Source organism: Spinacia oleracea, chromosome 2 (assembly GCF_020520425.1).
Source record: "Spinacia oleracea cultivar Varoflay chromosome 2, BTI_SOV_V1, whole genome shotgun sequence".
Classification (NCBI taxonomy): Eukaryota; Viridiplantae; Streptophyta; class Magnoliopsida; order Caryophyllales; family Amaranthaceae; genus Spinacia; species Spinacia oleracea.
The window spans coordinates 2,790,381-2,934,559 of record NC_079488.1 but is presented as its reverse complement, the minus strand read 5'-3'; the positions used below and the strand labels follow the sequence as shown (position 1 = coordinate 2,934,559).

General features: G+C 35.1%; 8 protein-coding genes and 1 long non-coding RNA gene across 14 annotated transcripts; 1 reads left to right on the top strand and 8 right to left on the bottom strand.

Moving 5' to 3' along the window:
- Positions 1-1,154: 1,154 nt before the first annotated feature.
- LOC110805111 (auxin efflux carrier component 2) lies at positions 1,155-7,526 on the bottom strand. 2 transcript variants are annotated; one of them, XM_022010731.2, is made up of 7 exons: positions 6,628-7,526; positions 5,198-5,951; positions 3,868-4,135; positions 3,130-3,215; positions 2,290-2,447; positions 1,947-2,023; positions 1,155-1,739 (listed from the first exon to the last, which is right to left on the bottom strand). In XM_022010731.2, exons 1-7 carry the CDS (start codon positions 7,198-7,200, stop codon positions 1,673-1,675), a joined length of 1,983 nt encoding a protein of 660 aa, XP_021866423.2. In that variant the 5' UTR covers positions 7,201-7,526; the 3' UTR covers positions 1,155-1,672. The 2 variants fall into 2 exon arrangements, with proteins under 2 accessions (XP_021866423.2, XP_021866422.2); XM_022010730.2 differs by having other exon boundaries at positions 3,868-4,156; positions 6,628-7,524.
- A 9,838-nt stretch (positions 7,527-17,364) lies between these two features.
- Positions 17,365-18,457, bottom strand: LOC110805104 (uncharacterized). The gene is made up of 2 exons (XM_022010718.2): positions 18,034-18,457; positions 17,365-17,822 (listed from the first exon to the last, which is right to left on the bottom strand). The coding sequence occupies exons 1-2, from the start codon at positions 18,221-18,223 to the stop codon at positions 17,701-17,703; spliced, it is 312 nt and encodes a 103-aa protein (XP_021866410.1). The 5' UTR covers positions 18,224-18,457; the 3' UTR covers positions 17,365-17,700.
- Positions 18,458-19,360: 903 nt separating this feature from the next.
- Positions 19,361-49,052, bottom strand: LOC110805105 (choline monooxygenase, chloroplastic-like). 2 transcript variants are annotated; one of them, XM_022010721.2, is made up of 11 exons: positions 48,696-49,052; positions 25,808-25,853; positions 25,544-25,679; positions 23,826-23,900; positions 23,247-23,450; positions 22,961-23,056; positions 22,608-22,729; positions 22,420-22,513; positions 20,859-20,909; positions 20,292-20,444; positions 19,361-19,898 (listed from the first exon to the last, which is right to left on the bottom strand). In XM_022010721.2, the coding sequence occupies exons 1-10, from the start codon at positions 48,997-48,999 to the stop codon at positions 20,292-20,294; spliced, it is 1,281 nt and encodes a 426-aa protein (XP_021866413.2). In that variant the 5' UTR covers positions 49,000-49,052; the 3' UTR covers positions 19,361-19,898. The 2 variants fall into 2 exon arrangements, with proteins under 2 accessions (XP_021866413.2, XP_021866414.2); XM_022010722.2 differs by having other exon boundaries at positions 19,361-19,790.
- Positions 29,166-31,830, bottom strand: LOC130467726 (uncharacterized). Its single transcript, XR_008927430.1, has 3 exons — positions 31,091-31,830; positions 30,397-30,461; positions 29,166-29,401 (listed from the first exon to the last, which is right to left on the bottom strand). It is a non-coding gene; the product is annotated as an uncharacterized lncRNA (long non-coding RNA).
- Positions 34,148-39,247, bottom strand: LOC130467725 (uncharacterized). Of its 2 annotated transcripts, none has more exons than XM_056836388.1 (3): positions 38,457-39,247; positions 37,763-37,827; positions 34,148-35,649 (listed from the first exon to the last, which is right to left on the bottom strand). In XM_056836388.1, the coding sequence occupies exon 3, from the start codon at positions 35,640-35,642 to the stop codon at positions 34,998-35,000; it is 645 nt and encodes a 214-aa protein (XP_056692366.1). In that variant the 5' UTR covers positions 35,643-35,649; positions 37,763-37,827; positions 38,457-39,247; the 3' UTR covers positions 34,148-34,997. The 2 variants fall into 2 exon arrangements, 1 of the variants encoding a protein (XP_056692366.1); XR_008927429.1 differs by lacking the exon at positions 34,148-35,649 and adding an exon at positions 36,532-36,767 and having other exon boundaries at positions 38,457-39,194.
- A 1,178-nt stretch (positions 49,053-50,230) lies between the features above and the next one.
- LOC110805112 (plant intracellular Ras-group-related LRR protein 6) lies at positions 50,231-60,865 on the bottom strand. The gene is made up of 3 exons (XM_022010732.2): positions 60,364-60,865; positions 56,692-56,861; positions 50,231-51,345 (listed from the first exon to the last, which is right to left on the bottom strand). Exons 1-3 carry the CDS (start codon positions 60,670-60,672, stop codon positions 50,646-50,648), a joined length of 1,179 nt encoding a protein of 392 aa, XP_021866424.1. The 5' UTR covers positions 60,673-60,865; the 3' UTR covers positions 50,231-50,645.
- An 11,698-nt stretch (positions 60,866-72,563) lies between these two features.
- LOC110805108 (calcium-transporting ATPase 8, plasma membrane-type) lies at positions 72,564-119,413 on the bottom strand. 2 transcript variants are annotated; one of them, XM_056836386.1, is made up of 33 exons: positions 119,070-119,413; positions 117,845-117,961; positions 117,722-117,761; positions 117,441-117,547; positions 116,293-116,424; positions 116,066-116,155; positions 106,362-106,431; positions 100,731-100,801; positions 100,515-100,598; positions 100,361-100,438; positions 100,202-100,273; positions 98,726-98,809; positions 98,242-98,324; positions 98,040-98,148; positions 97,901-97,956; positions 97,666-97,708; positions 97,504-97,587; positions 97,215-97,352; positions 95,620-95,685; positions 95,449-95,547; positions 94,990-95,100; positions 93,924-94,094; positions 93,338-93,397; positions 91,798-91,962; positions 91,527-91,643; positions 91,326-91,424; positions 90,894-91,031; positions 90,681-90,781; positions 90,320-90,365; positions 90,090-90,224; positions 89,752-89,859; positions 89,557-89,648; positions 72,564-73,208 (listed from the first exon to the last, which is right to left on the bottom strand). In XM_056836386.1, exons 1-33 carry the CDS (start codon positions 119,133-119,135, stop codon positions 73,007-73,009), a joined length of 3,234 nt encoding a protein of 1,077 aa, XP_056692364.1. In that variant the 5' UTR covers positions 119,136-119,413; the 3' UTR covers positions 72,564-73,006. The 2 variants fall into 2 exon arrangements, with proteins under 2 accessions (XP_056692364.1, XP_056692363.1); XM_056836385.1 differs by having other exon boundaries at positions 117,441-117,550; positions 119,070-119,412.
- A 5,964-nt stretch (positions 119,414-125,377) lies between these two features.
- LOC110805110 (ankyrin repeat-containing protein NPR4-like) lies at positions 125,378-132,765 on the top strand. Its single transcript, XM_022010729.2, has 2 exons — positions 125,378-126,082; positions 131,749-132,765. Exons 1-2 carry the CDS (start codon positions 125,534-125,536, stop codon positions 132,268-132,270), a joined length of 1,071 nt encoding a protein of 356 aa, XP_021866421.2. The 5' UTR covers positions 125,378-125,533; the 3' UTR covers positions 132,271-132,765.
- Positions 132,766-133,139: 374 nt separating this feature from the next.
- LOC110805109 (nucleotide-sugar uncharacterized transporter 2) lies at positions 133,140-140,674 on the bottom strand. Of its 2 annotated transcripts, XM_022010726.2 has the most exons (7): positions 139,885-140,662; positions 138,213-138,364; positions 137,898-138,103; positions 137,730-137,823; positions 135,070-135,236; positions 134,534-134,704; positions 133,140-133,848 (listed from the first exon to the last, which is right to left on the bottom strand). In XM_022010726.2, the coding sequence occupies exons 1-7, from the start codon at positions 139,955-139,957 to the stop codon at positions 133,548-133,550; spliced, it is 1,164 nt and encodes a 387-aa protein (XP_021866418.1). In that variant the 5' UTR covers positions 139,958-140,662; the 3' UTR covers positions 133,140-133,547. The 2 variants fall into 2 exon arrangements, with proteins under 2 accessions (XP_021866418.1, XP_056692362.1); XM_056836384.1 differs by lacking the exon at positions 138,213-138,364 and having other exon boundaries at positions 139,885-140,674.
- Between the last annotated feature and the right edge of the window lie 3,505 nt (positions 140,675-144,179).

Below are 144,179 nucleotides of genomic sequence, written 5' to 3'. Positions count from 1 at the left end.
CTTATCATGTATTATTATTTTAATTAACATTCTTACTTACCAGTTACCATGTATTATATTATTAATAGTAAACTAACATTAGAAGTTCATTTATATATCAATAGTTTTTATATTTCTTATCAGATTAAAAAGTTATAATAATACATAAATAAAATTATATCATAAAGGAAAAAATAATATTGATTTAGTTTTCCTCCAATAATATATTATGTAGTACACATCTATGGTAATTAAAATATATTTTTATCTTAGTTTCCTAATAAAACGTAATGCAATTTATTTATTTTAAAGTAAAAAAAAATGAAAAAATATTTTGGCGGGAAAAAATCGCACCAGGAAATGACACATGTCATTCCCGGTGTCTATTTTAGTATATAGTAATAAATATGCATATATAGATGGGTGTATACCTATCTATATATTAATAATTACACATATGTATGTTTCAAAATATATACGGATACAGAAAAGGGCCCTTCAAAAATAATTTGGTTGGGCTTATGTTATACGAAATATTTTCTCTTGTATTTACTTTTCCAATATTTTGCTTGCAGATTTATCTTCAAGTCACCAATTAATCTTTTTCTGTTATGATAATCAACTAATCAAGGATAATGCACTGAAAGTTTCTGGTCAAGATGAAGATGTTGCTAAGTACTTCGTATCATGTAACTAATCTAGAGTTTTGACAATTGATATTTCTCAACAGTGTTCTATCTTAAAACCAATTAATAGTAGAGAAGTGGTTTGCCGATCATACTTTTAGTCATTATCTTCTTTTTCCCAACTCGATTAAATGTCGATTGGTGTGTTGTATTTAATTATCTTAACAAAGAGAGCACGCGTAAATACAACATGGATATGGAGCAATGAAGTATGCTGGAACACAATTAAAGATGGTTGTGGGTCGGACCGGCCTAGGCCTGGCACGAAAAAGGGTGGCCCATTACGGGTACGAAGTTGGAAAAAACGTGACAAGATACGACACGACGGCCCGTGGCATGGACCCCATTTTGAAATGTTCAATCCGGCCCGATAAAATGCAAAGTGGGCTTGATATGGGTCGGACACGTTCTGGTCCACGGCCCGAAGTCCGACCCAAAGCCATCTTTAAAGACAATTATAAAAAATCATTAAGAGGAAAATATTGTGAAATTACAGATATATTTCAAGTATCCCGGCCAAGATTACATTACTCCGTACAATACAAGAAGACATGATTAACTAGGGACAACTTCAATCTGTTGATGGTTCTAAATATCTTCCAAAAACACCTACTTCTAATTAAACCTCTAGATTTAATTTACACTTGTATGTGGTGTTCTTGACAGAAAGTAGTCACCAATCTATAAGACCAAGATAACAAAAAAAAATGTTTCTCTATATCGGACATGGTTGGGAAGATCTGTTGTTAAAATTTGTTTCTTTTAACTTTTAAACTATTGGTTATTTATACCAACATTAAATCATTTTGTTCCAAAATGTCGTGATTTTTTTTCCAAAAAATAAGATGAAAGGCCCTACTAAATTGGTACATCACACATGTATTTTCAGCCAGTTTTGCAGGTCAGACTCATTAAAAGTGAGAATGGTGTATCATTTCTGTTGCGCGCTCTTGATGCCTTGACCCAAAAGCATACTAAACCTAGCTATATCCACGCCTCCATCATGTCTATAGTCCAAGAAGCACGTAGTACAATATTGTAATTGGTAAGGCTATCAACATTCCGAAAATAACCCTGCATATACATATTCAAGGACAATATATATTAGATATATTTTGGTAGGTTATGTTTTCTTCGCCTAAAACACTAGAGTAGTGTGTTTAGAATTTTAGATTCAATTTAAATTCACAATGATAATAAGTTCAAATAAGTTTTAATCACGAAATCTCGATTGTAATTCACAACTGCAATCATACCAAATCAACAAAGTCGCAAACTTACCCTGTGCTTAAAATATCAGGATGGACATTATACTCCTTTGCGAAAACAAAAGGCACGATTCCTTGAGGTAAAGCAGCCTGCCAACATGAATGCAAAAGGGTAAATTAAACCTGTGACCTATCGTACTCAGTTAATTCAAGACCTAGCTATTAGCATATTTGAAAAGGCATGCATCTTGCTAACTAGTCAAGTTTAGGCATATTGCTCGTAGTAACTGAAAAAATTATATAAGGTCATTTCTCACAAAATTTGGGCTATAAAAAGTTCTTTTCAACAAATTTGCTTAATATATAAATAGTAACTGAAAAAATCATTCTGAAATAGAAGTAGTATTATAATGTACCTGGACAATGGCAACGTGTAAAAGAACACCACGAAGACCTATGGCAATAGAAGTAGCAGCAATGACAGCAGGACCTGTCAAAAACCTCACTGCCATTGCAAATGTTGCCACTCTTTTCCCACATGCTATCAGCTTCGGTTGCAAGGCCATGAACAACCCTGTTCACAAATCCACTATTTTAATTAACACATAATAAAATTGGGTAGTTTAAGTACTCCATCTGTTCTCGAATATTAATTTCTTTTGGAATCTTGACACTATTCACAATGTAAGAGAATCTTCTAATTTTTTTCCAATACGTAAACATATTCATGTGAGATTTTATTTTGTTCAACATACATATTTGTAGATATTTACGTTTAAATATTGAGTTGAAACGAGTTGAAAAGTCAAAGCAAAACTAATATTTAAGAACGGAGGGAGTAGTTTGTTTGTTCCACCGTGTACAATACTTAACAACCCCTTTAGTAGCCAATTATAGATGGTAGGAATTAGAACAAACATCATAATTTTCATGGTAATGGATGGTAATGGAAATTTATTAAGAAAAATTGATAACTTTGAGTGAACCACAATGAATATTGATTTTTCTTCAAATTTTACATACAAATTCATTTCCATTGACACCAATTATGGCCGGCTACCAAACAAGCAGTTAAGACATGAAATTGAATCCCGTTTTCATCATTTACCCTTTATTTCTATCAATTCATGACAAATATTCTTGGTACAAGAATATGAAGTCCATATTTTATCAAAGTTGTTCAAGCGTAACATGTTTTAGTGAAGCGTCACAAAATTGACATTTATGAAAGGAAGGTAAGGGCAAATAATGGTTACCTAGACTGAACATGGCCATTCCTAAGCCTGCATCTGACAAAATTGCTATCGATCCCTTCACTATTGTGGGCATTTCAATGTTCCACCTGCTCATTTTGGCTAGTGTTAGACAACAATAATTCACTAGAAAATTTTGAATTTAATGTAGTACAAGGGTAAAACAACAGTTGACAAATTATTATCAATACCAGCAAATTGTTTTAACCAATCCTGGTGCAATATGTATACGAATATAATAAGATCATGTTCTTTTGAGCTCTATTTGGTTGAACTGACAAACTGAATTAAACTCAATGAAGCTGTAACAAACTAAACTGAATGAAGTTAAACTGAGCTGAACAGAACAGAATAGAACTGAATGAAGTTGAAGCTGAACTGAATTGAACCGAATTGACCTAGATGGAGTAGAATTGAATTGAACTAAACTGAACTGAACTGAATTGAATGAAGTTGAACTAAACTAAACTAGATAACATGCACTGAATTGAATGAAGTTGAACTAAACTAAGCAGAACTTAATAAAGTTAAAGTTGAAGTTGAACTTAATTGAATCGAACTGGATGAAGATGAATTGAATTGAATTGAATTGAGTTGTACTGGACTGGACTGAATTGAATGGAGCTAAATCGTACTGGACAAAACGGAATGAAGCTAAATGAAGTTGAACTGAACTGAAATAAAGTCCAAAAACAGAGTCTGGTTTCCAAGAAAAAATTACAAGATTAGAGATGTACAAACCTGTATGAAATAAGAGACCAAGCTAAGCCTAAAAGGCTGGAATAAGTGTTGGGGTTACGAATAAGTTTCCTCCAAACCATGATAAGAATGAGTCTGGTCATAACACTAGCAGGAGGCATTTGATGCTTCCTCATCTCCTCTACATTCCCTTCTTCCATGTCATCCACCACTTTCTTCGTCTGGTACGGCGATCCCGTGGTAGGAAATTTAAATTCTTCGTCCCCTTCCAACTTATCTCCGTTCTCTTTTCCGACCGGACTTAAGTTCTCTGGGAAATTGTTCATTCCAACTGATAATTTAAGTAGATTATATGAATAACGTCAAAAGTGAAATTATGTAAACTTAAAAAACGGATGAAATATAATATAATATAAGAAGCATACATCTTAAATATATTGCTCTTATTAGTCCATTAATCAAACAACTACTACGTACAAACTACGTACTACGTATATATACAACTTAAATATAACATGCTCATATTCAATTGTCACACGTTACTATTTCTAGGTAGGGAGCACGAGTAAATGTGTCACGTTCATATTCAATTGCCCTTTTCATATGATTTTTTTTTCTGAACCGAAGGAAAAAGACTTTACTAGTGCATGTATCGAAACAAATGAATAAAGTAAGAAAAATTAAGTGGAAAATGATAGATACTATAAGGTAATTAGAAGATAAAGATCATTATTAAACAGGCTAAAACGAAAAGTATACACAAATATAATACAATAATACCAATGAGATCTTGACATCTCGGCCTAGTGGCAAAGAGGCCAAAGACTGATGGATTGTTCACAACTTCGAATTCCCCGTTATAATTTGCATAATGCCTTATGACTTAGGTTCCGTCATATTCGACTTTCTTAATTCTAAATTCTTATTCTAAGTTAAGCATATATATGTAAAAGTTATCTATTTATCAGTGATAAATTTTTTCATTTTAGTAAAACTTATTTCTTCAAAATAACTAATAATGTATAAAACTAATCATTTAACCCTTTAAAATATTTATCTATTAATTTTTTTTACTAATATAAATGTTAATCAAACTAGGTTAAAGTTACAAAAAAAATGGTTAAACTTGTGCGCACAAGACCTTTTGAATTTATATTATCTGAATTTATCTGAACTTACCTATTTGAACTTACTTTGTCCGAAAGAAAACTATTTGTGTTTGAAAATATATGAAAAAAACTTAACTTTTTATAAACTTATTTTTACGAACTTAGCTGAACCTAACTGAACTTAATTTATCTAAACTTATTTTGTGTGAATAAAACAAACTTATTAAGATACAAAAATTAAAGTACAAGTGTTAATTAATTACCTCTAGCAGCAGCAATTTCTTGTTGAAGCACAGCTTTAGACGAATCCAAAATCCCAAGATCATTATTATTATTACTCCCTCCTTTAATAACATTAGTATTATTTTTCATATGCTCGGAAACCGGCGACTGATTTGAACTCCAAACAAACATATGCAAGTCCTTATTAGGCGGCGTTGGCGGGTTTCCACCACCTTCCTTCCTCCTCCCACCACCACCACCACTCGTCGTCCCGGCGATCATCGGATTAGGAGGTGGGTAAGGCGGAAGTGACCCTCCACCACCATGATACAATTCCCCACTCATACTCCTCCCCATCCTCCTCTTCCCACCACCACCACCACCACCACCACCTTGTTGTTGTTGTAAGTACAATTGTTGTTGTTGTTTAAACATAATTTCCTCATCAAAGTTGGAAGTCCTTGGTGTTGGTCCCTTAGAGGATTGTAGAGAGAACACATCACCGCCACCAACGCCACCGCAACCGGCGGCGTTAGGGTGTCTAGGGCTGGCGGCTTTACTAGCGAACATAGCGTAGAAGTCGGTTTGGTTGAAGCTGGAGGCGCGTGGGGTTGGCTCTCTAGAGGATTGAATGCTGTATATTTCAACCCCGGTTAAGTTGGAAGCGCGTGGGGTCATTGATGTGAGCGAGTGAAGGTGGGACTTGTTGTAATGGGAGCCTGATACCATGCTTGACGCTGTTGATCGTCGTACTACTACGTGTAGTTTACCGTCGTCGCCTATTTCTGCATCTGCCTGTAAATAATTTAACCATGTTATTTAGTGTATGTATATCCGTTTTAACATAATAATTGCACATAGAGATGACCATGGCAATTTCTGGCCCGATTTGATAACCCAACTTGAATCCGACCTGAAGTTACCTAGAGAAATTCGAGCTGAACCGAACCCGAATGACCTGAAATCGACCTGATTTGACACATTTATCATATTTTGTTGTAATATTAAGTTTTTACAATATTTCTGATATTTTTTTGACACAACCTAAAATCAATTCGAAACCAAAACCTAACCCAACCCACTATGAATACATCACGTTGATTGGACTAACTTATGATGACTCATAACTCAACTTGGAAGTTTTCTCTAATGTGTCGTGGGTTGAGTTTCCCAAACATTGCTCATTTCGACCCATCTCACTAGACTCGACACAACCCATCACGACACACCAGACTCACTCAACCCGACCCATGAAATGCAAATCTACCCAACACATGAATCCAACCCATTCCACACACGAACCCATCCTATCTAACCTTGTGACCCACCTAAACCCCCCCATGACCCACCCAACCCACCTGGTTAGTCGTTAGTCGTTAGCCATCTTTAGTTAATTGCACCGTATATTCTTAACATGGAAAAATAAAGCAGAAAATAGTGCAATTAATTAGTGTATGGTATGATACGTTACCTGTATGGGCTCCCTGCCATTAAGGGAAACAACATCGGATTCAACACGGAAAGAAGTGATAGAAGCCGCCGTCTCCGGGAACTGCTCGGCGATGAGCAACTTAGCACCTCTATACTCAAACAAAAACAACATAAGGGTGTACCAAATAATACTTTGTAACACCACAATTTGTACCATAAGATTACCACTAAAATCCCCATACATAGCCTTTAAAAGAGGGATACCCATAACAAGTGTATTAGGCAAAGTAGAAAGTGAGAAAAGTGTGATCATCCACTCTAAATTGCCCTTTTTGGTGATTAAGAGCCATAAACTAAGTGCACTTAGGATGACCACTTTTTGTAGGCAATCCGCTGCTATGAAATGGTAATTCATCTTGTAGATATCATTGGTGGAGATGAAGTGGAAGGAAAGTAATGGCACCGCGAAAACCGCCACGAAACGGTTGATCCCTGAGCATTGGTCCGGGGTGAAGATCTTCCACCACCGGACCGAACCGTATGCTAGAATCATCGCCACGTAGAGTGGGATGATCGCGGCAAACACATCGTATATGTCTTTGCCTGTGATCATTTTTCACTCTCAAAAACTTATAAGAGCAAATCCGCTCAGGTTTTATATAACAAACTGGTATCAGAGCCAGAGTGGCGAAGATGTAATGAGAAAAGTGCTAGTGTGGTTAAGCTATAGAAGAGGAAGATTATGGAGGTTTTGTGTCATGTTGGTGGAACTAGCTAGGATGGTGGTGGCTAAAAGGAAGAGTGTGAAATGCAAATAGGTGAATTATTTTTGTATAGAGTAGTACTTAAATTTTGAAATAGTTTATTATAATTAGGCAATGTTTGGTTGTAGTAGCTGTAAACTTGTACTAATAGCAGAAAGGCTCAGAAAAGAAGTGGAAAGAATCGGCTGTGGCGGGATGGTGTTTTCAACGCAAAACCTTCATAACAATTAAGAAGGATGGTAAGAAACAAGAGAAGTTAATTAATTAATTACTCCGTACCACATATTTACCAAAAGAATATAATTCCTTCATTTTATAAATATCGCATAATCTTGTTTTTTATAATATTTACATTATACCTTTGTTCATTTTTTGTGATTCCTATCTAAGAAATCATGTAAGATCTTGTTAGGTTCGTATCGATATATATTTTCTAAATATATTTTTTTAATAATTTTTACTTATACATAATTCGATATATTAAGAGTCAAAGTATGCGTTGGGAAGCGTAAAGTCAACCATGGTGCAATATTTAAGGAACGGAGAAAGTATCACAATGTTAGAGTTATCTTTTAAACTTGTTAAAAATCAACTTACTTAAAAATACTGGGTCCTGAATAAAATTTTGGGATCCATAACCTGATTTTTCCGAACCTGAATAACCTGAAAAAATGGGTTAAAACCAAATCGAGCTCGTCATTGACCCGACCGACTAAAACTCGTTGTATTTTATATTGTAGTACTAAAATGAGATTGTGAGGAACTTTAAACACAATAAACACGTTGTTAGTGTTGTTGAGTGTAATATGATTTTGATTTGAATTATACGTCATTTTATGGTTGAATTCGACTACATATAAGCTTGTGTATGTTAGTTTGTGCGCATATTTTGTATATTTTTATTGATATATGTTTATATTTATTACGTGAATAACTGAAAATATAATATAATTTTAAAATCTTCTAACCCCTTGAATCAATCCGAACTGAATAAATCAAACCAGATCAAGGGAAGAGGAAAAAACCGCATCAAAAATCTTTACATGCAAGTATACTCGGATACAAGATGTAGGTAGCTAGGTTTCTCGAAATACAGTGTATATATTTCTTGGTTGTGTAACTTTGACTTGCTGAATAACTCGAAGAATCAAAGTTTATAATCCCAACAATTAACAGTATAATGCAGATTTGTTATAGTACGTACTATAATAAAGTCTAATTAACCATCTGCTAATTAATGTATTTTTATTATGGTTATGGCAGGATAAGATTCTACAGATCAGTCTAGACTTATATCTTAAATGATTGTTTGCCAATTGCCAATATTGTTGTCATGTTCCGTTTACCTTATTTTCAAATTTATAAATAAAATAAGTTTTGATAAGTTCAGAGAAGTTCAGTTACGTTCAGCTTAGATAAGTTCAGAAAAAATACGTGAATAGAACGCACCCTTAATAATTAACTACTTCTATATTTGTAAAGTAGTGATTAAACCTTACAAGATTAATTAGTTCAGGTTCTTATTGAGATAGTATCTAAATGCAAACACCTAGTAGCTAGTACCAGTATCTTACAAAGTTAAAATGAAAGTAATTTGGTGGATAAAACAATTGCAAATCCTGTGCAATCCATCTATAGACATTATTCATAAACTTGAAGTACATAAAAGGTGCATGCAGTGTAGGCCGGGTCAGGGTTCGGGGCGAGCCCACATGCAGGGCCGGACCTTGAATGGTTTTATAAGGCGAGCCGGTAGAAAAAAATTAAACAATATACTATGTAATTATACAATTATACACAAATTTTAGTAAGGACATAACTAAAAATACACTACAAAAATTTTCGGCCGGGGGCCCAATAACAAAGATCCGCCCCTGCCCACATGTCTGGCCCACGTCAAGCCTGTCGATGTTTCAAAAGTGGCCCAAGGCCCTTGTTCCCGGCCGCCGTGCCTAAGCCTAATTGCTTTTTTCGTGCTCGTGATGAGTCGGGCTTTTATTGTTCCGGGTCGGGCTTTTATTGTTCTGGGTCGGATCGGGTCTTGGTCCGCCCCACAGCCATCTTACATGTACATCAATGCATGCCATTAGTAGCTTAAGTGAAATTCATTTCAAGTTAGTTACATGCGTTCGAGTATATAATTCGGAGTATAATTATCTGTTTAGACTATTGAAACATGGTTTGACTAGCTAGAAAAGATTAGATTATAGCCAAATTTGGAAATCATATTAATTGAGGACATGAGGTACATTTCGATTAATGAAAAATCTCATTAAAAAATCTCAAATATACACCATGCAATAAAGACGGTTGCAGGCTGAGCCGAACCGTGTCTCGAACCGAGCCCCCGAGCCGTGGGCTTGAACGGGCCCGACCTGTGCCAAGCCCACTTGTAACGTTCCGGTCAAGCTGCGCTGATATTTTCAGAAATATGGCCAAGGCCTACATTATCTCATGCAGGCTCGATCGGGCTGTTGGGCCTAAACATAATTTTACTCAATTTAACGTCTTTTGTCGTGTTGTTTCTCGCCATGCTTTTTCCAGAAAATATGTTCATGCTCGGTCCACACCCGCAACTTCATGCTCGTATCGAGTGGTACTTTAGCCGGCCCAACCCAGTGCCATCTTTACCATGCAATCCTAACACTTATAAAAGCATAAATATAAGGAAAACATAAGAACAAGATATTACAAGTTACAGTATTTTAACTTGTGCCTCAGTCTGCGGCACTGCAAACGTAGCTGCACATGAACTCCCCAAAAAATCCATTAGTTTGCGGTGGGATCCATTTCTTACTTATTACAAATAAATATTTCTAAAATGCTTGGAAATTAGCAAAATTTAAAGTCAGATCTAAGTAAATTAATTTTATTATTCTAATTGTGCTGGTCAAAATTTTATTTAAAATTTTTGAAATAATAAAACAAAATAAATAAATTAATAAAATTGAAAAACAGAGGAATCTGTCTTAACTTGTTGGGACAATGATATCTGTGGTTGCAGGAGCATGCATCTTAATACAGAACTATTAGACAAAGCAAGTTTTTTTATATATATACTCCGTATAAATTTTTGATGTTTAAGCAAATGACAAAATAAATTGTAACTAATCCAAAATTATTAGATTGTTAAAATCCCGATTGATAGACAATATTTATTTCTTTATTTATTTCACATGTAATAAATTCTAGATTTTAGGAATATATATTTTCTTATGTTATCAAACTTTTGTACATACATACGGAGTACAAATGTACAATACTTATCTTACATTGAACAACATGCTCTCGGTTATTTGTTCTTTATTTAATTTACAAATGTATGTTCTCGGATCCGTTCTTGAGTATATTTGCAGTTACGGTCTCATTTCTATAATTATATTCCAATTTCTACATTTTACGTTTGTTAATCTATCTATATATTAAAACTCCAAGGCATTTCATGACATCTCTCCATGTGTCACGATAACTTGACAAATGACATGGAATAGCAGTGACATGTCATACACACACATCGTTCATTGTGTCCTCATAAAAAAAATGTTGTTATCCATCTTTGAACTCATGACCTTTTATATGTTAATGCAAAGTTTTAACCATTACTCCAATGAAACAACTTATGACTCTAAAACAATTAAAAAGGAGAAAAATCACACTTATGATTTATGAATGCATAAATCTTTAATACCCAAAATTTATGTATTTGAATAATAATTTATGGTGACAAAAAGTTTCTTAAATTTTATTCATTTACTAATCAAATCATTTATCTTTTCTAGAAATGTATTTAGATCAAACATTAAAACATGAAATTAACAGAGAAAAGAATAGGATAAAATAATGTTGCGCTTTCTTTTAACTAATCAAATGTGTTTTTTTCCTCCAAAATGTATTTCGTCTTTGTAACACAATAAACAATTGTAACTCAAAACATTTCTTACAAGTCATAAGCAAAGTGGGTACAAAAAATAAAAATTTACACAAATCATGCAAAATTACTCAAAAAAGTAGCTTAACAGTGGTTGGTTAACCAATTTTATTCTTAAACTGGATATGTAATGAAATTCATATTATGGTCAAACTGCGTACATAAAAGAATTTATATGGAGTAAGTGATCGAATTTGAAATGATTAAAAAAACTCGAATTATATGCACACTCCGAGACATCGCCCGGGCCACTAACTAGTTCATCATCTATATCTCTAATTATATATTTTATACGGAGTATCATTTTTATATCATTTAATTTTCATTCGTTTGCAACGTTAATTAATTAATAATTATATGAAGTAATATATAGGGATATTATTGACAAATCAAGCAAAGCTTTCTCTGAATTGATGCTGCATGTTTTGTACACAGACAACAGCAGCATCAGAGAAGTGAATACAAGATTTTATTTTATTTTAATTAGTCGCAAATTTAATGGAGTATTCCGTTACCGTTAATGAAGTGAATGAATCACATGCTTGTCTGCATATATTTGTAGTTTTATTCAAGACCAAGATTCTTAATTATTGTAATTACACTTCAAAAATTCAAACCAATGTACGTTGGACGGAGAACTCACATTGTCACCCGAAGGATCGAGTCCCATTAGCTGCATAATGCTTAAGAATGGTTTAAGTATATGTAACTGGATCGACTAACTTGAATACGTGTTATATGTGTAGAGCATATAAGAAGAAAGAAGTTTTATATGAGTGTAAGTTTAGACTCGCATATAAAATGGAAGTTATGTAGGTTGTCGCGTCCAAGAACAGAACATTGATTTGAAACTACGTTCTCTAAGAACTTGTCCAGCTTCAACTGCTATCTGCCACCTCTTAAGAGCAAGATTAGCGCTAGTATGAGCTAAGACTTCCACATCATCTTTTATTTATTTTCAATGCTAATATGTTTAACGTATGAGAAAACTACTCAAACACTACATCGATATATTGTTAACAGCTATCTAAACTACTACCAACCAAGTGTGTTTTGACTTAGTGGAAAACATTCCACCTTCCAACCAAAAGGTTGGGAGTTCGATCCCCCATTAGGGGCACTTTGAGGGAGGGTTCCCCTTATCATTCCCCCCACTCTCAAAGTGTCTAGCCTGCTAACCCGGACGGGTTGACCCGTGCGGGGTTCCGACCCGGTAGGCCTCCTTCATCTTACCTTGCAAAACAAAAAAAAAAAAAAAAAAAAAAAAATCTAAACTACTACCTCGTTATACGCTTAAAAATTTCACAAGCAGCATTTTAAATAGGTCAAAAAAGCTATTCTCTACCTTTACGTCCTAGCTTTAACCGCCTAACTTTAACCCGGATATAAAATGGAAGTTATGTGGACTACTGGACTGTTGTGTCCAAGACCGGAACATTAATTAAAACTACGTTCTCTAATAACTTGTTCAGACTTCAACCACTAACCGTCACCTTTGAACGCTAAAATGTTTACGGAGTAATATCTAAGAAAAGCTATTCAAATGCTACATCTATCATTTAACCGCTATCTAAACTACTACATTATCAAACGCTATGCAAATAGCGCTTTGAATAGGTCAAACGCTACCCTCTACCTTAAAACTATCCAACCCGCCATAACTTTTAACCCTAATATAAAATGGAAGATATGTGGACAGTGGGTGTCCAAAAACAGAACATTGATTTGAAGCAACGTTTTTTAGTTCTGAACTTGCCCATTCCCAACTAGATAGATATCTTGTTCAGACTTCAGAACGTTTAATTAATTCTGAGATGTTGATAAAAAATAATAATTGAATTTTGGTCAGTCAATCTTGGCAATTTTTGAAATTATAAATTCAATCTACGACTTTGTTGAGCCCTAGGATCACTTACCTGATCAACAAAGGCCTTTGACAATATTTTCTTCTTTTATTAAAAAAATGAAATAAATTAATACAAGAGTTTTAAAGGTTTAATAATAAAAAGTGTCCCTGTTTACAAATTATACGGAGTAGGTGAATTAAGAAAATGTATTAATATTCAATACGGTTTTCATATATCTAACTCGATTGGATGTTGTCGCGTGCCTAGTTTTTACTAAAGATGGTTGTGTACCGGGTCAGGCTGGGCTTCAGGTCAAACAGGCCCAGACCATACCAAGTCCGCTTGTGCCGTACCATGCCGGGCTAAAAGTTTCAAAACAGGGTTCAAGCCCACGTGCCCTCGTGTCGGGCCGTCGTGCAAATTCCTTTTACTAAATTTATCGTGCTTGTGCCAATGTCGGGCTGGGACAAAAGTTTCAAAATAGGGTCCCAGGCCCACGTGTTGAGCTGTCGTGTATACGCCTAATTTTACTAAATGTATCGTGCTTTGTCGTGCAACGCCTAATTTTACTAAAAAAAATACGGCCCAGACCCGGCCCACGACTTCGTGCATGTGCCGGGTCACAAGTGGTTTCGGAATCTGGAAGACGACAGAAGGTTCATAATCTAAACATCGGTGGAAAGAACTTGGGTCGAGAACATGCAAATCACAGACTATCCCTACTAAAAGATTCGATGTCAATCCGTTCACGGCAAAGTGGCAAACCGGTTAAACGGAGGAGAATGAGTTGAAGACTCTGGATCGAAAGGAAACCCTAAACCAAGCATAAGGATTAAGGAGAAAAAGGGGGTAGGCAAAAGGGAAGAGTACAGCAGAACAAAATGGATTACCGTGGGCTAGGTCCGACCCAGTAAAAGGGCACGCGGCCATGCCTCCCGTCCCAAGCGGGCTCAGCATAGGTCAGGCCCATTGGGCCATGGGATAGGCCTGAAGCCCGACCAGGCCCACAACCATCTTTGCTGTAGCATGATGCATTGAGACAAAAAGAAGGAGAATGCATAATTCTCAGAAGGGGGTGGGCAAAAGGGAAGACACAGCAGAACAAAAAGGATTACCGTGGGGCTAGGCCCGACCCAGCACGAGGGCACGCGGCCGTGCCTCCCGTTCCAAGTGGGCTTGGGTGGGCCAGGCCCACTGGGCAGCGGGAGCCCGACCCGGCCCACAATCATCTTTGCCGTAGCATGATGCGTTGAGACAAAAAGGAGAATGTGACAGTCAAGTGTAATTGTTCTAACAGAAAAGGACTACCATGGTCTAGGCCCGACCCAGCAAGAGGGCACGCGGCCGTGCCTCCCGTTCCAAACGGGCTTGGGTGGGTCAGGCCCATTGGGCCGTGGGAGCCCAACCCGGCCCTCAACAGAACAAAAAGGAGGAGAATGCATAATTCATCACACATCAAGTGTAATTGTTCTCAGAAGGGGGTAAGGCGAAGGGGAAGAACACAGCAGAACAAAAAGGATTACCTTATGAATCAGGCGTGTTCTGCTAGTTTGCTCTCCAAGACCTGTGAGTGCATTATATTACCAGCAGTGAAAAGACCAACCAGACGGAAGAAGTTGCAAAACACGGGTAAAGGAAGTTCACAGCAACAAAAACAAAAGCAATATCGAAATCATGTTTGATGTTAGTCTTTCCAACAAATAATATGAATGGAACACTAACCTAGCACATGCAAACGAGGAACATAATAAATTAATAATCAAGCAGTTCAAAGGAGTTCATATAGTGGATCCACCTAATACTCACCAAAAGCTAGTCTTTTCCGGATTTAATCACAGTAATGCTGATAACAATTCTGTAAACCACCTAATTACCATGCACAGTACATTAAAAGCATCATACTTGCCCACCTATCCTCGGCGAAACTTACCAAAATATCCTAAAACTGATGTTTCCAGAGAAGATATTCTTAATAATGCAGATGGACAGACAACATACTGATAACAATGTGCAGCTTTTTCCATGGAAACAGAGACAAGAGCTTGGGTCAAACTCTTTCAGACCATCAACTATATATGGAAAAAGAGCGTAAAAGAACTTAATTACTCTTGCAACCTTAAAAAAGGAGTAGGTTACGAGCTTAATACGGGTAATTACAGTGCAAGATGATCAAAAACTTACAAATGGTTCATTCTCTTTATCTTGTTTCTGTTTCTTTTCCTAACCAGGTTTGTCTCGTCACAACAAATTTTCTCTTCGCCTCTGGAAAAGATCTCGTCTTCAGGCTTCAGAAACACTAGGGTAGGTCATTGTGGACTCAACATAGTTACATCTTTGATTTTAACCCTTCTACTAAGATCAAAACATAATGCAAAATTGCCAATTCTTCAAGGCATGGGTCTTAAATTGATATCTTTCTTCAATTACCTCGACAACAGTAAGTAATGCAAGAAGAAATGACATGTACAGCTCTCACTATTATTGCATGCTTACAATTTAAAAAAGGCAGGTTTTCCACTACAAAGGCATGTATGAAACGAAAAACATCGATTTGAATGAAACCTTCCTTCCGATGATAATAGAAAACCAAAACAGATAATCGGTGCTTCTGATTAGCTGAAGGAATTAACTTATCACCTACGGACATCCCAGTTCAACCGTAGTAGTATTGTTTTAAGAGAGGTATACACCAAAAAAAGGGAAGCGGGCAAAACAAGAGGACACGTATATAACGAAAGTAGATGGAAAGACATAGCCATCTAACTGCCAATCACACATTACATAATCATGAATCATATCCAAAACAAACCTGAAAGAGTAGCACCACCTCAAAACCACCAAATTATCAGTCTTCTACATCTAGCATTCCTAGGCTTAGGAGTTTCACAAGCAACTCAAAGTTGACAGTAGACCATAATGACCTATAAGCCTAATATTGTGAGAAATGAAATTTCCAAGAAAGGAACTTTCATCCAAAGCTTCAGCTGTAAACCCCAAACATGCTGTCTATAAGTAATAGTGTGGAGTCTTCATGTTAAATAAGACCATAAAGTCAATACTGCATAAACAGAGTCCTCAATTGTGACCAGAATCCTACATCGCCTCTTTATCAGGTGGGTGATAAGTACAAGCTTCAAAACAAATGATATATTAAAGGTTAAAAGTGGGTAGTATAGGAATTAGGAACAGAAATGAAAGATCAAACTCTTAGCCCAACTAGGAACCAGCTTTAAATCGATTTCTAGTTACTTCGTATCATCTAAAATTTTAAAGGCTAAAGCAGCTATCATAGTGCTGACTGCTGAGGCTAGCATGAGCATAGAGGCTCGCTCATACAAGCTTTGTTCTACTAGTGGAAAAAGGGACGATCCCGAAAATGCAACTCCGGGCAATAGTTTAATACCAGTCCCTATTTTCAACTTCTGGTGGATGCTCATAGTAGTGAATCTAGCTATGTTCTGCTCGCAGGATCACATCATTCACAAAAGTATGAGATGAAGAAAAAATATGTGTTATGCCTAAACAAGGTAGCACTCATATCCAAAAAAAATACATTATATGACTAGCCTGATGGAGAAGACAGAAACTGCAAAGGCATATTTCCAAGGATGGAGGATTTGGTTTAAATCATAAAATACATAACAAAATCGTACTCTGGCAATTAAAGAGCATTGCTTTGGAGTAGACTGATGACTCACATGCCAACCCTAAGATGACCTATGTTACTTCAAATTAGGGACCTTAAATCGGCCACGGGTACCTGTCCGAATGTTAATTGATCCATGGTTTTGGTCCCAAAAGAAGTGGCAAGGTGTCAATACCCATGTTAGAGTCTCAAGGGTCCAACACACCTACATGAGATAAATGAAGATCCCCATAACACAGATTGGGAAATTAAAATGATATAATCAACGAGAATGTTTCAAGCTTCAAAGATTAACTACAAGCTTAAGGCTAGCACTTCAAAATTCTATGTTCTCATCGTTTTCTAGCTCAGATAAAACATATCCAAAATAAACATACAACTTGAATACAAAAGTAAATAAGATAGCTTGAAAAGAAAACACTAGTGAAGAGTACTACTCGAAACAGAGAACATTTTCGATTATGGCAATCTGAGAACCTCCCATACCTCTTCAAGAGGAAAAAAAACCATTGAGGAATAAAAAAAGGCGAGATAAAATCAAGGCTAAAAGAAGCATATATTGAAGTGAGTAAGCATCACACTGCATAAAACGGAACACTAAGTACACAGAAATTTCATTAAAACCACAAAAGAGGCTGATTTAAATCCGTGGATAGTCGGATACACAAGAAACAATTACATCCTTCACATTGTGAAATCTCAAGCAAGTCCACAACATCACTACATAACAGGACGCGGATTATTCGAGATCACAGCACGGAATAAAAACACCTTAACACCAACACCACATCACCTCTCCACAAAAGAAATACCAACAATAACAGTTGTCAACTAGAAACAAAGGTGATATTTCATTTCTTTTGATCACTAATCCATTTCTATGTACAGAAAACACATCAAGTAGAGTATTAAATCTAACATTCGACCTTTAAACGGGAGGAATGTTGGAGAAAGAAAAACCCTTGTAACCCTTGTACGCGTAGTAAGCAATCCTTGTATAATAGAAACCCGGTAGGAACAAGATCGCCCCTAATATTGCAAAGAACATCCCTGTTTCAATTTCAACAAAAAAAAAATCAAATTGAAAGAGGCATTCGATGAAATAAACGAATTAGGGTTAAGATTAATAGACACAAAATAAATAAAAAATTAAACAAATTTCAGTCTCAATTAAACAAATTTCATGAATACCAAGAAAAATTCAAAACAATCCGAATTAAAAACAGTAAATAAATTATAAATTTAGGGTTAGGGTTAATACCATGAGCTCGATCACCACCAACATGATTGACGGCCATGAAAATCCCGAGGACGATACCGACAACACCGAAGACGAGGAGAGAGACAGCTAAGGCGATCTCTTTAATAGGAGGTTTATTGTTGATTGCATAAGTGTTGTCCATCATGATATCTTCATCTGTAATGGAGAAGGCATGATCAACATACGCCATTGTTAACAAACACTTCTTGCGAGCTTCGAAATTGTTGATGTTGCAGATGATGAAACGTTTCCTGTGTCAGTGGTGGTGGTGGTGACGACGACGAGAGTGGGAGACGATGATGAAGATAACAAAAGGGGGATTTTTTTAGAGAGAAGAAGAAGATAAAGTTTCTGGTTATTGTTGCGTAGTTAGTTAGACTAGTTATTCAGAGTTTATTGCCTTTGATCAGAAGTCTGGTATACAGTACCACTAGTTCAACGAGAAAGTCTATCTTTTCGAGATTCAGAACAAGTTTTACGAGTTTTACTTGGACATAATTACGCATTTACGCTTATTAAAGAAACTTAAACGAGTTGTCGAATAATAATGAGTCGAATATGTAGTTGTCCGAGCTTGATTCGTTCACTTAACAAGCTTAATTTTTTTGTTCAAACTTGTTTAGTAACTTTTCAAACAAGTTATGACTGAGGTCTGAGGCTTTGACCGAGCTTGTTCGTGAGTATTTATCACCAATCGGCTCATTTGTACCCCTAACTCCCGCTTCCTAAACTTTGAGGAGTAAATATCAATAACACCATGACGATTCGATAAATACATTAAACTTTTATGCTATACTTTTTGTTATATAACTTTTATAATTATTTTTTACAACGATTATGGACACAGTTGATAACAAACTCATACTCCACCATTGTACAAATTGATGGCATTGCAATGAAACAATGATATCATTTTTTATAGAAAGCGAGTAACCGGTATCAAGAATGAAACAATGAAACAATGCTACCAAAAAAATGAAACAATGCTATCATTTTTTCCAATGGTGTTTAATTTTGGTACATTATTATTTTCTCTCTTCCTCGAGTCATTTTCTCCTTCTCTCTTTCTTACTCTCTTTCTTTCCCCTCTCTAAAAGAATCACAATCAAGTTGTTGACAAACCAATTCATTATTTTAAATGCCTAAAAGAATATAATATAATTTAAATTGATTATAATATATTTGTAAAGACCATAAAATATTGGGGACTTCAATCTATCCTCTCTAAAAAAAGTTTTGTTCCGAAACTTGAACTAGAATATTATTTGCAAGATTTTGTTGTTTCACTAGTATTACAATAACGAATGCCAAAAAGGTTAATGGACAATTAATAAGAAAACACAAACTTTATGTGGTTCACAAACAATGTGTTAGGTCCAGGAGACGATGCATGTCTTACAGATCTTGAGGAAAAATTATTACAAAACTATGCTAGGTTAATGAACACACAAACTTTACGGGTGCACCATAATTAGTTGGCAAATGCTGAAATAAAGATGAAGAAAATAACTTGAATCTTGTGCCTCACATTTTGTCCTCTAAAGAGCAAAATGTTAATGTGCTTCTGTCACTTACACAGTTACACACAGACATTGCTCTTTAGAACTGAACTGAACTGAACTGAACGCAAACTAGACTGAATTTCAAGACCTTGAAATTCAACAAAAAAGAACAAGAGTGAACCTAATTCCTCTTTTGCAGCTTCCGTCAATACCATGTACTCTGCTTCTATATACAGTAGACGGACTCATTGTAGGCTGCAAAGTTGTCTCTTCTAATTAGCCGCAAAACCACCAAGAGTGAACACATAAGAAGTCATAGATCATCTATTATCAACTTAAATAGCATAATCACACCTAAAAAACCTGTTACAAAACACAGGGTATCACTTCCATAAACGAGTCCAACATCGGACGTATTAATGCAACATAACTCAAAATATGTAATGATGTGCACTAAATAGGAAATCATTAATACTAGTGTTAAACAAACAAGCCTTACATTCTAAATACACACTTCTACAATAAATTCAACATCAAATCAAAGCTATAAGGATCTTTTACTCCTTTGAGCCTAAAGAGAGACCGGTAAAAACAGCTTTCCTTTTTACCATCCAATATTACCGAGGTCGGTAAAAAAAGCAGGAAATAACCCGTTTTCTTGTAGTGGCCATTGATAAACTTTACATAACAGCTTTGCTTTGCTTCTTAGCAGAACCATTGCACTCAATAGAAAGAAACTCCCCAATAATAATTTACCTAAAATTGAAGAGTCTGTTCTGTTAGGTTCCTGTACAGCAAGCAATGAAAATGGTGCATTGGTTTCTCGAGAGTGGGTGCATATCTTCCAGTATTATATGCAGGTGATTCTAGTCCCCTTTGTACTCCTTCACATAACATGATATCTTCTATCTGCATTGTTATACAACACTTATGTCAATCTATCTTTTCTAAACACTCCTTTTTTCTTTTTTTTCCGCAAAGAAAGTGGGATGGGAAAGGGAGGATATTTGAGAACATTTTTGTACTTATAAACTCATTGGGCCATATACAAGCCCATACAAGAGAAGAGATTGACCATAAATAAGCCTGACGGGGTTATATCCTAAAACCAACTTGTAATAGGTGGAGGTTGACCACATATCAGTCTGACAGAGTTCTACCTTAAAACCAATTGGTAATAGTTGGAGATTGACCACATATAAGCCTGACGGGGTTCTATCCTAAAACCAGTTGGTAATAGGAGGAGATTGACCATATATAAGTCTGACGTGGTTCTATTCTAAAACATATACTCATAATGAAAGCTGGACAACTTTCACATACCTGTACTTCTTCGCTGTCTTTTAGGCTTCTCTCAATGAAAGCCTTGTCATCCTACAATAAATAACAAAAATGAACTTAATTATGCAGCACTAACTATATATAACTACACAAAGTAATCTCTGATACGCTGAAATGACGATTTGCTTCTTGAAAAGCATCAAAGTACCATTAAGCCCAACATATACTACACTGCAGATGTCAACGAAAAATCTACTTGCTTTCGTAATTTAGAATACTGTAAGTCGGAAGGTTAAAAATTTATAAACACAGAAAATTTCCAATCCACAATTTTATGCAGCAAAAAAAACACTAGTATGATCAATAATTCACTACGCGTCTAGAGCGTAATTAAGGTCTGGGTTTGGTCTGTAGAGCGTAATTAAGATCAATCGAGCTTTCAGATTTCTAAGTCAGAGTCATGCCTTTTTCCTCGATATAAACACTGCAAAGTTGAGCTCGAGGGCTGCAACGTTACTTCAGTTAATGTTCAATTGTTAAAGTAACTTGAAGCTGTCATCTTTATCTCTTTATGTGTTACTGGAAAAACACAGATACAAGTCCTGGTGTAATCAACCATTTCGACAACTTTTGTGTAAGACTGTCTTACCGAAAAGACCACTTTGATTGCTTAACTAACTGGTTTCATTGCTTAACTAATAGGTTTTATTGTTTAACTAAGTAGTTCTAGTGCTTAACTAATTAGTTCTATTGCTTAACTAATTAGTTTCGTGCTTAACTAATTAGTTTCGATGCGTAACTAATTGCTTCCATTGCTTAACTTATACGACAATAAGGTGGTCTTTTGTGTAAGACTGCCTTATATAAAAGTTTGTACCATTTCACGATAAGTTTACCTGATTTTGGATTAAAAATGAGCGTTAACTGTCCATACACATGCCCATGTCTTCAAAAATCAAATATCGGTACTCAAAGAGAAACGAAGAGTGCAGGTAACCTAAAAACCGAGTAACCAACAGTCCATGATATCAATCTCTTTCAAATAGGTCTAGAACCAGACTCCTTTCTCCTTCATGCCTTCCAAATTTATCACTACAGTGCACTCTTAAATCCCATGCTTTCATCTTGCAAAATCCAAAATACCACTGTAACCGTTGTATGGTCAAGATACAAAAAAAAAATCCAGTGAAGAACCCCCAACCCAGTGCCAATCATTATTCATTAGTACGTGAAAACTGCAATCTCATATGGACAGCAATCCAGCACAATAGCCAAAAATAGATCAACGAAATTGTTGATGCAACAACATAGCAAGTTAGCAACAGCTATGTTACTAGTACAGTAGTACTCCATATTTATCAACTCAAAACTCGAAGAATATTGTGGGTGGTAACTGGTAACCTACCAGCAAATTTTTTAATTTAGTTACATATAAATTAGAAGACAATAAAAACATAGACCTTTCATACGTAGTATAATGTAAAAGACACTAAAAATATACATCTTTCATTTCAGTGATGGGTGAATTAAGTGTTTACTTTACAGGAGATTGACGTCGTATTTCCGTAATAAATAGAATTTTGAATTTTAGAAAGAATCTAACCTTCAATGACGCGTCAAGAAAGTAGTCAAACACTACTTGACATTTCCGCGGTCCCAACGGAATAACAAGGTTGGTGTCCATCCAAGGGCCATACCTGTTAAATTAAGCAGTCACGAAAAAAAAGGGATACAGGTCTCAAGGATGTCAAAGCATGCACGAAATTAAAGTAGTAAGGGAACATTTTTCACCTGTTAATCATGAAGTTGGGATAAACAAAAGCATAGAGTGCTTTAGATCCAAGTCTGTCAAAATCCTCTCCAGTTTCTGTGGATGAGCTCGCACATCTTTGGATGCTAACTTTTTCAAACATCTAATGCAGTAAACTACAAGTCAGATCAGATTTTAATGTTTCTTTGGAGAAGTGATCAACTCCCCTAATCTTGTTTTTCAAACAAAATATATTAGTCGAATAAGATTATTAATATGTATATATATATATATATATATATATCCATTGTCATCAATAAACTTTTTTGATTGGCCTAGTGAACCACCTCTGAGTTGCAAGTAAAATCATACATTAGAGAAACAATGACCATACTTCAGTGCTGTATGAGTCCAGGTTCAGCCCAGAAGCAAGATTTTTGTGTGCGTATGGAACATGATATCCACCGTCCAAATAATTGTCACAAAATACCTGATATAGACAAATAGAAGCCAGCATTAGTCGACCAACAAGTCAATTAATGCAAAATGTAGTTGATCTGTAAAAGGTCTTTTCTTTGCATTCAGCAGAAAGCGAAACAAGTTATGTGTTTCAAACCAAGACAAAATTTGATTAAAATAAAATGTGGAGAGTTTTATGGTATATAACTGCAAGCTCAGACCTTCCAATTACACTCTAAGGTGTACTCGCGTCTACAAATGTAACTCAGAGAGGTGTCAACTCCATTGATACTAAGCAGGTCAGCTGAACCACCTAGCCAGTCATTCTCCATATTTCCATAATCAACTTCTTCTTCGGAAGAACTTAAGTTGACAACAACAAATGGCCCCCATGTTGCAACATTAATTGGTACGAGACCATACTCCTACAAACAACATTGAAATTATCAGAGAAATCATTCATCATTATCATTATCATTACCCCATTGCCTCAAAGAGGCTCCCGCGAGAAGTGGGGTAAGGGGGGGTCGGACGTACGCAACCTTACCCCTGCAATTGCAGAGGGGTTGTTTCCAATTGACCAAAAGCAATAACGGGACGACAACGGGACGACCATCTTCTACTTCATGGAAAGGAAGCGAAGAGGTTTTAAGAGCCATTTTGATTTAGTCCGTTACATCCCACAACCAAAAGAACAAATGAACCTTTGGCTCCATTGGAAACGGACATTATCAGAGAATTCATTCTAAGTAAGAAATGAATACAGAATGTTGTACATCAAATACAGAAATACTGCATACCTTGGGATTAAAATTCCTCAGTCCTGTAATTCTTGGAGCCTTAAGAAGATTTCCCTCTAAGCCATATGTCCATCCCTATAAAAAACGATGCAGATAATCTTCATTTTAAACAAATAACGGATTCAGATAAGCAAATTTTGGTTAGCTCAACAAACCTTTATACTGACAAGAAAAGCATAGAAGTGCTGATATAAAAAATAAAAAAAATAAAAAAAAGAAGTATATCACATGTAAAGTAAGCAAAGGGGAAAAAAAAAGCTTTAAAACACTGACACATATGTTAAAAGTAACTAAATTTGTTAAAGAAGTAACATTTGATTGAATAACAATGGCACTATGGCAAGTTCAATGTATTTAATGCATAGCAGTTATGGGAATTTACTTCCTCGGTTTCTCTAGAGTGGATTACTGAGAAAAACATTCAGGTCTGCCAACCTGAATTAAGGTCTACAAAGACATTCGAACGTTCATTTAAATTGCACACTCTGGATGGTTACTGATTAGACGGGGTATATCCATTAGTAAATTTCTGATATGATTTACAGTTAGACCAAGTGGAAGAAATAATGACAGAAAATATGTTATTTACTGAAATAAAGTAAAATGGATTCCATGTGCCGTAGCAATAGTAAAACTTCTCCATGTTGCGCTTAAAACTATACGATGTATTTCACATCAATGCAATGGAAACAAGTGTTCCTACTACTTAATCTGTCAGATGAAAATAATAACTAGCGTCAAATTATCTCTCTTCCATGGGGTTTTCAGGGAATATGTTAGCAAACCCTAAATGTAGATCAGCATACAGGAAATAGAATTTTGATTAGAGGTGATGCTGAGGTTGAGTCGTAGAGAACTCAAAGGCTCTGTTACCCAGACTCTTCATTTTACCTCAAATACCCGTGTCGGATCCTCGACACTCGGACATAAATATGGACACTTCAACACTTCATTTTGGGCCAAAATCATGCAATTTTTCCACAAAATAGCCATGTCGGACACTTGGACATATACCCGTGTCCGACAATGTTATCCGAGTCAGGGTAACATAGCTCAAAGGTTCTCAGAGATTTGAAGCTTGCAAGTTCGATGACTGAACGCGCTGTAAATTCTTTACTCTAGACTCAAATTCGAGAGAATTCTTTCTAGAGAAAGCTCCTTGGTTGACAATGCAAGGGCCGAAGTTTCAACAATATGGCGGTGAACAAAATTTAGGCTCTGTACCTCCATGCAAAAGGATATAATTAGGTCTGAACTTCGGACTTTAGCAATCGGCAAAGGTAATGTGAAACTATTGGGAATGCTCTGGCTCCGTGGACAACTTACAAGAGATGGATGTGGAAGGTAGAGAGGATCCTTAGCATGAGATCCTGACAGGGAATGTGAATCAGCTACCAGCTCAACCACCCTACCGGATACTCCAAGGCTATACAAATTTAGAAAGTGTATCTCCCCAATGATTGTATGTATTTCAATTTTATTAGTGCGATGTGAAGAGGTGGATGACAAAATTGACTGGAGAGGACATGGATAATGCAAGAAAATTCGGTTGTGGGATCGTTTCTAGAGCCCCAAATCCATTTTGTTGCAATGGAGTATTATGTAAAATATGGATGAGGGTAGACATACCAAAAAAAATATCTATAACCCCATTTCCGAGAAGAAAAAAAGAATGCGAAGGGAAAACCATAGGAAAATGTGGGGGGAGTGAAACTCACATGGTAAGGGCATACAAAGCAGGTTTTTCTACCACTTCCATAAGCAAGAATAGAAGCATGATGCCGACAAACATTGTGAAATGCATGAATTTTACCAACGCCATCTCGGCATATCACATATTCCACATTTCCCAATCTGCCATGGTTAAACCACGTTTAATTAGTCAGAAATCAGTTAATTGTAAAGCCACTCTCCACCTCCACACACACCCCTCCCCAACACCACACTCACGTTTACACAAATGAAGGAAGAGAAAATCGCACCTGCCAGTGAAATAGTCATGAGCATTCTTTATCTGATCAACGCATCCTAAAAGATAAAGACAAAGATTTCGGCATCATTACCATGTAGTCAAAAATAAATAATTTCACATACATTTGAAAAATGATTAGAGGAGCAAATTCTTGTGTTACTTAAAAGCTAGTTTGCCTATGTTCTCACGAAACAAGTCCATACTTTTCATCCACACTATATCGTAAGACACCGAAATTATACAATGACATAGAACGAGACACAACCCCCCCCCCCCCCCCCCTCTATATTGTTAGCTCTACTTTCAAGCATACTCAACTAGGTGAAAAGAAGATTCCTAACATTACATTGCAGATCTGAGAAACCTGCTCCATTATACGATCATTACATGATAGAAATAACTAAGTATAAAAAGTCAAAGCTTATGCTTATTTTTTAGATATTTCCTCCTTGTATTTAGTTTCTGTTAAGTAGCTTACTGTTAGGAATCTTTTACCTAGTCTTCCGTCTTTACTTTGTCTTCCTATTATCCTCTTAGTTTGTTAGCTAAACCTAATTAGGTTAATATAATCTTCCTGTATAAATATTGCTTTAGTTAATGAGAATATACATAACTTACCTCATTTTTGTATTCTCTTATATGGTATCAGCCTTGATCTTTTTTTCCTCCTAATTTCTATCTCTCTCGGCTATCTCCTCTATAGTACCTCGTCACAGCATTCCCAACCTTTGTGACCCAATCAACCCTCTCATCGTGATGAATGTCCACTCGGTTCAAAAACTCACCCCCTCAACCTATCTTACATGGAAATCCCAGGTTGAAGCTCTCCTCATTGGTTATGACCTTTTACTCCTTTGTTGATGGCTCAAAACTCATACCCTCGAAAACCATCACCAAGGATGACCGACTAAGTACCATAAACTCCTGATTGATGCGCTTGTAGGCACCCTCAGTCACAACCTTGGCCCTCTTATGACTCGAGCCACCACCGCCAAGGAAGCGTGGGAAATACTTGCTAGTACATATGCCAATCCTTCTTGCGATCATGTCAAGCGATTAAAGGCACAACTCCGCAACATCTCCAAAGGCTCTCTATCTATCGAGGAGTTCATGCACAAGATCAAGCGAGCCGTGAATGTACTAGCTTTGGGTGTTCATATTTCTCAAAAAGTTGTCATTGTTGGAAGTCCTAGTGAAAGTGCAAAACAAAAAGAGTGGGAAAAGTAAGAATGTGAAAAGTCCCACATTGGAAAAACACCAACTTCATTTATTGTTTATATTTGGGACTTGAGTGAAACACTTGTTTAAGAAAGCATGAGAGTGGCATGGGTGGACACCATGGTGTAAAAACTCGTCCGAGTTAACTCGTATCGCCCGAGTTAACTAGGTTTTGGAGGCCGACGATGCGAGATATCCCGAGTTGTAAAAGTGTTTTTAAAAACGGCGAGATCTCGGCCGGTTCAACCGATCCGAACGAGTTTTGTCCGCATTGAACGTTATTAACCTCACATCTACTCGGTTTTCGGCCGAATTCCCCATGTTTTCGACAAGAAGAAAGGGAAAAGGGAATGAAATGGAGAAACTCCACTAAAATAGGGTAGAGAACTCCATTTTCAGATCTAAAACAAGAAAGGAGAGAGAAGTAGACAAAGGAATTCATTTGATTATGTCACGCGTACGGTTTGGGGGAGGGGGACTAGGGTAGGTAGTGAGTGGGGCTGACATGGGGCTTCTTTTTCAAATTTTAAATTCCTACGTGACAACCGCGACATGGTCTGTGACTAACGCATCATTTCCGTTACCGAGACCGATCCCGCGACCGTGACCGATACCACATTTTTTTATCTATGGTGGACATACAACACACACGCGCGCGCGCGCCGGCCAGACGGGTCGGGCTCGAGCCGTGGGCCTTGGTACTTGGCGAATGCGGTTCGCGGGCGTGGAGTGGGTTTTGTTGGCCGGGTTATTCTTTTTGGTCATAGGTGGTTTTGATTAATTCTAACGGTCAGAAGAATTAATCAACCCACTAAATGTTGTAATTGCCCAATTAATCAACCCACTAAAGTACTAAACGTTGTAACTGCCCACTACTTCCACTACTAGCCGTTTATGACTGTTACAGTTTTCTTAATAAATACTTCCTCTTCCGTTTTTCATGAACACACATCACGGAAGCTGTTCTCTCAATTCTCTCTCAAACTCTCAAACACTCTTATGTTTTGGGCAAGTATTATGGTCTCCAATCGAGGCATGTGAGTGCACACAAAATTCGGTGTCGTATTAACCCTGGAGGAGTGGAGGGCAACTACAAGTGTTCTACTACATCAGAGGTAGCACAGAATTGTCTTTTAGAGCAGTGATTCGGCCACGGCGCGACAAATTGTTCAGCTCGTATTTACGTAATATCCAGATAAGTTGTTCTAATTTTATAGCTAACAATCTAAAAGACAATTATTATGGCTATGAATTCGAAATTCCTGATTCCTAATATGTTTAAGTTAGAACCTCTTGATGGAAAGAATTATAAACGTTGGGCGGTTAGCATGCGATTTTATTTAGAACAAATTGATGTTGTGTATGTTATTGCTGATGTTGTGAAACCTGATGATCGGAATTGCATGATTTTGAGTTGAAGTTTGCTAAAGATGATAGAACTTGTAAGGGAATGTTGTTGCATCATATGTCGAATGCATTGCTTGATATTTATATGAGATATAATCCTGCTAGGGATATTTGGGATGTTTTAGTAAAGAAGTATAGAACTGATGATGCCGGTACTAAACGTTACTGTGTTAGTAAGTGGTTAGGCTTTCAAGTTGAGGATGATAAACCCATTATAGATCAGATTCATGCTTATGAGAATGTGTGCATTGCTATGGCCGCTGAGGGTCTGTGTATTTGTGGTATCACTCTTGCTATTGTTTTAATTCAGAAACTGCCACCCTCATGGAAGGATTTTACAAATCAGTTAATGCATAAGAAGAAAGACCTTACCTTAGAGGAACTCGTAGGTCACCAGGAGAACCGTATTAAAGATAAAGGTCAATCTGTGTTTTCTGGTTCTGCTAAAGCTAATCTTGTTGAACCTAAGGGCAATTTCAGTTCTAATAAGTTTAAGGGGAAGGTCAGTCCGTTCAAGCTTCAAGGGAAAATAAAGAAGTATAAGTTTAAGGGAAACTGTTTTGAATGTGGGAAGGTTGGTCACAAGTCCAGGGATTGCAGGGTCAAGAAGAAGCCGGATCAGAATCAAGCCCACTGTAACACCCCGACAATTCCCTTTTTCTAAAACAACCCTTTTATAAATATAACTATAGAGAATTATCAAGGCATTATCGCCCGTGTGAAAACGTACGGCTTATTCAGAATTTTGCAGCGGAAAACATAAAACTAACTTTTAGGTTCATAAATAATCGATTACATACTAAGTCCAAAACCAATTAACGGAAATAAGGAAATACGAATAGTACGACAACTTCCAAATATAAGTTAACAACCCAAATCACTTAATAAAACAAATATAACTACGAGCTCTCTAATCCCGATCCCAATGATGCATCATCTTCAAACCTGTAGATGGGCAACGCTTATTGATCCTTAGAGACTGCTCACCAAAGTTGGGTCATCACAGGATCAATAAGGCATAGCCATGATCAACATGCACAAGCAAAAGCACGTAATCAGCAAAGCTGAGTACTACATACTGAATCAATAATAATCCTAACATGATTCTATTAAACGAACAACCCTAACATGATACTAATGAACACAAACAAGGGCAGACAAAACATGATAGTTTGACGACCATACTTGACCAGACTAGACTAGGCTAGACTTTTAGCAATAATATTATTTTAGTTGAAATAGACAATGGACCGAGTTGACCATCCAGAAGTCTTCACTAAGGAAGACGAGGTACGGGCGCGACTCCGTAACCTCAGTGACCTGCGATATCGAGGAACGTTTAAATAAAAATAGGACACGGTGATCAATCCGGTCCCAGAAAAGGCCATGGGCTACCACCATGAACCCCAACTCCTGTTTGTCCGTCACTTCAGACGTGCACAGTCTAAAGCTATTGCTATTCAGTTTCACTTTACATGATTTACAAATTGAGATTTCGTTATGACTCAACCATTACATAAGACAGACAATTCACATTTGTTCACAACTGTTTTTATCTTGGAATTAAGTAAGTGATCATAAAAGCATCAATCAAGACTCATTCCAACTTAACCAACCTTTCCTTTAACCATGAGCGACCCTGTATATGGGCATAAAGTTTCAACTTACTAAACAAGGTCCTCCGCCCTTATAAAGTAGTGAAAAGATAGAAAGGGAACAACAACCAATTGATCCAACCCAATCATATAGAATAATCTAGTGTTCCCAACCAACATGTTTGTATCAAACATCCATACTAACATGTTACAGTTCTTATAGTGCAAAATAAGTTCAATAAGTTTGTCCAACAGTATTAAACATGCACATTCCATATAACCAAGTTTGTCTATAATATCAACATCACCAAGTTCAACAATAATATCAACATGATTTCAACAATTAGCACACATTCCAAGCACGCAGGTATGTACGTACCTTGTGTAAACAAACTGATAGACCACTTTAACACTTTCAAAAGTCGCCTAAAGAGAATTCTTCGCCTAACACAACCAACACATATTCCCAATCAATTTTCGCAACCATAATAAAGCATTCTAAATACATCCTAAACATATTCAGAACCTTCCCTAACGTTAAACTTGAACATCTGATTTCCTAGCATCATAATTATTGAATTAGTGATTGAAATTCGTTGAAAACTCTTTACAAACATCATACTTTAATTTCCGGCAATATAAACTAATTCCAAACTACTCTAAAGCATAATCAATGTTCTTAAAATCATAAAAATAATAGCTTTAATAATATATAACCATTCTATTATGATTTAAATCATTAAAAACCTTAAAAATTCACACTTTAATAATTAAAATCATTATTTCATTTCAATTACCTAATCTGAAAATTAATAATTTAATTATGCAAACCTAAAATTCTGAAATCCACAATTAAATCATAAAGCCTATAATTTAAATTCAAGAAACGCAATTTAAATTATTAAAACGTTATTAAATTCATTATTTAAACATAATATGTAAATCTGAAAATTCTAGTTAAATCATAAAAACATATAATTTAGATTCAAGAACATAATTTAAATTCAAGAACATAAATTCAAATTAATAAACTTAATTAAAATATTTAAATAACTTAGGGTTTAAGAAATAACCAAAAGGAGAGGAAGGAGAGTGCTGGCCGGCGGTGGTGCAGGCACGGCAGTGGTGGCGAGCTAGGAGACGCGGCTGGGCGCGGTGGAGGTTGCGGTTGGGCTGGTTGCCGAAGGTGGTGATGGCCCGCGTGGAGTAGTGACGAAACAGAGTGGAGAGAGAACGTGCTGGTCGGCGATAGGGTTGCGCGGCGGCGAGCAGGGGTGGCGGAAAGAGGTTAGCGACGAGCCGACGGTGACTGCGGTGGTGCTGGGCTGGTGGTTGCGAACGGAAGAGGAAGCTGGCGGTGGTCCGGCGGTTGTAGGTGGCCGGCAGCTGGCGGCGTGAGTTGTAGCAGTAAGGGGAAGCAATGTGAGAAAGGAGGAGGGTTTGCAATTTACGTGAATGGTGGTTGAGAGGGAAGGGTTTGTTTTTCTTTTGTTTTCACGTGGAATAGGAGTATAGGAAGGTTATGGGTTCATTGTATTGGGCTTTGCCAATTTGGGCTAGGATTAGATTTAAGTTTGCATTTAAACTTCCAAAACCGGTTATGATTATTTTCCAAATTCCAATGTATTTCGTAATTCAAATTCTTTTCAACATAAAATTCTAAAATTATTCTTGATTGCGCAAACCGTTAAAATATTTAGGATATATTTAAATAAAATTAAATATACATTAAATATATAATAAAGTTCTCAAATCGTTAAATATTTAGAACGTAATTAAATAAAATAAATATACGTTAATTATATATTTATTACTTAAAATTCATAAATTCTATTTAAATATAAATAATGTACGTTAATATATATTAATAAAATTTATAAATTTACGGGGGATTACAATCTACCCCTCTTAAAAGAAGTTTCGTCCCGAAACTTGACAGGGAAATTCACACCTTTTTCAAAAGTTTTCAACTTATTCATACTAAAGAAGTATTTGTGCCACCTAAGTGCACTATTTTGCCAACTCAAAGCTGTTTGTGTTACTCATGAACACCTTTTCTTATGCGGAGAATCTATTTGCTTTGCATCAACTTGTAAAGGTTGCTAAAAATAAGCATAAAATGCATAAAAATACCATAAAAATAGGTAAAAAGCGCGAATTTCTATCGCATTCTACCCCCTTAAAGAAAACGAGTTACGCCCTCGTAACTCACCCCAGGGAATGACTTTGGATATTTCTACTTCAACGAATCATGTCCCCAAAGCTATATTTCCACTAAAATCATAGCAAGTGGGATTTCTACACTTCTTTCCACACAATGCCTCAACAGGTGACATCGTAATGCTTGCATGGTAACTATTGATGCACGAAAATTCAATCGAACCTGGGTGGCTTTCCCAATTACCCTTAGAGTCAATAACACAGGTTTTCAACATAAATTCCGTTAGTAATCTCAATCTGTCTATTGGTTGCAGGGCGGAAAGAAATATTCATTTTCAATGTTGTCCCCAAGATTCACCTGGACCTTATTGCCAAAATTTCAGACTTTTGTTCTCGGTAAGGATCTTATATGTTGCCCTATAAGGGTAATGTCTCCAAATATTCGTAGATAACACCATAACAGCTAACTCTAGGTCATGGGTTTGGTAATTAGCCTTATAAGGTTTCAATTGACGCGACAACAGCTAAATCTAGAAAGTTTCCTCACATTTCTCACTTCACTTGAATTTCGATTCCTTTTTCAACAAGTTGGTCATTGGTTTTGCTTTCTTCCAAAAGTCTTTCACAACCTCCTATAATGGTCATCTAGGCCTATAAAACTTCAAGTATCGGACACGTTCTTTGGAGTAGGTCACTCACTCACAGCTTGAATCTTAGCATGATCTACAGAAACTCCTTCTGTTCAACTTTTCCTTGATACCGAACCTCATTACACTTTTCATGGGTGTATAACTTTTGGGCTTAACTCTTAGCTCTTGCACCAATTCATGTATTTCTTTTCATCTTTTCCAGCCAACAATGATTTCCAACGATCCTGGACCACTCAAATCTTCTCTTAAATTTATTCCCTTACGTAACATAGTTCTCAATTAATTTAGTCCTTCACTTTTCTGTCGGTGTCACTTATACACATATGACTTCAAGATTTGTATACTTCATTTAATAAAACTAGATTCTTTCTAAGCGTCTCCAAATAATCCTCAGGTGTTTGTCATGATTTTTCTCATTCCTTGAATAAATCAGGATATCATCAATAACATAATAATGAACTTAATTCGGAATTCATGGAAAATCTTATCCATCAAATACATACTTATGGCAGGTGCATGGGTTAACCCAAAATATATTACTCTAAACCCATAATGACAATGACGAATGCTAATGAGGTCTTAGGCCCTTATCAGCTATTCTCAATGGGTGGTACTTCAAACACAAATCAGTTTTCGAGAACACACTCGCCCAATTCAATTGATCCAATATGTCATCTATCTTAGGTACATGATATTTATTCTTGACGGTGTTTAGTTCCCTAAAATCGATGCATAATTCCATACTCTTATGTTTCTACTTAATAAATATATTCCTTGACCAAACAACTCTTGCAATAGTGTCTTAATTCCCTCATTTCGGGAGGTGTCATTCTACATGGTGCTTTAGGTATAGGCGTCGTTTCAGGAACTAAGTCTATAGTGAACTCAAGGCTCTAACAGGTAACATACTTGCAATTTCACTCGGAAACACATCAATGAATCCGCTCATAATGGCAACATCCTCGGTTTTCACTCCAACTTCTTTACTCACCTCTAACACACTACGGAAAAATAGTTCACACTCCCTATTCATCAATTTTCTCACTTGCATTTCCGAAATAACTAAAGGTTCTTGGTCTTCTCAAAACATCTATATGAGGTCAATCTTCCAATATGGTTCCTTAATTTTACTTTCTGAATTTCACAGTACGTCTATCTTAGCGTTGTACAAACTTAGCCAATCCCATCCTAAGGTTTATGAATTCTTGTGCCTTTTGTTTTCTCATAAAAAGAGGATAAAACTTTTTCCTTAAGACGGTAACAAATGAATCCCAATTGAATCTCTCAACAACGCTAAGTCTAACCCCATTTTCTCTCCACTGTAAATCGGCTTCATCTTTCAAATACATGACAACTTGACCCACTCTCATATTCTCAAGACAATTCAAATCCCCAAACAATTTCTCAAACTCTCCAATCTGGTTTTCTAAAAAGGTGGGGTCATCTTTTCCGCCAAGAGGCGAATAGCAACAACTAAGTCATTATTGTTGGCCATTCTAGAACGCGGCCTGCAATTAGTATACTCTACTTTAGGTTTGAAACATCACCTATACGTTATCCCATACAATTTAATACTTGAATTGACCATAAAGTTCGCCTCAACCAACAATGTTCACATTAATACACATCATTTATGAAGGCACGACAATCGTTTATGAAGGTGCAACGATCGTCTACAAGATGCAATAATCATTGAAAAATAATCATCCTCGATAATTCACGAAAGACATTCACACACTGCACATATGGCATAACCTTTTGAATCATATTGGTCATGAGGGTCTAGATTGGCCCTCACTTTCTTTATGTACTCAAATCATTTAATATTATTGTGGCAATTAAATTGATCCACAATTCACACTGAGTATGCAACCAATGGAAAATTAATCCATGACGTGTTACCTAAAGGTTGGGGTATTATGGAATCCTCAAAATAGAATAAAGAACAATTCCTTGAAAACTTTAACTTTTATTGCTAACTCCATAAATATTTATTACATCCTTCAAAATAATAAAGAACATTTCAAACTTCAATAAACTTTAACTTTAAACTATTGTAGCTTCGCTACTTATTCTCTAAAACATAAAAGAGTTAAATTAACTATTTATGACTTCAAAATATTTGTGGCCTCTTGCCTATCCATTGCTCCTGAAACTTGCGAAGTGAAATTTAGATCTCAAGATTATCGAACTCTTCTTCAGGGTCTTCATCGGGGTCTTCCTCAGGGTTTGCATCTTCACCCATGTCTTCATCTTGATTAGGCTCACTTGCCATCTCCTGTTCACTTTCGAGCTCTGCATCCAAATCACTAGAGATCTCAATGGTTGGCTCATGAGCCGCTGGGTTAGGATACTCTGCCTCAACACCTACATTCTCATTCTCCACAGCTACATCATTTTCCTCTAGGTCATTATTTACACTAATTCCCATAGGTTCTTCTGTAACTGAATCCCCAACATGACTCCCTACGATTTTACCGTCTCTAAACCCACTTTCTGCCGCTTCAATAATGGTGGTCAGAATTTCTGAATCATATTTCCATCTACCATCCCAAGTTCCATACTTAGTCAAGTTTGGAGTCCCATTATCAGAATGCATGTCTTTAAACTTTTCCTTGAGTTCTAGGTATGGAAATTTGTTAGGTAAGCAATTAATGATTGTGGCTGCTATGATATCCTTTCTCATTAAGATAGGTTGCCCTTGAACTTTAGCATAATATTCACATCCAAACACAATTTTCTTCACGTAAATATCAGGGGTTTCTATATCAAGTTTCTCGAAGGATCCTATGTTAGTATACTTGGAAAGAAACATTTTATTCCTGGAATAAACAATTCAAAGTCTCACTAACGATTTTCCAGCCAAATCATAAACAAAGTTCAATAATGCAATAAGTTTGGTGGAAGCAAACAATTCTTTATGCACATTTAAATGTAACATTAAACAATTAGCATACGCACGTACATAACAATCAATTTCTTATGCTAGCATTGACTAGCTGCTAATGCACATATAATTCTATCTTATATGCCTTTCTTATACTACCCATCTCTCATAAACTAAAGCATTGAAATAGTTTAAATAACAAATTAAAAGGACGATAATATAATTAAATTATAACATAGAATAAAAATATAAAATAAATAAAGTAAAATAAATTAAGGAAATGCGTAGCGAATAAATTCGAAAATAAAGTTATTAATTCGAAGAAGATTTATATATATATATATATTTTTTTTTTTTTTTTTTTTTTTTTTAAATAACGAATTCTAACTCTTGAAACAATTTTAAAAAAAAAATTGAACTTCTAAAAAAAAATTGTACTCCTTTTTTTTGAATAATAATTAATAAGAAAAAGAATAAAAATTTCGAAAGTCAATTTAATTCGAATAAATAATTTGATTTCGAACTTAAATAAGAAATATTATATACTTTCAAACAAGATAAAAGGAGATCTTCCCCCCCAAAAAAAAGTACCAATTTTTGAACACTATAATACGTAGAATCTCGATTTTTAAGAAATTTATTTTAAATAACTAGATAGTTAGGCGCCTAAAAATTTATTAAAGTAAAACCTTAGCTCTGATACCACTTTGTAACACCCCGACAATTCCCTTTTTCTAAAACAACCCTTTTATAAATATAACTATAGAGAATTATCAAGGCATTATCGCCCGTGTGAAAACGTACGGCTTATTCAGAATTTTGCAGCGGAAAACATAAAACTAACTTTTAGGTTCATAAATAATCGATTACATACTAAGTCCAAAACCAATTAACGGAAATAAGGAAATACGAATAGTACGACAACTTCCAAATATAAGTTAACAACCCAAATCACTTAATAAAACAAATATAACTACGAGCTCTCTAATCCCGATCCCAATGATGCATCATCTTCAAACCTGTAGATGGGCAACGCTTATTGATCCTTAGAGACTGCTCACCAAAGTTGGGTCATCACAGGATCAATAAGGCATAGCCATGATCAACATGCACAAGCAAAAGCACGTAATCAGCAAAGCTGAGTACTACATACTGAATCAATAATAATCCTAACATGATTCTATTAAACGAACAACCCTAACATGATACTAATGAACACAAACAAGGGCAGACAAAACATGATAGTTTGACGACCATACTTGACCAGACTAGACTAGGCTAGACTTTTAGCAATAATATTATTTTAGTTGAAATAGACAATGGACCGAGTTGACCATCCAGAAGTCTTCACTAAGGAAGACGAGGTACGGGCGCGACTCCGTAACCTCAGTGACCTGCGATATCGAGGAACGTTTAAATAAAAATAGGACACGGTGATCAATCCGGTCCCAGAAAAGGCCATGGGCTACCACCATGAACCCCAACTCCTGTTTGTCCGTCACTTCAGACGTGCACAGTCTAAAGCTATTGCTATTCAGTTTCACTTTACATGATTTACAAATTGAGATTTCGTTATGACTCAACCATTACATAAGACAGACAATTCACATTTGTTCACAACTGTTTTTATCTTGGAATTAAGTAAGTGATCATAAAAGCATCAATCAAGACTCATTCCAACTTAACCAACCTTTCCTTTAACCATGAGCGACCCTGTATATGGGCATAAAGTTTCAACTTACTAAACAAGGTCCTCCGCCCTTATAAAGTAGTGAAAAGATAGAAAGGGAACAACAACCAATTGATCCAACCCAATCATATAGAATAATCTAGTGTTCCCAACCAACATGTTTGTATCAAACATCCATACTAACATGTTACAGTTCTTATAGTGCAAAATAAGTTCAATAAGTTTGTCCAACAGTATTAAACATGCACATTCCATATAACCAAGTTTGTCTATAATATCAACATCACCAAGTTCAACAATAATATCAACATGATTTCAACAATTAGCACACATTCCAAGCACGCAGGTATGTACGTACCTTGTGTAAACAAACTGATAGACCACTTTAACACTTTCAAAAGTCGCCTAAAGAGAATTCTTCGCCTAACACAACCAACACATATTCCCAATCAATTTTCGCAACCATAATAAAGCATTCTAAATACATCCTAAACATATTCAGAACCTTCCCTAACGTTAAACTTGAACATCTGATTTCCTAGCATCATAATTATTGAATTAGTGATTGAAATTCGTTGAAAACTCTTTACAAACATCATACTTTAATTTCCGGCAATATAAACTAATTCCAAACTACTCTAAAGCATAATCAATGTTCTTAAAATCATAAAAATAATAGCTTTAATAATATATAACCATTCTATTATGATTTAAATCATTAAAAACCTTAAAAATTCACACTTTAATAATTAAAATCATTATTTCATTTCAATTACCTAATCTGAAAATTAATAATTTAATTATGCAAACCTAAAATTCTGAAATCCACAATTAAATCATAAAGCCTATAATTTAAATTCAAGAAACGCAATTTAAATTATTAAAACGTTATTAAATTCATTATTTAAACATAATATGTAAATCTGAAAATTCTAGTTAAATCATAAAAACATATAATTTAGATTCAAGAACATAATTTAAATTCAAGAACATAAATTCAAATTAATAAACTTAATTAAAATATTTAAATAACTTAGGGTTTAAGAAATAACCAAAAGGAGAGGAAGGAGAGTGCTGGCCGGCGGTGGTGCAGGCACGGCAGTGGTGGCGAGCTAGGAGACGCGGCTGGGCGCGGTGGAGGTTGCGGTTGGGCTGGTTGCCGAAGGTGGTGATGGCCCGCGTGGAGTAGTGACGAAACAGAGTGGAGAGAGAACGTGCTGGTCGGCGATAGGGTTGCGCGGCGGCGAGCAGGGGTGGCGGAAAGAGGTTAGCGACGAGCCGACGGTGACTGCGGTGGTGCTGGGCTGGTGGTTGCGAACGGAAGAGGAAGCTGGCGGTGGTCCGGCGGTTGTAGGTGGCCGGCAGCTGGCGGCGTGAGTTGTAGCAGTAAGGGGAAGCAATGTGAGAAAGGAGGAGGGTTTGCAATTTACGTGAATGGTGGTTGAGAGGGAAGGGTTTGTTTTTCTTTTGTTTTCACGTGGAATAGGAGTATAGGAAGGTTATGGGTTCATTGTATTGGGCTTTGCCAATTTGGGCTAGGATTAGATTTAAGTTTGCATTTAAACTTCCAAAACCGGTTATGATTATTTTCCAAATTCCAATGTATTTCGTAATTCAAATTCTTTTCAACATAAAATTCTAAAATTATTCTTGATTGCGCAAACCGTTAAAATATTTAGGATATATTTAAATAAAATTAAATATACATTAAATATATAATAAAGTTCTCAAATCGTTAAATATTTAGAACGTAATTAAATAAAATAAATATACGTTAATTATATATTTATTACTTAAAATTCATAAATTCTATTTAAATATAAATAATGTACGTTAATATATATTAATAAAATTTATAAATTTACGGGGGATTACACCCACCTTGCTGAAGCTGTTGCTGATCCTAACAATTTTGTTGTTGTTGTTGTTGTTGTTTCAGAAGCTAACCTAACAGGTGATGTTGCCAAATGGATCGTTGATACAGGAGCAATCAGGCACATTTGCACCAGCAAAGACATGTTCACTGCCTATGAGAAGATTGATGGTGAAAACGTCTTTATGGGTAACTCTGCTTCTGCAACTGTCCAAGGCAAAGGGAAGATCATTCTCATTCTCACTTCTGGAAAAAATCTTACTTTAACCAATGTTTTACATATTCCAGAAATGCGTAGGAACCTGATTTCTGGTAGCTTACTCATAAAAGCTGGTTTGAAGCTTTCTTTTGATTCTAATAGGCTAGTTATTACTCACAATGGGGAATTTGTGGGAAAGGGCTTTTGTATGTAATGGGGCGCTGTTTACTCTTGATGTTTCAATTGAAGTTATGAATAAGAAAACTAGTACTTCTTCTGCTTACATTGCTGAGTCTATTGGATTTATGGCATGCTAGATTGGGTCATGTTAATATTGCTTCAATTAAAAGACTACACTTAAATATGATTCCAAGTTTTTCTAAAACTGACTTTGCAAAATGTGAAGTATGTTTTGAACCAAAATTTGCAAAGAAGCCTTTTAAATCAATAGACACACACAGAGAAGCACTAGAACTTGTTCATAGTGACTTGGGGATTTTAAAAATTATGAGAGCAGGGGTGGTAAAAGATATTACATTACTTTTGTTGATGACTGCTCCCGATTTACCATGGTTTTTCTTCCCAGGTCAAAGGATGAGGCTGGGGAGATGTTCCTCAAGTACAAGGCTGAAGTTGAAAATCAGCTAGGCACGAAAATCAAGAGACTTGGGAGTTATAGGGGTGGTGAGTATGACCCTAACACTCTTAAGGAGTTTTGTGAACAGAATGGTATAGTTCACGAAACAACGACTCCTTACACACCCGAACAAAACGGGATTGCTGAAAGGAAAAACAGAACTTTAAAAAATATGATGAATTCAATGCTTATTAGTTCTGGGCTTCCTGATAATATGTGGGGGGAAGCTATTCTTTTTGCTTGTCATGTTTTGAACAGGGTGCCTCACAAGAAGCTGGACAAGACCCCGTATGAGCTATGGAAAGGTCGAGCACCAAGCCTGAAATACTTGAAAGTGTGGGGGTGCCTAGCAAAGGTTTCCATACCCAATTTCAAGAGAGACAAGATTGGTCCCAAAACGGTTGATTCTATCTTTATTGGTTATACTTATCAAAGTGCTGCTTATCATTTTCTTGTTAAAGGTGCTAACAACTCTCATGCAGTGGTAACATTATTGAAGCAAGAGATGCTGAATTTTTTGAAAACATTTTTCTTTTAAAAGTCTCTTGCATTAATAATGATGTACCATCTTCTAGCATTTCTATTGCCTTGCCCATTGCTTCTTCCTCCACTAATAATGATTATGATTTGGAGCCATGGAGAAGCAAAAAGGCAATAAAGGAAACAAGTTATGGTGATGATTTCATTACTGCTCTTCTAACTGAACCTTTATTGATTACTGATGATTTTGTGTATGTCTTCATTTTATAAGACGACCCTAGAACTTGAAGAGGCAATGAGGTCAGTTGGTGCAGTTTTCTAGAAAGAGGCTATAGATAGTGAACTTCAGTCAATCCTAAGTAATAATACTTGAGAATTGGTTGATCTTCCTAGAGGTTGCAAGACCATTACTTGTAAATGGATCTTTAGAAAAAAAATTGAAATCATGTGGATCCATTGACAAGCATAAGGCCAGGATTGTGGTAAGGGGTGTTACCCAAAAACATGGCATTGATTATTTTGATACATATTCTCCTGTAACTAAAATTGCAACCATTAGAACCTCTTGCATGCATGTTAGGGAAATTAGGTGCTTAATGACTATATTTGAACTTGGAAATAATGAAGAATATATCTATAATAGCTAAGAAAATATAATACTCTAAATAAATATGAAATGACTATGAACGTAATAATCAATTTAACTTCAAGATGCTTACAATTTATATAATCCTATATGCTAAAAATAATGAGTGGTAATTTATTTTACCTCTAAAGTAACAATGATTCACGTTGTTTCTACCGTAAGAATTTTTCCTAAATCTTTAACAAACAACAAAACATTAAAATAAGTTTTCCTTAAAATACTCTTCTTTAAATATGGCTTTACTATTTTTATCTTAACAATGCATTCATGATCTTGTTGTGCATCAAATGGATGTGAAAACTGCATTTTTGAATGGTGATTCAGATGAAGAAATTTATATGGTTCAACCTGAAGGTTTTGTTGTCCCAGACTCCCAGGTCAAGAGAACAAAGTTTGTAAACTGGTCAAGTCATTGTATGGGCTTAAGCAAGCCCCTAAGCAGTGGCATGACAAGTTTGACAAGACAATGACTAGTAATGGCTATCATGTAAATGAAGGTGACTCTTGCGTTTATTCTAAACATGATTCTTTTGGTTGTGTGATTATTTTTCTTTATGTGGATGATATTCTAATTTTTGGTACTGATTTGGATCGAGTGAATGAAACAAAAGAACTTTTGAGTACAAATTTTGAAATGAAAGACATGGGTGAGGCAGATGTTATTTTGGGAGTAAAAATTATTAGAACTCCAAATGGCATATGTCTTAGTCAAGCTCACTATGTTGAAAAACTTCTTAAAAAGTTTGATTCATTCAATGTCGATCCAATCAAGACCCCCTATGATATAAGCATCCATTTAAAGAAAAATAAAGGTGATCCTGTTTGTCAATGCGAGTATGCTAAAATTATTGATAGTGTCATGTTTCTTATGAACTATACTAGACCTGCAATTGCCTATTGCCTATTCTGTAAGTAGGTTGAGCAGGTACACTCATAACCCAAGCAATGAGCATTGGGGTGCTTTGAGGCGGTTGCTTAGGTATCCAAGGGGTACCATGGATTAGGGATTGCACTACTCCAAGTTTCCAGGAGCGTTGGAGGGATTTTGTGATGCCAACTGGGTATCCGGAAATGATGAAGTCAACTCCATACCTCCTATTAAGTTCAAAACGAAAGTCACTTGGTAGGAAAGAGATCCTAGCTTGAATGTCACTAAGTGTTAATTCAAGTCGCAAGACATTGACACTTATTCAATTGTTTATTTTGCCCAAAAATTCAATTCCTTCATTTCTTTCTTTTTTCTTCTCATCTTCGGACCTGTGGGGGATTGTTGGAAGTCCTAGTGAAAGTGCAAAAGAAAAAAGTAGAAAAAGTGAGAATGTGAAAAGTCCCACATTGGAAAAACACCAACTTCATTTATTTTTTATATTTGGGGACTTGAGTGAAACACTTGTTTAAGAAAGCATGAGAGTGGCATGGGTGGACACAAAACAAACACACGTGGAGCGCGCTGGCCGGCCGGGGCGGGCTCGGGCCGTGGGCCTTGGTACTTGGCGAATGCAGTTCGCGGGCGTAGGGTGGGTTTTTTGGGCCGGGTTATTCTTTTTGGTCAGAAGTGGTTTTGATTAATTCTAACAGTCACAAGAATTAATCAACCCACTAAATGTTGTAACTACCCAATTAATCAACCCACTAAACGTTGTAACTGCCCACTACTTCCACTACTAGCTGTTTATGATTGTTACACTTTTCTTAATAAATACTTCCTCTTTCGTATTTCATACACACACATCACAAAAATTGTTCTCTCAATTCTCTCTCAAACTCTCAAACACTCTTCTGTTCTAGGCAAGTATTCTGGTCTCCAATCGAGGTTTGTGAGTGCACACAAACCTTGGTGTCGTGTTAACCCTGGAGGGCAACCGCAAGTGTTCTACTGCATCGGAGGTAGCGCGGAATTGTCTTTTAAAGCAGTGGTTCGACCAAGGCGTGACAAATTATTCAGTTTATATTTACGTAATATCCAGATAATTTGTTCTAATTTTATAGCTAACAGTCACTGATCGTGTTCTTGAGGGGCTCGATGAAAACTATCAATCTGTCATTGATTCTGTCATCGGGACCCTCCAATATCCTTTGAAGAGCTTAATGAGAAGCTTATCAACAAGGAACTTATGATTGTTGCTCGTAAGAAATCTGTGACTTTTCCGGCAACGGAAAACTACACCCAGCAACGGAAAACTACACCTTTCTGGAAACGGAAAACTACACTAACGCTCGCTGGAACAACAAACACAACACCCCATCTCCAACAACTGCAACTCCTAACTCGACACACCCTCCCAAGAACTTTAAACCCTTTGAAGGTAAATGTCAGTGGTGCAATGTGAGGGGTCATGTACTTGCCTATTGTCCCACCTTTAAAGAGCTTCATCCTACTGCAATCTCCCACCACGTGGAACTGGCAACAATGGCCAACCTCATGCTCATGTTGTCGCTGCCTAGGCAGCCTCCTCCTCTCAAGCAAATCCGGCATGGTAGATAGATAGTGGTGCGAGTCATCATGTCACTACCGACTTGACAAACCTCTCTCACCATTTTCCGTATGATGGTACAGATGAAATAATGATTGGCGACGGCTTCGATCTTCCGATTTCACACACTTGTTCTACTCTTCTCCCTACATCCTCTCATGCTTTTAAATTATCTAATGTCCTTTGTGTCCCCTCAATGCATAGAAATATCATTTCAATTCGTCAATTTTGTCATCATAATAATGTCAATATTGAATTCTCATCTTCTTTCTTCTATGTCAAGAAACCTAACACAAGGAGACTCTCTTCCAAGGACCAACTAAAGATGGAGTATATGAGTGGCCACAATCTTTTTTCTTTTTAACCTAGGATCTACAACATCACCATGAACGTTGATTGGCACCATCATTTTGGTCATCCTTCCACTTCAAATTTAAAACAGTTATTATCTAGCTTTGCAGTTACCCATTTTCCCGATTCGCATTGTAATTCATGTTTGATTAATAAAAGGCACAAACTCCCATTTTGTTTATCTACTCTTGCCACTTCCTCCCCTCTTGAAGATATTTACAATGATGTTTGGTGCTCCCCAATTTATTCATTTGATAACTTTAAATATTATGTGGTACTTGTAGATCATTTCACCAACTATGTGTGGCTATATCCTATTAAAAATAGATCGGACACTGCTATAATCTTTCCTAAGCTTAAAGCCTTGGAAAACTTGCTATAATCTTTCCTAAGTTTAAAGACAATGGTGGTGAATATGAAAAACTTGTTGCATATCTTGCTTCTAATGGCATTACTCATCTGACGTCGCCGCCCCACACACCCGAACACAACGGGTTTGCCGAGCGTCGTCATAGACTCATTGTCAAAACAAGTTTGGCACTCCTCGCTCATGCATCAATACCCCTTAAGTATTGCTTTCATGCCATTCTTACTTCTTTTTATCTAATTAATAGGATGCCTACTCCAACTATACATAATCAATCTCCGTATCATAAGTTATTTGGGACACCTTCTAAGTACACTCACCTTCACAATTTTGGTTGTCTATGCTACCCTCAGCTAAGGCCATACACTCCTCATAAGCTTGCACCTAAGTCCATTGCTTGCATTTTTCTTGGCTATTCACCTACACAGCATGCTTATTTATGTCTTGATCCATCTTCTCACTGCATTTACTCTTCTAGGCATGTAAGGTTTGTGGAAGACACATATCCATTTTCTAAAACTCATGCTTCCGCCCCCGTTACTGATGACACTTTAGATGAATGGTGTTCATTTGAACTTGCTACTACTGTAACACAAACTCCTCAACCAATGCAGCAACCTCCCATCACTCCCCCATCACCAATTGTCTTCCACCAGCCACTTACACAAACTGCAGCAGCCCCATCCCCACAAACATCCCCTACACCTACGCCACATCCAGAAACACCTATACCAACCCCACCACCTCCTCCACCTCGCACCATAACTACAGGAGCGACGAATAATATCTTTAAGCCAATTAACAAACTGAACCTTAATCCCAAGTTCAACCAACTGAAACCAAAAACTGTCAAACAAGCTTTATTTGACACATCTTGGAAAGCTGCTATGGAAATGCAATACCAGTCTCTCATTGACAATGGTACGTGGGAGCTTGTTCCACCTTCTTCAGCTCAAACTTCGGTTGGTTGCAAATGGGTCTTTCGCTATGTTACTCAAACACGAGTGTCGGTGTCGTGTCCGACAAGGTGTCGGAGTATCCGACACCCCGATCCAAATATTTGCAGACACTCCGACACGGTCAAAGGAGTGTCTTGACTTGTGTTTTAGACACGGCTCTTAGACAAAGTGTCGATAAAAAATAGCGACACTTTTTGTAAAAGTTTTAAAATAATTATTAAATTAATAATAAAATAAAGATTAAAATATTAATAAATAATAAAATTAAAATAAAAATAACAAAATAAGATAAAAGGTCGTGAAAGAGTTGAAAAGTCATTATATAATCCCTCAAAAAGTAAACATATAATAAATAAATAAATATAAAAAAGCTGAAATGAATAAATGATATCACGTGGGTTTGTTATTCTGTTCCCTCTTCCCACATACTCCTGACAGACCCACACCTTAGGTCTTTATTTTTATTAAAGGTAAAAAAGAAAAGAAAAAGGAGCAAAGCCCAATAAGTCAGTAAACCACGCCCACCACTCCACCAACACTAAACAGAAAACTCCTTCAACGCAAAACAGAGGATGAAGACCGCCGGAAACCATGGATGATTCTGAAACATGAGTGAAATCAAAGATAGAAGAGTATAGTACGCACGATTTTTCATCTACAATAAAAGCCCCAATGTGTTTTTTCTTCTCTCGTCTTCCTCGGCCTTCAATTTCTAGATCTAGAGTTTCGAATTTGAATTTTTTTACTCAATTTTTTTTCTGCTTCCGATTTCGACACTGCATTTCGGACTCTTTTCCGACACCGGTGTCGACACCTCCCCGGACACGTGTCGTGTGTCGTGTCGCGGGTCGGGTCGTGTCGACACCGACACCAGCCGTCCGATGAAGTGTCGGAGTAACGTAGGTCTTTCGTGTTAAATACACAAAAGATGAAAAAGTTGAACGGCAAAAGCCCGTCTGTTGCAAAAGGATTTCATCAACGTCCCGGACTTGATTATTTCGAGACATTCAGCCCAGTAATTAAACCATCAACTGTTCATCTAATACTATTTCTTGCAACCACAAATGGATGGTGATTGCGATAACTCGACATTAATGACGTTTTCCTCCAAGGCACACTCACCGAAGATGTTTTTATGGTTCAACCCCACGGATTTGTCGATGCACAAAATCCTCATCATGTATGTCACCTTCGAAAGGCCATCTATGGTCTAAAACAAGCACCTTGTGCTTGGTATACCGAATTCCGCACTTACCTTCTCGAAGTTGGCTTCACAAATTCAGTTATGGATACATCTTTATTCTTTACACATGGCATTAATTCTCCTATTTATGTACTTGTTTATGTTGATGACATAATAATTACAGGGCCATGTTCTTTAAGCGTATCTGTACTTGTTTATGTTGATGACATAATAATTACAGGGCCATATTCTTTAAGTGTATCCGACTTTATCATTGGGCTTGCAAATAGGTTCTCACTCAAAGACCTTGGTGACCTTGATTGTTTCTTGAGTGTTGAAGTCCAACAGTGCTCCCATGGTTTATTCCTACTATCTCAAAGGAAATACATAATGGACCTCCTTGATAGAGCACAAATGTCTACTGCAAGCCTGTTAGCTCTCCTCTTGATCTCAACGTCAAATTGACTTTGGGTGCAGGAACTACTCTTGATAATCCAATTGAATATTGAATGTTGGTTGGTGGCCTCCAATATTTATCTCTTACTCGCAATGATGTTGCTTTTGCAGTCAACAAGCTATCTCAATTCATGCACAAACCGACCACCGTGCATTACCAAGCCTTGAAGCATCTCCTCCGATATCTCCATGGCTCAATTGATCTCGGCCAGTCGGCCTTAACATATACTCTGCCTCCCCTCTTCATCTTCATGCCTTCTCCGATGTCGATTGGGCGGGTGATCGAGATGATTGTGTTTCTACTGGTGGCTATATTGTTTACTTAGGTAAAAATCCTATCTCATGGAGTTCCAAGAAACAAAAATAAGTAGCAAGATCATCCACCGAGGCCGAATATAGGTGTGTTGCACAAACTGCAGCCGTACTAGATTGGGGCAGTCATCTTATGCATGAATTAAAATTACCAAGTCCAAATATGCCTGTCATATATTGCGATAATATTGGTGCTACAAAACTAAGTGCAAATCCAGTATTTCAATCTCGTATGAAGCATCTTGGTGTGGACTGTCATTTTATTAGAGAACGAGTCCAAGCCGGAATTTTACGAGTCACAGTCGTCGCTAATGATGATCAGTTGGTTGACGCCTTAACTAAGCCACTACCTAGATGCCGTCTAAAGATGCTACTAGCCAAAATCGGACTTTCTCTTCCACCGTCCGTCTTGACGGGTCATGATAGAAAAAGTATAACAAGTCAAAGCTTATGCTTATTGTTTAGATATTTTCTACTTGTATTTAGTTTCTTTAAGTAGCTTACTGTTAGGAATCTTTTACCTAGTCTTCCGTCTTTACTTTATCTTCCTATTTATCCTCTTAGTTTGTTAGCTAAACCTAATTAGGTTAATGTAATTTTCTTGTATAAATGTTGCTTAAGTTAATGAGAATATACATAACTTTCCTCATCTTTGTATTCTCTTACATTATATTCATCAATATCCAAATGCATTAATCTCCTTGTTCTAAAAATCGATCATCTTTGCCTCTTTGGCCTAGACATCATCCAAAACACCCTCATGAAAGTCATGATATGTTCAACAATTCACAACATGCTTTAGGAAAATACAAATGAGTAACTGTAACCTATAAACTAGAGTTGGGTGTAGATGTCAACTAGCTTAGTTGGTACGGTCATGTGTAGTTGGTACGGTCATGTGTGAATGTGTGATTGTGGAGGTGGTACCTATAACCTAGGATGGAATCCCATCTAAATCATCACCCTTGTGGCTCCTTATATAACCACATACAAACTAGAGTTGGGTAATTCATAAGAACACCCATCACCCATGTAAAACCCATAAAACACCATCACATTACATGTAATCTCTCCCCTTTAATTTAAATTTTTCTTACCAACAGTAATATTATTATTTTGAGACAAACATCAATCCTTAATTATTATTTTTCACTATGAATGATCAATAACACAAACATCAATCCTAAATTATTATTTTAAGACAAAAATCAATCCTAAATATTATTCTTCACATGAATGATCAATAAGACAAACATCAATCCTAAATCACTATTGTATTTTTTTTAACGGCAACAATTATTGAAGAAATTGAAAGGGTATTAAAAAAGAAGATAGAAATTGTGGGAGAAATTACCTACAACTCGCCATCCACTGTAGAAAACACGATCAATCTCATGGGAATAAAATTCGGGATCAAAATACCATGAACAGGGTGGAGTTTGAGCCTCTTCAATTGGAATATTGGGATCAAATTCATGGGCAATTTTGTGGGTTGATTGGATTGATGATGAATTCGAGAGACATTTTGTGAGTTTAATGGGTGCTTGATGAATTCGATTGGGAAATCTTTCTATTTTGGGAATGAAATTGTTTCCAAAGGATTGCAAGGTGACATGATTAGTAAGTGGGTTTTGGGTAATACTATGAGTAATTGACATCAAGATTAAGAGAGCGAGAATTTGAGTTCTTGCTTGCTCATTATTTTCAGCCTATTTTCTTAAGTTGTCATTAAACGCAATTTAGAAGGTGGACCATGGTGCACATAGAGCATGGTGCACCTTAAGAACATTAGTATATAATTAAAAGAACATCTGGTTACGTAAAAAGAACATGGACATATTTTTTTTTTATATTTTTAATAAATTGTGATTTTTTATAACAAAAAAGTAAAACATTATATTGCATGTTCTTTTGTCGTAGTGTCATGTTCTTTTGTTTATGCACATGTGTTCTTTTAGTGCACATGGTGCACCATGCTCTATGTGCACCATGGTCCATAGTCCATGGATTGGTCATTAAATTAGGCTCAACATAATTGTTTTTTTTTGTTTTTTTTTTTTTTTGTTGGGAATGGGATTCGAACCTGAGACATAATATACACAGCCAACACAGGTATTCGGTCTGAACCACTAGTCTAAGAGCTTATTGATTGGCTCAACTTAAATAATATGACGTGTCACATAATCAACTAATGATGTGACCTGTCGTGTCCACATTAAAATTAGAATCTGTGGTCTAAACTGCGCACAACTCGATCACTATGTTTTTTTGTTTTTTTTACGGCTATAGCAAACAAAACTAGGGACTAAGGCCCCTTCTCTCTTGCTGAGCAAGATTATGGGTCTTACTTACAACCTCTCGAGTAGGTAGGTCACTACATGTTTGCATATGCTTATAACATAATTAGGCAGTAGGCTAGTTGACAAGTGAGTATAATTTTGCAGATTCTGCACTGCATTCGTCTCAATTGGATCTGGAGCAGATACGTTTATGACATTGGCGGGTAGTGGGTAGGTATGGATGTTAAAGTTATGCCTGTTATAGGTGGTAAGGAAAAGTTTTCACTGCATGTGACATTCGCAAGGTTGGTCGTGATCAGGTAAATTTGACGCACACTTTAACACGGATAGCGATAATCAATAAATGACCGACCTTTGCTACTTTTACTTCAGATTCATATTTTAAGTACGTTTCTTTTTCGCACGTTTAATGTATTTCAAAAAAACATACATAAATATTAAATTCTGTAGATAATATTAAAAAGAAGAATACTACACAATTGAAGAAAACAAAAGTTAAATCCTTGAAAAGTATTAGTGAGTGACACATCTATGTAGTACTCCTTACATACTACAAACGCACACAGCCAATTATTGCACACCACACATATGCACAAAACTTATAAAAAGTTATTTATTTGTATGTTTCTTCCATACATGCTAATGTATAATTCCCATTAAAAAGCTAAGGGTGATAATTAAACACTCCCATGCACTCTGGCACTCTCACTCCCTCATTTGTATTATCGAGCAACAAACCACAAAATCTTGCATATATAATTAAGGCTTCCAAACCCCTATATGTATATACATTGTATTATTGGACCTTTGGAACTAGAACCTTCTTTATCGAGAGTCATAAAGAGCAATAATGTACTTAAGTCATCTCGTAATGACTAATGAGCCTTTGACATGTGTTGCGACGATCATACAGTACATTTCCAAATTCATGACACCTCAGATCCGGCAAAATACTTTGATGATCGAAAACGTTAATTTTACACCGTACCAAACCAAACAGAACCTTAATGTAACTTGGAGAAGTAGTTGCGAGGTGAAGAGAAAAACCTTTTCGGAGAGAAGATCCTCGGCGAAGCAAGAGCATCGATGGCGCGATACTCCGGTAACACGAGCCCTCGTGGGCCGACTTCATAGTTTGACCTTCTACCAGGAGTTGCATTCCCATTACCATGACTAAAAGTAGCATACTTCTTAAGGTTCTTAAACCAAGACCTCTTTTTAGAATCTTTATTATGATAACCATTAATTTTCTCACTCATATATTGCCTAACAGCATGTAACCCTAGCTCAATTACTTCCAAAGGTGGTGAAAGCAAAGGGTTTCCTTCAACCCTAAGTTTCTGAAGTTTCCGAAGACACCCTAGCGACGTTGGAAGTTCCGAAAGCTTGTTGTAGCTCACGTCGAGTTCCACGAGCGACATTATTAAGCCTATCGAGTAGGGTAGTTCGACGAGGTACTGGAAGTTCTGGCTCGCGTTGAGGACTTCGAGGTTAATTAGGTTTTCCATGTCTTCCGGTAGCGCGCGGAGGCAGTTTAGACGTACGTCGAGGACGCGTAACGCCGTTGCATGGCATATTGACAAGGGTAGGAAGGCGATCTTGTTGGAGTTTACTGAGAGTTTCTTGAGGTTTTGGAGTTCAAAGCCAATTGTGTCCGGTAAAAATGTGAGTTTGTTGAAGTTGGCGTTTAGTTCTTCTAGTAATCTGCATGTACATGCAACAAGGGATAAAAGAGTTATTAATTACAATCTAAAATATACATATATAGAAATATTACCCTAACCCTAATTAGGGTAAGTAATTTAAAGAAATTGTACTCAATTCACAAAGAAAAATACACAATTAGTAAAATAAAAACATGCTAGAATCTTAATTAACCTTCTAACTATGGCACAATGGCCGGGTGAGTTCAAACAATTCAAAGCTAACTAGAAATTAAGCTATTCAGTATTAGGTTTTGTTCTCTTCACCTTATTCTTATTGCTTATTAGATCCGATTAGAAAAATCAGACTAGAACATAATAGAAAAGGCGGAAAAAATAAAACTCACAAAAGGCAATCAGAACAGACAAGAAACTAGAAAAATTAGATCAAACCAGGTGCAAAGAACAAGGCCTAATCTTTAGGGGTAGTCATACTGTCGAGGTAAATCCTTATCTAGCTGCAATAAAGATCTAATTTAGAAGAGGTTAAACGTAATTAACTTGGGCATTAATAGTGTGTTAAATTTAGACAAATTAATTAGTAATGGAATTTGGCTACTTGATAAAGTTATAAGGCAGATGATGGTTTGATTTGCCTACAAGCCCAAATAATATTTGTAAAACTATTTGGTAATAAGTCTCACATATGACCGATAGCTCAAAATAACTTATATAATTCTAATAAGATCTTTCTATTATACATTTATTCCATTCTCGATCATGATAAATTAGTGTGAAACAATATCGATTTCTCAATTTGTTCTTAGAATTATCAATTAAATACATATAAATTAGTGTGAAATGGTATCAATCTCCCAACTTGTTCTCCCGTACACATTATATATAAATCCTCAAATCTAGCTAGCACATTATAAATCCTCAAATCTAGCACATATAGACAACATACACTTTCGTAGCAACAACTAATCCTTTGTCGATTTCCATACCCCCAAATTAAATTTAAAACATCGTTTAGAAATTTAATCAGCCGACCTACCTAATAATCTTCTTAATTACGTACAATTACAAAATATAATCATTAACTCTAATTGTACAATTAGCTAGTTGTTTGATCTATTATGATCATGTGGCCACGTTAAGAACGACAATGGTCAAGATTCAAGAACCACCAACATGTTATAATACAACAACAAAACAATTAACATGACACGCTTAATTAGGTGTCGTTAATGGCGGATCTTTTCTTTGCCTCAGGTGGGCCCGCCCAGGACGAAAAATTTCATAGTGTATTTTTAGTTACTGCCCTCCATAAAATTGATGCATAATTGGTTAACTTTCATACTATATATATTGTTTCATTCTTTTACTCCCCTAGCCTCGTAAAACTGTTTAAGATTCGTCATTTCGTGTCGCTTTCTCACTTTTCCATTGTTTAATTTGTAACATTTTTAAACAAATTTAATTAGGAAATTTAGTGATTGGATACTTGGATAATGCACGACCAAAAGAATATAACATATCTATGTAACGTGATTGACTATTTGACTCACCTAATCACGTACGTACCTTTCTTTCTAACACTAATATCTGTCATTTTAAACCTAGATAAATGTGTGTGTATTGTCTTACAAATTAAGCTTATCTGTTTTATTTAATTGATTTTTCTTTATTTGGATAAAGGTTGAATTATTCAAGAGGAATAGTAATTGTAGGTCATTGATATTATCTTTAAAGAAAAATATAATTCTTATAATCAATGGTGTGTGCAAAATATATATTAGATTTCGATTATGATACGGTTTATCCTGATATGTGATATGCCTATTACTCAGTATTTAGACAATGTATGACCAAGTGTAAGGTGGTTTCATGAAAAGAGAAAAACGTACCAAAAACAAAAGAGATGGTAATATTTCTTATATTTGATCGAAATCTCACATAGGTCAATTATGCATGGCCCGATTTAATTAATTATCAAATGAACTAAACGGTGGTAAATAATATTTATCTAATCGAAATCTCACATAGGTTAATCACTTAATCATGCATGCTCCACTTAATTATTAATTAGCAAATGAACTAAGATGTGGTAAATATTCCTTATCTGGTCGAAATCTCACATAGGTCAATCATATATATATATATATATATACATGTCCGACTTAATTAATTAATTAGCAAAAGAACTAAGAGGTGGTTAATATTAATTAGAAAATATCATGGGGGCAAAACTGTGTGTGGACTCTCCCACCCCTCTACCAAATATGGATTAGCACTAATGATAGTAATCAACACCTTAATGACAAGATTTAATCAAAATCAAGCATTAATCGTGCAATCCTGTATTTGATTACTTCATACGATATACGATTAAAAAATACCTAGTTGTCGTACATACTACATAGTATAAGGCAGCCACAAAAGATTGACGTGGACATTTTCAATTACACTTGAATTTTATTCTAGTCAATCCACCACAATATCTTGTTTAATTGGTAAGGTATTTCTATGAATAGTTTTCTTGGTCAACCCTAATCAAGGAGTACGTACGTATAATAATACGAGAAATAGATACGGAGTACACAAAATCAATTGTACAAGATACTTACTAATTACTATGTCATATTGTCATGTTCTGTATATTACTAGCACTAATTAATTAATTATCAGACCGCCTTATACTTATTTAATTGTCGGATCATACTCGATAACGTGTTAGGTGGATATAAGTGGTCTGGTATTTGGTATGTGGATGAGTTGCATAATGTCTGACAATTATCCAACTGTCAAACGGTCTTTTATAATAATTTGCATTAATGAGATTAAATTAAACTTTAAACGTAGTCTTAAGAGGATTTGGGTAGTATAAATTCTTAATGATAGTAGACAATACCCAATATTCGATATTTATAAATTTTATACACCGAATCATATAATATGAAAAATATACTACTCCGTATGTGCTTATACGTATCCCTTCGGAGTTGGGACAATGTACAACAAAATACTTAATTAAATTTAATTAATGGTATACGGAATTAGAGCATCTCCAATGGTTGTAGCTAGGGACTAGCTTGAAATTTATAAAAGTTTCAGGCTAATAGCTAGACCATTGGAGTGAAAATAATAAATTAGTTTGGCCAAGCAAATTAGCTTAAACAAGCTAATTTGCTTGACAACTAGCTACCAAATGTTGTCAATTAATTAATTGACAAGTGGGCCAAATGGGACCAATTTAAATAACAAGCTAGTTGCTAGTCATTGGAGCAAAAATTAGCTAGACAATGAAATAGCTTGAAATCTTATGTGGCATAACAAGCTAATTGTCAAATTAGCTTACCATTGAAGATGCTCTTACGGAGTAGTATAGGTACGTAATTTGCATGTGCAAGTAACTTAATTAGTTGGTAGGACAAAAAATACAACTTATTAATTAAGCAATGGCATAATTAAGATTTTATCGTTATTGATAATTGATTAACGACTAATGTCAATTATAATCATACAAATAATATCTTACAACTAACGGCAAGTAGACATCAAGAAAGTTCTTGTTGGACATTGATATTAGTTTGCTGGCTTTTATTAAACGAATGAAGGGTTTTTTTGTATAAAAAAATACTTCATAAATTATTCATACATTTCCTTTTCATAATATATTCAGAAAATGATGTTAAAAATTACTCTCTCCGTCTCTTTTTGTTCTTTACGTTTGGTATTTTTTACGCGTTTTAACGATTAATTAATTTGCATCGGGATTCCTCAATTTTTTTATTTAAACAAGATGATTTACAATGTTTTCACTTTTATCAAAAATCTGATATTGGGAAATGAGAAAAATTTAATGTCCCTGTGAAAAAGTGTGAGAGATTAAATGACCCAATAAATTTAATTGGTTAAAATAATAATTTGACACAAATTTTGATAGAATACTAAGTCATTTATGTGATAATATAAAAGGAAATATAAAAAACATTTTGAAATACCCAAAAAGGAAAACATAAAGAACAAAAAGAGACGGAGGGAGTAATTTTTGAGATCATTAATTAGTACTACCTCCGTTTCGCAATAGATGCATCATTTAATTTCTTTTTTCACGTATCCCAACATACTTCTTTGAACAATAATATCTTTAATTGCGCGCGTGTAAGTAAAAAAATTATAAAAAAAAAAATTGATATTTGAAATCCTCACATTAATAAGAATTTAACAAGATTTCACTTGACTATGTTTGTTTTTACATAATGTGAAAGAATAATTGTCAAAGTTAGTTAATGAATATTGTCCAAAAGAGAAACGATGCATCTATTGCGGAACGGAGGAAGTACTACGGAATCTCTAAGTTTTTGAGATCATTAACAATTAGGGACTACGACTCTTGTATTTAACTTATTTTATCTGAACTTGTATCATCTGAACCTAAACCTATCTGAACTAATATTAACTTATCTGTGTATGAAAAAACTTATATACAAAGTATTTTATCTGCAATAAACTTATTTGTGTGTTAAATGTATGAAAAAAACTTATTTTTTCTAAACTTATGTTAACTAAAATAATCTGAACATATATGAACTTATCTAAACTTATTTTGTCTGAAATCAGTTAAAATAGGTTGAACAGAACAGAGCATACGCAATACTCCGTAATTTTTACTTGTATTTTGTACTCCCTCCGTATTTTTTTAAGAGATACACTTGGTCGGGCACGGGTATTAAGAAGAATAATTGAATGAAATAAAATAATAAAGCAAGTGGGGTTGGATAGATATTTTAATAATTAAATATGTGGGGACCATGTCATTTTGGTGGGTGGAGGGTGGGGTGGGTTTATGAAAATATTTGTTTAATAGGATGGTGGGTGATAGGGTATATTAGATGTATTATTTAATTGGATGGTGGGGTTGATAAGTTACTAAAAATGGCAAGTGTATCTCTTAAATAAATACGGCCGGAAAAGGCAAGTGTATCTCTTAAAAAAATACGGAGGGAGTATGCGCTACCATGTTTAACGTTTGAAATCAATATTTTTTTTTTTTAACGTCATAGTACACAATTTGCATGCGGATAAATCTAGATACAAGTACATAAACCTAAATTGGTTTTTTTTTTTTTGGCTAGCAGGACAATGCAATTTGTAAATGAGGACGGATTCGAACTTGTGACTTAAATTTGTTTATGAGCAGAGCTCATGCGTGACACTTGACTCAAATGTACAAAAATAAGAGTACCATTAAATTTGTTTCAACGACATTAATTTATTCTACTGCTATAACATTGCACTTAAGAATTAGGGAAATTTGTAATTTAATGATCATTAAGAAATACTCCGTAATAATTAATTGAGAAATAAACGAAAAATAGAGTAAATTAGTGGGGAAAAATACCTGCAATTCTCGATAGTTCTGGGGATCGAACTAAGAAGGTTTCCTGAAACATTTAAGATCTTGAGTCTCGATAAACATCCAATTGAATTGGGTAAAGAAGTGAGTTGATTTGAGTGTACATCCAACACTACTACATTCAGCAATCTTGCTATCATTGATTCTGGGATATTCTGTAAAATTAACCATTTTATAGATTGTAATTAAGTTTTTAACCAAGTATAATCGATCATAATTATAAACTACGGAGTAATATAATTAACTATCAAAAGTTTTTGCACGCACAATGCGGTACAATAGATTTATTGTACACCAGAATAACTTTTATTCAGTTTATTGTGACTTTTATCATGTTTTGATTAACTTTTACATTATGAACAAAAATTGATGGATAATCATTTTAAAGGGTTAAATGGTTTCCTTTATGAATTATTAGTGATTTTAAAAGAATAATTTTTAATAAAATGAAAAATTTTACATTATATGGGTTAACTTTTGCTTCGATGTAAAATATTTAATATACACTACCTTCAAATTAAAATTTGTGGTTACTATTCTTCTTTTCACATATTTTCTAATTTAATTAAGACAATCGTCACCTAAGCTAATACAAAAAGAAATTCTAGTTTCTCAACCATTGATCTATCAAATAAACCATTCATTTCTTTTGCAAAATGGAAACTACGTTCTTCCCTTTCATAATGTTTTCCATATTTTAAATCTTTCAACTATTTAGAATTTAAGAAAATATATTAATTTATTCCTAATATATAAGATTAAAATTATAGTCACGTATGTTTTATTTCATTCATTTCAATCAGTATTTTAAGAATATTAAATTTTTATAATTTTATTGATACAAAAATGCAGATATTTGATAAAAATAAATGTACAATAACGTATGTGTACCGTCAAAAAAGAAAGAAAAAAAAATCGAATGGACGAAATTTCTATGGATTAAAAGTCAAAAAAATGTACGAGTAAAGAAATCAAATTTCCAAAGAATATACGAGTGTGTTAAATTCCAAAGATTAAAAGTCAAAAAAATTGTACGAGTAAAGAAATCAAAATTCCAAAGTATATACGAGTGTGTTAAATTTGAAAAAGGGATAGATAGACAAATGGTGACATCCTTTTAATTACTTGGATATGATATAAATAGCAATCGTAGTCAGACTTTAAATTTGAAGGTTGATCAAATTAATTAAACTCCAAGAAGTGGTTCCATTCTAGCTACTTTCTAGATGGTGACAATCGTCACTTTGTGACCTTGTATTACAATTTTACTTTTAGATTTTTGAGATCAAAGGTTCATTTAAGAAAACATTTATAACTTAACTTTTTTTTGGGTTGGTACTTGGTAGTAGATGGGTCTTAAAGCTCTGCTCTGTTCACATTATTTTCACTTATTTCATGAAAAATAAGTTTAAATATGTATTTCTTCCGTCTTTTAATACTCGCAACGTTTGTTAGTTTCACGCATGCCAATGCACAACTTTGATCATTTATATCTTAAATTCTCTTTATGCAAAAATTATAAAAAGTTGATATTTTGAAAATACATATTGAGACGAATCTAATAAGATCCCACATGACTATGTTTTATCTTATATAAAAACAGTACGAATAGTCAAAGTAGATTATATGAATAGTGGCAAAAGTCCAAACGTTGCGAGTATTAAAAGACAGAGGAAGTATAAGTTTAGATAAGTTTAAATAAGTTCAGATAAGATAAATTCAGAAAAAATAAGTGAAATTCAGGTGAATCGAACACTTTCTACTAATAAATTAAACAAATATTATTATGTAAAATGTTAGTATGGATTTGTAGCAATGAAGTATTAAATATTAACTTTTTATACGAAGTAATTTCTTTTTTTTCTTTTTGACATGTGCCTCATACGAAGTAATTTTCTTTTTACATAAGTATAAATATTGATGGTCAAAGTTATATATTGGTAAATGTAAAAGTCAAAGTTTTGTGTAACTATTTTGAAACGGATAACATAATAGTGTTTATAAACGGATAATTAGAGCTGGCAATGGGTTGGGTTGGGTCGAAATCAGGTTGACCCATTTATAAACGGGTTGAGATTTTCCCAACCCAACCCGACCTGTTTAATTAAACGGGTTGAGATTTTCAACCCAACCCAACCCAACTATAAACGGGTTGACCTGAAGTTGACCCGTTTAATTTTTTTTTCCCACTTTTAATTATAAATTGATTTGATTATAGAATTGCGAGGTGATTTTGTTATGGCATATCTCATTGCAAAAAGTAATTTTTCAATATGTATTTGACATGAATCAAAACGTCAAATAATTATTCAATGTTGAAGGGAAAATGAGAAATAAAATCTTTCAAATCACATTATACATATATATATTACATACTTGTTTGCACTTAAACGGGTTAGACGGGTTGTTTTCGGGTTGAAAATTTCAACCTGACCCAACCCATTTAATTAAACGGGTTGGGTTGGGTTGACCCATTTAATTAAACGGGTTGAAAATCTTGACCCAACCCTTTATTATTGGGTTGGGTTCGGGTTGGGTTGGTGGGTTGGGTCAATTTTTGCCAGCTCTACGGATAATTATTATGAAATGATTTCCATAATAACATGAAATTCTTTCCATCTTATCACAAACTATGTTTGTATTTAAGGACTAATCTCCTATGTATATACTTTGTTAGGAGGGAAGTGACATGTGGCATTCAAAAGATGTCAAGTCTCATACTTTAAAATAAAATTAATTTTATTCAAATCAACATTTAAAATGCTAAATTGACAAAAAAAAAAATAAGACAATTTGTTGGAGTAAAATTAATTTATTTTTATTAATTCTTGTTATGTCATCATATATTCCAATAAATTCTCCAAATTTTATGTTTAAACTAGCTAGTTAACTCACAATAAAACATAACAAAAAGTTGCATTTCTCTTGATTAAAATTATATTTTACAAATCGCCAAATTGCCAACACTTTAAATTATAAAACCAATTTAAAACGAAATAAACATAACCACCAATGTTTTTGTCTCCATCTAAATTGAATAATCAAGTTTTAAAACGGGTCTTTGGTAAGCAAATGGTTAAAAACTTAAAATAAGTGAAAAGAGGTGGGAGGTTGATAAGCTTATCACTTAACACGATAAGCAAATTGTCATTTTCTATGTCAATTTAGCATTTTCTTTTCACTAATATTAAGTTGGCTTCTTCTCCCGTTTACAATTTCCATATATATTTTATTCCTATAATTTTATTATTAATACTCTTATACGCGGTGACAATTTGAATCATCTTTTCGGATGAAATACAACTGTACAAGTGATCCTACACTATAATATCAAAATATTTCCTCTGTTTTCTTCTAGTTGTAACGTTTTGACTTTCACGTTAGCAAATATCTTTAATCATTAATACTTGAAATGAATTTCTTCACATGCATGATGCATTATAGGCTAACTATAAAATCTTCTTTTCAGATTGCACTGGTTTAATTTTTACAGACATTTCAAAGTAGTATACCAATAAATCCAAACCCAAACAACTAATTATATATACAATCAATTTAAACAAACAATTAACTAAACGATAAATAAATTAATACTAATAATCACATAATTTAACATAAAAATAAAAAAAGGAAAATGTAGAAGAAGAGAAAACATACCTCAAGATTATTGTTGGAAAGATCAAGTTTGCAAATGGAGGCAAGATTAATAGAAGGATTAGGGAGAGAATCAAGAGATTTTCCACTTAAATCAACAATCTCAAGCCTTTCTTCTTGATGATGATCATTTGAATTATTATGATTATTATTATTATTATTGTTAGTTGTTGATGATGATCTTGATCTTTTTGAATCCTTCATAGTAATCTTCCCATGATTAATATTATTACTAATAGTATTATTACTATTAATAGTAAGATTATTGATCAAGTGATTGTTTCTCCCATCGAATCGCCTTTCATACATCATGATTATGCTCTAATTAATCACTCTTTAATCACACAATTTATTCACAAGAGTGAAACTTTGAGAAAGAAAGTAAGAAAAATGATGATATTTTTTTAGTTTTTTTTATTTTTGGAAAGAGAAATAATGGGTGTTAAAGAAGAAATGAGAGTTAAAGAGTAGAAAAGGGAGAGCAATGGCTATATATGGAACAATGTACGGAGAAAAAACAAAGGGATAGATTTATTTATAGACACGTGGTGTTGACGTTTGAGCCGTATGGGAAAAAGCAAAGAGAAGTACAAAAGGATATACGGAGTAGTACTATTTTTTTTTTGCTTTTAGGGTTTTATTTTTTAACTGCCCGTTTCGAAAATTATTGCTTATTAGATCAGATCAAAAAAAAATATCAAATCAGAACATAATAGGTTAGAAACACACTCATGGATAACATTCAAAAATTATTGCTTATTAGATCAGATCAAAAAAAAATATCAAATCAGAACATAATAGGTTAGAAACACACTCATGGATAACATTCAAATCACGTCAAATCATAAACTAAATAGATCAGATCATACCAGACCAGACCAGATTTCTCCAGACTAAAAAATAGATAATATATCAGATCAGAACAGATGAAGAAAACATGGCAATATAATCGTCCGAATAAGGTAATTGCACGATGTGGTCTAGGTTCATATTTAGGTGATGAATTGATGACTCATAAGCTTTTTGGATTGAGTTTGAGTTGAGCTTGTTAAATACCGAATAAGGTTATAAATTTGATGATTTAGGTAATGAATCATTATCTTTAAACTGTTTGTGATTTTTTATTCAATCCATTTTTTTAGTTACGTGCTCAAAATATTAATTAAAATATTGATTGTAATGGTGACAATCTAATTGTTCAAACTAGCTTTTGAGCCCGTTCATAGAACGGGCCGTTGTATAGTGGTTGTTCAGATGTCTTTTGAAGTTTTAATTAGTGAGTACTTCTGATTTTTTGGTAATATATGAATTAAATAGAGGTGCAATTTGAAGGTTGGAAAAATATAAAAATTATATGTTGAATAAATATTGGATGTTAAAGGGGTGGAGTGGAAGAAAATAATGAGTATATTAGACTATTAATAATTTGATGTTGCATAAGTAAAATGGAGTGGAAGAGGCATTAGAAGTTGTAAATCATAGAAACAATAAAGAAAAATTGGAAAAAACAAGAAAAACAAAATGATGGATGAAAGGAGAGATGTCACATGACTTCTAATAATGGGATGTCACATGACTTCTAATAATCTATGGTGTTCCTTTTTAAATACTAGGTATAGATAAGGTAATTAATGTATACGGAGTACCATTAATTGTGGTGATGAACTGATGACTCAGAAGCTTTTTGGATTGAGTTTGAGCTGAGCTAGTTAAATATCGAATAAGGTTATAGATTTGATGATTTAGGTAATGAATCATCGTCTTTAAAGCGTTTCCTTTTCTTTTTGATTCAATCCATTTTCTAGTTATGTGTTCAAAATATTAAAACCGTGTTGTTATCTTTTTATAGAGTATACGTTAAAAGAAACATTACTTTTTTTAGTATTGTTATATTTGTTTTTATATGTTTTTTAACTTAATTAATGTTTATAATTTTTATTTGTGTACACTTTTTTTTTGACAGATATTTGTGTACATTTTAAAATACTATTATAATAAATAAATAAATAAAGATGTAAGCTTAATGGAGAAAGTATAAAACAAGAAAAGATTACTTTTAATAATTAAAATTTCATGTGAACCATTTTATAAAATGTAGCGATTTTGGGGGGCGGACTAGAGAAAGGTGGCTAAGGGTATTAATTTCCTTGTGTTCAATTGTTTTTGTCTTGGTTATCAAGACATAGAAAAAGTCAACTAGTTATATAAAGTTTGAGACGTTGAATATTTTAAAGAAACATATTATTTCACAATTTTTCACCGCACAAAATTGGACGGTTGCCCGCAAATCTTGGTGGGTGGTACTTTATATTTTCTTCACCTGATCTGGTCTGCTTTTTAAATTTTTGGTGTATTCTAAGTTGATATGAGCTTGTCTGATTTGAAATATTGAATATTTTTTGGGAGTGTTTTTCGCTTTTTTCTAGTCTGATATGGTCTAACCACTACAAGAATTGTATCTTTAACGACAATCTAATTACAACGGCTCAAAAATCCCGTCGCAAAAGCCCTTTACGACGGGGTTAACGACCAAACATAGACGGGAACAACCGTCGCAAATGTCTTTATAACGGGTTAACGAAGACCCTTTTTTATGACGGGTTCGCGACAGAAAATCCCGTCATTAATCAACAATTATTGGCTTTTAGCGACGGAATTTCCCGTTGTTAATGGTACCATTTTTTGTAGTGAACGTTCCTGGTCTGATCTAATAAACAACAAGAGTAAGATGAATAGAACAAAGCCACTTTTACTGTATTAAAATTTTCAAGTATTTGCTAGTATCAACCAGATATTATATCACGAGTTCATGATGATGTTTCTTCTGATTTATCAGAATCCCTGAGTTTGCTTGTTGGGATGTTCAACATAAATACAAAATTCGTTACTCCTCCATCACATTTAGATTTGGAACTAGTTAAATAAACTTTAATTGGTGTACTCGAGAATCTTCACCGTACAATTTATGTTATTTTGTACATATATGCACACAAATTAAGTTTAAGAACATAAATAAAGAAGTATTCTTAGGCCCTGTCCCGTTCTACTTATTTTGACTTATTTCAGGTAAAATAAGTTTAGATAAGTTCAGTTCAGTTCAGATAAGTTCAGTTAAGTTCAGTTCAGTTCAGATAAGTTCAGCAAAAATAAGTTTTTTTCAGACATTTCACACACAAATAAGTCTATTTCAGACAAAATAAGTGTTTTTTCAGATAAAATAAGTTCAGATAATTTCAGTTAAGTTCAGATAAGTTCAGATAATATAAATTCAGTCAAAATAAGTCCAATAGAACGGAGCCATATATGAAATTTCGACCCTTTCTCTTCAATTCTATTTTGGTTTTTGAGTTTGATTTCAATAAAAGTACATATATATTTTCAGTGCAGTAAGTACTTATATGGTGAGTTTGATTCTAATTATGTTTTGTGTGTTTAGTTTTTTCAAGTTGTTTCTTTGATACAGATTTGTACAGGATTGAAAAGGAGGTCAATCTTTCGTCTATAATCAGACGAATAAGACGGGAATCGTATTCATCACATGTGCAACAAATTTACAGACTCCCTCCACCCCGTTAAAGAAAGATGTAAATCACAGCGATATGCAACTATCGTAAGAAAATCATTGTTCAACAATACTATGTTTTATAATTGATTTTCTAAGTATAATTCCACGAAAATAATTATAGACAACTTGTAACGTAGTTGAATTTATAATCGATAGTGGTGATTGATAAAATATGACTCCATGAATTAGTTGTTTTTAATTAATATTAAATAGATAGTCTAGTAATTGTATTAAAGCATTTGATTTAAAAGTCAAATTTGAATCCAGTTTCTGTGGGCAGCTAATTGGAATTCGACCTACTACCCATTTTATGAAAAATAAATATTATACTAGATGGTCCAATTAATGATCATGCATGTTTCGTGCACTATATTTTCTTTTTGCTTTTATTGTTTTCGTTTCTAAAATTTTCCTCCTTTTTCAAATTAAAGTGTTGAATTAATTTCAATTTGTTGCTCCAAAAATATTTTCTTGTTTCTAGGTATTTGAAATATATATTCATATACGGAGTATAATAAAGAGTACTCCGTAATAAGTTTGTTGAAACTCAATTGTTATTCAACGTGAAATGCAACTTATAAACTTGAGGATTTACTTCCACGTAATATTGTCAGCTAATTTTAGCATAGAACCCCGTTTAAGCTGAGGCACGTGCCCTATTATAACAAGTTTAATTAACTTTTACGTAATAAAAGTTATATACTCATTGCATAGTAATTAGTCGAATAGAGCACGTGGATAGGAAGAGAATATAGTATCTAAGCTTTCACAAGCTCTTATTTAAAAGTGGTGTACAAAAAATATTGTACATCGGAGTAAAAATTAATTTTAAATGCTTAAAAGTTACCCCAATATAGTGTAAAAGTTTGGAATATCATTATAAAACGGAGGGAGTACATTTAATTTCTTCGTGTTCACTTCATAATTTCATTATATATATGAAACAAAATGGTTTAAATGGCTAGAATTCAAATAAAATCTAGCCATCAAAATAGACAACATAGCTAAATTAAACCCTCCTAAATCCTAATTAACTCCCTAATTCAATAACGTGGTGAATGAACAAGAACTTAAAATAAATAAAAAAAGACGGCAGAAAAGATAATATAGACAAATTAATTAATTTAGTATATAATTTAGTATATAATTAATTACAGAATTTTATGGATAATTTAGTATCAACTTGGTATTAAGTGTAATAAATAAGTTTAGTACGGCTAGCTGGTTCACATTTTCAAAGTCTTACTTATGCTCCGTACGAAGTAGTATCAAGTATCAACTCTAAGTAATTATTATATGTAATATAAGTGATGATCAAATATTAATGAAATAATCATGTAATTAATTTTATCAACAAGCTAGTCATGTTCATATAGTTGACTAGCTTATTGTACGAAAAATGAATGTATATGATCATGATATCAAATGAAAGTGATATCGAATAACCCGACGAATGTACTATAAGAGAAAAATTACAAATAGGGGTGGGGGATTCGAAACCGAGATATGCGATAAACACACTCATTCTTAATCATTAGCCCGGCGATCGAAAATCTCATTGATGGATTAAAGATCATTCTTTTATTAATTGTGGGTTACTTATCTGACGAATAATCAATATATTAATAATTTTAAAACCGGCAATTGAAAGAAATAGAGAAAATTGGTTAAAGCAATAATTAAAAAAAAATGGAGGGAGTATCATATTTTAATGCATTAGGAATGTTTTTCACAACAAACAGATAAACCTCAAAAAGTTGGAAGTCAAGAGAATCAAGTAATCATGTAATTAGTTGACTTTAAATGATACCATTAAACATGGGATTAATTGGATTATGATTAGACGTCATTGAAACTAAAGTCATACACTCGTACATTAGCCTACTAATAATAGCTGCCCTCAGAAGTTCTTGTTCCTATTTTTAAAATGCTCGTACAATTTCTATAACATTTGAATATTTGATACACCACGAATATAAGATTCAACCATCAAATTAGACAACATAGCTAAATTAAACCCACCTAATTAACGGATTAACTCCCAAAAATACAATAACTTGAATGAAGGTCTTGTGTCTCTTTACCTGATCTGGTCTGATTTATTTTCATAGTTTCTGCTCTTATCATATCTGATCTGGTCTGATTTGAATGTTTTATGTAAGTGTATTTTGCCCTTTTTTTGGTATGGTTTGGTCTTATATGAATGTTTTTGTGTTTTTTATTTTTTCTAGTACATCTTGGTATATGGCCTGGTCTGAATTTTATGACCTAATCTAATAATAAATAAGAATAAGGTGAAAAAAAAACAAAGTATGAACAACGGAAGGTGATTAGTCCAACGCTACAAGAATTTGTATCTTTAATGACAACATAATTACGACGGGTAAAAAAACCCGTCGCAAAAGCCTTTTGCGACGGGGCTAACAACCAAACAAAGACGGGAACAACCGTAGCAAATGTCTTTTACGGCGGGTTAACGACGGGATTTTCCATTACGACGCCCCCTTCTATGACGGGTTCACGACAGGAAATCCCGTCATTAATCAACGATTATTGGCTTTTAGCGACGGGATTTCCCGTCATTAATGGTACAATTTCTTGTAGTGCAAGTAAGAATTTCACTTATTCCAAGAAAAACAAATGTTAATTTTCTTGTAAGAAATAAAAATTTCCCTTAGATTTATCATTTGCCATAAATAAGAGGACGGCAAATAGATAATATAGTCAAATTAATTATGAAAGTTAAAGGATAATTTAGGGTTAGTATCAACTTGCTTTTAAGTCTTAGTCGTACATAGTACGGAGTAGGATTGTTGTAGATTATAAGTAATTACGTACAATTTTAATGAATTAATCATGTAATTTAGCTAATCATGTTCATATTATTGTTGACTTGCAGCACCAATGAATTTGTATCAAATTATCTTGGAATTTGTTATCATGATCTCAAATGAAAGTCGTGCCGTACATTGGCGTACTAGCTTGCATCATATTCTTGACCAATTTCCGGCTAAAATGATAGCTAGAAGACGTGTAATTACGAGGTTCATTGATTTTAAACTTAAAATCTTTTATACAGTATACTTCGTATTTCATTTTATTCATCGTTATTTATCAGAAAATCGATATCCTTATTCATCGTTGGTTAACTATCGAATGAATAATCAATGAATTTCATTCATGGTCCTGAGATTCAGTTTGCAAGGGTCATACAAATACGATTTTTTTGTTGGTGATCGAGGGAGATGCAATGCCTTTCTATTATTCCAAATCGCCAAAGTTATATATTTTGGGAAGAAGAATCTTTATTACTCCGTATATAAGGGAGGAGCTGAGGGTAATTTTGTAATCACACTTTTGGCGTCCCCTGTAAAAAAACAATAGTACCATCAGTTAATTCACAATCTAATTAATTAATGCCCCTACTAATTACAAAGTTTAAATTACTACTCCATTAATTATAAAAGGCAATATAAAAGGCAAAAGGGAGTGTTTTAGGCTGCGTTCTTTTCACATGATTTTCACTTATTTTTCCTGAACTTATCTTATCTGAACTTATCTGAACTTAACTGAACTTATCTGAACTTATTAGAATTTATCAAAACTTATTTTAGTTATAAATTGTACTTGGTCAACCCTTATTTTTCCTGAACTGAACTTATCTGAACTTATTTGAACTTAACTGAACTTATTTTTCCTGAAATAAGTGGAAATAAGGTGAACAGAACAGGGCCTTAATTGATAATCAATCTCTTATAATTATGTTAAATTATTAAAAAAAATTGGTGGGAATATTAGTTAATCACGGAATTATTATCGTTTCGTTTTTTAAGTTTTCAATTTATGCATCATTTGCGTTAGTTTTCAAACTATGATCATGCATAATTGTCTATATAAATTTGGTGGATCTCAATCTATCGTTTCCGTTTTTAAGTTTTCAACGTACGCCTTTTGTTGCTATAGATCTTTCATACCATTTTCTTAACTATTCGATTAGTTATTTTTTACGAAGTCTTGAAATAGGTATTAAGAAATTGGTTAAGATGCTTTCAAAAGAAGAAAAAAAAAGAGGTAATCATTTTACGATAGTAAATATTAATTTCTCAATATCGGCCTACATGCATTCTAAAAATTCACGCACGCATCGCGTGCATAAAAGACTAGTACAATAGAAGTTAAGCTAGTTCAGAATCACCTTAATTAGTATCCCATCTCGCAACAAGATGAGCTACTGTTTCCGGCTATCTTAACATGAGAAACTACAAAACTATCAAATAAGTAAGTTGAGATTTTGCTATCATCACAAATCAAAAAAATCGAAAAATAAACCGTATAGCATTGTCCAAAGAGAATTTTTGTTTTTTCACCTCAAAGAAGAAAAACTCACATATATACGTATTTATTAATATTTTAAAAACCTTTTTCTCATTGTTGTGTGTTTGGATCTCGTGGCCACCAAAATATGCAATACATACCTAGTGTAAAAAAAATTGGTAGCAAAATCTCATCGTGAAGTAAGGTGACAACAAAGCATTGACAAACAAATTAAATAGACTAAGCAATTGAATTGAATGAATTATTGAAAATATAACTTGAACAACAATTTTGGACATTTCTAGTTTCAACCTCCATCTTCTCGAAGTCTATAAATCTATTGTCGACTTATAGTTCGACTTATATTTTGTGTAAATTTATCTGAATTTTTTTCCCCTATATTCGTGGGTATGTCTAAGCTTTTTACAAAACTAGCAAAAAATCATTTATTTTTTCTAAAATAAATTAAGTTGAACCAAACAAATACTATAGCACAATTTAGGTGATGTGGCATCAATTTGTACAATTAATAATTTACTTTAATACAAAAGGTCGAGTCTGACCACAAACAAGTTTGATAGAGTTTCATTCTAATGTCAATTGATGATAGATGGAGTAACCCTCCAACCTTATATGAGTCAATCTATCTCTATTTCTCCAATATGGGATAACTAGTCCAATACTCACACGTAGATTATACTTTAACAGACCACTCAAACTACAGTCATACCGCTAGAGGCGGAGATAGGGGGGCCGGGTGCCCCCCCTCCCCCCAACAATTTTAAAGCTCTTACGTATAGCAAAAAATACTAAAATACTTCGTATACCACTAAATGTTGCTTGCCTCAATGTTTATTTCTAGTTTAATAACTCACGTGTACTTATTTGGTCAAGAGTTCGATTCCTTATACCAAGCCTTTTATTTTTTAGTTTAATAACTCATGTGACCTTTGTTCATTTTTTCCCGCCCCCTAAACGCCAAATTCATGGCTCTGCCGATGTGGCACCCCTACTGTAACACCCTAATCCCTTCCCTTTATAAAACCATTTTTCAACTTAAAATAAAGGAGTTACCAAAATATTACCGCCACCGTGATAACAGTTAAGGCTATTACCAGAATTACACAGCGAAAATAACTAACTTTGAAAACATTAAATAGTAGTTAACGGCCTCCATACAAATCGGAACAATAACGACCCAAAACCAAAACGTTTAAATAAATAAAATCGATCCATTAACTAGTAGTTTAAATAGTTCAAGTAGTCTAGACTATTAAAATAATAGAGTTTAACGATGCAGGAGAAAAATTAAACAACGCTCATTCAACATCCCCATGATAGATAACTTCTCCGGCAAGTTATCTCTACCTGTTATTTAAAATCTACTCCCCAACAACGCAAATGCAATGGTGGATCATCATAGGGTCATTAAGGAAAAGGTCATGGCCAAGAGAAACATGAAGCACGAAGTCAGCGAAAGCTGAGTACGAACAAGCTAGAATGAAATCCTAGTCTAACATGCTTCACTCACAATAAATAATCCACATGCAAAAGCCATATAAATAAACAATTAATCATGGAGACAAGACTCGACTCTGGACACGACTCTTGACTCATAGATTAATTAAGAATAAGCTTCGAACGGGTCTAAAAGAAATATCCATAAAAGGAAGGGAGTTGGGAGCCAACCAAACACCAAAAATATAATAAAAGTAACCACTTGTCGGAACATACCGGCGGAATTCCATTGTATAAAGAAAATGAAACAACGTCTTGTATCATTAATAGGAGTACAAGTTTTCCGGCAAGACTCCCGCCATTGTTCATACTCAAGGTATATACGTTCCAAGAGTTTTGAAGCTTGTTCTAGTTACACTTTTCGTTTATTAATATTTTCTAACCAAGTGAACGCAAGACACAACACAAGGCATATGTTACTCCCATTGTTAATCCTTTTTAAAAGCAACCAAACGACACTCCTTTTTAATCCTTTAGGACTTGTGATCAAACATACAAGACTCAAGTAATATTACTCTCATTGTTCCTTCTCAATATACTATTGAGATAACCCGACATGCCCATTAACATGCGGGGTGTGCACAAGGTACGAAAGACCTTAATTCAATTCACATAGACTTCCCAAACATACCCTACAGACGGGGTAGAATAAATAGTGCAACGAGGCACGAATACTTGGCTCAAAATAGGCTAGACATTAAATACGATAGCATAATAATAATCCCTTGCATGTGCAACAACCATACATGCATAATAATACTTGAACAACATGCTTGATATTAAATTCAACGATTATAAAATAATCACAACATGCTTGTTCACGTAGAATTCATAAATTCAATAATAATCCACAACCATGAATTCATAATAATCCAGATGACATGATTCACAATAATAAAGAATCACAAGTATCCTCATGTAAACGGTGATCACCTTTGACATAACTCGAATATCTAAGTACGGGGGCCACTTTGCGAATCAAGGCTCTAGATTAGAAATCACCTCCTATCATTAAAATAATAAGATTTAATTATTATTCATGTTCATTAAATTTCCATCAACTTTATTAATATTTAAAACACTTGAATGAATTAGAAATTAATCGTTTATTAATAAAATAATAGTCTCAGTTGAATGATAAAAACCCTAGCATGAAATTAATTTCTTTTCATGCTAAAAACTATTAAAAATTGACGTTTTAAGTCTTTAAAATATTCTGAAAAATATAATTGATTATCATAATTAAATTCATCATCTAATTATGCTAATCAATCGCTCATAAAGCCTAGGTTAAAACCCTAACCCTAAATCATCAAAAATCAACACCTTATTTAATAATTCAAATCTGAAAAATTATAATACTTCAAACCAAAATATCCTTCAACAATCTAAACCCATAAATCTTCAAATTCCGGTGTTCATAACCGATCCCAATAGTTTAATAAATCAAAATCCAACAATAATAATAATAATCCATAATTCAAAATACATAATTGAAATATAAAAGGTTAGGAAGAAGAGAATCATACTAAACCGGCCTATAGCACGGTACAATCACGAATTGGTTGTGATTGGGCGAAAAAGATCGAAAGAATATGGAGTATAGTGCACGTCAACACACACACGATGGCTTGTGTGTGTGTGCGGGTGTGAAGTGAGCAACAACAGCAGGGGCAGGGCACGCGGTGCTTGACAACACAAGGCAGCAGCACTCGGCAAGGGCCACGAGTTTGCTAGGCTGTGCGGGAACGAAGAAGAGAGAGAGAGAGAGAGAGAGAGAGAGAGAGAGAGAGAGAGAGAGAGAGAGAGCAAGTGTAGCGTGCTGTGCGAGGGACAACAAAGCAGCAACGCTCGCAAGGGGCGAGTGTGTGCAACGAGGAGCGAGGGCGAGGGTGCACGAGTGTGCAGTGAGGGGCGCAGCACGTGGGTGAGGGCACAAGGCAGCAAGCAACGACGAGCGGGGCACTCGGCTGTGGTGCTGGGCGGACGAGGGCAAGAGAGAGGAGAGGCCGGGTGAGTGTGGTGCAAGAAAAGAGGAGAGAGAAAATTAATGAGGGTTTTAATGAGGGGATCAATTGAATGGAAGAGGCATATTTATAGGCTTTCCCAATCCCTAATGGGCTAGGCTTAAGAAATTAGATATTGGGCTTGCTTTGATGGTTGGGTTTAAATTAAGAATTGAAATTAGAGTTTCTAGTTGGGCTCAACTAATAAAACGAGTTGAGATTAGAATTAATTCAAACATTTAAGAACAAAACCAATTAAATTTTCCGACTTCAACTAATAAATTCGTTTCGTAATTAATTAAAATAATAAATATTCTAATTAATAAAAATACATTTAAATAATATTTAAATGCGATTTAAATTCTAAAAATCATAAAAATGCTTTATAAATATAAGAAAATATATTTATAAATACAGAAAAATACGAGGTATTACACCTACATTAGGCATTAGCCATAGAAAAATATTGTTCGATAACATTTCTTTTGAAGGTAAGATGAAGTGCCCTATCAGGTCGGAACTTCGCACGTTCAACTCGCCCGAGTTAGCAGGCTAGACACTTTGGGATTGGGGGGTGGTAAGGGGAACTCTCCCTCAAAGGGATCCTATTGGAAGGTAGAATCATTTCTACTAGGCCAAGGCATCGCATGGTTGTTCGATAGCATTTGATACACTATGAACAATAGTATAATGTGTGCGAGTCAAATTGTCAACTACGACTATACGAGTATTTTTATTTGATTCAAGTCACGGGTGTGCGTGGTACCTTGGTACGACTATGCCTAGTTGAGCTCAATGACTGAACAATTAATTGTTGGAGTTGTTACTCCAATATTATGCTTTAAAAGAAGAAAATGTCTTTTGTCCCACATTGATAAAAAAAAAAAAAAAATCAATCTCTACCTTCTTTATATATACCACTTCTCTATAATTATTTGTTAGAAGACATGAAAGATGGGCCTAGTAAAACACATGTGCACCAAGTCGGGCTTGGGGGTGTGGCGCTTTCGCGGGTGGTGCTCTTTTTACTGCTTGTATTCCGTTTTTTGCTTCCGTTTTTCTTTATCTTCTCCGAAAATGAAAACACAATTTCACCATTGTTCTGGGGCATTGCTCACTCAATCTGATTCTTTGTTGTACACCGAAGGGTTAGAGTCGTGCAGTGTGTCCCTTGGGGTCATAGTTGCTACGAATCTGCTTGTTATAATTATCTTGTTATTAGTCATAGTTTGAATATCCAATCTTACTTGTTGTTGTTGTTGTTGAAGAAGTGCATGGCCCAGTAGCCTAGGCCGATGGAGACACTAGTAGTCAGGAGAGAGCACACAAGTATTCCACAATTACTCTTTGTTAAGAGAATAAGCCGTTTCATAAGCTGTTGCATAAGCCGGCTCAGAGGAGTTTTTGGTACTGGAATAAACTTCCCCAAGGCAGCAAGAGGCCAACTGGTTCAAGGAACAAGATCAGAACAACAGAAAATCAAAGTGTTAATGTCATAGATAATTCACATAAAATATGGCTTAAGCCGAGGGAGAAACAGGAAAGCCAAAAAGCTACTTATGAAATTAGACGCAGGTGTTAAGGGTCAATTAGCATTAGTCGTGTTGACTTTTAACAAATAATAATCAGTTTTGGAGGGAAAAGCTGTATAACTAACTTTCAGAACATAATATATTTTCTGTTACAATTAATCAGTTAGTTCAACTGTCACTTAGCTTAGCTGACAGCAACATCAGTTGTATTAATAGCATATTCCATGCTTTGTAATAGATCATCAAATGAAATAAAAATCCTATTCTTTTCCATCTCATCTTCTCTCACTTTTCAGTTGCTAATTCTAGCTTCTGCCATTAGGGTGAGTTTATCCCTAGTCTTGAAGAGAGTCTCGAGCTAGAATCTTAGGATAATGTGGTAAAAAACAACAGCAAGTTTTGAAGTGAGTTTGAAAATCCAAGATTCACTTAAGACTACACTTTTTCAGAAACCAAATCAAATTATGCTACATCATCCTACTTTATCCTATTTAATTTTTTTTAGGAGTTTAGTTGAGTTTGGAGCAAGTCTGGGGATAATGTGTAAAAGTATGGAGAGTCTTGTGTGAGTCTGAATAATGAAAAGTAGGTAAAAGTTAGTGGAAAGCTGATGTGGCAGAGTCCGAATAATGAAAAAGTAGGTAAAAGTTAGTGGAAAGCTGATGTGGCAGAATGAATAATGAAAAAGTAGGTAAAAGTTAGTGGAAAGCTGATGTGGCAGAGTCCGAAGATTGGGATTGAGTCTTAGGGATAAACTCACCCTTAATAGAGTTCTCAGGAACTTGAGTTAGTTAGCTTTTACAGTTAAGGGTTGCCATAACTGTAACATTGGTATCAGAGCCAAGAGCAGTTGCTGCTTTAATCTCTATGATCCGCCATTAATATTGGTTTTCCAATAGAAGAATATATGTATATATAAGGAGTTCGGGGAAAATCAACCATCAAAAGAAATGAAAAGATCAAAAGAGATCAATCACCATAAAAAGAATTAATTCATGAAATTTAAAGAGCTTTGTTATATCCTTAAACAAGGATAATAACCACCAATTAACTCATAAAATAAATCAAAAATCTTGTGTATGTTGTTTCTGTGATCTCTTTTGATGTGGTGGATTTAATCAAAGCCAACTAGGTTCCTGATGCTAGTATTCATATTATAGTTTTTCAGTTAGAGCAAGGGGAAGTTGATGCCAACTTCAGACTTCAAGATGGGTTACTAAGAAAGAAAAATAGGCTGGTTATTGATGTTGGGAATAATAATGCATTCGGAGGTTTTAAGTTTGGACCCGGTCGGGTTAAATGGCTGGGTTAAATGGCCCAGTGGACCGGTAGGACTTAAACCCACTTTGTTTTGTTTCCTTTTCTCGTAAACATATAAATACTCTCTATTATTCTTTTCCTGATATGTTACATTAACATATTCAGATTCATGGAGAGACAGAACACAAAAAAATACAAACCCTAATATCTCCATTCGAGATCTGAGCAGTTCTTGAACAATTCTAACCTTTGAGTTCGGGGTGTAAAATTCAGAGGTGTTGTGTTAACCTTGGGGGGCGTTCGTCACTATAAGCCTGCACCGGTAGGGTGGTGAAATTCGCTTCTAAGGCAGTGGCCTCCGTACCATGATGCAACACTATTCTTATGAGATCTACCATCAAGTAATATCCTCTCCTTGTCTATAATTATTTCTGATATCAAAAGTTACTTTTCCTACAATTTAGAAGCGAATTTTAATATTGTTGATTCTTTGTACCGGGTTGATATTCAATTTGGTTTGTGAGAGGAGAAAAGTTTACGTTGCGCTTAATCCTGAATTACTTCGGTCAACGTACTTATGCGGCATTGAAGATTAACGAGAAGCGAAGGAAATTGAATTTCCTATTTTATCATAATTTCATGCGATAAATTTCGTCTCTTCAATTGGTTCTTTGAGGATAATAGATCCATGTAGTTGTCGACAAAGTATAAATATGGTATCCATCAAATTGATCAATCATTGATTTGTTTCTTGCGAGTTAATGTGCTCCTTGGTTTTATGATCTTGGATGAGCAAGAATTGTTGGTGTTTGTGTCGTCAATTTGTTGGAGTGTATATTTTTTGGGCACAATGCATCTGGTTTGATATTTGTCCAAAAAATTTTTTTGACAATAAATACGATCACAATTGCTGTTGGATTTAACCAAGAGAAAAGTCGCGCAAGTACATTAATTTGATAACAAGTACGGAGTAACTTGCAGCCCTACAGGCCTAGATGTGGAAATTTTGATATTCCTTGGGACATATTTCTTGTGATTAAACTCCGTGCAATGTTGTGGGTTGCGTGTGAGAGCTATTACTCAGCAGATTACGTGACTCTTTGCGGCTTTGCGTATTTCAACAAGAGAACTTAATTTACAAGGTTAATTCGATCAGTAGATACCGCAACCACCCGCGGTAAGTACCAAAAGCCACACCTAGACAGCGGAGTAGACTGTCAATGACCCGTGAAATAACAAGCAAGACGATTGGCAACATGTGTCATGTATTTGAATGTCACAACCTGGTTGCAGTGCTCTTGTTCCTCCAACGTGCTAAATATCGGGGAAGTTCCTTCTCATCTATTTATTAAACTCTAACTTTACATAATATATTTATTATGTACCTCTTTTATGCATAATTTTATTTTGATGAATTGTTGTGCATTGTGGGGGTGAGTTAAGTTTGAGACTAACTAGTAATTAAGATTGCCAGAAACTAACTGACCGGTAAGTTTAATTGTGACTTGATTTAGTGAGTAGGCAACAATGTAGTGTTATGACAAGCTTATTAAAACTACTGTTTATTCTTGGCATACAATGTTTGGATTTAAATGCATGTGTTTCTATATGACTGGCATTGATAGTGTTCATATGCTTTTGGTGATCATATGTATTAATGCAATACCCCATATTTTTAGGCATTTTATTAATCATTTTATGCATTTTTTTAATATATATTAAATTATTTTGGAGGGAAAAAAATATTCAAATATTTTGGAGGGAAAATGTTCAAATGTCTTAGAGGGAATATTATTTTCAAAACTGAATTTAAATTACTATTTTCGGATTTTATTAATTCCTAATTATATTAGGAATCAATTTTGGAGAAAAAGAGTTTTAATCAACTTAAAATTATTTTATAAATCCGAAAATTATGTTTAGTATTTTATAAAATCATTTTTGTATAATAGGATATTTATGAGAATATATTTCGGATTTATTTTGGAAAAATAAGATAATTCTATTTAAAATTGGATTTTAAGAGTTTTACCAATTCAAAATTCCCTAAAAATCCGAATTCTTTGAGATAAATTCTGAAAATTTCAGGATAAATCTTAAATAATTATAAAAAACTCTTTGTAAAATTTCGTGATTTTATCTTTCGTATTTCTATTTAAAATTAATTTTACTCTAAACCGAAAACCACCACAATTATGACTAGATTCAGAATCCTACCCTAACTTAAATACCAACTTCGAATCTACCTATTAGGGTTCAATTCTAACCCTAACTCTAATCCTACAACTATAAATACCCCCTCCCTCATTCATTATTATTCACATCAAAAGTTGAGAGTTTTCCCAAGCCCGCTCTTAAACTTCTTTTCCCTCTTTGGCTCTAAACCTTCTTACTTAAAACCCTTATACCACCACCACGACACCCCCGTCGTGCACTCCTTACCGCCAACGTCTACTCCTTGGTGTTGTGACTTTCACACCCCAATTGATTTCAAAACCTTCTCTTTTTACGGTCAGTTTTTACTATTTAAAATTTTCTAAATTAATGCCGTAATTTTTAAAAGTTTATTTTTAAACCATAGTTCGAAATTTTGATTTATAATACTGTTATTATGCATGCATAACTCATGAATTAAATTTAAGGGCATTAGATTTATTTTTATTAATTTAATTGTTCAATCAGGAATTAATTAGGGTTTTATTTATTAATTGTTAGGAACTCGTGAGTGATCCGTAGCAGGATCAAATTTATCTTTGTGTGAGGTGTTATTTAATCAAGGTACGTGTATGTGGCAGCTAGATTATTATATGAATGAAATCTATGTATAGTTTGATTATTAACTTCAAAATATTAATTGTTTTCAAATTGAAAATTGTGAATTAGTGATTTTGAATTGTTTCTTGATTTGTGAAAATTGTTTGAGGATTTTTGAAAGGTTAAATATTTTTCTGATTTTAATATGATGATAGATTTGTTCAAGTGGTTTTTGAAATAGTTTGTTTGGTTTTGATGAGTTATAAATCTTTATTTCAAAATACGTTGTTTTCTATAAAAATACGTTTGATTAAATAAAAGGAGGATTGTTGGTTTATCATATGGTTGGAACTGGATGGTCTTTCATGATATTATTGTACTTTTATAAAGTCTCAAGGTGGAATGAATTTCATGGAACTTTTATGTTCATACGAATCACTAGTTGTGTAAGTCGAGGGTCACTTGTTGACTATTATTTGGTTAGTACCCAGTGTATAGATTTGTGATGGAATACTAGCTTGGGGGTGTGTACATTTATGAAGGAAGGGGAGATAAGAAGAGGTGTTTGATTTTCATATTCTAATTGGAATCTATTTTTGGAAAGTTTCTACTTTTGGAATATTGTTATATTTGGAAAGTTTATATATTGAGAATATTTCTTTTCATGGAATGTTTCTACTTTTGGAAAGTTTCTATTTTGGAAATCTTAATTCTTGAAATGTTTATACTTTTGAAAAGCTACTATTTATGGAAAGTTACTATTTATGGAAAGTTTCTAATTTTGGAAAATGAATCTTCTATGATTTCAATTAAGCAAGTTTGAATTAAATGGTTTGAAAGTATGTTCAACTATATATAAATGTTTTACATGTCCTGCATATATTCGTACTTAGTTTTGCTAACCCGTATTTCCTATTTGTTTTGGCTTGGCCCTGTTCACCTATGTTACTCAGACACGGGTGTCGGTGTCGTGTCCGACAAGGTATCGGAGTGTCTGACACTCTGATTCAAATAATTGCAGACACTCCGACACGGTCAAAGGAGTGTCTTGACTTATTTTTTAGACACGGCTCGCATATAAAGTGTCGGATAATAAAAGCGACACTTCTTATAAAATACAAAAATAAATGAAAATCGTGAGGTACAACGTTTATTCGCCAAAAATAAAAGAGATAGTTTTAAAAAAGGTTACTGTAAGTTACAAAGAATTTTAAAAAATAAACAAAATAAAAAAATGAAAAGTTGAATAATAAGGGTCTACCAAATTAATGGAAAAGATTCCTCAGAAAGAAGTAAATGCATGTGGGTTTGTTCCACGTGGCCCACCCTCTACCACACCCTTGTTTACTTTTGAAAAAGGTTACAACAAAAAAAGGAAAAGAGAAAAGCAAGCAGTTCTTTTGCTTTCTTTCTCACTTCCATTTTTATGCCTTTTCCCTTCAGCAACACCCAAAAAAACGACGGGAAGGCAACTCGGCCATGGTGATTCTCAAGAAATTATCAATGAAAACGAAAATTGAAGATTTCATTAAGCTCGTTTTTCCTTCTACAACAAAAGCCCCAACCTATTTTTTCTTCTCTTCCCTTCCCTGACCATCAATTGTTAGATTTAGGGTTTCGAATTCTTCAAGATCCAAGTTTTTAGTTCCGGGTAAGATTAATTTTATCACCTAAATCTTCATCTTAAATGGGAAAATTTGAATCTTTTTACTCCTTTTCTTCTCTCCTTCCGATTCCGACACTGCAATTCGGACCCTTTTCCGACACCGGTGTCGACACCTCCCCGGACACGTGTCAAGTGTCGTGTCGCGGGTCGGGTCGTGTCGACACCGACACCCACCGTCCGGCGGAGTGTCGGAGTAACATAGCTGTTCACCTTTTGGTGAGCAGTTTTCAGGAACTTGATGTGACGATGTGACATGATTGCATACGGGAATAATGGAGAGTTCACTAGTTAGGGTTTATTTTTCTAAGTTGGTTTCATTTGTGAGTTCAGATTTTAGTATTTAAATTCCAAGGGTTTATCGAATATACAATAGTATTATTTCGATTATTATTATTCAATAAAGAAAAGTATTTGAGTTATTCCGCTGCATTAGTTGAGTTAATTAGCCTTTAACGTAATCACGTGGCGGTAATACTCCTAAATTTCTCTCAAGGTTGGTTTTATCTACATAAATCTTGGTTTTTAAAAGAGAGAAATTTGGGGTGTTACAATTAACTTATACATGCTTGATGTTGATCGAGATAAAAGTAAGTGTTCTATTATCTTAAGCCAAGATGGAGGTTCGAGATGAGATAATCATTTGTGATGTTGGTACTATGTAATCCCCCGTAAATTTATAAATTTTAACGTATATTATTTATATTTAAATAGAATTTATGAATTTTGAGTAATAAATATATAATTAACGTATATTTATTTATTACATTTTAATATTTTCAACGATTTACGAAATTGGAAATGATTTTTGAATTTTAAGTTAAAACGAATTCGAATTACGAAATTCCGTTCCATTGAAATTAGGAAGCAATCCTAACCATTTTTGATTCAACAACCCAAATCCTACTCCTAGCCCAATTGGGTAAAGCCCAAACCATTAAAACCCAAAAAGAACCCAAACCCCCACCCAAAACTAATTCACGTGAAAATCAAAAGCAAGAAAAAAATCAAAACCTTCTTTCTCCCTATTCTTTCACGTGCAAGACCTCACAAAACCCTTCTCCTTGCAAACACCAGCACTCCTTCCTCCCTGTTCGTGCCCCTCTCAACCACCAACAGTACACGCAGCCACCAGTTGCGCATCCACCGCGACGCCCTGCTGCTGTCGCGCCGCCGTCCATCTCCTCCACGCACAGCAGCAACCTTCGTTCCTCCTCTTCATTGTTGTTTCTCCCTGCTCTGCAAGTTGCGCCGCCTGCAAGACCACCGCGAGAGCCTGCAGCCACCAACCACGCCTCCCAGTCCCACAGCCGCGCCGCCCTGCCGCCGACTTTCACTCTATCTCCCTCACTTTTGGTTATTTCTTAAACCCTAAGTTATTTAAATGTTTTAATTAAGTTTATTGATTTTTGTTTATGTTTCTTGAATTAAATTATTAATCTTTATAGTTAAATTATAATTTTCAGATTTGGTATTGATATTATAAATTAATTATTTTTAGTTTTGGTTGATTAATATATAAGTTAGGGTTTAAATTAGTTTAGTGATTTAATTCATGTTATTGAATTTAAATTATAAGTTATTATGATTAAATTATATTTTCAGATTATGTATTATGTTTAAATAATAAATTCAATTTTCAGATTATGCGATTGCATTGAAATAATGATTTTTAATTATTAAAGCATGAATTTTTAAGGTTTTAATAGTTTTAAAATCATGGTATGATGTTTATGAGTTATTAAGGTTATTGTTTTTATGATTTTAAGCATATTAATTATGGTTTAGCGAAGTTTTAAACTATTTTATATTGCTGGAATTTTAAAAAAGGGATGCTTTATTGGAGTTTATGATAATTGGTGATCATTAGTGTAGTAATCACTATTCTAGGAAGTTATTTAGTTAAGTTTCGATATTGGGGATGGTTCAAAATATGTTTAGGGTGTATTTAGAGTACTTTAGTATTGCTGTAAATTGTTGGTTATTGATTGGGGAATTTTATTGGTTGTTTTTAGGCGGAGAATTCTTTGTAGGCGACTTCTGAATTCGTTAAAGTGGCCTATCAGTTTGTTTACACAAGGTACGTACATACCGTGTGCTTGGATGTGTGTTGTATTGAGAATATGATGAATATATTTATGAACTTGTTTATGTTGGAATTTCATGCTCAATGTCGTTGAATTAATGCGTTGAGCATAGAACTTTATTTATAAGAATTGAATCATGTTAGCATGGAATATTGATGCAAGCATGTTGGTTTTGTGGAACTTTATATTATTTAATATTGGTTTAGATCTTTATTGATCGTTGTTCCTCTTTAGATTTTCACTACTTTATAAGGGCCGAGAACCTTGTTTGGTAGTTGAACCTTATACCTAATAAAGGTTTTTAAATATGGATAAAGGAAGGATTAAAATAGTTGGAATTGGCTCTTGGTTGAATGTTGTGATCACTGGTTTAACTCAAAGATAAAAGAAGTTGTGTTTACTTGTTGAATATAATATTTATGTTGGATGAGTCATAACCAAGTATTAAAAGTTAAGTCATGTAAAGTGAAAATGAGTAGCAATAGCTTTAGACTGTGCACGTCTAAAGTGACGGACAATCAGGAGTTGGGGTCATGGGTAGCCTATGGCTTTTTCTGGGGCCGGATTGATCACCGGTTCTATTTTTATTTAAAAGTCCCTCGATATCGCAGGTCATTGGGGTTTACGGAGTCGCGCCCGTACCTCGTCTTCCTTAGTGAAGAAGAAGAAGTTTCTAGTAGACAACTCAGTCCATTGACTATTTCAATCAAAATAATGTTAATGATACAAAGGTCTAGTTCAGTCAAATATAGTCTTCAAGTCAATATATTTTGATTATCCTTGCTTATGTTTTATTAGTATCATGTTAGGTTTGTTCGTTCAATAGTATCATGCTAGGATTATTATTGTTTTAGTATGTAGTACTCAGCTTTGCTGATTACGTGCTTTGTTTGTGTATGTTGATCATGGCTATGCCTTATTGATCCTGTGATGACCCATCTTTGGTGAGTAGTCTCTAAGGATCAATAAGCGTTGTCCATCTACAGGTTTGAAGATGATGCATCATGGGGATCGGGATTAGAGAGCTCGTATGGTTTTTGTCTTGCTATGTTATTTGTTATTTGGGTTTGTTAATTGAGACTTTAAACTTGTCGTACTATTTATATTTCCTTATTTTCGTTGGTTGATTTTTGGGACTAAACCTGTAATCAATTATTTATAAACCTAAAGTTAGTTTTATGTTTTCCGCTGCAAAATTCTGAATAAGCCGTTACGTTTTCACACGGGCGATAATGCCTTGATAATTCTCTACGTTTTATATTAAAAGGTTATTTTAGAAAAGAGAGAATTGTCGGGGTGTTACAAAGTGGTATCTAGAAGCTAAGGTTTTACTTTAATAAATTTTTAGGCGCCTAACTATCTAGTTATTTAAAATAAATTTCTTAAAAATCGAGCTTCTACGTACGTATTATAGTGTTCAAAAATTGGTACTTTTTTTTGGGGGGCCGATTTCCTTTTATCTCGTTTGAAAGTATATAATATTTTTTTTTTATTAAGTTCGAAATCAAATTATTTATTCGAATTAAAGTGATACTTTCGACATTTTTATTTTCTTTATTTATTTATTACTCAAAAAAAAAAAAAAATATGAATACATTTTTTTTTTAAAAAGGAGTTCAATTTTTTTTTTTTAAAGTTGTTTCAAGAGTTAGAATTCGTTAATTAGGAAATATAAATCTTTTCGAATTAATAACTTTATTCTCGAATTTATTCGCTACGCATTTTCTTAACTTATTTCACTTTATTTATTTTATATTTTTATTTATGTTTTTATTCTATGTTATAATTTTATTATATTTTCATTCTTTTATTTCGTTATATAAATGATTCTAATGCTTTAGTTTATGAGAGATGGGTAGTATAAGAAGGGCATATAAGATAGAATTATATGTGCATTAGTAGCTAGTCAATGATAAGAAATTGATTGTTATGTATGTGCATGTGCTAATTGTTTAAGTGTTACATTTACATGTGCATAAAGAATTGTTTGATTCCACCAAACTTATTGATTATTGAACCTTGTTTATGTTTTGGCTGGAAAATCGTTAGTGAGACCTTGAATTGTTTATTTCAGGAATAAAATGTTTCTTTCCAAGTATACCAACATAGGATCATTCGAGAAACTTGATATAGAAACCCCTGATATTTACGTGAAGAAAATTGTGTTTGGATGTGAATATTATGCTAAAGTTCAAGGGCAACCTATCTTAATGAGAAAGGATATCATAGCAGCCACTATCATTAATTGCTTACCTAACAAATTTCCATACCTAGAACTTAAGGAAAAGTTTAAAGACATGCATTCTGATAATGGAACTCCAAACTTGGCTAAGTATGGGACTTGGGATGGTAGATGGAAATATGACTCAGAAATTCTGACCACCATTATTGAGGCGGCAGAAAGTGGGTTTAGAGACGGTAAAATCGTAGGGAGTCATGTTGGAGATGCAGTTACAGAAGAACCTATGGGAGTAAGTGTAAATAATGACATAGAGGAAAATGATGTAGCTGTGGAGAATGGGAATGTAGGTGTTGAGGCAGAGAATCCTAACCCAGCGGCTCATGAGCCAACCATTGAGATTTCTAGTGATTCGGATGCAGAGCTCGAAAGTGAACAGGTGATGGCAAGTGAGCCTAATCAAGATGAAGACATGGGAGAAAATACAAACCTTGAGGAAGACCCTGATGAAGACCCTGAAGAAGAGTTCGATGATCTTGAGATCTAAATTTCCCTCCGCAAGTTTCAGGAGCAATGGATAGGCAAGAGGCCACAAATATTTTGAAGTAATAAATAGTTAATTAGCTCTTTTATGTTTTAAAGAATAAGTAGCAAAGCTACAACTGTTTAAGGTTTAAGTTTATTGAAGTTTGAAATATTCTTTATTATTTTCAAGGATGTAATAAACCTCTATGGAGTTAGCAATAAAAGTTAAAGTTTTCAAGGAATTGTTCTTTATTCTATTTTGAGGATTCCATAATACCCCAACCTCTAGGTAGTACGTCGTGGATTAATCTTCCTATTGGTTGCATACTCAGTGTGAATTGTGGATCAATTCAATTGCCACAAAAATATTAAATGATTTGAGTACATAAAGGAAGTGAGGGCCAATCTAGACCCTCATGACCAATATGATTCAAAATGTTATGCCTTATGTGTAGTGTGTAAATGTCTTTCGTGAATTATTGAGGATGATTATTTTTCAATGATTATTGCATCTTGTAGACGATCGTTGCACTTTCGTAAACGATTGTCGTGCCTTCGTAAAGGATGTGTATTAATGTGAACATTGTTGGTTGAGGTGATCTTTATGGTCAATTCAAGTATTAAATTGTATGGAATAACGTATAAGTGATGTTTCAAACCTAAAGTAGAATATACTAATTGCAGGTCGCGTTCTAGAATGGCCAACAACAATGATTTAGCTGCTGCGATTCGCCTCTTGGCGGAAAAGCTAACCCAGGAGAGGACTGAGCGCCCTGATTCTGCAGGGGAAATGTTTGAAAGACTTTCTAAGGTTAAGCCACCGTATTTCAAGGGGCAAGCAGACCCAACCTTCCTGGAAAACTGGATTAGGGAGTTTGAGAAACTATTTGAGGCTGTGAGTTGCTCTGGGAGCATGAGAGTAAGTCAAGCTGTCCTTTACCTGAAAGATGAGGCCGGCCTTTGGTGGAAGGAAAATGGAACTAGACTAAGTGCTGCTGAGGGATTCAATATGGATTCATTTATTGTTGCCTTGAGGGGGAAGTTTTATCCTCCTTTTATGAGAAAGCAGAAAGCGCAGGAGTTCATCAACCTTAGGATGATGAATATGACTATTGCTGAATACTATAGCAAGTTAATAGCTTTATCGAGGTTTGCACCTGAGGTGGTAGCTACTGAGGAGCTAAAGGCTCAAAGGTTTGAGCAAGGGCTGACTAATGAAATTCAATTGGGATTAGGTGGAGACTCTTTTACATCCTTAGACATAGTGTATGGGAGAGCTGCTCATATTTATGGTCTGCAGTCTAGAAAGGACAAGAAAACTGTAGTAATTGGGGAAAAGAGAAAGGATTTTAATGCTGGGGGTAACCGAGAAAACTTTAAAAGGAATAGAAACGGAAATGGGAATGGAAATGGAAATTTCCAAGGAGGACACAATCAGGGGTACAACAACTCGAACTCATCTGAGAGAGTGCATCATTGCAAGATGTGCAGTAACAATCACCCTGGTAAGAACTGCAAAGGAGAATTAGTGACCTGCAACTATTGTCAGAAAATGGGGCATAGGGAATATGAGTGCTTCACTAAGCACAGAAAGGAACAAAATAGTAATGGAGGTGGAAACCAAGTGAAGTTTAACCAATCTGGAGGTCAAAATTTAAAGCCTGGAGGGGCACAAAACAATCAAGAGAACTATAATAAGCCTGCAAATGATAACAACAACCCGAATAAGGCTCCAGGAAAGTTGTACATAATGAATCAGAATGAGGATGAACGATCTGCCGATATAGATTCTGGTACTTTTCTATTAACTCCGCGCAAGTTAAGCATTATTTAATTAGTGGTGACTTGTTCTTTTGTTTCGTCATCTGTTGTGAAAAGTCTAAAGTTAGTAGTTTTAGTGAAATAGGAATTTTGAGGATAGAATTCGTCGAAAGAGAATTTTGGTTAGCTATTCCCTGAGGTGAGTTACGAGGGCGTAACTCGTTTTCTTTAAGGGGGTAGAATGCGATAGAAATTCGCGCTTTTTACCTATTTTTATGGTATTTTTATGCATTTTTTGCTTATTTTTAGCAACCTTTACAAGTTGATGCAAAGCAAATAGATTCTCCGCATAAGAAAAGGTGTTCACAAGTTGATGCAAAGCAAAACATTTTTTGCTTATTTTTCAATGATTATTGCATCTTGTAGACGATCGTTGCACTTTCGTAAACGATTGTCGTGCCTTCGTAAAGGATGTGTATTAATGTGAACATTGTTGGTTGAGGTGATCTTTATGGTCAATTCAAGTATTAAATTGTATGGGATAACGTATAAGTGATGTTTCAAACCTAAAGTAGAATATACTAATTGCAGGTCGCGTTCTAGAATGGCCAACAACAATGATTTAGTTTTATGTTTTCCGCTGCAAAATTCTGAATAACCCGTTACGTTTTCACACGGGCGATAATGCCTTGATAATTCTCTACGTTTTATATTAAAAGGTTATTTTAGAAAAGAGAGAATTGTCGGGGTGTTACATACTAAGGCCAATATATTAAGGGTAAAAGTACACAAAGCTCACTCTCATTATGTGAGAAAACTTTTTGATAGGCTTAATTATCATGTTAGATAGCCAATAATAGTATAGACTTATTGCGGTTCTAGTATATTGTTGTTGATAGTTATTGAGAAAGTACTCTCAAAATAATATGCTAATTTGTTTATAAGTCTATTGTGGTGATAATTTCTCTTGACTTGATGTTGCTTTGCAGTGTTTGCTGGTACTCTCACAACACTACTAGTGAATTTATTTTTCACTAGGTGGTAGTGTAATGTTTTGTGAAGATGCATAGCAGAAGTGTGATTCACTACATATATCAACTATGAAGTTGAGTTCATTGCATTGGATCTTATATGTCAAGAAGATGATTGATCGCAACATCTAAAGGAAGATGGTTCGTTGTGGGGGTAATGCGATCTCCACTTCTCTACATTTGGATTCACAAGTTTAAATGTGTGTTTTTCCAAGATCTATGTGTTTGGTGGAAATTTGAGACACATTCGTGTGTGAGACATGAGCTAATGAAGCATTTCTTGTGAAAGTGATACACCATTGGAGTATGTGAGAAAATACTTATTCAGATCCTTATATAAAGAATGAAGCATGGTTCTTGCTTTACACGCCGAGGGGAGTGGGTTTTGAATTCCATGTGTTGATCCATCCTTAGGGATGATAACGAGCTAGAGATTAAGGCTCTACATATGCTTAGCCTCACATACCTAGACCTCTTGATTGGATGGTGTCGTGAGAAGTTCTGGTGGATACATTGTTTAATGTGTTAGCTTCATAGACCTGGTTGGCTTCTAGTTGGACTGATCGTGAGATGGTTGGTATGAACATTGACATGTATGATAGCCTCATAGACCGAGGTCACTCGTGTTAGTGATGTCATGAGATGTTCTGGTTGGTTTTCTTGTATCTAGCCTCATAGACCGAGGTCACTTGTCTAAGTGATGTCATGAGATGCCCTTGTAGATACGGTTGTTCTTGTTTAACCTCATAGACCGAAACCATTCGAGTTAATGGCGCCGTGAGAAGATCTATATAACTAGCCTCACAGACATAGGCCATTCGAGTTAGTGGTGTCGTGAGATGACCGGTGAGTTGTATAGATGGAAGGTTGAACTTAAATGTTCTTAATGTTCATGTGGAACACCTACGTGAGTGTGAAGGGATGGCCTCCTTCTATGAAAGACTTTGTGTATGTCTTATTAGAGCGCTCACTAGAATCCCAAGGTATTCGTGGCCATGTGCGAAAGACCATGTCTCTCGTGTACGACTGTCATGTCGTATGTGGATTTCATTGAGTTATTGTAATTTTTCTTCTGTGAAATGTTATGTATATATCGCGGAATCGCTCAAGCTCCTATGGCAAGGTATGTGTTGTCGGGTCCCTTCTATTATCTAGGAGTTCAATCCTTTGGACACTCTCTAGATCGTCGAACACCCCACTCCATTATGTGTTAGTTCAAACCTTTAGGATACTAACATTTAAGTACCAAGCTATTCATTATGTCCGTATGCATTAGTGGGGGATTGTTGGGAATAATAATGCATTCGGAGGTTTTAAGTTTGGACCCGGTCGGGTTAAATGGCCCAATGGACCGGTAGGACTTAAACCCACTTTCCTTTTCTCGTAAACATATAAACACTCCCTATTATTCTTTTCCTGATGTATTACATTAATATATTCAGATTCATGGAGAGACAGAAAACAAAAAAATACAAACCCTAATATCTCCATTCGAGATCTGAGCAGTTCTTGAACAATTCCAACCTTTGAGTTCGGGGTGTAGAATTTAGAGGTGTTGTGTTAACCTTGGGGGACGTTCGTCACTATAAGCCTGCATCGGTAGGGTGGCGAAATTCGCTTCTAAGGCAGTGGCCTCCATACCACGATGCAACGCTATTCTTATGAGATCTACCATCAAGTAATATCCTCACCTTGTCTATAATTATTTCTGATATCAACAGTTACTTTTCCTACAATTGATCCAGATGAGAATTTGAGGACTAAGCTACTTACTTGGCACCATGCCTCACCTGAATGTGGCCACTCAGGGAGGGATAAAACTCTGAAAAAAATGAAGATCTTATTACTGGAAGGGCATGACAAGGGATGTCCGACAATTTGTGAGGAAATGTATCATTTGTCAAGCTTCTAAATATGATACAGCAGCAAAGCCTGGACTTTACAGAGATTGCCTATTCCTGAACAGGTATGGATGGACATTTCCATTGATTTTATTGGAGGACTGCCCAAGTCAAATGGGAAAGAGGTTATTCTAGTGGTTGTGGACAGACTCAGTAAATATGCACACTTTATGCCTTTGTCACACCCTTACTCAGCTATACAAGTTGCTCACGCTTATCTAGACAATGTATACAAGTTGCATGGTTTGCCAAAGAGTATAGTCAGTGATAGGGATACCATATTCTTGAGTCAATTCTGGAAGGGGTTGTTTTCACTTCATGGAACAGAATTCATGCTATCACCCTGAGACTGAGGTAGTAAACAAATGTCTGGAAACATACCGAAGGTAGAATTCATGCAATATTTGATACAGTGAGAGAACTGTCCTAATCATGAGGATAGCTGAACTGGGAAGGAGCTGAAGAGTTTGAGAAAAGATTTCCTGATTTCCCTATTCTTTGATTACTCTACAACAGACTTGGGACAAGTCTTTTAGGAGGAGGAATGATATGTTAAGGGTCAGTTAGCATTAGTCGTGTTGACTTTTAACAATTAATCAGTTTTGGAGGGAAAAGCTGTGTAACTAACTTTCAAAACAGAATATATTTTCTGTTACACTTAGTCAGTTAGTTCAGCTGTCACTTAGCTTAGCTAATAGCAACGTCAGTTGTATAAATAGCATATTCCATGGTTTGTAATAGATCAACAAATGAAATAATAAAGTTCCTATTCTTTCCCATCTCATATTCTCTCTCTTTTCAGTTGCTAATTCTAGCTTCCGCCATTAATAGAATTCTATTGAACTCGAGTTAGTTAGCTCTTACAGTTAAGGGTTGCCCTGACTGTAACAGCAGCTTTCCAACACATGACATAGATAATTCACATAAAATATGGCTTATGCCGAGGGAGAAACAGGAAAGCCAAAAATCTATTTATGAAATTAGACACAATACAACAGGTTTCCAACATATGACATAGATGATTCACATAAAATATAGCTTGTACAGAGGGAGAACACAGGAAACCAAGTAGTAAGAGCAGACAGAAAAATAATTACTACCTGAGTACACCAATGACAAAGCAGACAAGCCACATTCGCCAGTTCAGCCTTGTAGTTTTAGCAAACTTGCCAAGGAACTCAACTATCACGACCTACCATATATACAACAAAACAAAAAAAACTTAATAACAATTTAAAGAGTTTGCCCAACTTTGACATGTTAACAGTGCATACACATTATTTTACCAGCCTTACCTGTACTATTATAGTTACTGCTACTACTCCCATAAACAATTGGTTTCTAAGAACTCCTTCAAATATATTAATCCGATCTGGCTTACGAGCATTGAACTCATTAAAAATCTACACAACACCAAATTCCATCAAAGTGTTAGTACAGCAGTCGAAGTCCACGGATTTGTCAAAACACCTAACCTGCATCTCAAGTGTATATTAACTACATGTCTATATACCCATACCAAAAAGAAAATTGTAAGCATCTAGGGAATGAAAAGATATGTGAAAAACTACACATCCCCCCCCCCCTCCCCCCCGCCTGACATCTACCTAATTTATCTGTACTCTAAGCTCACCTGACAAAGCACAAATGCATTGAAGATCACTGTGTTGTTTACTTCGTTAGCGAGTTCAGTTGAATCATGCTGCAGACGCAAGATATCATGACCTCGGAAGTTGAGTACAAGCAGAACAATCACTTGATACACAGCCTATGATACCGAAAAAACAGGCAAGTTATATTATGAACATCGATCAATTCAACTATAAAGTATCTGCATTTAATATTTGTATATAAGAGGCAGACCTGTATCAATAGATTCCTCCACATAATATTTGTTATAAGAGGCTCCCTACAAAAAAACAAGTTCAATTTTTTTATATTTTCCAGGATACTCAAGGACAAAACTGAAACCAATTGCTTAATAACCAGTTCAAGAAATCTTCAATGCAACACACATGAGAACTTCCAGCTATAAAACATGATGCTATCAAATGTCATCGAACAGTTCAATACCTATTTATGGAATTGGAAAATCACCATCTAGAGTTCATAAAGAAAGGGAACAGCTACAAGCTCTCAAATTTTGGTACAGGATGATGATTATGATGATGAAATGGAAAAGAACATAGTAAAGATGAGATTATTCAGAGCTTCCAATACAAACCTTCGACCAACTGGAGGTCTGTGCATAAGGTGATCTGTAGGTGGTTCTGTAGCCAATGCGAGCGCTCCTAGAGTATCCATTATCATATTGACCCAGAGAAGCTGCATTGCACAAACGCGATATTACTGAAGATGGTTATCTGAATGTTATGCAACTCAAAACTAGCAAATGCCATATCCTTCGAACTAGAGAAAGAACAGGTGAGACAACTACCTGTACAGCATTTAAGGGGACATCACCAGTGGAAAATGCAGCAACAACATTGATTATGAGGGCAGCCACATTAACTGTAAGTTGGAATTGAATGAATTTCTGAATGTTTGCATATACAGATCTACCCCATCTAACAACCTGCGAGTTACAAAAAAAAGTGTTCCTTAACCAGTTGATCACACACTTCAAATAATAGTATGAAGAGCAGGAAAGAAGATTCGCACTTAAAGAATCCACCCAGAGAACCAGTAGATATAAATATATACAGACTTTCGTCAAGCTTTCAACAAACATACAGCAAGGTTAAGTTGATTGGCATTTGCACATCATACTATGTCTCCAGAGATTCCTCATGCATCATGACTAATTGACTACTAAGTGAAATGAGCCACAGTTCTTTCCATCAACTGACTACTACTAAGACAAACCTACCTTAACAACTGAAGCAAAATTATCATCCAAGATGATGATATCTGAGCTTTCTTTTGCCACTTCTGTACCAGCAATACCCATTGCAAGACCAATGTCTGCCTAAAGCCAAAGAAAAGATAAGACTTTCAGTATTAACAATACAGAAGAAGGTTAGTCTGCTATTAAGAAAAGGTGACGGAGAGAGATCCATTCACAACATACCTCATGTAATGCTGGAGCATCATTAGTTCCATCACCAGTAACAGCTACAACATGACCCTTTCTCCTTAAAGCTTGAACAAGCAAAAGCTTGTCATTTGGTGAAGACCTTCCCATCACCTGTAACACATAGTTACTGCTGTCAGTCGATGTTACTTGTCATTCTATTATTTAAGCACTAAACTTGAAGGTTCACTGTTGAATTCTTTCCAAGGCAATAAAACCAGGGGATATAATGCTAACTGAAAAGAGTAAACAAAGTGAAAGCGTATACTGATATCTTGTCTGCAATCTCTTCTCTCTCAGCTTCTGATTTGCTACGAAATGACTTTCCCTCAATCAAGTTTGGTTCATTACAATCTGCATCTGAAGCTAGGATACCACACTCCAGAGCTATCGCTTTAGCAGTCTGAAGGTTGTCACCGGTGACCATGCGCACCTGAAGCCACATCAGACAAGGATTAGAAGTGGGATTGCCATTCTAAATAAATACACAAATAAAGCATGATAGATCCTAGGAAAATTCAGGAGAGAAAATTCGTCAAAAACTCAAAAGCATAAGAAAGTTTGTGTAAGCTTAAACATGACATGTCAATGAACCAACATAGTAAGCAGTTAGGCAATGCAGCCACAATCTTAAGCATGTAAATCTTTACAACTTCTCCAAATCTGTCCCCCTTCTCCTGTCTCTTTCAGTCAACTCATATGACCCAGAAAACCAAGTGGTTTCCACATTTATAACATAAGCAGTTCTCTCCACAACAACTCTACAAGACTACAACTCATGATCACTAGGATGATAGCATAGGAGGGAGTCAAAGCTTATTCCAGAAACGTATAGGCCCTTACAGAAGTCAAACCAGAGAGACATAACAATAAAATGATATAGAGCGATCACCAAAGCCCTATTGCTGCCAAAAACACCAAAGCCTTAGACAATACTCTCTTATAGATAATTAAATACCCATTTGTTCAGTCACGCCAATTTAAATACATATTAAGGAGGTGTTCTTTTCAACTTATATGACCTTATTTAAACAAGTTCCAGATCTTATAAGTTCAGAAAGATCATATAATCCTATAGGTTCCAATAAGTTCCAATGAATAGAATATGTAATATTATGATTATAAATTTATTATTATTATCATTATTACATATTTGACAATTATTTACGTTGGTACATTAAACAAATCATATTCATACTGTTATATTACAATAATTCATGGTTACTAATTTATGGTTAATATTATCAATGGTTACGTCGGATTCGGAACTGAATTTTAAAAATAAAGTATTAGAGTATGGAGTAATAATTTATATTATTAATAATAACATAAAAGACATAATTATTAATATAAGAAGTAAATAATAATTACTTTATTAATATAGATTTATTTATATTTGCAATCAACTATTATAAATATTCTAATGGCTAAAAGTTTATAAATAATCTACTGTAATAAACTTTAAATAAGATCTAATAAGGTTTTATAAGGTCCTGTAAGTTAGATAATTTCAGGTCCTATAAATTGAAGTAAACACACCCTAACTTTGCTTCTGCGGGCCAGTTAAATTTGAGAGAGGACCTCAAGCAAGTGTTGAATAATGGGGTAGTTACCCAGGTTCAGAGACCTTAGCACGGAAAACAGGAATATCAAAGCAGATGCACATGGGCAAGGGTCAATGTTATCAAGATATGTTAAATTCTCATTGGAGTTCTAAAAACTCAACTTGATAATACAAACTTTGGGGGCAAAAGAAGCTTCATTAAGCTTCCGATACTACAAAATTGATTGCATCTTAAGAAACATACCTTCACACCAGCAGCCGTGCATAACTCAACTGAATCTCTGACTCCAGGGCGACAAGGATCCTACAAATTAACAATCAGACTTCTTAAAATTTGGTAAAGCACTTAGATGACATTCAATCCCATCATCTCCAGCACTAAACATAAACATGAAAGGCGTAAAAACAAGAACCAGTGGTATTAAAACAAAGGGAAGAAATATGAAGATAATAATCAACTGCTACATAAGAAGAAAGTAAATATTTGGTGAACATAACGTCTCCCAGTAACTGCTACTCAAGATAATGTCCCTGATTCTGACCTGGTATTGAAAAGGCATAGGTTAAGGTGCAAGTCAATTGGCCAATACATGAATACATAGACGCAGAAAATTCAAGTGTTCACAGAAGTTTTTAAATGTTAATCCATGTCCAAACTTATTGCCTTGTTTATCGCAATGCAAACTACAATAGACTTCAATGATCCAAGACTTGCAAAAGCATAGAATAGTGATTCTACAGAGAGCTTAAATATCCTCTAACAGTGATAAGAATTGTGATGACATAAACCCTTTGCACTGACAGTGACACTCATATTAACGATCAAGTACCTTTATACCAACAATTGCCAGCAAAACCAACTCATCGTCTGGAATCACCCACTGAGATAGTTTATCTTCATCAAACGGCACTTTATCCAGCTCGAGTGATCTATATGCAATGGCAACGCAACGGAGACTTTGCTCTGCCATCTGGTTAATAGCCTTTTTAAAATATGCCACCTGTGACATCAGAGGTAGCCAATTAAAACAATATATCATGAAACGAGTGCATGCACTTAAACAGCCTACCAAAATGGCGATCTTAAAAATCACCAAGCAAATTCTTAATAATAACAATGTTTTTTATTCCGAACTTGGCAAGAATTCCAGTACTCTAAAATATGCCCACAATTTGGTACAATCGAGAAACTCAAGGAGAACTAACGTTACTAATTTACTATTACCGACCTCTATCAGGACAAAGATAATTCACCCAGTTATATAGTTCTGTACATTCTTGTGTAGACTAAAAAGTCATAATACAAGAGGGAAACTAACAAAGCTCTTCGGCCCAATTGTTTCTACTTTCATCTCTATTCTATAAGGAACTCTTGAGGTCATTATCGTAATTGACCTTTTGGCATCTTCCTATAAAATAGTCTAAAACGCTCCTAGTACTTACAAACTATATCAACATTAACTGTAAACTAAAATAAATTAGTCAATCATATTTCATCACAGCTGACAAAAAGTCAAAATAAAAAAGGAAAGTCACAATCAAATACTTAATCCCAATCAAATATACTCCTTATTAATAACATAATATATTTTTTCTTTCAAGTACTTCATTATGCCACATTTTGATACTGTCACAAATAAATCATATTTTAATTTAAAGTTTTTAAACAAATTTCAATCAAACAAACATAATAAAAATCCATCCCCCAATTATTTTGATGTCTACTTTTTCTTTTGTGGATAAATTTTCTACATAACATAATTTGGTTTTCTAATATATCTTCGCACGCCTTGCGTGCATATAAGACTAGTATAATATATCAGAAGACGAGCCACAACAGATTTAAAAAATAGGATAATGTGTGAATATTCTATGGGACCACATTTTCTGCTTTACCTTCTGTTCGTCCAGTGGAGCCAAAGTGTCATTTGCATCCAAAAAACTAGTGCACGAGGCCAAGACAATTTCAGCAGCTCCCTTCCAGTGTACATGAACTTCATAACCAGTCTGCAAATGAGATATAAAAAAGGAGCAATAAGTTCATGGTAGAAAATAGCCATCTGTTCAAGTACCCACTTTCGCTACCATAAAATTAATATTTCAAAATTGGCAAACGGAGGAAGAGAGACCAGGGTCATTCTTAGCTTATTGCCACTAAAACTGTCTAGAGGGTTTAATAAGCAGGTTGTACCATGTCCATGTAAAAAACAAAGATTTACAGCAACCATTACACTAATAGTTTGCTCATTCACCAGTCACCACTTGCGCATATAAAAGCCATTTAATTATATTTTGGTGGAAGGATCAATAAAGGGGGGGAAATGGGTTGACATAAAATTCTGTCACACAACTTACTGTTTTAACTGCAACGCCTCCCTTTTTTTTCTCTGAATTGAACGGGAATGCATGGATGATCTTAGACTCCGCTCTTTTAGCATCAAAGTTCATTCCAAGCTGAAAATTTCAAGTTAGCAATGAGGAAAAAGATATTATCAGCTTCAATTACCAATATCGCAAATTAAGTACCTTAACTCCCCAAGAAAGGATGGCTTTTTCTGTTGGTGACCCAGAAATTTCGATATCACCACCACCCTGCATTGAAAACAAAAGAAGTAGCACAAGGCCATGGCTTAATAATTCACTTTCAAAAGCCAATAACTATTACTTGGACGAAATTTTCAAAAACTTTCTAATTTTAGGGTACTTCTAAAAGCTTTTCCAGCTAATAAGAGAGGGGTGAAACTCTAGAAGCTTAACTGCCTCTGTATGTTGAGATATTATTGGACTTAATTATTTTGCAATGCATTAAAGTTTTTTACTCATTACTAAAAATGCTCCCTATCTTAATTATTTATCCATCCAACTTCAGACGGAGCAAAAAACAAGAAGTGGAAACACCTTCATATTATCTTAGAATTCCTGGTTCAGCAGCAGTGGGTGATTTCTATTAGCCACCCTTAGCCCCACCATGTTAAAAAGAGGCACAAGATATTCAACAGAAAGTTAACGATGCCAGTAACACATAATTCGATGCCAGTAACACACAATTCCTCTGATCTTTTTCTATTGCTACATAATCTTTATGAAGTTATATTCAGTGGCAAGATTGGCAACATTCCTAAGTGCACAATTGAGATTCAAAATGACATTCTTGAGCTTACTTCAATGTTGTCAATCTTTTCCTTTCACATAATCGCATGGGTCAAATGGTCCATCCCTACCCTTTATCAAATTTCCTTAATTTTTACGCCCAACCCACATAACGCAATAGATAATGAATGGAGAAAGTATTTCATATACCAATTTCTCCAGCATTTCAACCACCGGAAGACAGCAACTCAGAGAAAGGAAAACATCAAGGCAGGGTGAGGGAGAACACACAAAATACTATATACTTCCTCCGTTCTTTTTTTTGTTGACACGCTTCTTTCATCACTCTTTTCCAATGCACAACTTCAACCATTTAAATCTCAAATTATTAATAAAAATTACAAAAAGTTGATATTTTAAAAAAACACAATGACACGAATCTAATAAGATCCTACATGGCTATATTTTTTTATGTACAAATCACAAAAGATAGTCAAAGTGCAGTATGTGAATAGTATCAAAAGTCAAAATGCGTCAGCTACAAAAGAACGTAGGAAGTACAAGTTAGCACAGTTCCTCTGTTTCTCCCCAATTGGATATAAAAATACTTTAACAAGCCACAACTGCCTTAACCCCTAATTGCTACAAATTAGTTTGTCCCATAATAACCTATCACAAGAAGAAGCAACTCTATCAATAATTCTACCATTCTGTTCCAGCCAAATGGTTCACAAGATAAAATCAAGGCATTTCTCCATAACAGACTTTTCTCTTTCATCCTTCCAAACCCCAAAATATGCATTTACAACCAATTTATTATGTTCAACGGACTAACACAATCATCTATGTGGACCACAATTATAATATGATTCATATCAACCCAGTCCATCTGTCCATACCCCAACATTAAGTTTCAAAAAAGAAATTTCCTTTTTCAGAACCCCACCTCCCTCCAACAGTATCATGGGAGGGGGGGGGGGGGGTTCAAGGCTAGCAGCATGCTTTAGAGTGAAAATTCAAGGTGACCTAACCTCGGGAAGAAACACATTGCCAGTTGTATTCTGCGCAACGCCCTCGACGAGAACAGAGGATAACATGGGAGAAAACAACGAAACATCATTTGGTGGATCAAATTTCTTCCCATTGGCATGAGCTTCGACGACAGTCATCTGCAAGGAATTAGACAGAAATATGAGGTGTATGGTAATGCATTCAATAAATAAATTAAAAATAAGTAGAGTATATGAATTTCATTCCATTAATAATAAACACAAGAACTTGCAGCAACAACTTGTAGTAATTGTATGAACAGAGCCTTGCCAGATTCAGGGTCAACGTTCCAGTTTTGTCACTGCATATTGTAGTGGCAGAACCCATGGTTTCACAAGCTGAAAGCCTGCGAACCTGTAAAGGAGTAAGATTTGATCTATACAACATCATTAAATCAACAATAATTACTTAATAAATGCTTGAGATACAAACCAAAGCCTTGTCCGTCATCATTTTTCTCATTGAGTAAGCAAGCCTGCAAAAGACATCACAAAATTAATCAGCAATGAGAAGGATGCAAGTATATAACAGAATAGTTATCTAGAAATACAGTTCTAGACAACTGTGATATTGGAACAAACAAGAAGAGCAAGTATGCCATCTTGCAGCACAAGATTTATACACAAATGTTGAGTTCCTTTATTGATGAAGGGGGTATTAGACATACATTAAGGTTACAGCCAAGGGAAGACCTTCGGGCACCGCAACAACCACAATAGTCACCTGAAATGTCAATTAGCTGTAATGCCCACAAGAATAACAGCATATGTATCAAGAAAAAAAATATCCAGCAAAGGTGTACATACAGCAACAGTGACAATCCTGACGACTCCTCCTATCGCATGTTTTGCCCTTGTCTTTCCTTTCTGGAACTCTGGCATTCCTTTGGCATCTGTTGTATGACCAGTAAAGTACCTAAACCAGGGCGCCATATGTATTTTATGGTAAATAATAATACAACTGAATTCGTAGAATATAATATAAAATTGTGAACTGAATTCGTCTTACCTTGCAAGGAGGACAACTAAAACAACCAAGGCCACTGTTAAACCAGCTACACCAATAAAAGTCGCAAAGCCATTCAGGCGCACCTGAGGAATTAAAGACATCTAAATTAAAAATAGGTGTTACCGAAAAACAAAGTTATATATATATATATACTACCTCCATTCCTGAAAGTTCTTTACACGCTACTTTTTTGGCAAATAAAATTTACATTTACACTCTTATTTGACCCACCACTATTTCCAAGGTTCAATATTTTATTATGTAACTCAAACATAACTTACCCACTCACAATACTTTAATATTATTTTCATCCACTTGCATTGTTGGGCCATTTATCACCACTCATTTTCCCACTTATTACCCCCACCGTCACATGCTCACCAAAGTTTCTTAATTACCGTGCAAATAGTAAGCGTAAAGATCATTTAGGAACGGAAGTAGTATATAAATGTGTTCATAGTGACATGTGTATTAAGGAACATACCTGCAACGGTGTTTCTTCACCGGTGTCCTCTGAGATGCTGGCCATAAGCATACCCCATTCCGTGTTCATACCCACACTTGTGACCTGAAACAAATTAAATACTAAAAAACCGATTCCTTCAAACTGGGAATCTCATACAACAGGTCTGAAATAATTTATAACTACAACAGCAATAGTTGTCTGTAAGTGGGCTCTGTGCCGAAAAACAACACGAAACGTATACTACAGTAGACAGGAAGAAACAAACTAATCAAATGAATCCTGATGATGGTATAGAAGTCAAGAAAAGCCACATTAATGGAAGGTGCATTGCAATAACTGGCAGCATGCATAACTTTTGAACCGACAACTATCCTCTACTATACTCAATCTTTGAACAGACAAGACTATAAGTCCTTCGACATTGTAAATCACCCTTGTCAAGGATCAAGCCACTCAAGGATTGCAACTTGCTAGAATGACCCCATTTCAAATCAACTGTCATAGAAAATTTTCTAACAGCCAGTGATAATTGCTAGCGAGTTCTTGTTCCCTGCATTCCATGATGACACGCATTCTGACACATTTACTTGCCCCTCTTATTTTCTCTTACCAAATCAACCAATATATTTCCATCCATCCATACCCAACAAGACTGTAATTCTCTTGGACCAACGTTTCACTTCTCGAGTTTAGACAAATGAAATAAAATTGTTCTACTAAGTTTTTGCTTTATCATCTGCTTAGAGTAGTAAGTTAATTTCTATGAAGCATCAAGGTTGTAAAACAGCCTCTCGCATATTTTAGGGGTAAAGCTGATTGGGCCTAAGGTATCTAAGTAAGGCTGCAAATACATGACCACTTTAACTCGTCCCAGGACCCAGGCTGTAGCTGAGAGCCTTATTAGAGCACTGTAGTAACTTCATGGGTTTGTATGATTTTGGGCCATGGATACAGGACATGAAAGTCTGTTCCAGACTTGCAGCACCAATCCAAGGAAAATTGTGCCGGAAGCATACAAATGCCAACGTAGAGAATAGATAGTTAGTCGACTTGATTTGAATTTACGGGAAAATAGAAGATGTGCCTACTTATCCCTATACTATAAGCATCCTCTATCTACACTTGCAGTTCACAAAAAAATTCAACTAATACAAAGAAATACTACCAGTCGTCGTTTAGAAAGAAGCAGACAACTGTCATAGCCACTTGCATAGTCATGAGCAAATCACAGAAAGTGACGGTGGATACTCAGGAAATTCCATTAAAACAAACCCAATACTCCTGGAAACTAACACAATCATTTTGGACGAGAAGAGTATAATTTTGACTTCACCGAACCAACAAAGTAAAATGTCAAGATTGTGGAGTAAAATTATTCTTAATTTAGACAGAAGGCTGCAAAAATCCCAAAAAACATAAGTCTCAGTGCAGTTTCAAACTACAACCTCTGAGGCTCTGATCAGGGATTACATACAACTAAGGTTTGAAATTTACCAGCATAGTACCGTAGCCATCAGCTACTTTGCAGCCAGACATTAAGAAGGGTGACTTTGAATCCTTGGTAATCTACAAAAGTCCAGTTCACGAGGTTCAAAAAGTGGAATGAGGTTAGTACTTAAAAGTGTCAAGGACTAAGAATAGGAAGAAGCTTACGATTTTGCTCTCTCCAGTCATACTTGACTCGTCAATTGCAAGAGATTGACCAGAAATTAGCACTCCATCAGCAGCCACCTAACACAATCCAGCCCAATAAGCATATACATGAACACACTCGCATGAATAAAGAGAGAAATAAAAACAAATTTACCTGATCACCAATTTTAAGCGGTATAACATCTCCAACAACAATGTCAAAGATTGAAGACTCCACCCTTCTACCCCCTCTGATAACCTGCGCGTACATACAAATAGAACATGTAGTGGAGAATGCACGAAAGGGAAATATATTCAATGAGGCTACTCCTAGTCTTGAGATACGTGTTTTTAATATGGTAGAAAGAAAAGTGAACAAGTATTAAAGTACCTCAAGATGTATATTTCTTTTCTGATCATCCAGATTCTGGAACTGGAGAGATTGTCTGTAATCACCGATGGCTACAAGATAGGTGGGGAAAGTTGTACATCTCCTTAGAAAAATTAAGACAACACAAAATAAAAGCAAATAAAAACACACAAAAAAAAGATAAAAAAGAAAGATAAAATAAGCTATGGGGATGTTCGGTCGGGCGTAACGAGAAAGAGACGGGAATTTGCACCCATGTCTGTAATACCTCGTATTTTTCTGTATTTTATAAATATATTTTATTATATTTATAAATTATTTTTACGATTTTTAGAATTTAAATCGCATTTAAATCGCATTTAAATATTATTTAAATGTATTTTTAATTAATTAGAATATTTATTATTTTAATTAATTACAAAAATCATTTATTATTTCATGTTGGGAATTTAATTGGGTTTCAAAAGTAAAACGATTTTTAATTAATCTAGCCCAATTCAATTCCAAGTTCAAGTCCAAACAAATTAAGCAAGCCCATCTTATGTTTAATGAAGCCCGAAAGGGAATCCTAAAGCCTAGCCCATCTTGGAGTTTCCTAAGCCTATAAATATAGGTGCTCACCCTCAAAATCCCTCACTATTATTCATTAAACCTAAAAATAAAACCCTAACCCTAAATTCCTCTTTCTTTCGTCGAACTTATGTTTGTCCGTTTTTCACCTAATTCCGTTCGTTTTCAGAAAATGGTTTCTTCTTCAAAGTTGTAGATCTCAAAAAGTTCTTGAGCTTTGCTTCAAGAATCAATTGATTCCAGTTATAGATTAGAAGTTATGAGCATTCTAAATTTCTGCTGCAGTTTTTCACTTCCCCTTTTCTCTGCCTTCCCTTGCGTCGTGCCCAGCCCCGAGCACTCGACGCCCATCACTCGTTGTTGCTGCTTGTTGCCCTCAACACAGCCACACATACTCGCACACTCTCTCTCACTCGTGCTCGCTGCCGAGCCGTGCTGCCGCCCCTGCCTTTGTGCTTGCACCGCACGCAACACACACACACAACCGTGTGTTGTGTGTATCATACTCCGTATATTTTCGATCCTTTTTTCGCCCAATCACATTCAATTCGTGATTGTACCGTGCTATAGGCCGGATTGATATAATTCTCTTCTTCCTTGCCTATTCTATTTCAATTCCGTATTTTAAATTATATTATTATTATTGTTTTGGATTAGTTAAATTGCTGGGAACGGTTATGAACACCGTGTTTTAATGTTTTCGTATTTGAATTGATGGGATTGATTTTAATTGTACGAACTATTATTTTCAGATTTATTAATTAATTAAAGTGTCAATTTTTATGGTCAAAACATGGTTTTATTAATGACCTATTGATAAGACTTTAATTCCAATTGTTCAGGCGATTGATTCACATAATTTAATGACGATTTAAATTATGGGAATCAAGTTCAATTTTCAGATTTATTATAAAGCTTTAAAGTGTTGATTTTAATGATTTTAAAGCTAAAAAGTCAATGTTTTTATACTAGGACTTGAGTTGACTATTTGAGACTATTAAATTGACGAATAACGATTAATTTCTAATTAAACCAAGGGTTTTAGTTTCTTAAATAGTTGCTGGAAATTTAGTAAGCATGGATAATAATTAAGTTTCTCCATTTTGTTTATAGGAGTTGATTTCTAGTGAGTCGTGATTCGCACAGTGGCCCCCGTACTTAGGTATTCCAGGTACGTACAAGTCTAGGGCGACCACACGAATTGTCAAGGGACATTACATGATTGTTATTGATGTGAATTATATTATGTGAACTTGGTGAATTCATATTTGATTTGGTGAACGATCATGTGAATTATTATATTGGAATTAATGATTTATTGATTGAACAAGCATGTTGGGACTATTGTGACTATGGATTTCATTGTCAATCATGTTGTTCAATATTTATGCATGTATGGTTTGTTTCACATACAAGGGATGCATTAATTATGGTTATGCTATTGTACGGGATCTCTAGCATACTTTTGAGTCAATTATTCGTACCTCGTTGTACTATTTATTTTACCACATGTGAAGGGTTAGCTCACGTAAGCCACCGCACATGTAGGGTTCAGTTGGGAATATTTTATATGAAATGAATTAGGATTTTTCGTGCAAGGGCACAACCCTCATGTTAATAGGCATGATGTGGAATCTCACCTTTTGTGAGAAGGAACTTGGTAGTAATTTCACTACGTCTTGATTTATTGATCACAAGTCCTAAAGGATTAAAATGAGATTGTTTTGGTTGTCGTTTATTAATTGTATGTGTGTATGTATGTGTGTTCGAGTCTCGAGTTCACCATTAATAAAATATTAATAAACGTAAAGTGCAACCAGAACAAGCTTCAAAACTCTTGGAACGTATATACCTTGAGTATGAACAATGGGGGGAGACTTGCCGGAAAGCTCGTTCTCCTACTAATGATACAAGACGTTGTTTCATTTAATTTATGCGCTGGAATTTCGTCGGTATGGCCCGACACTCGGTATGGTCCGATATTTATTATTTATGATGGTGTTTGGTAGGCTCCCAACACCCTTCCTTTATGGAATATTCTTTTGGCCCGTTCGAAGCTTATTCTAATTAACTTGTAAGTCAAGAGTCGAGTCAAGAGTCGAGTCTTGTATTCATGATTTGCTTGTTATTTATTAAATGACTTTTGCATGTTGATCAGTACTTAGGCGAGTGATGCATGTTTATAGTTTTATTTCACTCCAGCCTTGTAAGTACTCAGCTTTTGCTGACTACGTGCTTTATGTCTTTTGGTCATGGCCTTCGCCTTAATGACCCTATGATGATCCATCATTTGTACTTGCATTGTTGGGGAGTAGATTAATTTAGCAGGTTGGTAGATCAAAGTACGATCGAAATCATTTAGCTTGGGATGGTTGAGAGAGTTGCATTCTTTTGTGCTTTGAAACTATTTTTAATACTTTACTTATGTTTTGAATTGTTGGATTTTTTTAAATACTTTGGTTTTTGGGCCGTTATGGTTCCAATTTGTAGGAGGCCTCAAATATTAGTATTTATGTTGGTTTGAAAGTTAGTTGACATTAATTTCCGCTGCGTAATTCTGGTACTAGCCTTAACCGTTATCACGGTGGCGGTAATACTTTAGTAATTCCTTTATTTTAAGTTGGAAAATGGTTTTATAAAAGCAAGGAATTATTAGGGTGTTACAATGTCTCTCTTGCCCGTTGATTGGTTTCCCATTCTTACAGTCTTCTTTCCATATTTTAATTTTTTTGAGTTCTCTCTTCCGTCACTTTCTTTCCCTACCCAAGCCAACTTGGGACTTCTCCATTATCCCATTTTCCTCCTCTAGGTCTCTACTCATCCTCTACTGTCAGTCCAGTCCAACAGAGCTTTAACCCTAGCCCTCACTTAAAAATCCGGCAATGATTCGAGGCCCAAGGGTTCCCTGACACACTTCCACGACAACACTTCCAATCAAGTACAACGCTATAAAATTGAATTCGAGGGCTGATGCTGTCGGATATCAGACATGGTGGTTAAGAAGAGAAGATAGTGGTTACAAGGGTGTGGTCTTCGATTATTTGTCTTTGATATTGATTAAACTCATTGTTCTTTGATTAAGAAAATATCAAATCATGCATATTGAAAGTGTTTGAAAATTTAAGATTCATTGGTGGCTTAGAGGTGGTATCTGGTATTGGTGTTCATGGCGGTGGGAAAGAGTTGTTGAGGGAGGTGTTATCTTTCCTCTCCTTCGATCTTCTTTATTCACCAAACATTTGAAAATAAAATTAAAATCTTTCTCGCCTCCAACCAAAAACATTGTTGTTTGAGGAGGCTTTAATTCAATTCTTTTCATTCCTCTTTCTTGTTTCCTTTCCTTTTCCTATTTATGAACCAATTTACATTGTACTTCGTATACATATTACATATTGCAATGACATTTTTTCATTAGGTAAGAAGAATGGACCCTGCTAAACCAACACCTATCGCATGTTAGTTAACTCAACTACATAGGTCTACGCTCCCTTCCCAAGCATATCGCAGTTGATGGGGCTCGACCTTGTGACCTCCAGGTCACAAGGTGAGTTCCCCACCGACTCCACCTTATGTTAGCAATATTGCAATGACATGGAACCAGAAATGTGACCAACTTCTCATCAAATATCAAACAAAATACAAAGTTCAACGGACGTTACATCTACCCCCGTCAAGACTTTGTCCCTTTGCCGCAACCCCTAGGAATCATCCAGCCTTCAACATCTGGTTCGCAACCATGCACCATCAATGGTGCACTTGTGATTGGTGTCAAAGGCAATCAGTGACCAACAGTCCAACACTATGCAACCACTTACACGTGGCAACCCACACACCCAACTTCACGCCGCCTATTTGAGGCTTTCTCGACGCAACGTGCTGGTGGCTATGGTGCAGGCTATGATGATTTCGTTGGGTATTCCGGCCTTGCTAGGCCGCACCTTCCATACAAATTTCGACAAGTTTTCCTTGCTTGGATATTCTGGATATATGCAGCAATTACGCAGGCAGGAGTTTTACTCCCTCAACACAATTGGGCTAGACGGTGCAACCCATGGTCATCCTGTGCCTCACTAACACACTTCATCACCTCCGGGTTACTTCACTTTCCAACCGAGCCTTGCATCTTTGTCCATGACTTTGGTAACATATACATCTAATATTAAAAATATTGCAACTACTGTTCTTAGCACTGTTGAGAAGCATTTGCCATGGAGAACTCAACTAGAATCGTTTTTGGTGTCACATAGTTTATTACGCATGATTGATGGTTCCATATGCCCAATGTATACTTGCTTGATGATTAGAATAGAGAGTCAATGAATCCTGAATATTATCATTGCTTGTGAATTGATCAAAATGTTCGTTCATGGTTATTTGCTACATTGTAACAAGATATGCTAGTATGTTGACTTTTCAATGATGATTTCGAATAGCCTATAATCTCGGTTTAAGAGTGCTAGTATGGCTCGATTATGGAATTGAAAATTATATTGTGAAATGTTGCTATGCAAGAAAGTCTATGGAAGCCTATTTTCGTGAAAGTAAAATCCTTGTTGATTCCTGTGCCGCGATTAGTGCTCCTGTTTCAACCTGTGATTTAATTTAACACATTGTAATGGGAAAAATGTGACTCATTGACCACCAAATTAACCACTTGTCGAGAAGTTATATTTTATTGATTTCACATGCATCTATGTTTGTTGGTTATCTTTTTCCTCTTCCAGCAATCTGTTACTTTATGTACTCTTACCCAAGATCTCCATCAACCAACCCCTTCAAACATCATTCAAGTAACTAACATGGTTTCTATTTTTACATGACAAAGTTCCTCTCAGTGGTCTACGAATTGTTCCTCTTAAAAGCAAACTATTGTATTCTAGTTCATTTGACATTTTGACAAGATCGTCGTAATAAAGGTATTCAAGTATGGGGTTGAATCAGCAGCCTCACAATGCCTCCCCTTGTCAACATATTTTTTTACTCTAATCAACACTACCAACTCACAGAAAATAGAAACAGTTGCAATCTACTAAAATAAAGGATATGCATTATTGATCCTTAACAAAAAAAAACAAACTATACCTGTAACAACAACAACAAGGAAAACAGCAAAGAGAACGCTTCCACCGTCATGCCATCCTTGTTTAATTCCCTGTAACAATCTAGACCAGTTACATACCCAAATGATAAATAATAAAATTCCATAATGTAAGGAAAAATGAAAAATAAATCATCTACAAGTGATATAAAGTATAAAAAGAAATTCATGCAACATCAAGGTGTGTTAAGCTCTACATCGGAAAGATAAAATAATAAATTAAAGAAAATCATTACAACATTAAGGAAATTTTATGAACAGTCTACTGAAAACAGCAACCTAATACTCCTAAGTTTATTTTTAGAGACAACTACCAATGATGAAGCTTTTATTCAACAGTTGTAATACGATGTTAGAAGTTAGTTTTTGGCAGGAAAGTTAGTTAAAACTTAAAATCAGTTTGTTGTAATGTCAGATTTATGAACTAATTTTCTATAAGTAGCTCATTGTAATTCAGTTGTTGATCATTCGGAAATACATTTAAAAAAACCCCTCCCTCCCTCTCTCTATTTTTTTATTTCTTTTGAAACATCTCAAAATCTGGCTCTTGAATTTGAGTTTCAATAGCTAATTGTTAGTCAATTCTTTCATTGGTATTAGAGTTTTCCTGCAGTTATCATCAAAGAAATACTCACTCTTGATTTCATACCCATTCTGAAGAACAAACCCATTTCTGCAATCCTGGCTTTGGTTGTAACTAGAAGTCCTACAAGAGAGGAACGAGAAGCTTACGGGCCTTATCCAAATTACAGTTAGGGAAGGAAGGCTGCTAGTTCCCCACATTCGATTATTGAAGCAGAGGATGGAATATTAAGCATAGCAAACCAAAGAGTTCAAGGAAGAAATGTTGTAAATGATGCATACCAGAAATGATTTGAGTAAGAGGATCAAAGTAAGTGAAGATTCAAGGAAGACAAAAATCACTTTGATATGGAATAATACTGCCTAAACTTGACTTTCCTAAATATGATGGAAAAAATCCTGTCTTGTTGATCAAAAGGTTTAACAAAAAGTTTAGTTTATGCAAGGTAAAGATGAGCAGAAAGTGGATATTGCTTGCATAAACATGAAGGCTAAAAGTTGGATGTCTTAAGAAGAATGTCGATTGATTTGAATTTATAATCATTGATCTGTGTGCGCATTTCAAGGATGAGAATGGTATAAATGTGGTTGAGAAGTTTAATAAAATGCAGCAAACAAGAAATATAGTCTAACATAGATGAGTCTAAAAACCCAAGATCTCTCATGCTTTAGTGTAATCAGGTTTTACCTAAAACATACGTGGTACTTTCTGGACCATTTTGTTGGAGGTCAAACCTACCCTTAAGCCTTTTGTGAGAGCATTCGTAATTGTATCCTTAACTGAAATTGTTTAGTATGCAACGTTAGAAGACGAAACCTGGGAAGCCACAGAATTTTATCAAAAACTAAAACCTTCACGCACTAATACCATTTGTAAACCTGCCTGTTCTTATACCTACATAACTTCCTAAGTTCAAACTAAACACAATACAATCAAAGTCTCTTAAACCTTAAGTTTTGGGTGTCATTTAAAACAAACTAAGTTGTTTAGTGTTGAGATAATTGATGTGGGTGAAGAAGAGGCGTCGGAGAATGTTGTGGATGAAGAATCTGAATCTAAAGAAAAATGCTTTGAGGTATCAAGTATCTAACCTAGTATATCTATCAATTCTCTGACTTCAACGGTAAACCACTTGATATTTTGATAGATTCAGGCGGCACTCACAATTTTCTAGATTTAAGTCTAGTTATAAAGTTGGAATAACAGTTGGATGTTGGATTCCATAGCTCTTCAAAGTTGTTATAATAGGAGTTGGTAATCATTCAGCATGTCAGTTGATGTACAAGAACCAACCTCACTTCAACTTTGAAGAATTTTGAGTTCTGATATGATTTCGACTCCCTTGGATAGTTGTGACATGGTCTTGGGCATTCAGTGTCTTAGTGGACTAGGCACTATGATATGGGATTTAAGAGTCTTATTATGGGGTTTGATCTTCAATATAGCCATCATGTGCTTAAGGGAATTCTAGTTGGAGGAGTACTTAAGAAAATAATTCACGAAAGAATGGTCCATTCAACTTAAATGTATTTCATGAAATGATCGAACTTGGAACTAAGAATGGCAGCTTTAATATTGTAAGAGCATCTCCAATGGTTGTAGCTAGGGAGTTGCTTGCAATTCGCAAAAGTTTCAAGCTACTAGCTTAACCATTTGAATGATTTTAATAAATTAGCTTGGGCAAGCTAATTTGCTTGGAAAGAAGTGGTCCAATAGGAACTTAAGTAATAATAAAATTAAATGGTTAATTGTGGACCCATTTAAATATCAAGCTAGTTTAGTAAATTAGCTTACCATTGGAATACAAACTAGCTAGAATGTTAATTAGCTTAAAATCTTAGGTGGCACGACAAGTTAATTTGACAATTAGCTTGCCATTGGAGATGCTCTAAATTGTGGAACTGAAGCTCATAACGTACCTAGTTGTGTGGGGCCATTTTGGAGAAGCGCAATAGAGTGTTTGAAGAACCTACTGAGTTACCACCTTCTAGAGGTATGTTTGACCAAAGGATTCCTTTGGAGTTTGGAACTATTATGTGAACATAAGGCCATACAGATATCCTCTTAAGCAAAGAGATATCGTTCAAAAAGCTAGTGCAAAAGGATCATTCAGTTACTTATGGCATTGGGCCGTTGGTTCTGAAGAAGGATGGGTCTTGGAGGCTTTCCGTAGACATCGGAGACTTGAATAAGAAGATTTTAAAGGATAAGAGTTCATAAAGAAGAAATGTATAACACAACCTTCTAAACTCGTAATTGACACCATGAGTTTCTGTTAATGCCCTTTGGATTAACTAATGCTCCTACCTCTTTTCAAGCATGGATGAAACACATTTTCAAACCCTTGTTGAGAAAATGTGTGTTGATGTTCTTTGATGACATTATAGTGTACAGCTCTAGAGGTTGGAGGAGCATTTGAGGCATATAGAGGTTGTTTTACAATTAACGGATCAAAAACTTTGTTTGCTAAAATGAGTGAAGGGGCCTTTGCAATTGATAAAGTTGAATATTATGGGCACTTTATATCTGGAAGTGTAGTTGAAACAGATCCTCAGAAGATTGCAGCAGTAGTGAAATGGCCAATCCCTAAAAATGTGAAAGAATTGAGAAGCTCATTGGGATTAGCTGTCTACTACAGAAAATTGTCAAGGAATTATGCCAAGCCATTGACTAACTTGCTTGAAAAGGATGGGTTTAAGTGGTCGGAGGAAGCTATAGAGCTCAGTCAGTCTTGGTATTTCCTGATTCCTCCAAGAAGTTTAAAATTGAAAGTCACGCTTCAAATGTGGGGATTGATGTTGTTTTGGTGCAGAGAGGTCTCCTTTAGCATTTTTAGCAAGGCTTAGGTCCGAAGTGGCAAAGGCTCTCTGTATTCGTGAGCAAATTGTTAGCTGTGGTGACTACAGTTCAGAAATGGGAGCATAATACCAGAAACTCATCATTTCAGAAAAGTTTCCAGTGGTTAATAAAACATAAGATCTAGAACGTTTTCAGCAGTTCTAGTTGCTAAACTGATTCTGTACAAGAGTGCATGGAAATTGATTGCTAATGCTTTCTCTCATGTATTGTTTTTGGCTCTCTAAATCTTGTACTCCATTTTGAATTCTTTAATTCAAGAAATTGCAAATTGGACATTAGCTTCTTGCAATTAAGTGACAAGCTGAAACAAGGTCAAAAAAATTCCACCTTGATTCATGGTTACTCAGAAGGAAAGGGAAGAATTAATAGGCCCTGATGATTCTCCTAAATCGGCAATCATGCAGTGGGTTACATACTTCTCCTCAAGGTGGACACTCAAGAAGAGATGCCACTTTGAAAAGAGTCATGAAGCTGTTTTATTGATAGTGTATGTCTGCCCACGACAAGTAACTTTCTGATCCACTTTGATTTTAGAATTTAGTTATAACTAGTTAACTTCTTCCAAAAATACTCGAATTACGTAAAAATTCAGTTAAGGCTGTTTTTGGGGAAAGTTAGTTATGATCAGTTTGTTGTAATTTAGTTGCTTGTTATATAAAGAATAAAAACAAAAGGAATGCTTGTTTTCAAAACTCTGCAACACATAATGATGGGATTTTTAGTCCCAAAATGATTAGGATCGGCTAACATGAACCATCATAAGGAACCGTATGAACGTGAAGTAAGAGAAATAAAAGGTTATGTTAAAGAGAATATACACGAGGCACGAAAAAGAGGGAACACGAAAACAAAATAGGCCGGTTTAAAGAATAGGCGAAAAATAGGAAAACGAGAGAAGTTTACAAAGAAAATAGAAAAAAGAGAAAGAGATGGAAACGAAGTCATATTGAGGCGTCGCCATGTATCATCTCCCTCCACTCTATCTAACGTCATATTTTCCTCAGTCCTCAATAAACTCATATCACTCTCGAACACCCTCTTCCATGTTTGCTTTGGTCTTCTCCTACCCCTCATAATTCCATCCGTTTACCACTCTTCAATCCTTCTAACCGGCGTATCATTTCGCCTCCATCTTACCTAGCCAAATTACCTAATATGATTCTCCGTCATCTTTGTTCTCAAATGTGTAAACCCCACTTTCTTCCTAATCACATAATTCTTCAACCAATCCTTTCATGTATGGCAAAACATCAATGCAACATACGCATTCCCGCCACAATTATCTTATGAATTTTACATTGTTTCATAGCCCAACATTCTGTACCATAATAGTACATGTCTAATTGTCGTACAGTAACATTTCCCCTTCAATCTATGGGGCATGACTGGATCACATGAATCACGTAGAAACCCTGAGGTAATCTTCCACTTCAACCAACCTGATTTAATTCTATGGGTGATTCTTCATCCAACTCCCCATCCTTTTGGATAATAGATCCTAGGTAGCAAAAGAAATTTGAACCTTTTAAAGTCCTACCATCCAAGGTGATCGTTCCTACCTCTCTCCTTCTATTACCATTAAACTTACACTACAAATATTTCGTCTTAATTTTGCTCAACTTAAACCCATGAGGTTCCAACGTATGTCTCCATAATTCCAACTTACTTTCGACACCTTCTTTCGTTTCGTCGACCAACACAATATCATCTGCAAACAACATGCACCATGGTAACTATCTTGAATTGAACTCGTAAATTCGTCCATTACTACGGCAAGGAGGAAAGGGTTAAGTGTGGAACCTTGATGTAGTCCAATCGTGATAGGGAACTTCTCTGTCTTTCCAAGACTAGGTTGTACACTCGTGTTAGCTCCCTCATAAATGTCCTTAATGATGTCAATATATTTTGCGAAATTCGTTTCCTTGTTAAAGCCCACCAAAGTACTCCCCTCGGTACCTTATCATATGCCTTCTCCAAATAAATGGAAACCATACGTAAGTCTTTTTTCTTATCCCGATAGTTCTCAATTAGTTGTCTCATAAGATGAATGGCCTCCGTAGTTAATCTTCCTGACATGAAGCCAATTTGGTTCAGCGGTCTTGGCACCTCTCCTTAACCTTTGTTCAATCAAGTGCTCCCAAAGTTTCATAGTACTCCCTCCGTATTTAATTAAAAGATACACTTTGACGGCACGTATTTTAGGAGGGTGAGATGAATTTATTGAAATAAGATGAAAGTGGGGTATTAAATTATTATTTATTGTAAGAAATTGATATTGGGTGCATTATTTAATGTTGAAAAAATAGTATGTGAGTAAGTGTGGGGACCACAAGAGGGAGAGAAAAATTAATATAATTGTAAGTAGAGACCATAACATGCCTAAAATAGAAAGTGTATCTTTTAATAAAATACGCCCGAATAAGGAACTTGTATCTTTTAAATAAATACGGAAGGAGTATGACTCATTAGTTTGATCCCTCGATAGTTGGCACAATCTTGGACGTCTCCTTCATTCTTATACAAAGGGATAAGCGTGCTTTTATCATTGTGAGATTGGCCACCATATTGTGAGATACTTATATCTCCAAATCTTGCTCTCGATCTCAATTAAATGGATTGTCAAAATACAACTTTCGTCTCTCTTTTATCTCCTTATCTCCAACCATAATTCTTTGTTCCACATCCTTTACACACCTAACCTTTTCAAGATCTCGTGTCTTCCTACCTCTCATATGAGTCAATCTATAAACGCTCTTTTCTCCTTCCTTCGTAGCCAAGCTTGCTAAATGAACCTCATTCGTCTTTGCTCTTGCATCCCGTACAACCTTATTTGCTCCCTCTTTTACCTCTCTATATTTCTCGTAGTTCCCATCGCTCCTTCATCTTCCCAACATTCTATAGCATTCACGTTTGTTCTTTATCGCTTGTCACACTTCTTCGTTCCACCAAGATGTGTCCTTACTCGGTAGCATGCTTTCTTTAGATTCTCCGAGAACTTCCTTTGTTATTTCCTTTATGTTGTGCTCCACTTTAGTCCACAAAAAATATATATCCAAATCCATGCTACAAAACCAAATACCTGTTGTGGCCATGTTATCAACAATTTTTTGTTGGTTCTGCTCTTGCAATTTACACCACTTAATCTTAGACTCCACTTGTGGTCTTCGAGAACTTATGCAACCCCTACTTCAAAACTCAAGCACTACTAGTCTATGTTGGGTTGTCGTACTCTCACCCGAGATCACTTTACGATCAACGTAACCCTTTCCCCAAGTATTCCTTACTAAAAAGTAGTTAATTTGACTCGCACTGGCGCCAATCGGCCCACTCCTACATGTCACTAGGTGAGAGGTCCTCTTTTCAAACCAAGTGTTCATGACCCCCAAGTCATATGTCTAACGCATAATCCAGAATATCATTTCCTGCTTTATTCCTTTCTTCGAAACCAAAACCTCCAGGAATGCTCTAAAAACCAACTCGCTTAGAGCCCAAATACCCATTGAGGTCACCACCAATGATCATCTTCTCACTCCTAAGAACATGTTGCACCACTTCCTCCAACTCCTCCCAAAATCCTCGTCCTACAGAGGCATCCAATCCTATTTGAGGTGCATATACACTTATGAAAGCTACGATCTCATCCCTATCACAAGCTCAATACTCATAATTCGATCACTTTTCGTAGGAACTTCCACTACATCATCAATATACTCCTGATCAATGAGAATACCTACTCCATTCCTACTCTTATCCTTTCCCGGTTACAAAAGCTTATAACCCCAAAAAGCTACTCCCTCCGTCCCAAAATACTTGAAACGCTTTCCTTATAAGGCCGTCCCGGATTACTTGCAACGTTTCTAAAAATGGAAACTTTTATTAATATTGTATCAATTTCTCACTTGCCAAATGACCCACCTACTTCCCTACTCCCTATCTATATTTGACTAACATCCACTATCTATATCAAAAAAAATACCCCACTACCAACTACTTCTAATTAAATAATTAACAATTACAATGCATTAAACTCTGTGCCGGTCAAACCGTTTCGAGTATTCCTGGACGGAGAGAATATTTCTCTTGCCTTTTGTCCAACCCACTTGGTCTCTTGTAAACATATTACGTTAATTCTCCTCCTTTTCATAACCTCCCGTCAAAGAGTTGATGTTCTATACTTCTATGTCCCAAATGCACCTACTATCTTCACCATTGCCCTTACCATGTTTGTGGACGGGCTTTTTTACCCCCGCCCATCCATTATGCGAGAACCCTTGCATATCGTCACTTTTGGGTGACGACCTAGCAGCCCTTGCATATTTTTCACTACACTCGGGACTATGAAGTGCAGTGCGTCGCTGAGGAGGGAACGCCCCACAATGTCCAAATTTCGGTTCATGTCCATCAGATGTGACTATGGTTTCAGCTGGCTGCCACCATGGAATTAAAACTCGGCCGTTCCGTTACGTAACGGCCGTTATGTAACCTATTTTGGATTTGCCGTTACGCGAAAACCCGTTACGTTACGGTTTGACAAAAATCACGTCTTTCTCCCCGCGTCGTCCGTTACGTAACAGTGACTCGCCGCATTAGACGTTTTTTTCTCCGTTACACCGTTCTTTTACATAAATTGACCAAAAATATTTATGTAATTAGTTATGTAGTTTATGAAAAATGATATTTCGAGTGCTTATTTGTTCACAGAAAATAATACTCACTCATATTAGGATAGATTTGGTTATATTCTGTTGATATAATGCTTTTTAGACCAAAAATATAATAATAAGGCTTAGACATGTTAATGGGGTTTTTTTCAAAAAATTCACACCGCGTCATCCGCGATCCGTTCTATTCTTCCTTACAAGCGGTTTCCGCGACAACGCGACCGTTACCGTGAACGCGACCGCATCCGCGTTTTTTTTCTATGGCTGCCACAGACCTACTGCAACCCTCCTCTTTCATTCGGGCTTGGGACTCATAGGCAAAGTGTTTTCAGACACCCATCAGCCGTGAAAATTTTATGTGGAAGAATAGGATCAATACTATTATGGATGGCTCTATATCATGATTAGTTATGGAGAATGCATATTTGATCTCTCATATTATTGATAGGAAAACACCTATATTAATAGTACAGGATATATAACCTATGTCTCCTATGTCTCAAAGGTTTCTATTACATATCTAAGATAGCATAATTCTATCACATTAGATATTATATCACCATAGTTACCTAAGTATTTAGACTTCTATCATATCCTTAATACATACTCCCTCCGTCCCGGAATACTCGACCCGGTTTGACCGGCACAGAGTTTAAGGAATTTGAATTGACTTATTTAATTTAATAGGTAGTAGTTGATAGTGGGGTATTATTTTAATGTAGTTAGTGGGAGGTGGGTTAAGAGGTGGGGTTGGGGGAGAGTAGGGGTTGAATTTTTAATTATTTTTTGTATGGAGTAGGGGGTAGGTGGGTTAATAGGGGTGGAGTGAGAAATAATATAATATTGTTAGAATATTTCCATTTTTAGAAACCGGTCAAGTATTAAGGGACGGCCCGATAAGGAAAACAGGTCAAGTATTCCGGGACGGAGGGAGTAGGATATTGTTCACAAAATTCTACAAACTAATCCTGGTCTTGAGATTATCTATACGGAGTAATAAGTTATTCTGAGACATCGCTGTAAGAAAATGGATTACATCAATGTCAAAGTTCATTTTTACCTTTCATTAATGGAATTCCAAAGCATAGGAAAATGAAGCACAAGTCAAATAAAAAATTAAAAGTAAAAATAAAACTTCAACCGAAAAAGTGATTGCGTTGATGAATGATAACAAACTGTCAGGTCAAAATTTTAAAAAAAAGTGCATTCTCTTACTTCCTTCAAATATGATTTATCCACAAAAACACTGAAGCATACTCATTTAGATTTCAGCAGTTGCAACTTGCAACTTGCAGTGGAGCATTACAGAACCATTCAACTCAACACGTGATTTCTCTTTGAAAAGATTCATAAGCGCAACATATCCAGAAATAGATTGTAGTTGTGGAGAGGAAAAAGATGCAATAGGATATTCACTTGAGCACCAGTGAACTGTTCAGCTCAGCACTTGAATTTTCCAAAACATTCATCTTTACTAATTTGTTTACAACTTGTTAGCATTATGGATTAAAACCACAGGACATTTAGTTTTAATGAACTGACAAAATGAATTAACTAAAATTTTCCCCCAAGGCTTGAGACTCACCTCTGATGTAATACCAAGAGCAAGAGAAGCCAAAGCAGCTACCATCAATATTAATAAAGTCAGATCTTGAAAAGCCTCCCCAAGGAACCGCTAAACCATGTAAGAAAAATTAGAGGCGAATAAGTCATATTACATATCCTTCATTTCATAAATAATATTAAAATCTATCAAGCAAATTAAAGTTCCTCATAAAAAGATAGAATTGAAAATAAAAATAAAAAACTAACCCAAAAACTTCGCCCCTTCTTTCGAGGATAAGTGTTAGATCCAAATACATTTTTCCTTTGCACAATATCTTCATCATTCCCTGGGATCCCCTTCTCCAAATTTGATTTAAGCTTTTTTGCTAACTGACTTACCTAAAATTCAAACACACGTAACGCATGTTAAAATAAAAAAGAAAAGCAACATTAAAAACAAATTCAAGCTTCTTACAAAGCCCGAGGACAAAAATAATTATTAGTTAATCCTAAAAAAGGTTTTGGTTAGATTACTTTCTTTATACCAGTAAACACAAATTTCAAGTCTATAAATAAGAGAGCCAAAATATGTCAACAAAATATAAATTTTATTGATCTTTATATTTTTGGGTACAATCTCTCTGTTTCTCCTCCTCTCCGAATAAAATAATAAGCTCTATTTATAGAGTGAGGGGAGCTTTAGGGTCTTCAATGTGCTTTGGGCCTTTTACTTTGTACTTGGTAGTCATGACCCATTTATAATAGTTTTAACCCATTTTGTTGGGCTTTAACCCATAAAAAATATCCGGGTTTGATTAAAGTATCTAAAATGGGATAAATTAATATGGGAAACCCAAATCAATTAATTTAATGGACCATCAAATGATTTCCAAGTCAATGCTTTGACTTTTGACCTAATAAAATCCAACGTGGCACATTAACAATTTTTTTGTGCCTACAATACCTTCTAAGCACCTTTATGAGAGGGCCCCAAATCCGTGATTATAAACAAACTAATATTAGGCTAGGGTATATAAATTGGCAGTGAAAAGTAGCCTCAAACTATAATTAGTTGTTGGGTTTTCTTTAGGTTGCATAGATGTTTTTCCCTTTCTGAATATCTATCATGCGTTTTTCTGAGATTTAAGATAAATTTAACAAATGTGAGTAGTTCTGAATCTGTCAAAGAGTTCTGTTCAATAACAAATTTTATCTCTTACAACATGCTTTAAATTCAAAATAAAAATAGAATACTAAAAAATGTACCCCACCCAGTTGTTGTAAAACCTACAAATCATGTTTCTTTGACATAGCAGCAAGGTTTCTAGTTTAACTCCATAGTCACTATGTGGAACATCAGGATACTCTTGGATTACTAACAAACAAAATAGAAGACTGTATACTAAAATACTTACTCCGCCAAATTTCTGTAGAGCCAATGAATCGTGTTCTCTTGACATAGCAGAAAGTTCCTCTGGCTTAATTCCGTAGTCACCACGTGGAACATCAGGATACTCTTGGGCTACTATGAAAAACAAAACATAAGCCATAGAAGGCACCACATGCCAGTTAGCTAACCACAACTCAACATGATTAAGGACAAACAGACATATACCACCAAATTAAGTGTAACATTCATGATCTTCACATAGTTACTGCTGCAAAATTATGAAAATGAAATGACCAGAAAATTTACCCTTTGCTGTCTCTTTAGCTTGCTTGAAAAGATTGTCAGCCTGAAAGAGTAACACTTGCAAATGAAAAACAATTTTGAATGGCCAAATAATAAATGAAAAGTCCCCTGAGTTTAAAAACATACTTGTATAACATGTACATGCTTTCTGATCTTCCTTGCAATTTCTTTTTTCTCCTTTTCCTTCTTTAAGTCCAAGCAATTACGGAATCTCCGACAAGCATTTAGAACAAGTGCTGCTTGCTGTAACGTAAAAAAAAATTAATCAGCTCAAACTGTTTTCCATTGTGAAGCTATACATAGAGTTATTATTGCAACAGGTAGTGATTGATTGGTGCCTGCGTCACTATGCTGATGAAAAGCACAACTCAACCAAACTCTAGCAATCCAGGTTTTGGTCATAATGAACTTTATATGTCCTTATGGACCTTAATAAGCCTATTCAGCCAATAAGCTCAAGTAGCTGAACCGGACAAATCAAACCAAGACAAAAACACAAGCTAAGATGCTTAGATATGGATAAGTGTCGGACTTAAACATAAATCCAATTCAAGAATCTTAAACGGAAAAATGTTGAACTTGAAGATGATGGACATGGTAACCAAGCGTACAAAAATCGTGTTAGACACATCCGGACATGGGAACAAAGATACTCCGTACTTCTGTTTGTTAAACGGAATACTACATTTTGAAGTAGGAAAGTAGAAAATTTTCCCTTTTCAGACAAAAATGAGGTGATCAAATATCTATTACCAAATTTGAGTGTAAACCCTCTGTCCAATAATCTTGTCACATTCCCTATCCCACTTCATCTCGTCGGTCCATCCCATTAAGTTTATCTGGCTAGACCAATGAGATATCGAGTACGAGTACGAGTACCATCGATTGAACACAAGCATGTTCTCATACAAGTCGTGGCGGATGTTGAACAGTTTTACGAGATAGTATGTAATTTATACAATTATATTAAACATACACTACCAAAATATTTGCCCCCGGCCCATCCCAACAAATAGAGAAGATCCGCCATTGGAACTCCGTACAACGGAATCTACAAGGAGCAAAAGCAAGTGATGCAAACTGTTTAACCAGCAAATATACAGCCATAATCCCTCAACATAACCAAGAATTCAACTATCCAGTTTCTATTCATATTTAATCTTTTGTAATTCCTTCATAATTAAGCCTCTCAAACATAATCCTTATCCACCCAAACAAATCTAACCAAATTCTTAACTTTAATCTTACTGCCAACATTGAAAAGTTTATTTGACTTGAATATGCTAACCTTTTTTATTCAAAATAATAAAATTTGAAAAAAAAAAAAAGGGAAAAGAGGAAAAAGAGTTACCCTCCAGCGTTTGAGGCGTTCAACTGGACAGTTACTTCCGCAACTGACAATATCGGCGTCTTTCATAGTTTTGAAGAGATTGCAACTAATTTCAAGTTCAACTGTACTGTTACTACTTCTTTATTTCAGATCACAAATGTTCTGGGAAATTAAACCAATTAACTGAGAAATTTGCCTGATCAAAAAATGGGATATGATAATTTTCAAGCAAAGGCAAGTTCAACTGTAGTCTGGTGAAGTTACCAACATGGAGTCTGGAAAGTATGTGGGAAATTCAGCTCTCTTCGTCTTTTTTTTTGCCTTTTTCTCACTTTCAAAAGAATACTTCCTTAATAAAATAAACGGATTTTTCATGAAATGCCCCTGAGGTTTGCCTTAATGCACAAAATACCCCTAAACTTTCCAGAATGCACCAAATACCCCCGAGGTTTAATATAAATACACAAAATGCCCAAAAGGCTAACGAACGTTAAGTCCCCGTTAGCGTATGTTTACCTTTTTGCCTTTAATAAATCGTTTTATCTATTTATCCTAACATTAACCCTTAATTACATAAATTAACCCTTAATTACATTAATAAACCTTAATTAAATTAATTAAACTCTTAACAAATTAATTAACTATTATCTAAAAAAATCAAAAATCAAAATCAATTACCCCCAATTTTTTTTGGATTCTCCATTGCTGCTCTTCTCTCGATTTTCTCTGTCTTCACCACCTTCTTTCTCTCCAATCCCTTCTTCAAACCCATCACTCAAAACCCCATTTTCTCCCTTCTCTCACACACCCAAATCGATTGAACAAGACCAAAACCGAGGCTCAGATCTGCTGCTTTGTTTCTCGCGACGATCTGGGCATGCCTTTGGTCCGCTGGAGCACGCTGGTGTTGGTGGCGGTGTGTGGTGTTGGTTGCGGTGTGTGGTGTTGGTGAGGAAGAGACGGGATGGTGTCGGTGGTGAGGAAGAGAAGGCGTTGGTGTCGGTGGCGGTGTGGGGTGGTGGTGAGGAAGATAAGGGGTTAGCTAGCGGGGCGGTGTGTAGTGGTGGTGAGGAAGAGCAGGGCTGGTGTCGGTGGCGGTGTGGGGTGGTGGTGAGGAAGAGAAGGGGTTAGCGGGACGGTGTTTAGTGGTGGTGGTGAGGAAGAGAAGGGCCCTTCCTTCTTCCTGCCATGGAAGCCAGTTGCTTCCACCTCCACAACTTCACAGGAATTTAATCACCATCTTCATACCCATCAAACAACAACAAAGATTTTCTCTCTTTTCCCAACAAACAATTAGATTAAGATGCAAATTTGATGATTTTCGTTCTCAATTGAGAAATCCCATTGGAACATGGTGGCGATATGGGCTTCCATGGTGCTTCCATGGAGGACAGGGAAGAAGGAAGGGGAGAGAGAGAAAAAAACAAATGAAAAAAATTAAGAAATAAAAAAGGAAAGAGAAAAAATAAAAATAAAATAAAATAAAAGTTAAAGTTAACGGATAAGTTAACGGAAAATAGGCATTTTGGTCATTTTGTGTATTTATACTAAACCTCGGGGGTATTTGGTGCATTCTGGAAAGTTTAGGGGTATTTGGTGCATTAAGGCAAACCTCAGGGGTATTTCATGAAAAATCCCTAAAATAAATGGTCTTTGCTGGAAGAGAAAAGGGGGAAAATGTGAGTGAGACAGAATTCAAGTGAGAACCCAATTTGGCAATTTCAAACATTCCGTGTTTTCCGGGAAATTATAGTACAATATCTAATGCTTTGTTTGGCGATAGGGTTTGGCGCTACTGCTAAAATTTGCAAGTGTTTGGTGTAGGCTTGTTCGACAAAATTAGCGATAACGGGTAATGGTTAATGGTTGAGTAGCGGTTGGAATATAGGGTAGCGGTGAATAGTAGCAGTTAACAGTTAGCTGTTAAAGTAGCGACCAACGTATATGTGTGTTCGGTAAAAGTAACGGTTGATATTTTAAAATTAAACAAAAGGTAGAATATTGTTTAAAACTTTATTATAAAATTTTCAAGAGCTACCCGCTACCGTAAAAGCTACTAATCTTAACGTTTGACAAAATCTAATCAAACGTTACCTCCACCGCTAACAGCTCCCTGAACTGCTACATTGCCAAACACTTACGAATTTTACAAGTAGCGACTTGACTAGGTCAAAACGCTACTGCCGAACACGCCTGAAGTAGCAGGTGAGGTAGAGGTAGCGATTGTTTAACTTCTGTTGTACTTTGTTGTAAAAAAAAATTGTACCATTGAAACTTTAGCATGCATGGTTCATTAAAAAAAAGATTGTCCTTCTCTAGTGTCAAATGTGGCTTTAAATGCATATACAAGAGTACAATACTTCTAATGGCTAAAACATACGAGTTGATCATCATTTTGCCTTAGCCAGCTTTGTCGAGACAAATATCAGCGAAAACATGGGTCAATTAACAGTTGAAGAAAGCAGGGGAAATTCGGCGAGATTAACACTGATGTCAGTGGTTCATCTTCTGGCTTTATCTTTATAAGAAGTGAAGTTTCAACATTTGAATAAAACGATTTGCATACATATTGAAAACAATTTCAGGTTATTTTGGTTCATAATTATACTTTTGTTGGCGTCTAATTTATTGAACCATACTCAATAATTTTTCGCAGGCAAATTATCAGTGAAATTACTTGAGTTTAATGGCCGTAGTAGTATTACTACGGAGAGTGTTACGTACCAAATCGCATCATGTATACATCGAAGATAGATGATAGAAAACGCACAAAAAAGTTGTTTATAGATATTTCCTTAATTTGAATATCAGTTAAATATCATACGGAGTACTTTATTATAGGTGCACTTATCTGTACTGTATTTCTTATGATTTATGAGGTAGTAGTATGATTATATTTTAAAGGTTAAATATTTGTACATGACTATATTGGATTATATATTTTAGGAATCATATAGCGAGGTTCAAGTTTGGGCATGGACAAATTCACGCATTACGATTTAGCACCAATGTTCCTCAGGTGGCTGCATTATATTTGTCGGACAACTCTTGTATTTTTTTTGTTTTACGAGGAAATAAAAACTAGGCGAATTATCTGAATTATCCTTGCGGATGCTATACAATTACTCCAAGCAAATATTTGTCATATAGTCTTGTATAGATAACAAAACATGTAATACCTTTTACATCACTAATTTATCCATAAAATACATATGTTTTCTGTTCGTTTTATAGATTAATTATTTTAATGTAGTTGTCACCTATTTTGGCTAAATTACATAATAACTACTCTTACTACATATATAACATTAAAACAAAAAACTAAACATTAAAAAACTACCCAAATATTAAAAAATAACACATATAAAGATATCTTATATCATAAGACTAGCCCAGTAGCTCGTGCCTTGCACGTGTCAGACAATTAGTTAAGTTAGAAAATGACGCATTTTGGGAATTTAGGCCCTGTTCGGCAAAATTAGCGGTAGCGGTTGAATAGCGGGTAGCGGTGAATGGTAGCGGGTAACGGTTAACTGTCAAAGTAGCGGCTAACTGATATGTGTGTTCGGTAAAAGTAGCGGTTGATATTCTAAAATAAAATAAAAGGTAGAATATTTTTTAAAACATTATTATAAATTTTTCAAAAGCTATTAATTTTAACGTTTGACAAAAGCTACCCAAACGCTACCTCTACCGCTAACCGCTACCTAAACTGCTACCTTGCCTTTTACAAGTAGCGTCTTGACTAGGTCAAAACGCTACCCGCTACCTCAAACGCTACTGCCGAACATGCCCTTAACGTTCTTATGCAATATCGAAGGAAACTGCTCTGATAGACAGATATGAACGAAAAATATTCAAAACATAAAAATTAAATCAAATTAGGACCCTCAAAGCAACGCGCGGATGGTGCAGGGGCATGCACGTAGATCTATGTGCACCTGCACCAAAACGCAAAAATATTAAAACAAAACGCAAAAAAGCAAAAAAAATGAAAAAGAACATAATAAACTAAACAGAAAGAACATGATAGAGTAAATGAAAAGAACATTAACCAAAACCTGAAAAGAACACTAATGTTAAAAAACCATAGAAAATGTAAAAAACGAAAATAATATATTCTCTCTCCTGATAAATTATAAAAAGAACAACTATTTTTCAAAAAGAACATCATGTGAAAAATGCAACAGAAAAAACAAAAAAAAAATCAGAAAGAACATAATAAAGTAAATTAAAAGAACATTAACAAAAACATGAAAAGAACATATCAAGTAAAACACTAATAGTAACAAATCAGACAAAATGTACAAATATAAAAAGAACATATTCGTTATCATTTAAAATTTTATAAAAAGAAGATCATGAGAAAAATGTAGGATAAATAGAACAAGATAATCAAATATTGATAATAATACTTGAAAAATTAAAAAAAAAGGGTTAAAAAACCTAAAAAGAACATAAACCATTAAATAAAGAACAAAAAACTCAAAATTAATAAAAACAGAAAACTACAGGGAAAAAAGCAACATATGAGAAAGAACAACAAACGTAAAAGAAAAGAACAATAAACAAAAGTAAAAGAACAACAAAATAACTATTTTATTTAAAGAATGTAAATGAAAAAGAACCACAAAGTCTGGAAAAAAAACAACATTATTTTTAAGATTAATGTTCTTTTAAAAGGTCTTTTTGTTCTTTTAATAAAACGACGATACTTGAAAGGACGAAAATTATATTTCAAAGAAAGAATTATATGTATGTTCTTTTAAAAGTAAGTTATTGTACTTCTAATACAATTTATTTTTAAGATTAAAAATGTGTTTTAATTCCGTTATTTTATTTATCAAAAATAACTCAACACAACACTGTAAATATGTAAAAGAACAATTACTGATGATATAAAAGAACAAAAAATGCTGATGACACATAAATAATATGTTATAAGAAAGAACATTAGAATTTAAAAAGAACATAGAAATAAGAACAAGGAAGTGTACCTTAATCACCCGATGCACATTCATCAGCATCATCAATATCTTTGAATCGATTAAAAAATACAAAAACTAACGAAATTAAACTAGTATTTTGCTTAATTAGCTAGTTTTCGATAAACTAAATTCAATTAAAATCACGTGTTAGAGATAGAAGGAGGAGAAAATGTATTTCGAACTTTCTCTCTCATAAAATCTCTCTTTTGTTGAGAGAAAATAAAACCTCTCCCCTTTCTCTCTCTAAAATGTGTTTTAAAATGAGAAATGATTGAATTCAGTAGGAGAAATATTATATATATAGAAAATGAAAAATAAAATAAAATAAAAAGAGGAGGATGGAGAAGAAGAAATATAAGCAGTGTTCATAATCAGAAGGGTGCACTTGTTTTTTTCGTACAAATATGAAAAGAACATATTCGTTCTCATTTTAAATTTTATAAAAAGAACATCATGAGAAAAATGCAGGATAAATAGAACAAGATAATCAAATATTGATAATAATACTTGAAAATTTTTAAAAAAAAAACGTTGAAAACCTAAAGAGAACAAAAAACCATAAATAAAAGAACAAAAAACTCAAAATTAATAAAAACAGAAAACTACAGGGGGAAAAAGCAACATATGAGAAAGAACAACAAAAGTAAAAAAAAATAACATTCAAAATATGCGTGAATACTAATAAAAGATACAAAGAACATTACCAATACATAAAAGAACAACAACAAAGCCTAAACGAACATATTAAGATAGAGAAACGAACAACTATAAAGAATTTCAAAACAGTAACAAAAGAACTGCGAAATAATTGCGAAATTGCGAAGTAATTGCGAAATCATAATCATCAAAATATATAATCTAAATACATTAATTAAAGTAATTGAGAAATCAAACTGATCTAAATAATAAAAAACACGATAACTGCGAAATCAAAATCATCAAAACATGTAATTCGTTATTAAAAAAATTGAAAACTTACCTTCACAAATCTGATTATCAGCTGAGGAATTCAAATTTGAAGAAGAAGAATCAATAGAATTTGATATTGAAGTAGAAAAATCAACCAATACTTGAGAATTTTCCATTAGAAAAAGTTCGTTTGTTCTTTTGTTCAACAAAAGATGTTATTTTCTTCTCCAAATTTAATAAAAAACGCACATTTTGTATTTAATGGCTGTCGTTTTGATACCAGTGCACCAAGAGCACGGTGCACGCCCCTGCACCATCAAATTTGCGCCCTCAAAGCCGAATAAGTAACTAATAAAAAAAATACTTATTTACGATAATGCTACTCGTGAATCAACGAAATTGTTTAGAAATATTATAAAAAAAACGAAATTGTTTAGAAATTTCTCAAGAGTACGGAGTAGTTCAAAACATATTTCCATGGTTTTTATGTTAATTTCTCAGACCTGTATCTATAATAATTAATAATATATTTCCCACTACTTCCAGCAATTCGGTATCTTCATCTTCAATTCCGAAAAATCACTCGTTATGGAAGAAGACAAGGCAGTGTTGAAGGCAGCAAGTGAGGGGAACATCTCCAAGTTGCAGGAATTGATGGAAGAAAATCCAATGTTACTTGACAATTATTTAACCCCCTTCAGTAAAACTCCACTCCATATTGCAGCCTTATCTGGGAAAGCAGAGTTCGCAAAGGAGCTGTTGAAGCACGCACCATGGTTGGTAAAACAGAAGAACAACCGTGAAAAGGGCCTCAATGCACTCCATATGGCTGCAGCTAAAGGTCATTTTGAACTTGTGAAGATGCTTTTAGATTTCGATGATGATAATGATAAGCTTTCTCTCATTGGTGATGCTCAAGGTTCAACACCCCTTCATTATGCTGCTTACTATGGAAGGGTTGATGTTGTGAGATTGTTGTTAACTACAAATCCAGAACTCGTTAATTCAATGGGTGAAACTCCTCTTCGAATCGCTGATAAATGCAAGCAGCGCGATGTGATTACTGTGTTTGATCAACAGGGGGTTGGATTTACCCAAGGAGATGCGGTTCAATTATTTCTTGCTTCTAAAACTCAGGTATTAATTAGATCCAAACCTCAATATAATCCTTCTAAAATGTTTAGATCTACTTTTTTTTTTCTTTTCAAATTTATACTCCGTACTCTTCTAAACTGTGATTAATTGCAAATTAGGCCCTTTAATTTTAATTATTTTTATTTTAAACAAATCATATTGTCCAAATCCAGACTTTACCAGCTAACTTAAGGCTCGTTCGGTATCACTTTTAGTTTTTAGTTTTTAGTTTTTTGTTTTTTTGGTTTGATAAGTCGTATGATTTAGATTGAATACATCATTATCATTACCCCATTCCCTCAAAAAGGCTCCCGCACGAAGCAGGGTAAGGGGGGTCGGGTTTCCAATGATTTAGATTGAATAATGAACTAAAAAATAATCTTACCTATAGTAATCACGTTGATTTTGAAAACAGACAACAAAATATGAGAAATTACTCTTTGTGGTTTTCATATTTTGGTTTTTAGTTTTGTGAAAAATATAGAAAACTAGAAACAAAAAATGATACTGAACGGGCCTTTAGGGGACAAATTCGATTATTAATGTAGGAGTAGGTAAGATTTTTGGCATGGAATGAAAGATCGAGCGGCTGAAACATGGGTGGTGGGATGAGTGATGAGAAGAGAGATCAGTGGAGATGGGAGAGTATGAGGAGAGAGAGAGAGAGAAAGGGGTCTTGTTTGAGTCGTGTCAATGAATGTTCTAATAAATATCAATCTTTTATAATTTTTAGGGAAAATCCTATTAGTTTTTTGGGTTCTACTACGAGGAGTTCACACCGTCTTCAGGGAGTGGACTAATCTTCCACGGGAGTTTTTATGGGTACCTTGATGGGCATCATCCCTCCCAGCTGAATTTTTTTCCATTATACCCAAGACTCGAACCTGAAACCTTGGTTAAGAAGCAAGAAATCCTATTTGTATACTTTTAATAATTAATAGCTTATATCAACAACACACTTCATATTAATTGACCTATCAATAGTACACTTAAACTAATAACTTCCTAACAACTCTTATTGATTCGATACTTAGCCCTAAACCCTTAATAGCTTAACTGCTGTTAATCATTAGAATTAGAAATTAAAATGGATATGCAGTTGATAGTTGATACTTTGAATTATAGTCTCGTAGGGGAACTTGACTAGTTGGGCACCCAAAAATGTTACACCCAAAAATGTTACACATGTGAGAAAATATACATATTTGTAAGCACAAGCAAACATACATAAGCCAGGTGAGCACACACGTTATGAACTAGGGGTCACGAATTTGAGTGCTCGTGGAGACATTGTGGGTAGTGGACTGGTGGTGGTTAGGGCATGTTCACCTAGGTCGGTTGGGGGTCGTAGGTTTCTCACCAAAAAATGAACAAGAAATAATGAATTCTAAGTATCCTTAGTTGGCAGTGCATTGTGGGAGTACTTCTTTTAGGCTCCGTTTGGTTTGCCGAAAACGTTTTCAATGAAAATTGATTTTTCAAGTAAAGACACATTCCAAGCTAGTTTTCCTTTGTTTGTTTCCAAACTACTTTTCCTTTGTTTGTTTCCTTACACGAAATTCATGGAGAAAAGGAAAATAAGAGTAGATGGGTGAGGATTGCTAGGAAGAGAGAAGAGAGAAAAGAGAAAAGCGAGGTAAGGAGAAAAAGTGGAAACAGGGTTTCCTTTCCTTTCAAATGAAAAATATCTTTCACCCTTTGGAGAGTTTTTTTCCACCCCTTGAAAGGGGGAAAATCATTTTCCAGTTTCTAGAAAAACGTTTTACACCAAACTAAAACACTCCCTTAATGAAAACCATGTAGGAACTATGACTAATAACAACAATAATTAGAACAAACTTATCTGTAACAATGTCGTGGCGTGACACCAATCACTGCCCTAAAGTCGAATTTTCCTCGCTAAGTACACGCGGACTCGTAGCAACCGACCCCAGGGATACACGACTCCAATCCTTCGGTGTACGATGAATAACTAGATTGAGAACACCCTTAAGCAATGCCCAGAACAATTGTGGTTTGTGGTTTTGTGTTTTCATTTCGGAGAAGATGAAGAGATTATTTTTTATGTATCTTTTCTGGAAGGGAAGGTGGAGTTTTATAGCCAAAATGGTCAAGCCAAAAGACGGAAACACAATCAATCAGTCTTTGATTGATTCCGTAACTGAAACAACAAATCGGGAAAATATCTTTGACGGAAATCGAATCGCCAAAGGAATCAATTAACCGTTACGTAAATCATGCAAAGATTACACGACCAAAAATAATGACAGTTAGTAAAAAAGGAGGCCCACCCGCCGCGAACGCACCCTCGCCCGAGCCTGGCCCGGCGCGTACGCGTGTGGTTACTAGTCTGACCCATGGTGTAAAAACTAGCCCGAGTTAACTCGTATCGCCCGAGTTTACAAGGTTTTGGAGGCTGGCGATACGAGATATCCCGAGTTGTAAAGGTGTTTTTAAAAACGGCGAGATCTCGGCCGGTTCAACCGATTCGAACGAATTTTTTCCGCGTTAAACGTTATTAAACCTCACATCTACTCGGTTTTCAGCCGAATTCCCCATGTTTTCGACAAAAAGAAAAGAAAAAGGGAAAGAAATGGAGAAACTCCACTGAAATATAGTAGAGAACTCCATTTTCAAATCTAAAACAAGAGAGAAAAGAGAAGGTAGACAAAGGAATTCATTTGTGTACGGTTTAGGGGAGGGGACTAGGGCAGGTAGTGAGTGGGGCTGACATGGGGCTTCTATTTCAAATTTCCAATTCCAATGCGACAACCGCGACACGGTCCGCGACTAACGCATCATTTCCGCAACCGAGACTCCGCGACCGATCCCGCGACCGTGACCGATACCGCATTTTTTATCTATGGTCTGACCTCTCTAATCTTCTAACAAATTTGACAGTAAAACAAAATACTACATCACATTTATTAATAGGAATGGCAGTAGTATACAAAACGCTATAGACTTTAAACCCATTCCTTGTGCTGATTCATGCACCATTATTTTACAAAGGCCCGGCGCGCGCACCCACGTGTGTTGTTACTAGTCTCACCTCTCTAGTTTTCTGACAAATCATTAAAGGGTAATGGTATATTTAAAGTAGGTAAAGAGTGGGGTTTTTTTTATCAATGTGGGACAAAAGAAATTTCCTTCTTTTGAAGCATAACATTGGAGGAAGAAACTCCAACAAATCATTGTAGAATCTTTGCCTTTTAGATTTTCTCCTAACCTATAGAAACTTACACGAGTATATAAAAAACAAACTCTCTCAATTTCAGCCTATACCAAAAGAACTTGAATTCTTGAAATCCCATGAATAAAACAAAGTAAAATTTGATGTTGAAAAGGTAAATATAGAGGAAAAGTACTCTTATCAACAACAAATGTTAGCCAGATTAGTCAACATATGTTTCGATGCAACAACAAGATGCTTCCCACTTTTAATAACCCATGCCAATTTCTCTTCAAAATCTGTCGGGGGTCTAACAAAATGTATCAACATGGAAAGAACCATCTTATGTTGTTATGGGGAATAGGTGAAGACATTCTGCCTAAATAGTGGGCACAAGTAATAAAGAGGGGAGTACATAATTTCTGAATTCTGACACAAGGTACTCATTAGATCTAACACAATTATTTTCCAGACTAATACCAATCCAGCCCATTGATTATCTTCATGCATAAGAATACTAGATTACCTAGTAGAAAAGATTGAAAAATCATCGTAACCTCCCTTTTTCTTTTAAACTCATCCCTATGCAATGTATAAAAAGGCTCGAGGCGCAACAAGGCGATTTGGAGTTCCCAGCGCCTTAGGCGCGCCTCGGTGCGCCTCATTGAAGTGAGGCGCCCTAATAAAAAGTACAAAAAAAAAAGTGAAAAAATGGTGTGTGCCTTTGTAGGTGCGCCTCAAAGTGCGCCTTTTTGCGCCTTAGGTGCGTCTCATCGAAATCGCCTCGCCTGGACAATAAAAGGCGCCGGCTCCAATCGCCTTGCGCCTTAGAGCAGACGCACCTTTTTATACACTGTCCCTATGTATAAATTTTAAACTCATTTCCCTTCTCGGGGGAACTCAAACAAAGTCGAATATTCAACGAAATCAACCCTTAATTGCATAAGCATTTCAATATAAAAATGAATGTATTTTTTCAATCTTATCCTTGCATTCGTTTCGGGATAATTCCCATTTCATTTAGACAATCTCATAATCAATCATTCATCACTGGGCAAATTATGAATACAAATAATATCAAAATACCAAATATGCCCTCTGTATAATCCCTGTATAATCCCCGTGAGATAGAAGAATCTCTTGGTAAGATCAAAGAAAGAGCTTTTTCTTCCTCAACAAAGAATTCTTCTAAAAATTCTGAACCTAATGTTTTTAAAAAGCGCGTAAAATACTTTTGTATTTACGAGACAAAGTTCTAGCAAAAGAAAGTCCAAGTGTATACTTTATTCGATACATTTTTTTTTCTTGAAGAGCCACTATAATAATGAGAAATTTTCTACATATACTTCCAAATCGATCCAGAATATCAGAATCTGATAAATCGGTCCAAACCGATTTACTAACAGGATACCCTAATACATTACAAAATTCGGCTTTAGCCAATGACCCAACCAAGGGAATAATTGGAACTATGGTATCGAACATCTTACTAATATTCTCTATTAGGAATGAATTTTCTAACATTTGACCCTGTATTACTACTGAAGAATTGAGTCACACCCTTGAAAGAAAACTCATAAAGTTTAGGGAATGGTTTGATAGTCGATTGATAGTCTTTTTGGTTGAGATCACAGAGAAAAATTACATTGTTCGAAATAGATAAGGTAATATATCCATTCATGCATCGGAAGAGATGTCGCTTTTGAAGCCAAAATTGATTTTCCTTGATACCTAACATAATATGGGAAAGGTTCTCCTGACTGGAAGATAACCCCAAAATCCTTAATAAAAACCTTTACTAGATATCTTAGCTTTCCGCAGAAATATATTCGTTCAACAAGGGCTCCAAAAGATATTGGTCGTAAATAAGAGGATTGGTTGCAGAGAAAAACAAAAAGGGATTCTTATTCACATACATGGAAACTATATAGGAATAAGAGTAATCTTTGATTCCTCTTTTTGAAAAAGGAAAGCAATTCCTCTAGAGTAATAAGACAATTCAAATTATGATACTCATAGAGAAAAAACCGTAATAAATACAAAGAAGAGGCGTCTTTCACTCAATAGCGAAGAGTTGAACCAAGATTTCGAGATGGGCGGGGTCTTGGGTATGGTAAAATGGTAAATATTGTATTGCCAAAATGTCTCATACTTGGTCTTCTTGAAATCTTTCTCTGAGCACCTTGCTGATAAGATGCTTAATGCCTGATTGTATTGGCGGACATTAAAGCACCCACTTCAGAAAACTGAGAATTATGACTGATGTAAAATAGAATTACACCTCTCCACTTGCTGTAAAATGTTTCTGATGCTTTGACACGGGTTAAGTCATGGAATAGGGAGTTTAAATTAGACAAGAGAATAATGTTTCTTCTTCTATTTTTTTGGTGAGAAGTTTCTTCTTATATGTGTCAATCAATAGGGCAAAAATTTGTAGGAAGTATTACTTCTGTTAGAGTTTTTCGTGATAGAAGTGTACTACTCCGTACATGTGCAGGCACCGGGAGTGTTTCAAGCATATTCTCAAAATTTAGGACAAAGTCGTGAAGAATGTGGGGCCGACATTCAGATGAACTCTCAAGTTGAGGCAAAATATGAAGAGAAGAAGATGGCGAAGGAGGCCATGCTCGTTGTTGGGGTACTTATAGCAACAGTGAGTTTTCAGGCACTGATGAGCCTTCCACAATCCATATGGGAGGACGGTCAGTTACGTGGGAAGTCCTCTATCTATTTCCTGGCTTGCAACACAGTAAGTTTTTTTGCTAGTTGCTTTGGCATCTATGTTTCTTTAAGAAAGGATCCAACCATGATACTTTTCTGGGTCTCATCTTCCCTTGTTTGGACTGCTGCAAGTTATGTTTGTGTTCTGATATCCGTGCTGAACAAGAAACATGTTGCTCATGATCTACTTATCACATCAATTGCGATGGCTGTACCTAATATGATCGTCAGCCTGATTGTTTATTCTGAATCAATAAAAAAAATTGTGAAGAAAATAAAAAGATATGCACAAGGATAAGGGTCAGTCAACAGTTCATACTTCATATGTTTTTGTTAATAAGTAATTAGTATCAAATTTACTTAGACATAAGATTATGTTTGTATTATAAATCTTGTGCAATTTCTTCAACAATGTGTTACTAACCCCAACATGGTAGATGAGTCTCGGATGATCCCAAACATATACGGCATGGAGTGATGTGGTAAAATTGTTAGAGCTTAGTTATTGTTGGCAGATTGATACCTTCATCAGTTCTTGTTATATTAGTGACAAGATATCTGAATTTTGTGGCACCAACATATCTAAAGTTTGCGGCAGCAAGAATCCTTCATAATTGATCCATAGGATTTGCTTGAGCGCCAGATTTTGTTCTATTAGAAGAATATATTATGCTGGTTGTATTCTTATTTTACGCATTTTATTTTAGGGATACATTTATATAAATAGAGATTTATAGGAGTACTACTTTGTATTATATTTACCACGTTATTTTTATTGTGTATGTTTTGCTTAGATTGTTTTCTAGTACTTTTCCTTACATAATGCTACTCGTATTTTACACTTGTTGTGTTTATCCGTCAAGTATAGCCATAATATCAATCATGATAAGAAAGTAAAGACCAAATGGGATAACCAACATAAGTTGGTGGAGTTGGTGGTGAACTCACCTTGTGACTTGGAGGTCACAAGTGTCGAGCCCCATCAACTGTGAAATGCTTGAAAGTGGCTCAAGCGAAAACCTTCGTAGCTGGGCTGATTATAATGATCATGATCAATCCTATCTTGTATATTTTCTTATAGCTGATAAAATTTGATTATGTAGTAGTCTCACACCTCATAGCAGAGCTTCTTTGCTAACGAAATCTTATTTTCAAAGATTCAGATACTTACAGAAAAATCAAGAGGCAAAGATCGACCTGAAAATGGATTACAAAGTGTGGCAGACAATGTTATTCCGTGTAACAATTCGTACAAATTCGCATCGTTAGAATAACTCTTACAACTGAGAAGGCAAAATTTTAAAAAGAGCTTCTCTCTAGGACACTATTATGCTAATACGCAAAATCAAGTTTTACAAATTACAGGAAAATCTGGATAATATTACACATCTCTAACAATGCATCAGCTACTTGGGTAGATGCGCGGATTCATTTCAGCAATGCAGTCATTCTGAACAGCAATAAGAAACCGGAAACGAGTAATGTGTTAATAATACAAGTTAGGAGGTTAGTGAATTGGATACCGTGGTTTGTTAAATTAACTCGTCTTCAGCGTAAAGATTATTTCCCGAAGAATCAAACAGATTCAGCAGCATCATTTACAACATGAGTGTCACCATTTTCTCTGCTAAGCTTAGACTTTTTTGGTGAAGAAAATGAAGCTTGTTGTTTTGAAGAAGCAGTTTTATTATTTGAATGCTGCTGCTCTGAATTGTGTAAGGTTAGATACGTGTAGACCGACATGCCGATCAAGGCGGTGATTGCTCCACAAATACTGGTTATTCCGGGATTTGACCCGAAAAGGAGGTACCCTCCTATGAGAATAACACACGTCTTGAATTGACCTAGAACAACATGCGTAATAGCAGATGTCGCCCTGCATAAACACATAATTAGGTGTAACTTACAGCTATCAACAACAGGTAAATGCACACGGCACAATGGATGCTATGGATCTTTCCAAGGTCATTAGATTTTAGAAAAAACAAGTGAACGATTCAGAGTTTTGCTAGAACTTTAGGCCTTGTTCTACACCTGATGTGGTCTGATTTTTCTAATTTCAGATATGGTTTGGTCTAGTTTGGTCTGATTTGATCTAGTTTTTGTGAGTGTTTTTTGTTTGGTCTGGTTTGGTCTGGTCTAGTTTCTGTGAGTGTTTTTTGTTTGGTCGATCTTGTTTGGTCTAGTTTCAGTTCATGTGTTTTGTGGTCTGATCTAGATTATGTGAGTGTTTTTTGTTTTTTCTAGTCTGGTCTTGATTTGGTCTGATTTTTCTGGTTTGGGTGAAGAGAACAAAGCCGTAACATTCCCTATACAAACATGGAAAAAATCAGAACAAGTTTTTTTTTTGGTATTTGATTGCAATCTAGCATTATTTTAGACATTGCTATGCACATAAATAACGACTTCAGTTCCATTCCGTGAACTATCAGGCTAAACAAAATGGTTCGTCAAGAGAATCTGCATAACTTTCCTAATTCATTCAAGTTCATGATCTGCTATCCTTCTTTTCTGTTCAAAAGAAACCTAATTAGAAATGGAGAGAGTACACAGATACTTACCCAAGCGCGAGAGCTCCTGACCACTGAAGCAAGAAGCCAAGAAGAGCGGACATAAAAATTGTAGACGTGTTTCTGACATCCCATTTAAAAGAAAGGACACCAGGTGGGTCTAGCCAAGGCATCATCGCTACCAAGAAGAACACCGTAATTGGTGTTGTTTTCCACATTAACCTGCCCATTTAAAAGGCTTTCATAAATCACAAGGATAAATATATACTCCCTCCGCTTCATAAAGATCTTTACATTTACTATTTGCACAAATATTAAGAGAAAAATAGAAAAGTTGGTTGAATATAATAAAATATGGAAAAAGTAGGAGAAATGTGTAAAAAGGTGGGTTGCTGTAAGAAAAAAATGATATTGTAAATATTGTGGGTAAAAAGGGTAAAGTAGTAAATTTTCATGTCAAAAAATAGAATAAAGCAAAGTGTAAAGAACATCATGAAACGGACTAAAACGGAAAGTGTAAAGATTATTTTGAAACGGAGGTAGTATATGACATCAATTGACAGACGAGACAAAAGAGTTTGACATACGCCAAAGCAGTCCAACTTTCTCGCTGCTGCATATTGGACCACATGATCTTATTCACAGCACTAGGAACTATCCAAGCTAAAGCTATACAAGCACCAAATAAGTGGAACTGTACATCAGTTACAGTAGCAACAGCAACACCGGCGGAGACTACAGTGAGACAAAGAACCTGGAAAAAGGGTCTCCCGTCAAAAAATAAAATCACAGAACACAGGAAAACAAGCATACAAAAGACCACACTGATAGTTGACATCATACAGGACAGATTATCGTGATTCATGTCAATTTAAGAATTGCACACTTATGGTCATAGATGAAATTGGGCCTTCAAACATCCTCCAAGTTGTGACTTGTGACGGATGATATTAAGAATTGCATAGTTGCCGGAAGAGAAATACAAAAGGTACATAAACACATCTTATGTTCTCCTTGTGTTTGCCATACTTTGAACTTAATTTTCAAAGATTATGTTGAAACTTTCCCTTAGAAGGATCTCACGTACAAGTCTGGTTTTAAATAACAAATAGTAAAAAAGATTAAAAAAAGCGAAGTTACTTGTTATTACTCTTAAAAGAAAACTCTACAAGAATGTTATTGATGGTAGCAAAGAAGAGGTTTGGTTCACATTGTTGTCTCTTGACGAGGTTACTATCTTGTGGATAAGTACTTGAAACCACAGTTGTTATAAGGGCTTATAAAGATTGAGTTCTTTGGTGGTTGAAAATATTCCCGATAATAATTTTTGGAATGAAGGTTAAGAAATTGTCAAAGTCACTTGTCCAATTTACAAATTACCGAAGTTTTTTGTGATGGGGATGGTCATAGGATGGGGAGATTTATGAAAGAATGGACAACATGTTTGGTGAAATAAAAGATATTATGACTGATAGCAAGTGTAGTCATAAGTTCCCTTGGAAACAATGCTTGTAACTAGATGGGATAAATTTACTATTCCTCTTCATTGTTTAGGCTTTACTCTATCACTTCGATTCTATGATCAAGTTAATCTTGAATCACCTGCTCCTAGGGGTTTTACTAGAAGAGCTCCAAATCTTGAAGGAGAGGTTATTAGGGGTTGCATTGAAGAATTTAGGAAAATAGCAGAAGATGTTGATGAAGAAAAAGGTGGTTATGAGATCAATTTGCTGAAAAGTTGAAAAAGGGGATTTATTCTATGGGACAAGCTCAAACCGTTGCTGCCACTGTGGAAGTTGTTGACTGGCGGCCGGTGTACGGTCACAGATTCCTGATTTGACGGAGGTGGCTAAAAAGGTGTTGGATCAACCGTTCAGTAGTTCATCCGTACTTATGGCTTAGCTCGCACTTTAGAGGAGCAGACTAGACCAGTTAGTTCATATTCAATCTAATTTTCGTCTTTTATCTCAGTTTTCTGATAACTATAAGAAGTCGAGAAAATGGGATATCGATCCCGAAAGCCGCTGTTTGGAGAAATTACCCTTAGTGCTTGAAGACATGACATGGGTTGATCTAAATCCTACTGTGAAGGTGAGAATCTGGCTCAAAGAGAAGAGACAGGGGATGCGAAGAGAAAGGGGAAAGAAAAACCGAGAAACTAAAATTCTAGAATTATTAATCTAAATCATGTATCATTTTTTTTAGTATTTTCTCGTTTTTGTTTGATTACAACGTTTTTAAAGGATGTATTGTGTTTCTTTTCAATCTAAATCAAGTAGTACTATGTAATAATATGGTAAGCAAGTTGCATATCTGCTGCAAGATTTCCTGAAAAACTATTTGTTTAAAAAAGAAAAAGTACTGACAAAGTGACAATACACAAATTCATACCAGCCGTCTGTCGAATTTTAGCATTTACAAAAATGATTATTTTACATAGCAGAAAGACTTGTCAAGGACAGTAAGTCTTCCTACGTTGCTGGTTGTGTCGATTTATTTCTTTTAGGTCTGCCCTTTAGAATAACTTTTACAGACCGTTTGGTAAGTTCGTAAATCGCTGGAATGGTAATGAATTTATGCGTAATTTGTAAGGAAATCACATGTTTATTACCATGGTAAAGGAACTACATCCTCAAACATGTGATTTTCTTCTAAAATTTCCATTACCACCTCTAAAATGGTCATGGATGGTAAATGAAAATTTATGAAGAAAAAGAGGTACAATACCATGCACATTGATACGAGATATTCTGCACAAAATTACATATAAAATCATTTCCATTACCACAATTTTCTACCATCTACCAAACAGGGCGTAGATGTCAAAAGCCTAAAGATCTACAATATTATGTCTCTTGGGAGTTATTATTAACTATTCAAAGGTAACACAAAATCAAACAATTTTAGGTTTCACCCGTCAACAACTTGCAAAATACTTCCTTTAGAAAACAATCCTTTTTAGTTGACACAATTCTATTATGGGAAAGTTTTATATGGTGAATTGTCACCTTTGCCCTCACTTTTAAAGAGGCGAAAGTGATGGTTGGTTCTTGTTGTTAAGGGGCACTTTTGTCCTTTATCTTTCTCTTTTACCTCTCCTTAATATGTGTGCCAAAATCAATTGTGTCATGTAAATAAGAACGGAGGAAGTACAACTTTCTCAAAGGAAACATGCCTTTCACACTACAACTACCCTTTCTAAAAAAACTCAATCAAGAGCCATTGATGACAAAGATTAACTACTTACCTTTTGAAAAGAGACCTTTTTCCGCAAGAGAATGAATTCTGCAACCACTATCGAGGGGGTCACCGCGATCTTAGCCATCTGATAAAATCCCACACTAAAAACACAAAGTTAGAAAGAATATGGGAGACAGGAAATAAGAGACTAAGCAAGCTTATTCGCGTGACTCACCTATTATACTTCAAACTGACATTAGCAAGACCGGTAGAGAGGGACATTACTAAACCAAGAGCAAACAAAGAAGAGAAACGGGCTGCTTTTGTGGGAGGCGCGGGGAGCATAGATAGAGAATTTAGAATAGCCATTAAAACCCAGCTTACTACATAGTGAATGAATGTGAGAAATATCGGATAATTGAAGCCAACTTTCCCAAGAACCTGAAATAATCCAAATAGCAAAAGATGGACAAAAGAGGTAATCAACAAAATGACTAACCAAAAATTGCTTACTTAAAAAAAATATGGGCATATTCTATGATGGGTCTACCAGTTTGTTCATCAAGATGATACCCACAGACACCACGAAATTGAAAGTGAGTGCCACCATAGGCCCACATAGGCGTTGCTGATAACGCCTCGCACCTTCTGAGGAACGTAACTCATTGAACAACGAAGACCGTATGTCTTCTAGTGCTTTACCTAGTAAGACACATATAAAGAAGGTAAGTGCACCTTCCGTAAGCCACACACAAGAAGCTAAATTTTAATGTGATAGAGGTAGAAGCAATAGTCAATCAAAGACATTCCACCTCATCAATTCATCATAGGACAAGATTATAGCCATTAACAACAGGTTAACATACTGTGAGTGAAACTATGCACTGATAAGGCGTATGGTCATTGGATCAATACTAATAAGGGTAAGATTTTCATAGAACTCCCTTATATTTAAGTGGATAATAAAGATATACTCTATTACTCCCTCCGTCCCTAAAAGATTGCCCCATTTCACTTTTTAAAACGTAAATATCTTTAGTTCTACACGAGTAAAAATTGTAAAAGTTGATATTCCAAAAATATATTGAAACGAATCTAACAAGACCTCGCATGACTATATTATTTCTTATAGGCTAATGAGAATTCATGGTCAAAGTTTTCAAAGTTTGACCCAATGGAGCAATCTTTCAGGGACGAGGGGAGTATTTCTTTACCTAGCAGACTCTTTAGCTATTGTTGTAGCTCATCATATGCATTCAATGCCCCTTATCATGACTCAAAGCAAGTACGCGGTGGAGTAGAAGACTTGAAACAACTACTGAAGCATTAAAATCTCAACATTCATAGGAAAGCTCCTTAATTCCGATCCCTAGTACTTCGTATAAATGATCTTAGCATCTTAATAACATCATGCTAGGATGAACCACAAGAAAGACCCAACATATATAATCAATGCTTAACATAATCAATAAACATCGAACTTGTAACGATCACTCCACTAATCACTAATCACTAATCATTAAAATCAGTGCAACATTGTCAATCTTCCATGAACATACTAATTAGAGCAATCATAAAAACACATTGCTTTACTGCTTTCACTTTGCATCCTTCAATCCCTTCCCTTTAATTAAAGCAATGACATAGACAATGACCCCAAAAATGATTCAAACGTTTATACTAATCCATACTTTTCAAACATCATAACCAACATATCCATTAAATTAAAAAGTGCTCAACTAAACTAACCAACAAAAATCTCTTTCCAATCAAGTTCAACAAAATGCACCAATATTATCCAAATCAAATTCAACAGAAGGCACCAATATTAAACAAAAAAACCATAAAATATTAACCCTTCCCAATCAAATTCAACAAAAAGCACCAATACTATCCAAATCAAGTTCAACAAAATGCACCAATATTTTCCAAATCAAATTAAAGAAAATGCACCAATATTAAACATAAATAATCATAAATATTAAATTATTAACCCTTTCCAATCAAATTCAACAAAAATGCACCAATATTCTCCAAATGAAATTCAGCAAATTAAATGCACCAATATTAAACAAAAATAACCATAAATATTAAGTTAATATTATAAACCCTTTCCAATTAAATTCAACCTAATGCACCAATATTAAACAAAAATAACCACAAAAAATAACCCTTTCCAATCAAATTCAACAAAATGCACCAATAACCAACAAAAATTATACCTTTTTCACCGGCATCACTGTCCTTGCGCTTGAGAATCTTCCTCACATTCTTACTAACAAACAAATTAAACATCTTCCTCCCCCAAAACCCACCAATAAAAATTCAATCTTTAGCCAAAAACCCTTCTAAAATCAACATTCAATCAAGAAAAATAAAACATAAATGGGGTTTTTTATTGGATTAATAAACAAAAGAAGACGAATTTGAATTCAAAGTGGGAAAGTAAGCAAGCAAAGAAGAAGGGGAATGAGTAGTACAGAAGTAGCAGAGGAGAGAGAGTGATAGAGAGAGAAGGGGAACACGGGTGTCACAGATAAACAGAGGAAAGTGGACAACATAAGTTTGTCTCATCAGAAACTAAGTGACGAAAGTGGGGCCCACCATTCTTGTTTCAGCGTAAAAGGGGCGGATAGATTGATGAATTGAAGTGATTGGAATTGAATTTGTACGCAAAACAAACAAGGCCAAATAGAGGTTGTGGAGGAGGATTGTAAGTTACACCCACCGACAGTTGGGGCTCATTCACAAAGATTTGCTTGTGGCCGTTGTGGGGTTGTTTATGTTATGTGTGTTTGTTTTAGAGGGGTTTATAATTCGGGCCGGGCTAGGCCGGGCTTCAAAAAATACTCTAAGTCCAAACCTATAATTTTGGTGCGGGTTTTTCATAAGAATAAATTCTTTGGACCAGGTTCGGACTTTTAAATGAGGCTGGCCAAGCCCGCACTTTTTCGGGGCGGGTTGGGCCAACGGGCTGGAGTCGCAAATTTTTTGCTATACTCGGATACCGCCAAAGCTGGCTGTACCCCCATTCAAAACGATGTCGTTTTGTGTTGTTTAAAATGAACATTAATATACTGGTACAAAAATGAACATTTACTATTTCGGAAATGAACATTTATTTATTTATTTGGAATGAACATTTACTATTTTGGAAATGAACATTTATTTATTTATTTATTTGGAAATAAACTACAAAAATGAACATTTGCTATTTCGGAAATGAACATTTATTTATTTATTTGGAATGAACATTTACTGTTTTGGAAATGAATATTTATTTATTTATTTGGAAATAAACAATATAGGCGCTTGTAAAAACATAAAAGACCAATGAAGTGAACAATTTCATTATGAACATTAACCATATATTTATTGTGAACAAACAAATTACAAGAAAGAACACATAATTCAACAAAAAAGAACAAACAATATAAAAAGAACATAAAATTCCAGAAAAAAAAAGAATAAACAATACAGCAATTATGAACAATTTTATGATGAATTTTAAAGCCAACATGAAAGAACAAACAATACAACAAGAAAGAATAAACAATAAAGCAGCTATTTATTGTGAACAAACAAATAAACAAGAAAGAACACATAATTCAACAAAAAAGAACAAACAATATAAAAAAGAACATAAAATTCCAGAAAAAAGAACAACCAATACAACAATTATGAACAATTTTATGATGAATTTTAAAGCCAACATGAAAGAACAAACAATACAACAATAAGTTTGATGAATGAATTTAAAAAACAACAAGAAAGAACAAACAGTACAACAAGAAAGAACAAACAATACAAAAAGAAAGAACAAACAATACAAAAAGAAAGAATAAAAGATTAATGAAGAGTTTAATTATGAACAATAACCGTATTATTATTATAAACAAACAAATAAACAAGAAAGGACAAACAATATAAAAAAGAACATAAAATTCCAGAAGAAAGAACAAAAAATACAACAATTATGAAAATTTGATGATGAATTTAAAAAACAACATGAAAGAACAAGCAATACAACAAGAAAGAACAAACAGTACAATAAGAAAGAACAAACAGTACAATAAAAAAGAACAAAGAGTCGACAAGAATGAACAAATAATATGAGCGCGTCATTTTTGGGGATACAGCCAGAGCTGGTTGTACCTGTGTACAGCAGTTAGCTATTGGGCTGGAGTATAGTTGACCAGGTGTCCAGGTCTAGTGTGTTTGAACTGAGGTCGGGTCGGTCGGGCTTCAACAACAAAGCTTATGTCCAAACGTATACATTTGGTGTGGGTTTTTCGGGGCGAAATTGGTTTTTTCGGGTCGGGGTCCGACTTTTGTCTGAAAATGCCTGTATGAGGCTGCCCAAACATGCAATTTTTTTGGTCAGGACTGGCCAGCGGGCCGAGCTATAGTTGATCAGGTCTAGTGTGTTTGAACTGATATCGGCTAGGCTTTGTGGAGTTTAAATTGACAATTACTTTGTTTTGGATTGGTTTTATATACTCGATTATAATGACTCTGATACCATGTACGAATATATGGAACTAATTGAAGTTGTAAAGGATCTTGGGTAAAGGAGATGTAATTCAATACTTAGAACAATCATGTTAACTTATAACAAAATGAATTTTGGAGTTTTGTTGAGATCAATGAAATGCCACACAATGGAAAGTCGTATTATATTATTATTGTATGTCTTGAATGTAGATTAACTACATGATATCTTTTACGGGATCATATACATAATGGAGTATTAGTAATCGATTGGTTGATCACGTGAAATAACTTTTTTTTCCAACATATAAGCATGCATCTCTTGTGGAAGAAAATATGGTGTTTGGTAGAGCATGAGAATGAAGTTATACTCACCTCAGGGAACCTTAGATAAACAACTTTCACCATTTTCCCTATAAAGTGTAACTTTTTATGTTTTTGCAAACCACAATACTGGAAGTTATGTTTTTCATGATTTTTCATGTCAACCAAATTTGATAATATAAATGATTTTGAGTGCAGTTTGATTATTTAGGAAGGAAGTACAACTATTCAACTAATCAAAATTTACTCTTTATAGTATGTCAACTAGTTTTTGGGCCCAGGCGATGCCCCGGGTTACTACATTAACAACATTCACATTTAATTATATATATATTTTGCAATGATAACATGAAACATGTAATAGCTTAGTGGTAAAAGCTCTATTGTTTAAACTCAAGGTCAGTGGTTCAAACCTTACGCTAATCTTGTTTGACATTTTTTTTTAATGTATATGCAGATTACATGTAGCGAATGACCCATAAACAGAGCGCCACGTGTCACATATGCTTTCTTATAGACGCCTTTTAATATATAGTATAGATAGATAGTGACTTATAGTATGTCAAATTGTCAATAGTGACTTAGTGAGTGCCCCAAACAATGCTTTGAGCTTTTACGTTACTCATATAGTTAGTCATATTTGAAAAAAAAAAAAAAGGTTTAGGAATGGCAAAAAAAAAAACAAATTAATTAGTGCAATTGTTAGGATTTTTTTTCAACAAGAGTTATGTGATAGAAGATTCAGCGAAGTGTAGTTGCTTTGGCAATTGTTGAATTTAAACATGTAGGTAGTACATTCAATTGGTGCAGCAACAACAAGGTGGACCGACAACGCGTGCAACCGACTCATGACTTGACTGTTGGAGCTTCTTCGACTTTATTGTCATCCGTTTTTTCTAATTTTGCTTAATTAAGCACATATCAAAAAAACAAAAACAAAAATACAATAAGATAACTTTTAGTGAACCGAGTTTGAACATTTCATTTATCATAATTTTCGTGCGTATGTGTAGAAGAACCCTAATGAACAAATAATATAGAACCCCCATTTTTTTAACTATTAGTATTAATGAACCCGACATATATCAATGAATCAAGCAAAGTTGAACACTATTGAGCGCCTTTTTTTTATTAGGATGACGTTCATTAAACCTTAGGCACCAATGCACCACCCCTAAAAGGATAAAACTCAATTAAGAATTCAACTTGGTTAATAAACGAGACGTTCACGTACACAAAATCTATTAAACAAACCGAGTTTGAACAGATTATTGAGCTTGGTTAAAAAGTCGTGTTCGAACTCAAACTCGCCTAAATTAAAGATATAATAAGGATTTTTTATGATTTACCACCTGCAAAAATATCCAAATTTGTATTTTACCACCTAAAAATCTCAAACTTTTATTTTACCACCTAAAAAAAAGTTTAAAATATTCGTTTTACCACCTTTTAATAGTAAAGTTAACGGAATCGTCATTGAACCCACTTCAACGGCTAGTATAGCATATCCCTTATAAAATTCCACAATGTTTTAAGCATGTTGTATACAATAAGTTTGTAATTTGATTAATTTGGATATTTGAAGTGCAAAAATGAGTGGTGAGAATTTAAGAATAGTAAAAAAAAAGTGAAAAATTGAATGAGAAGGAGTAAAGAGAAGCTTAATTTGTGGGCTCCACGAACGTTGTCGTTAACTTTCCCG

Bases quoted from the DNA above. Each gene is read 5' to 3' on its own strand.
- LOC110805111 (XM_022010730.2), bottom strand. From the start codon at position 7,200: ATGATCACAGGCAAAGACATATACGATGTGTTTGCCGCGATCATCCCA. The intron at 3,216-3,867 runs GTTTGTACATCT...CAAAATGAGCAG, and splicing joins TGGTCTCTTATTTCATACAG to GTGGAACATTGAAATGCCCA. The intron at 1,740-1,946 runs GTAAGTTTGCGA...ATGTATATGCAG, and splicing joins CCTGATATTTTAAGCACAGG to GGTTATTTTCGGAATGTTGA.
- LOC110805104 (XM_022010718.2), bottom strand. From the start codon at position 18,223: ATGGCGTATGTTGATCATGCCTTCTCCATTACAGATGAAGATATCATG. The intron at 17,823-18,033 runs GTATTAACCCTA...AAATTGAAACAG, and splicing joins TGGTGGTGATCGAGCTCATG to GGATGTTCTTTGCAATATTA.
- LOC130467725 (XM_056836388.1), bottom strand. From the start codon at position 35,642: ATGTTTCTTTCCAAGTATACTAACATAGGATCCTTCGAGAAACTTGAT.
- LOC110805105 (XM_022010721.2), bottom strand. From the start codon at position 48,999: ATGTCAATTACTCATAGTATTACCCAAAACCCACTTACTAATCATGTC. The intron at 20,910-22,419 runs GTTAGATTCTTT...TATTTATTGTAG, and splicing joins TTCTTGACGCGTCATTGAAG to GATGACAAGGCTTTCATTGA. The intron at 20,445-20,858 runs GTATGTGAAAGT...ATAACAATGCAG, and splicing joins AAGACAGCGAAGAAGTACAG to ATAGAAGATATCATGTTATG.
- LOC110805112 (XM_022010732.2), bottom strand. From the start codon at position 60,672: ATGATGTATGAAAGGCGATTCGATGGGAGAAACAATCACTTGATCAAT. The intron at 56,862-60,363 runs GTATGTTTTCTC...TTAATTTTACAG, and splicing joins TTTCCAACAATAATCTTGAG to AATATCCCAGAATCAATGAT. The intron at 51,346-56,691 runs GTATTTTTCCCC...ATGTACATGCAG, and splicing joins AGAACTATCGAGAATTGCAG to ATTACTAGAAGAACTAAACG.
- LOC110805108 (XM_056836385.1), bottom strand. From the start codon at position 119,135: ATGAAAGACGCCGATATTGTCAGTTGCGGAAGTAACTGTCCAGTTGAA. The intron at 97,588-97,665 runs GTTTGTATCTCA...ACTCCTTTACAG, and splicing joins TGATGACGGACAAGGCTTTG to GTTCGCAGGCTTTCAGCTTG. The intron at 91,644-91,797 runs GTATACGCTTTC...TATGTGTTACAG, and splicing joins AGATTGCAGACAAGATATCA to GTGATGGGAAGGTCTTCACC.
- LOC110805110 (XM_022010729.2), top strand. From the start codon at position 125,534: ATGGAAGAAGACAAGGCAGTGTTGAAGGCAGCAAGTGAGGGGAACATC. The intron at 126,083-131,748 runs GTATTAATTAGA...GTACATGTGCAG, and splicing joins TTCTTGCTTCTAAAACTCAG to GCACCGGGAGTGTTTCAAGC.
- LOC110805109 (XM_022010726.2), bottom strand. From the start codon at position 139,957: ATGTTTAATTTGTTTGTTAGTAAGAATGTGAGGAAGATTCTCAAGCGC. The intron at 138,365-139,884 runs GTATAATTTTTG...GTGTCTTACTAG, and splicing joins CAGTGATGCCGGTGAAAAAG to GTAAAGCACTAGAAGACATA. The intron at 137,824-137,897 runs GTGAGTCACGCG...TTGTGTTTTTAG, and splicing joins GTCAGTTTGAAGTATAATAG to TGTGGGATTTTATCAGATGG.